Raw genomic sequence first — 144,179 nt, 5'->3', positions numbered from 1 at the left:
GTTAAATTCGGATCCATTGGCTTCGCGAAACACGCTGCATCTGTAATATCGGATCTTTAATGAAATTACGGAACGTAAAGGTTGACGATGTCTGTTGGGCGGCATGGAGAGCAACCGTTTGTGTCCCGTACATTAACGCAGCCAGTTGTAGCAGACATCTCATCTCATCGGACCCGTCATAGGGTAGGGCGATAGAAGGTGTGAGTCGGCATCCGAAGTGTCACTGAACATTCTGTGTGTATATTTCGTTCGAATTTAAAATCTGATCCGAAAGAGATAAACTGAAACGCCGCGTCAGTCGGATCTGCGCTAGTTAATCTTCTTTGTTCGTTTATGAGCTGGGATATTTGTTTCACATTTATTTCACTGCTTCACGTCATATAAAATAGTTCTCTGAATGTAGGACCATCTTCCCGGGGCAAGGGATGTTAATCCCTGGTCCAGACTCGATTATTTACTTACCGCCGTCGTATAGCTGGAATATTGGTGAATGCTGCGTTAACCAACAAACACTCACTCACACATCGGGGACCTTGCATTGTAACATCTAAAAACAGTTGACGTGCACATAACGTCTCAAGGAACACAGGCTTGCCATTATGCAAAACACAGTAACGAACAGCGTAAATCAAAGTGATTTTTTCAAGTGCATATACTTTCTTTTGCGTTTGAGGTGAGCTGGATCACTTAGCAACGGCTGAGGCCCCGTCCCCCGAACCGAAACTTTGTTCCGCCAGGTCTGAAACCCCTATGACAACTTTTCCGTCCCAAGTGTGGCTAAGACAGCCAACAATGTGCCCAAGGTCGTCCTTTCGGAGTTGTCGGAACGGCCTTCGTGTATTTGTAGTTTGGAGCAAAGGAAAACATTCTGACTTTTTTTCAATTTTTCTTCTGTAGTGTATACCCATAATAACAGCATGTTAAGTTTTGGATGTACGAGGGATATCTTCAGCCTGCGTGCGCTGGAAATGTGTAAAGGCAACAAGTAGGGGGAAAGTCACCAATGTTGACAACATGCTGCGAGATAACACCGAGCACAACCATCCATCAGAATATAGTCACACGATCTGCAATCTGAGCAAAATAGTCAAAGATGAGACTGCCATGTGCATACTTTACAATGAAGTCCTCAGCAACTACACCACAGAGGAAACCCGCACCGAGCCATCGTTCCCATCAATGAGCAGCGCCCTCTAACGCCACCGACAGAAGACCATTCCTGTGTTGCCACAAGGAATGGTTCACCTGGAAAATATTAATAATAATAACAATAATGAGTCCATTTGTATGGCGCCAAACTCCATACCAGCTCATGTGCTCATGGCGCTTACATTATTACCCCAGTCAATGGATCAGTGAGCACTCGATTTTCATTCTCAGCTCCCTGGGGAGTATACAACCCAAGCTGCCTGTGAGGCGCTAGGTTGACAGTCACATTACCATCTCATACTACCGGGTACCCACTCACTGCTAGGCGAACAGAGGCACATTTCGAACAAAGTCACTTGCCCAAGGAGACACCACATCGGACATCTTTCTGGTTACCGATGCCTAAAATTGCAAATGTCTTCTACATGTCTACCATAAAACCTTTTGAAAGCTTCACTGTCTTGAATGTTGTAACCTTGATCAAACAACTTCTGAACAAGAGTCGTATGACGCTGTTTAAAACCTTTGTTGAAAGACCAAGCCCGATTGTACCTAAGTGTAATGTTGACACCAAAGGATATTATTCGACAAGAAGGAAATTTGACTATTAAAGTCATCCCTCTTGTGGAGCATTTTTGTCACTGAATATTTATGCAAGGATCTAAATATACTATGCAAAACGAATAGGGGATATTTCGTAATTAGATGAAACAACAGGAAAGAACACCTGTATTGATCATGCGCCGTTTGCAACGTGTTGAACGTTTACGTAGCAAAGGCATGGTGGTTGGTTGGTTTGTTGTTTAACGCCGCACTCAGCAATATTCCAGCTATATGATGGCGGGCTGTAAATAATCGAGTCTGACCCAGACAACCCAGTGATTAATATCATGAGCATCGATCCACGCAATTGGGATCGATGACATGCATCAACCAAGTCAGCCAGTCTGACCACCAGATCCCGTTAGTCGCCTTTTACGACAAGCAAAGTCGCCTTTTACGGCAAGCATGGGTTGCTGAAGACCTATTCTACCCCGGAATCTTCACGGGTCAACAGAGGCATGTTGCAGGTGGGCACGTCAGAATATTGTTGCCCAAACGCTGCGTGTTTCTCAAATCTTTTCATCAGCAGATTGTGGGCCCGATATCAACAAACACAAGACGTCATTATCAACGCCGCTCTGGACGCCCAATGGCGATGACATTGATAATTACATTTGTAAGGAATGGCCCACATATGTTTGGGACCTGAACCAGTCATTTTTTTATGTTTTTTTAAACAATATTTATTTCGAATTGGTACAGTGATTGATAAACAGTTAACACCTTTATAAATATCTCGTCAAAATATGGCTGAAATATTTCCGATGTGATGTTAAATTTTAACTCACTCACCCATATAAATATCTATTCCCATCATAGTTCGAACAAGCGGCAGTAGTATATATGATATACAGTATAGTATAAACTTGATATTATGTCACATGAGGTACGTGTACATCAACGGTAAACAGTTGCTGGTGAAATTATATATATTATATATATATATCGCCAAACGAAACGCGAACCATAGAAGCATATAGACAAGTGTGTACGTTAAGAAGAGATGTTTCCAATGTGTACCAATTAATGTCAACTACAGAGTGTCTTATTCTTATCACGATTTCCGTGATTTCCAAACTTTACACGTTAAACCTGCACGAGACAAATGGTGCATCTCGAGTCATGGATCTATGACGTCACATCTTATGCGTTTATGAACATCGGTTCACACAACATATCAGTATGTTCGTTTGTTGATCGATCCAATCTACTTTCTCCTAGATATAAGTAAATCCTCATATATTAACCAACATGTATGGTATTCGCGTTTCTTTAGGCGGTGAGTATATACAGGAGTAAATGTATATGCAAATCGTTTGGGAACCCGTGAAGATCCGGGGTAGAATAGGTCTTCAAAAAAACCATGCTTGCCAACCTAAAGAAACAATAACATGTTTTGTTTGTTTTTTGTTTGTTAGTTTGTTTTGTAATGCCGCACTAAGCAATATTCCAGCTATATGACGGCGGTCTGTAAATAATCGAGTCTGGACCAGGCAATCCAGTGATTGACATCATGAGCATCGATCAACGCCTTTTACGACAAGCACAGTCGCCTTTTACGGCAAGCATGGGTTGCTGAAGACCTATTCACGGGTCCAACAACATGTAACACATTGGTGTTGTCATAAACGGCCATGCCCATTCTTTAGGCGAATTCCGGGTTAGAAGTGGTCTTCACCAACCCAAGCTTGCCGTAAGAGGCGACTATGCTTGTCATAAGAGGCGACCAACGGGGTCTGGTTGTCAGGCTCGTTGACTTGGTTGATGCATGTCATCGTATCCCAATTGCGTTGATCTATGTTCAATGATGCCAATCACGGGATTGTCTGGTCCAGATTCGATTATTTACATACCGCCGTCATATAGCTGGAATATTGCTGAGTTCGGCGTTAAACAACAAACAAATCAAACAAACAAATCGTTTGCTCATAGTGAAGACATAATATACAGGACCAATGTTATTAAGAAGTGTTTCTTTTGGCTGACAGGACGGGTCGACGGTCATATCCATCAAAATGATAAAAACTTTCAGATCTAATCTCAGTGTCTATATAAAGCACTTTCATGAAACAACCACAAGAACATTCAGCATGCTCACTATTAAATATGTTGAAATATTCAACTGTGTATGAAGATCAAAGCTGCCATATTTTCATCCTTTGTCGCCAGAATTTGAAGACTTTTATATATCTATCAGAAATAACATGCATGAGGCCGTCACCATCAAGACAGACACAACGAGGGTACTCCAGACCATCCCGTTGGGTGACAACGTCCCTATAAAAATGCCCCGACTCTGTCAGCTGGATTACTTTGTGGGAGTCATAGTCCACAAGCAGAATATCTCCTGAGCTGCTTGTTGTGATGCCCCAAGGATGTGATAGAGCTCTGACTCCTGTTGGAGTGTAGGTGAAAACAGCGTCTCCTTCACTGGTCACAGATACAAGGGATTTCACTGCTCTTTCACTGACTATCAAGTTGTTGCTACTGGAGACATGGATATAGTCTGGATTACCTACTCCTTTGGTGATAGATCTCAGTATCTTCCCTGTCATGTCCAGTATATCCACTAAGTGGGGCTGTTCATATATGCTTACCACCAGCTGTGAAGGATTCAGACAGGCAAGAGCGCAATACACTTTGCTTGTTTTGATAATTGACACTAATACAGGATCGGGGGTAACTTTCACTTTAACTATTTCCTTACTGTCTGGAACACTGACAAATATCTGACTCTCACTTAACTTTGCTATTTGCCAAGGACCATTAGACAGCAGAAGCTGCTTATGAAAGGATTGGAGGTTTGATGTGTAATATGTTTTGAGACTGGTGTTATCATAATCTGCCACTACCGTCACTTTGATGTCATCAACAGTCAACACTGTGACGTCAAACAAATCAGGCTTCTTTCTGTCCCCTGCTTCCTTGCAATCAATGGTGTGATGTAGAACAGGAGAAGACCCAGGGTCACTCACATCATGGACGACTTGAACCTTCCCAAGCTGTAGTTCATCAACTGCTTTACTCAGCTTGTCCAGGTCGTGTGTCAATACAACCCTTCCTGGTGCTGGTCTGTTGTCCGTGTCTCTGTTGTCTGGAGACACCTCACCCATCGACTCATAGACGGCGTACATGTCCACCTCACAGTTGGACGTCATAGCATTGGCTGTGGCCTCATACTGCTGCTGGTACATCTGTAGCTCGATCTCCTTGGATTGTATATCTGCGTGTAACTCATGTAATTGTTTATCAGTAGATTTGTCGATCTTCCAAAGGAGTTGCTTCTCTTTTCTTAAAATAGCACGCATCACTGTCTCCCGTGTCTTTGTGACTTGATCTTTGAGGGTTTGTGAATTACGCTTTACATCTTGAATTTTAGATGTTCTCCGGGTTATGATTCTATTCGTAGTTGTCATGTTGATTCTGAGTTGCTCAAGTTTGCCTGTCAGTTGTTCTGTCATAAGAGAGGTCATACTCTCAATTGTATCAACATCCTTACATGTCCTGTGTTTTATACTGCAGCATAGCGTGCATATTGCTTTCTTGCAGTCCTTACAGAACAACTCTATCCGTTTGTCTCTGTGGACTTGACACATGAAGCGACGCTTGACCTTTGTTTTGGTGTGATCAGAAAAGTGAGCTACTTCATGCTCACAAAACCCTGGCACCATGTTGTGCCTCTTGAGACATCCTTCACAGAACACAACATCGCAGATAGAGCACCTAGAAGTGGCAGGAGTTGTCTTTCCTTGTTTTGTACATTCACTGCAAACATGCTCCTCCAGAGCTAAAAGAGATAAGTGAGCTTTAATTTCATGAAACAGGATGAGAGTCACGCAATATCTAAAGAAACAATAACATGTAACACATTGGTGTTGTCATACACGGCCACGTCCATTCTTTAGGCGAATGGTCCCGTGAAGATTCCGGGTTAGAATTGATTTGATTAACACATGCTTGTTGTAACAGGCAACTATGCTTGTCGTAAGAGGCGACAAACGGGGTCGGGTGGTCAGGCTCGCTGACTTGGTTGATGCACGTCATCATATCCCGATTGCGTAGATCGATGCTCATGATGTCAATCACTGGATTTTCTCTGGTCCAGACTCGATTATTAACAGACTGCCGTGATATAGCTGAAATATTGCTGAGAGCGGCGTTAAACAAGAAACAAGCAAACTTTAGAATGTAGGAAATTACACAGGTAATGAGGGGCTGTCTCACAATATAGACTCCCCAGTCAATCATGAGCTGCTGGTAATCATATTATGAAGAGTATAATTTTCTGTCTATATATCCTATTACAGATAAATTCATAAACCACAAGTGCAATAGATCTACTTAAGTTGAGAGTCCATGACAGAGGACTTAGCAAGGTGTGTATTAATTGACGTTCATTGTCCCAGTGGCTCAGGTGTTCAGCCAACAGCGACATGAACGTGCAACTACATCAACGCCACAGTTCAGTCAACACAAGACAAGGTTGTGTCATGCGTTGCATGAAGCAGATATAAAATATGATATATATATTTATCATATAATGGGTAGGTTTCTCGACAGGATAAAGCCAACGGATAAAAACGATATCCGTTGGGGTCATATGCGGATAGAGATGCAAATATCAAAGGTCAAGTAGGACTACTTTCACTGTTTATAAACAAACATGGCGTCGCCCTCGTCATTCGGCGATCGAGTCAGAATTAACCATCGGGAATCTGGATAAACTACAGGGATAATTGCTATCATTATAAAAAAAACAGTCTAACATACTGAAAATCAGTGTCTTACTGTGACGTAGCTAAGCCATTTTATAAGTTTGGGCAACTTTGGAGATATAAATTTCGAAACAATTTTGCGAGGGCACGAGGCCGAGCCAAGCGGGATCATTAGCCATATCTGTGCTTGTAGACCCCTGCGGCTTGAAACCTTCTCCCCAAATTAAAATAGTTGTATTTGGCCGAAATATGTTTGAATTGTTACCTTGTTTCGTTTTGTCGTCGTGTGTACATCTGACTACACTTCTTAACGTTATGACAGAACAGACCGACTGTCAACAACATCTGACTGTGGCCGTGACGTCTCATAGACTAGGTTTAGAGTAGTTTCCCTTTGACAAAGGGCAGTTACTCTAGCGAATAGACCGATGGATTGCCGCGAAAGGCAAACAACTGTTGTTTTGTGTATATGTTGCTTCGCCACTGTATAAGAAACAGATTTTAGTTGGAACTATACTGGCTACTGTCACTGTCCTACTGACACATCACTTACCCTGTGACGTAATAAATATTAACGCGCGCATTCCAGGAAAACTCGCAATGTTTCGGTAATGTTTGCGAGAGAGGGAAAGCGATTTTGAAACACAGAATTAAAGAATGACATTATATGATAAAGAGGCTCGCTAAATACAATGTTTATTCCTAATGCAGGATGTTTACCATCCCCAAACACACTCGCGTGATAACCTCTCTATATATGTATTAATAATCAGTCGGATCAGTATCTGTTATGACATAATTATATGCTAAAATTAGATTCAGAGCAGTTTTACATTTTGCACAGTCCGTTATCTGCTCAACTGGACACGATGTAAGTCTTTTCCTTGTTGTTTGATGTCTTAATGTCGGTATGTTGCAAATTGGGTGATTTGGGGCGATGCTGCGTCTTTGGTATGTTTCAATTACAATTTATTGCGCTATATTTCAGGGTGTGCTTGCTTTTTGTATATGTAGCACATTTCACAGAATAAGCACCGATGTTTAACATCATTTAACAAATACAAAAATATATAATTCATATCAGAATAGAATTTGTAAAGACATCATTCATAATCAATAGCACAGTGCCCCAGATAATACTGTATGACACCGAGTTTTATTCCTGGCATTCGCATATTAACGTAACCTAGGATTTGGTGTCACAGTCGGCTAGTGTTGATGTGTTTAATGTCTCAGTAAAACCCGTTGTGAACCAACAAGACAACCAGTGTACGGTGTATGACCGCTTGATTGATATTTGGAGTTCATTTTCAACCCGAGGTTTTCTAGGGCTTCGGTGCACAATGATTCATCTTGCTACATGTGGTGTCTTCTTTGGCACGTGTTGGATACTTGGCTCTGGTCTCCTGGGATGGGTAACCTGGGACCGCTCATCGATATCTTGTGTTGTATACCACCCACGGAGATGGGTGAGTGAGTTAAGATTTAACGTCACATCGGCAATAGTTCAGCCATATAGTGACGAGTCACGGAGATGGGATTAAAATTGAAATTCACACTCATCCGTTTGTCGGGGCAATAGTGCCATGTGCTATAGGCTTTGTAGTTAAGACGTATGATCTTTCATAATTCAGGTTTCGCCCGGAACGTTTTCGTGCACATCTGGTATTACAATTTGAGAGTGATTCACAAACACATGGTCAGCATATAGTCAGGATCGTGCAATCGACTCTGCAGAGATTTCTTATGAATATGGAAATGATTTGTTTCAAGAATTTTAGAGGGCATTTAACTTCGTTTTGGGTACTTTTTTTTCAAAACCATACTTCTCTGACATACAAGACAAATGCTTTCACACTGTCTAATAATTGTCTCCATACCTAATACATCAAACTAGTCAGCCGTTTTTTAAAGATAATATTTTGTTGCAACCATATTAGATTTCACTTACGATCGACTTTTTCTCATAAATTTTACTTTAAAATCATATCTTGTTAGGCTCAATTTAGAAACTTTTGACCATTTACATGAAGTTTTGATGTCATATGTTTCATATGTTTGGTTCGTGGTTGCATGTCCAAACTAACTTGGCATGGCGGTCGTATTAGATTCAAAATTTTCACTTTCTTTGGGGTACATGTCTTTAAAATCCTTCGACAGACATTTAGAAATCAAATCTTGTAAGGTTGCTCTTAGCAAATATTAAAAGCCAGGCAGGGTAGTATCTTTTAACGTCGGGCCGGGAAACGAACACCGATCTTGTGTCCTCCGGACAGACACTTTATCTACTCGACCACGAAACCACGCTCTTGTCTTTATAGTCTTCGGAAGCGGATATTGGTTAAAATAAGTTATGCCAGTGCTCTCGCACGGGGACATTCAGTTGGTTTGAAAAACAACATTTCTTGTTACGCTCATTGACAATGAAACGGTTGGTATAAAGTATTTATTTCCCCACCGACTATCAGATGGTTTGAATAACAATGTTTTGAATTTTTTTCAGCTTCGCGTCTTTCACTCAAGACGGTAATTACGCTGCTTCTGCTGACACTTGACAAGGAGGTACCACGGGGTAACTGATGAAATTCACCTTCGCCATCAGATGTTTATAGATTAGTCTTAAGCTTTTTTCCCATATTTTACATAATATTTTTTCAAGTCAAATGTGTTATGTAATTACTATTTGCAAATCATGTCAACGATCAACAATTCATTCAGAAGAGTCACAACTCAACACGAACAATGTGCTGTTTAGTTATTGTTTATTAAATATTTGTACATATATAAGTACAAGAAAGAAAATGTATAGCTTTCTAAGTGAAGCCTTGAAGGTAAAATTCAAGATTGATACACATACAAAAAAATTCACATACAGATTTGTTTTCAAACCCTTTTTACTGAATAATTCTAAGTTGGGTAGTGAAGTTAACCTTTCCAAAACGGCCCCAATATTGGTTTTATGAGCTTTGGTCAAGTGAAGTTATTTATGTTGAACCTATTAGGATATACATGTATCATTACCTTCACACCTTCACAAGATTACGATACAATCTAGCAATGATTCAGAATATCATAAGGGGTGGTGGGGTAGCCTAGTGGTTAAAGTGTTCGCTCGTCACGCCGAAGACCCGGGTTCGATTCCCGACATGGGTACAATGTGTGAAGCCCATTTCTGGTGTCCCCCGCCGTGAAATTGCTGGAATATTGCTAAAAGTGGCGTAAAACCATGCTCACTCACTCAGAATATCATATTCACTGTTAGTTACTACCACGTCGGGATTCCGCGCTAGAATTGGTCCTCAGCAACCTATGCTTATCATAAAGGACTGAATGGATCGGGTGATCATGCTGGTGACCTGGTTGATTGTCTGTGATTGTTTCCTGGCGGTTATGGACCTCGGTTTCTCATAATCTCAAGCAAAATACAAACAAATGAAACAAAATCATGTTGGCCTATTTACATGTCTGCCATCCTTTTTGGAATAAATGCTGCCAATCCGTATTATGACTTGTTATCAATATAGACTGACTGAATGCTACAGGTAATCGATGATGACGATTGTCCTGATCTAGGACGGTATTCATCAATATATACTACTTATATCGTGGTGGGGATACTGAGAGACACGCCTTCCTGGTCAATACAATATGACTTACAATGATTTTGAAGCAATCTTTTGGTATAATGAATATCTTTGTGGAACGGTGAATAGTTTTTTGTAATCAAATGACGTTACTCCAAACCTTTGGCTGTTTATGATATTAAACAATATGTTATAAAACTCAAAAGTCTTCTTAAATATGCAACATTTTGAACCTGATAAGCCATCATCCTTATATTTAAAACAATATCATCACCATTTAAGGAATTAATAGTGTAAGTGCATTATACATTTTATAATCACTTGCTGCAATTCCCTATTTGGACCGATACCCGACAGATAATGAGCCCATTCACTTCAACAGCAGAAACCTCAGAACTGCAGAAAGTAATCCTGCACTCGGTTACCAGCTCGTTGGCCGCTATCAGTCATGCGACCCTACGTCCGACGATACACAGTAGAACCTTTCGCACTGCGCCCGCATCAACACTGGAAATCCGACAAACCGTTTAGTTAGTAAAGAAAGGCAGTACGCAAGGCTGTAACGGTGTAACCAGTGTGCTTTAATATATAGGGCATTCATTTCGCTACATATAGAGTGTAAAAGATGAGTTTGTAAATCTTCGAATACGAGAACATCAGGTAAAGTGAGGGACGCACGTGACACTTCACCGCGGATTGCGACGAGTTAAACAACTGTTCAGGAACCATCACGACCCTGAACATTTCGACCAAGAACCACGGATATTGAATTTTATCCTTGATTTAGCTGGATTACTTATGTAATATGTTGAGTTTTTAAACAAATAATTGCTCAAACAAAATATACCGAGACACGGAAACTTCCAACTATGCATTATGAGGGTACTTAGAACCCGTTTTTTTCCCTCAGAAATATCCACATTCTTTTCATCACAATATTATCTTTCACGATACCCGCGAATTGATGGGCTTTTGGCCAATGGCTACAGGAGCACTTCGTCCGGACTAGTGAGGGAGTTGCGCCGCCTTTATATTAGTTGTCGGTAAAACCTGAGGAAAATTATGTATCCTGAATTAAACTGCATTGACAGCTTGTAGAAATACCAGACTGACAGTAGAAACAACTGATGCCATCGAGGACAGTTGTAGAACTGAAGCAGTTTTCAAAAGTCAAAACATTTATTATATCCTCATTTGTATTTTGGATTTGAGAAGTAGCGAGTGTATTGTCCGGATACAGTTGTGTAATGTTAAAGTGATATTTAAGGTGACTTCAATCAATACTACAGTTTGAAGAAATACTATACATCAGTACAAATAACTGATACCAATGAAGACACATCTAAGCCAATTCTCAAAGCACCCACACACTGCTATAGCCTTCATAAACAGCTGAACGCTCGTTGTGTTATATATGTGTTCAGCAGACGTTGGAGCCCTGACGAGCTCTGTTGTTTAACTGATAATCTAAAGGCTTGAACCATAACTAACCACGTGAACAGGTTTCTCAACACACGTCAGATATGTTGGAGTCTCTCATCCCTTGATCTCTTATTTAGATCTGTGAGTGAGTGAATCGGGTTTATTAACCCTCAAGATGCCTTGCCGTCAGCTGGCTTTGCATACCGCTCAGTGCCGCGCTGTGATGACGTCGCGGTTTCAAAGACGTATATATTGTATCAAAAGTGTTACAACGTTCTTATTTCTTCACAAAGTGTAACCAAATTGTATAACATGCAACTCGAGTTGATTGTCTTTCCATCACCATCTGAAGTCAACGAATCCAAAAGATCTAGTCACTGCCTAGTCATGGATAAAAGTACTGGTGTTCCTACTTTTCTACATCAATTGTAATATGAAACACCCGAATACGACACATGAAGTCAAGTAAGCGCCATGGTTTGAAATCTAGATGTCCACTAATTCATATCATTGGAAAGTAGGGGTGTCACAATAAATCGAAATATCGAAATATGGCTATTGGTAAGCACTTAAGGTCAATAAGGCGATTTTTAAAACAGTTTCCGATCAACAGTATCGATTTCTGTTAGGAATAGAGATAGTTTCGATCGTATTTACCATATCAATAAAATACTGTGAAAATTCTATTCCCTTACTCAACTATATGCACATTATTTAATTTGAGTCAACACACCAAAATTAGAAAACCGCGCCAAATATTCTAACAGTAAGTCAAGTGATAAGCGGTCTCATTCTCTCGTCGGTCGCCATAGAAATGTTCCAATCTTGATGCACAAGATATACCTTCTAGTTCAGTCAAAGAGAATATTGTTAATTATGAACTGAAACCACGTGTATCCGTTATACTGCCTCAACATTAGATCAGCTGTTTCTCGTGACGTCATCCACGTCACAACACGCGAGGACAAATAGCGCCGCTTTAAACAGTATTCCAGTTATATCACGGCGTGGCAGCTTAATGTGGAACGAAAGCCCGAAGTGATGCAAGTCTCAGACTTTTACCCCTTATTGGTGAAACCCAGGAGCACGGGTATGGTGCGGACAAACCTAGAAACATAATCGGGACAAACCCTGTCACTGTGCGTTTCTTACAAACGTACATCGTAAATCAGGTCAGATTCTAATACGTGAAAGATCGCCCTATGTTTAATCATTGACATGGGGAATTACGTTTGCAGGGAATGAACAAGAGCCGATCTGGACTTTAAGCAGGTGTCAATTTTGTATATTTTCAACTGTGTATGGAGATAAAAATTATCTCTATTTTAAAATTCAGCGCCGGTAGAATTTGAATATTTTTACATATCTATCAGATGTAACATACAGCAGGCCGTCACCATCAAGAGAGACACCACGAGGACCTTTCAGACCATCCTGTTGTGTGAGGACATCTCTGACAAACTGCCCCGACTTTGTCAGCTGGATCACCTTGTTGGAATCTCTGTCTACAAGCAGGATATCTCCTGTGCTGGTTGTTGTGATACCCCGAGGTTGTGTCAGAGCTCTGTCTCCTGTGAGAGTGTAGGTGAAAACAGCGTCCCCTTCACTGGTCACACATACAAGGGATTTTACTACTCTTTCACTGACTATCAAGTTGTTGTTTCTGGTGACATGGATGTGGTCTGGATTCCCTATCACCCCCGTGTTAATAGACCTCAGTCTCCTCCCTGTCATGTCCAGTATGTCCACAGAGTGAGACTGTTTATATGTACCTGCCGCCAGCTGTGAAGGACTCAGACAGGCTAGAGCCCAGTACTTCTTGCTTGTTTTGATAGTTGACAGTAATACAGGACCTGGGGTAACATTCACTGCAACTATTTCCTTACTGCCTGGAACACTGACAGCTATCTGACTATCACTTAACTTGGCTATTTGCCAAGGGCCATCACAAAGCAGAAGCTGATTATCAAAGGATTTGAAGTTTGATGTGTAATATGTTTTGAGTCTCTTGTTACTGCAATCTGTCACTACTGTCACTTTGATGTCATCAACAGTCAACACTGTGACGTCAATCAACCAAGGATCCTTCCCGTCCCCATCTTCCTTGCAGTCAATGATGTGATGTAGAACAGGAGAAGACTCGGGATCACTCACATCAGTGACGACTTGAACCTCCCCCAGCTGTAGCTCATCAACTGCTTTACTCAGCTTGTCCAGGTCGTGTGTCAATACAACCCTTCCTGCTGCTGGTCTGTTGTCCGTGTCTCTGTTGTTTGTAGACGTCTCATCCACCGACTCATAGACGGCATACATGTCCACCTCACAGTTGGACGTCACAGCATTGGCTGTGAACTCATACTGCTGCTGGTACAACTGTAGCTCGATCTCCTTGGATTTTATATCTGCTTGTAACTCATGTAATTGTTTATCAGTAGCTTTGTCGATGTCTCCAAGGAGTTTCTTCTCTTTTCTTAAAATAGCACGCATCACTGTCTCCCGTGTCTTTATGACTTGATCTTTGAGGGTTTGTGAATTACTCTTCACATCTTGAATTTTAGAGTTTCTCTGGGTTATGATATTATTTGCAGCTGCAATGTTGATTCCGAGTTTCTCTATTTTGCTGGTCAGTTGTTCCTTCACAAGAGGGGTCATACCCTCTATTGTATCAACATCCTTACATGTCCTGTGTTTTATACTGCAGCATATCGTGCATATTGCCTGCTTGCAGTCCTTACAGAACAATTTTACCTTTTCATCTCTGTGGATTTTACACATGAAGCGACGCTTGACCTTTGTTTTAGTGTGATCAGACAAGTGAGCGACTTCATGGTCACACAACCCTGGCATCATGTTGTGCAGCTGAAGACATCCTTCACAGAACACAACATCGCAGACAGAGCACCAAGTTGTGGCTGGAGTTGTCTTTCCTTGCTTTGTACAAACACTGCACAAGTGTTCCTCCACAGCTGAAAAGGCAAATGGGCTTTAATTCAAATGGCATTAATAATGATAAGAATCAGACACTATCTAACAACATAATAACCACGTTAGTTTTGTCAGAATGTACACATCCATGTTGTAGGTGAATATATTATATATCACATGTTGTAAAGAAACAATATTGCTGTTGAACCCATGTAGGAATCCCTGGTCAAAAATGAGCTTCTGTAAATGATAACCAGAAAAGGTGTAATAACGCCATTCATGTTGGGAGTCCACAATGACAGAACGCTCAACACTGAGATGTTCATAAATGTTAGGTGCTTTGTCACACTGGAGGATCAGGTGTTCAACTCTGCACAGCGAAGTGCGCCGTCTAAAACAACAGTGCCAACCGTCATCTATTTGAAAAGATGTCAGAGACCGGATTTAATTAAATAGAAATACAAGGTGTTTGTTTCTTGCTGTGAAAACACGTTTGGTTTATGAAAACCGACATGGACAATAACGACATATGAACTAATTTATAAGGATTTGTTTTAATTTGAGAAAAACAACCTATACATGGAGTTTGAAAAAGAGTATAACCAGTTTGGTTCATATGGAGATCAATTCGATTACAACATATGCGCACCATTATTCGAAAAGGGCGACAATGAGACATTATCAATATGTCGTGAGTCGCATTGTCACGCTGTCGCGTACATTAACGACTTATACACACATTTGTCATGGGGCGACAATGCGACATATTTTGACCTAGAAAAATCTCACGTTGTCGCCGTTAGGTTGAATAAAAAATATGATTGAAAGCACAACAATGCGACAATGGCAAAAATGTCTTCTTGTCGCATTGTCGCGCTTTATATAATTTTGACACTTTTTGCTTGTTTTTGTAAGGGCGACAATGCGACAATGTCCCTTGTAGGATTCAACAGAACACCGATCTACCGCTTTCCAGGCAGACCCTATATCCACTATATATTAGACCACGAATGTCTTAGTTTTCTTCAAACAACACCTTAATATAATCATAAGGCTCAACACCTGGGATCGTATAAGAAAAAATAAATTGTCCCAGAAAATTCTTGAAAACACTAATTGTGCTTCTTGTGTACGTGCAACTAAGATCAACTCCACAGATAAAGTTAATATTTTAACAATTATTTTCTAGCTTGTAAACAACATCTGAAAGGAATGACCATTTGGAAGGAGCGTGTTAACAAGTTGTATGTATTTTCATGAGCTACTGCTGTAAATCATAACCAGAAGAGTATTATTTGCTGCCTTGAACAAAATACAGATGTACATTGCACACTACAGATGAAATAGCATCATTTCAGATGGAATTCCATAATGACATAAATTTTAACCATAAGTTGTTTATAAATCGTTATCCATGATTTGTCACAATGGAGGGTCAGGTGTTCAATTCGTTGCACAGCCTTGGCAGTAAGATGCAACTGAGATCAAGTCCAGAGATAAATATCAAAACAATTATTTACTAGCTTGTAAACTACATCTAAAAGGAATGACGAGTTGGAAGGGGTTGGTAAAAATAAGTAATGACAGTATATATTTGAGTTACATTAGATTCCATTGGTGGGTCAGACTGTAATTTGTTTAGCTTAGAGAGAAATGAATACTTATCCTGCATCAAAATCTATTAACAGGAAGACATAATAAGCCATTCTTTGAGCGAATGCTTGTTTATGTTCGCGTATGAGTGTGTTTATATATCTTAAACCAAGGTATATTAGTCAGGCAGTACAATAATAAGCTGATTACCCCTTGTGCCGGGTCCAAAGTCGTCCATCAGCCCCTGTATGACGTGGCTTGGTTTCAGCTGACTGACCTACAGGAGGGACATCGGATGGACTTGGCGTGTACTGCTTCCGGCTGTGTGTTGGTGTATTTCAGCAGACAGGACTTACAGAATGTATGATGACACTGAAGTGTGGCTTGGTCTGAGAACACCTCTGTACAGATGACGCATGTGAGGTGGTTCTCTGTCAGCTTCTTAGCGGTCGCTATCTGAAGCAAATCGAACAGGTAAATGAAGTATAGATGCATGTGTTGTAGACATGATCATAAAACATTAGATGACTGCATCAACCCCGACGTCCAATAAGTAACATCTTTACAAGCAGTGAGACGGGAGAGATAAGAAGACGCCCCACTGCATTGTATATCTGTGGTGCCGCTGTGTGTAAAGGGGGGTAACTCTTGGTGTCATACTCTACCCTGAGTGAATATGAGGAATGAATACCATGTTTTGAAAACATGATCAACACGGTGATGTTTCAGTGTCTTGAAGTGAAAAGTAAATCAAGTTTAAGACACTCATCGCACCTACCTCGAACACCACACGTTCTTCAATACCTTGACTTCCTTGTTGCCTGTCACCACGCAACTTTGTCACATGAAGTTATCAAAAATTGGCGTTTTTTATATGCGCACCGTCCTCTGTAAAGTAAAACTGTTTGATTTAAGAAATGCCAAGAATACATGTATTTACTATTTATATGATAATATTGTAGTTGTTCTCAGTGACACTAAATCTCCTTAAGACTGTATGACAAGAGGGATGACTCTCCAATAGTCAGCCTTCCCCTTATGTCGGGCAACAGTCCAGGAGATCCAGCCTTCGGTGTCTACATTTGATTTCACAACTTTTCAGATCGAGCTTTGTACTAATCTTCCTCAAAAATTGTTTAATAAAGGTTACAACAACCAAGGCGTCAGTGACGCTGTCAACATCGTTTATGTTGAAGATTTAGAGGACATTGCCTGTGCATGTGTTTGTGACGGGTGCCACCGGTGGACCAGGATGCGCATACCTTTTCGCGAACACCTGGTGTCATCATTATTTGATAGTGATTTATAAACACATGTTCATGATGTAGTCATGATTGTACAGTGGACTTGATTTCTTTGATAATGGAAATATTTCATCACATGTATTTAACCAAGCCGGTGATCCACAACCATCTTATATCCGTGACATCAACACATAGTGAAATATCAATATTAATATCAATATTACACTCTTTGTTACAGAACCATTTGTTAAGTTAACGTCTTCGTTATCGCACTGTGGCTGTTTATTACACTATCGTATTTAATTTTTTATACTTTCATATGAACTTCAATTAACATTTAATATATCTTTCATTTTTGTTCTGTCTTTGTATCACCCTTTGTGTCGGAATTATTGCTCATTCTAGGCCGAGACATGACTATTTACAGATCGCCAGGGTTGAACATTGCTGAATGTGGCTTATTTATATTCTGACATTGACAAAAACATCACAGGTTAAGTAAAGAATGTAGTTTCACAACAAATTGTGAATTGCATGGATCTGAATATATTGGTATTTGTGTAAGATATCAACTCTTTGTCTTTCAGCGTCACTGGCCACTCTGGCAGTGTTTGGATTATTTTGTATGGAATGTATTTATTTTCTAAAATCCACGTGAAAACATGAACATCGATTTGTCTTCATTTAACTCCTTGACATGTGTCATAAGCACTGTCCATTCCACAGCTAACTCTGCAAGGTAAGTAATTGTATGTTTTTATTTGCTCCTATTTCAAATATGTGTGTCTTCACTCACTCACTCACTCACTCACTTACTTAATCACTCGCTCACTTGCTAATGATCCAGCGTACTCCTCTCTACACATACGCACGTAAGGATATATCATACGCATGTGTTGATGTTGTTCAAAGGGACATAACTCTGATCAAAACTTGGCCATCACCACAACGCCTCGCTTGACCCGAGAAGCTCACCTTTGAGTGTCATGAATGTACGATAGGCATAGACGATAGGCTATCGTCCATTCATGACAGTTCTCTTACATAAGCAGCTTAGATGACACGTGTATGCTAATATGCGCAGAGGGTGAGGGGTGGATGTATCTAGGTTGGGGACACCTACAGAAGTTTACTGACGACCTCATTTCTACTTTCGTTTTAACAGGTCACTATGACCTCAGATAAATGTAGGCAAAAACTTGTCTACCTAGCTGCTATTAGTTTATGTCGATAACAGTAGTATTCTAGAATTTGTTCCTTATCAACGACGCAGATTCAGGTGCTAACTGACATGATACAGAAATATATGGATGCGATCACAGTTGACTCCTGTGGTATACATCGATATCAAGATTTCTGTGTTCAAGTGAAACCGTGGTCCTTGCAGGTATACAGTATAACCCAGGTAAAGCAGCTATGTACTGTAGGCTAAAGTAAAATCTATATTTGTGTGTGAAATGTTATCTAACTAGGTGACATACCGATATTGACGCATCTGCTCTCTGAAGGCGTCCCACTTCCTGCTTGCGGGCTCGTGTCACGTGACATAACTTAGCTCACGTGATCCGTTGACGTCAGGTATAAACATGTTTCAAAGTAACTATTTACGACTCTATTGCGGTGGCCAGTGACATCTGTCTGCACATTGCCTACTATGATAACATGTTGGTTAGGATTTGCAAATTAATAATAGAAACGCCCCTGAAACATGTACAATCAATGCAACGATCCTGATTACAGCTCATGCTTTCTCATTTCGGCATTTATCTGAAATACTAATTCCCACTGCAATATAAATAAAAATATGCAGTAATTCGTAAATGACGAGATATATGATAGCACAGTTCTGAGAAAACCAATTGCCGAATGAAACAAAATAAAATAATAATAATTTTTTTAAATCATTTCATAAAACATAAAACTGTTCAAATCTAATGAAAAATAATTTTTCCCTCCTTATTAAGCAGATTGAAATTTTAAAAAATGCAGCAAAAAGGGTGTTTGAGTGATTCTGGCATAGTCAGAATTGTTAGGCTCATCATCAGCTCAGAGCCCTTGTCCCCTCTACATGCAGCCCAGACAGCGAATTGGACTTCTCCCAGGAAGCACTGCCTAGTCGATCCCACCAATAACTTCTTGGAGTATGTGAAGACTCCCCAACACTGCAGCCTTCTGCATTACCCAGGTTGTTAGAAAGGCTGTATTCCTGGCAGCAAACCCGGATAATCTCTGATGTCAATCAACAGATCGGTAGGTACCAAAACTAAGGCACCGAGAACAACGGTCAGTCGGACAACTTGGTGCATGGGATGGAAGTGTGATATGTGATTTGTCGAGCGAGGTGACATGTTTTTCCTGAATATAGTCAACCACATTGTCAAAAGGGACAGGTTTATTAGCCTGGATAGGTCAGAGGCTGTATACGGGCCTATTCCAAAGAATTTTGTATTTATCATTTTTGAAGGCGTATTATTATTATTATAATTGTGTGTGTGTCTACATGTTTGTGTGCCTGCGTGTCTCTGCATGTGCGTGTGTGTATCTGCATGTGAGTGTGTATCTGTGTGTGCGTGCGTGTGTGTGTGCGCGCGTGCGTATGTGTATTTGCGTGCGTGCGTGCGTGGGTCTCTGTGTGTGATGACATATTACGGGGCATTGCTAATTATTTAGTTATATAGCGACGAGAAGACGTCACGGAATTGAAAGCAGACTCAATTATTTCCGGACCGCCGTCATACTGCTGTAACAATGCTGGACTGCTGGGGTTCGGCGTTTCAGAACAAACAAATAACATTGTTCATTTGTTCATTTTACAAACTTGCTGTGGTACCATGTCATTGTCCACCTGTACAATGAACACCATTCGAGGCGAGCATTCGTCCAATCAGCGAATAGTACACGCACCTTGCAGTGAATGGGACCTTTGTTGTAGTAACCAGTGCAGAGAAACTTCACCACCATCAAGGACCAATTTGAGCAGAGTTGCGTCCCTTGGGCACGCCAGAAACCTATGATTGTGGGTTCGAATCTCGGTTCTCCCGATTATGTTTCTAGGTTTGTTAGCACCATACCTGTGTTCGTAGTTTTCACCGAATTGGTAAACATCTAAGACCTTAAGCTGACACGCCGTGATATAACCAGAATGCTGTTGAAAGCAGCGTTAAACCCAACTCACTCACTCACTCATTCAAATTGTAATATTCATATTCTAATGTTCCGCCTTCTAAAAAACTTGTTATAACAGCCAGGGCAGTACGTTATGTTTTGTTCTCTCACGAAATCAGTACAGACTCAAGCAATGTGTGTCATGCTGAAAAATGACAGGTTACGAGAGGTTAGGATGTCAGATACCGCATACTTATTAGGTTAATCTTTTATTGTACACTGAACATAAACGTGCCATACGGTTATAAGTAAATGTGACATCGTTACATCGACAATGACTTTCTGGTAGATAACAAACAACGTAGTATGCTAGCCGCAAACACTGGCCAGTAAGAATCGAGTGATTTTCAAATGCATGGTAGAATGTATATTAAACACCTGTAGATACAAGACTTCACTAAACACCAGATTTCAGTTTATACTAGACGCCAGGAGATGCGAACCAACAATGTATATTAAACACATTAAAAAGCCAAGACTCTCTAGAGACAATGGTTATTCCTAACACACTATAGTATCGTCCCAAAACACTCGCGTGATAACCTCAACGAGTTTATCTAATTTTGTCTGTTAAATGAGCGTGGATATGGTTATATATGCATGGAATATTCGTGTATATTCTCTTTTGCTATCGATAAGACAAATGCGTATGATAACGATATGTACAATGTACGATAGGTACGATAAAAGATTTTCTTATGAACTTTCTAAATCTCAGAACAACAGACATTCACCTTTTTAAGAAATATATGACAAAACCTGGGCCAGCTCTTGTACAAGTTCGATGTAGCTATCACAGATTATTGATTGACCTTTGGAGACATGGGAACATACCAAGAAGTATTAAGTTGCAAAACTGTAACTTAAGCGAAGACCTGATATAATCACTAATTAATAGTGATCCATAAACACACGTGCATTATACGATCGGAATCGTACAACCTTTCTCGAATAAGGTTCAAATGTCAGTCTGAAGAACGTTTTCTAGTCAGTGTGTCCAGTTCAACTCTGTGGTTTATGGGTTCATGATGAACAGTATTTTTCTCTCATGGCCCACTGAGCAATCCGTCCAACAACACACTGGTCGATCGTTCTTATGGGCTTTCCCACTGCGTTTTCGGACAGCGTTTTTGGTCCTGATGTCCAGGATATACACGGTTCTCATATGAACTGCAGCGCCTATCACTTAAGGTCTCCCGGAAAGGTTTGTACAGATTGATGTAAAGAAATGGCTTCAAGATGTGATAGAAAGAGTTGATTGTCAAGGCAATTACCTTGAATCCTTTCAACGGAACCTCGACGGAGCTGGCCATAAAGACAGGAATGAAGGTGGGGAGGTAGATGGTTGACATGACATGTATCATAAGAGAGAACTTCACCTTCTTCACGTTGTGAGGACCAATGATAGTCATGGTAAGGCGAATTATGAAGGAGCTAATTGCGAGCCAATAAGTCGACAACCAGCGTAAAATGACATTGAGAATACTAATACACAGGAAACAATTGTTAGAAAACGTTAGATGTGTGTGCAGGATTTTTAGCGACGTGAGGTCAACAGTGTAGAATGATGGAAGAATGTGTGGTACGTGCAGGTGATCGCGATGTTGAAAGTCTAGGAGTGAGTGAGTGAGTATGGTTTTACGCCGCTTTTAACAATATTTCAGCAATATCACGGTGGGGGACACCAGATATGAAAGTCCAGGAACAAACAAAAAATGTATAAAGGCATGTGACCATACTCTTGTACTGATGCTGCCTGCAGATAGCCAGGTATATATTTGCTGAAAGGGCATTTATACTGTGAGAGACCAAACCTTGGAGAGCAAATAGACCAAGTCTAAGATAGATTTGAAGCTGAATCATTTGATAAGAAGCAATACATATCACAACCAAGCAGACCCAGCCTAAGTCATAGGCTCTCTACTGCAGTCATCATAACCAAGTCTTACATATTAAACCTGCTCACAACATTAGTTTCTTAGGTGCACGGGAAGTCCAATTTTGCATCCGCTTTTCTTGGTTCGATCCCACATTCTCCCTGATCATGGTTCCCAGCACCTTACTCGTGCTTGTGATCTTTTCCAAACACAGCTGACACACCGGTACATATCTCAAATACTGTTTAAATGTATTTATGAAAAAAAACCTGACAGTCACAAAATGCATTTAATGGTTTCTTCCCGTGGGGAATTCCTGGTTAGAATTGCGTGCCATCGGTCCCTATGTATCTTGTTCATTATATCAGTCAATGGTTTGTCCAGTCAGAAGGGTAGTGGTTAATTCGTTCGTTCGTTACGCCGAAGACCCGGGTTTCGATTTCCCATATGGGTACAATTTCGGGTGTCCCCGTTGTGATATTGCTGGAACATTGCTACGAAGCGGCATCAAACAATACTCACTTACAGTCTAGTTTGGATTCGTTCATACATGCCGCCAGTTTGGGGCGATTTTTTAAATGCCGATACAAGTCTTTTAATTTGTATAATCATTAACAAGAATTATTTTCTTCAGGGCTTCTTGCAAAGAGTATTTAAAGTGCCGTCTACCTCACCAGCCGCGATTGCGCGTTTTAGGATTCGAGAAGAATAAATCATTACGCTCAGATTAATAAACCTTCACCAATCCAAAACTGAACAGATATCCGAAAGCCGAAATCGCTAACTGCGAGTGCCAATTCATGAACCGCAGAAGAAAGACGAAGCAGGTTGGCATTGTTGCAATAGAAGAACGTGTATGGCGGTTTGCTCTGCCTCGTGAAACGGTGGTGTACCGAGGCCACATTGACTCATGCGCCTAGTGTTGATCCGAACTGTTGTGAAAATAATAAGCGGGTCCCTCAGACGGCTCGCCGTACAAAACAGACAAGTAGAGATTGCTGCAGAGCATAAATTGTTCCCCGCAATATAATGTTATGTGCAGAGGTAGGAAGTGTAAGCTGTGGGAGGAGAGAATTGGTGTAAAGTACAAATTGTTTTTTATTAATGTAGCTATCTTTGGAAAGCAAGACAAAAGAAACAGTGTCTTTAACCGGTCAGCACAAGGAAAACCCAGGCAAGAAAACTGGGCCTGTCAGTCAGAACTTGATATATACCCACTATAAGTACCAATAAAAAAATAATAGATTACAAGTCATATATAGATAACACAACAAATGTCATTCTTAAACATGCTTTTGCAGCAACTATAAATATTTCTGGTCAAAATGTTGGTTGGGTTAAATAAAACAAACTTTAAAAATCGTAGACACCCAAAAATGTAATGAATCCACTGTAAATAAACTTCAGTTCAAATTTAAAAAATCACGCAATTATTAAGGGATTCCCATTTATCTAACAGCAAGTGAAGAACACACAGTTTGGTCAAGTCATCTATAAATATTGAGAATTATCTTACATGTTGCAAAAACAAAGGTCTGAGGTCACTTTTCTCAAAACTTCGTTTAAGTAATCACAAACTAAAAATTGAAAAATTGGTAGATATAGAAAAACACCAACCCAATTAAAACAACGTCTCTGTGAAACGTGATGTCTAAGAAGATGAGCAACATTACGCACTGTCTTGTGTAAAATACAACCAAGAAAGAGACTCATAAATATTCCTCAATCATGATAAAGAATTTGGTACACTCTGTTAAAAGGAACAGTTCTTAATAATTTTACCAACAGTTATCCAGAAACAACTTCCAAGATCTGTTATCCTATCAACAATAACAAACAAATTCCTTGTGTGTACAACATAACCATAGTTTTGCTCAATTCCCATATTGTTTCCATATCATTATAATACACTTGTTTTGAAAGAACATTGTTATAATGTACCTCCTTTGTATGTTGAATGTACCTTTGTTTTTTTAATTGTCGTTTATTGTGCATGCATTTTGTAGTTTGAGATAGTGTAATATTGCCACTGTTTCTTCATGGAATGTTCCGCAATACATATCTCATCTAAAACATCTTTGTTGTATGATAGTTTCTTACAGTTGTGTACGGGGGTAAGGTCGCTTAAGGCGATGGTATTCGTTATGCAGAGTTGTGTCCCTTGGCCACGCCAGAAACCTATGACAGTATGTTTGAATTCCAGTTCGCCCCGATTTTGTTGTCAGGACAAAACCCGTGCTCGTTGTTTTCACCAAAGTGGTGAACGTCTAAGACCTGCATCATTTCGGGGTTTCCCCCCACATCAAGCTGACACGGAATACTATTCAAAACGGCGTTGAACCCAACTCCCTCACTCACTCTTGTGTACGGTTCCGTATGGTTAACTGGGTTTGTGTTGTGATTGCTTCCAGTTTAGATTTGAAGTATGTTTAGAAGAATGTTACTATGTTCAACCCAAACATCGTGAAGATATCATGCAACCTTTTAGGACCAGACCAAACTGGACCAGACCAACCTGTTGATTTCCTATGTGTCCAGAAGCATATGCAGGTGTATAATCCCTGCCGGAAGTTAAAAAAACCTGTCAAAGCAATAAACCATGCAGAACCGTAAACTGCCACATGAAACGGTATGAATTTTACATTACATACAGTGAACTATTTGAAACAATACTGTGCTCAACTATGCCCAGCAAGGGTCATACATGTGATTATGAGGACAACTAATTACAAATTTCTTATATGAAACTCGTTGTTCTACATGTGTTGTTTATTGAACAAAGTCATACTTCATAGAAGCCTGATATTTAATCATGTTGAACAATATGTTTCAACAGCAATCCTATGTGAAGTTGAAAGGTTGGGTACGCGCGACAGGCTTGACCTAAATTACTCCCTGCACCCGTTCTCGATGGCTGCCTGAATAACATACGATACATTGTAAAGGTAGTGTGCAATAGAGCTCTTCGGGTAAGGGAGATAATCACTCACTCTCAGTGATACAGCTTGAAAGAGATACGATGTACAGCATTGCAAGGTCAGTACCTGATTAAGCTCCATACTACGCCTATAGCTAAAGGAGGAAATCGCTCAATGCGCAATAGTTTATTCTTACAAAATAAAGACCGGTTAACTTGAGCGAAATGAGATATATATTTCCCCTCAACATTTTTAGCTCTTTTAAAAAACTAAATGAACAAATGCCATGGGTTTTCTGCATTACGAAACGTGACTAAGTCTCCGAATAGCAAGACGATTTTGAAGTATCTCTTATTGCTGGAAAAGAATAGCATCAACATTCCACGCACATGATTTGTATGTTTCGTTTCGGTGAATGCGTGCATGGCTTCAAATTTCAAATAAACCAACATGTCGACATACATGCAACAATATTAACGTCGCCGTATACTTGGCCGACTTCAGGGCGGGGAAGAATACGCGTGATTGCAAAATGGCGTCCAAGCTGTTAAATTCGGATCCATTGGCTTCGCGAACACGCAGTATCTGTAATATCGGATTTTTAATGAAATTACGGATCGCAAAGGTTGACGATGTCTGTTGGGCGGCATGAAGAGCAACCGTTTGTGTCCCGTCTGAGGTAGGGCGATAGAAGGTGTGAGCAGGCATCCGTGAAGTGTCACTGAACATTCTGTGTGTATCTTTCGTTCGTATATAAAATCTGATCCTAAAGAGATAAACTGAAATGCCGCGTCAGTCGGATCTGCGCTGGTTAATCTTCTTTGTTCGTTTGGGAACTGGGATATTTGTTTTACATTTATTTGTCACTGTTTCACGTCATATAAAATAGTTCTCTGAAAGGAAGGACCATCTTACCGGGACAAGGGATGTTAATCACTGGTCAAGACTCGATTATTTACTTACCGCCGTCATATACATGTAGCTGGAATATTGGTGAATGCTGCGTTAACCAACAAGCCCTCGCTCACACATCGGGGACCATGCATTGCAACATCTAAAAACAGTTGACGTGCACATAACGTCTCAAGGAACATGGACGGGCTCGTCATTTTATACAAAACACAGTAACGAACAGCGTAAATCAGAGTGATTTTTTCAAGTGCTTACTTTCTTTTGCGTTTGAGGTGAGCTGGAGCACTTAGCAACGGCTGAGGCCCCGTCCCCTGAACCGAAACTTCGTTTGGCCAGGTCTTAGACCCCCTCCGACAACTTCATCTTTTCCGTCACAAATGTGTCCAAGACAGCCAAACAATGTACCTGCACAAGGTCGTCTTTTCGGAGTTGTCGGAACGGCAAACATTCTGAGTTTTGATAACAGCATGTTAAGTTTTGGATGTACGAGGGATATCTTCAGCCTGCGTTCGCTGGAAGTGTGTGAAGGCAACAAGTATAGGGAAAGTCACCAATGTTGACAATATGCTGCGAGATAACACCGAGCACAACCATCAATCAGAATAAAGTCACACAATCTGCAATCTGAGCAAAATAGTCAGAGATGAGACTGCCTGCCATGTGCATACTTTACAATGAAGTCCACAGCAACTACGCCCCAGAAGAAACCCGCACCAAGCCTTCGTTCCCCATCAATGAGCAGCGTCCTCTAACGCCACTGACAGAAGACCATTCCTGTGTTGCCACAAGGAATGGTTTACCTGGAAGAATTTTAATAATGATAATGAGTCCGATTGTATGGCGCCAAACTCCATACCAGCTCGTGTGCTCATGGCGCTTACATTATTACCCCAGTCAGTAGATCAGTGAGCATTCGATTTTCATTCTCAGTTCCCTGAGGAGTATACAACCCAAGCTGCCTGTGAGGCGCTAGAAGGTTAACAGCCACTGCTGGGTGGACAGGGGCACATTTCGAACAAAGTCCAATCTCATTAAAATCAGATATTTGTACTCGCTACCACTTAACAAAGACCTGAGGACATCCCATTAGGAGTGACGTCAGAACGACCTTTCATTCGACCAATCAGAGCGATACTTACCAGATCATGAAAGTGACAGTTGGAATGTACAACCACGAAATATTTAACAGGGGGTATTCCGAATGACAGTTACGGGTTTTATGATTATATCCATACAATCTAGGCCATCTATAAGCCATTCCAGAGTGTTCTTCTCATCAGTTTTAATTTTTTTAATCGAGAATAAGTCAAAATATGTTTCGAAGCGCAGTCGCCAGTTTGAAACTGGTGTCCTAAAGCTCGAGAAAGCTGCCTTCTGATTGGCTAATGTCGATTTCTTGTCAGTCATTTCATTGGTCGGTCAAAATTCGCGAAAGTTCGTTCTGACGTGACCCGTAATGGGATGTCCTCAGATCTTTGTTTAGCGGTAGCGAGAACTAAGATCTGATTTTAATCAGATTGAACAAAGTCACTTGCCCAAGGAGACACCACATCGGACATCATTCTGGTTACCGATACCTCAAATTGCAAATGTCTTCTATATACCTACCATAAAACCTTTTGAAAGCTTCACTGAGGTCTTGAATATTGTAACCTTGATTAAACAACTTCTGAACAAGAGTCGTATGACGCTGTTTTAAACCTTGGTTGAAAGACCAAGCCCGATTGTACCTCAGTGTAATGTTGACACCAAATGATTTTATTCGACAAGAAGGGGAATTGACTATTAAAGTCATCCCTCTTGTGGAGCATCTTGTCACTGTATATTTATGCAAGGATCTAAATATGTTATGCAAAACGAATAGGGGATATATTGTAATTAGATGAAACTACAGGAAAGAACACCTGTATTGATCATACGCCGTTTGCAACGTGTTGAACGTTTACGCAGCAAAGGTATGTTGGTTGGTTGGTTTGTTGTTTAACGCCGCATTCAGCTATATTCCAGCTATATGACGGCGGTCTGTAAATAATCAAGTCTGACCCAGACAACCCAGTGATTAATATCATGAGCATCGATCCACGCAATTGGGATCGATGACATTCATCAACCAAGTCAGCCAGTCTGACCACCCGATCCCGTTAGTCGCCTTTTACGACAAGCACAGTCGCCTTTTACGGCAAGCATGGGTTGCTGAAGACCTCTTCTACCCCTGATCTTCACGGGTACAATCCTGTACGAACGTAAATCTGATTAATGCTTCACTTTAATGGACGGGATTTGTTTGTTTGTTTGTTGTTTAACGCAACGAGCATCAATATTCCATCTATAAATCTGTAAATACTCGAGTCTGGACCAGATAATCCAGTGTTTGACATAACTCATCAACACAGTTAATTAATTTTCAAGTTTTAGAGTTGCTTGGTGATGATAGTGTAGAGAGCAAATTGTTAAATCATTACAATGTTTGGGGGTGTTTGCTTTGTTTTTTTGTTTAGCAATATTCCACCTATTTTACGGGGTCTGTAAATCGAGTTTAGTCCAGACAATCCATTGACTGACACCATGATCATCGATCTATGCAATTGGTGTACAATGACATGCATCAACCAAGTCAGCTAGCCTGACCACCCGATCCCGTTAGTCGCCTCTTACGACAAACATAGTCGCCTTTTACGGCAAGCATGGGTTGCTGAAGACCTATTCTACCCCGGTTCTTTATGGGTCGCTTGAACTTTGAGCATGAAGAGCCTTTAGTTTTATGTGGAAAACATGTTATCGATATTGACATTTCTAAGAACGCATCTGCCATTTAAACTTTATTTTCAGTAACGATAACAGTGTTGGAAGTGCTTCTACAGTTAAACACGTGTGGTGTCAGTCGCGAAAATCCACTTCCCGAAAAAATATCCTGTGTTGGTTGAACATGAATCCGTACAGCTTATATTATTTAGGGGGGCGTTAAACGTTAATCAAAGAAAGAAAAGTGGTCAAAACACTTCAGGCCCAGCGCATCATAAGCTAAGACACTGGCTCCTTTACTTTGAGGCTCGATATGTAGTCATAGTTATCACTTTTAAAAGTTAAATATTCGTACATTTGATTAAACTCAATTGTTTGAGCAAATTTATACATTTGTGAACACTGGAGATATATTTGCATACCGAGACACGGAAACTTACAACTATGCATTATGAGGGTATTTTGAACCCGTTTTTTTCTTTCAGTAATATCCACATTCTTTTCATCAAAATATTATCTTTCACGATACCCGCGAATTGATAGGTCTCTTAACCAATGGTTACAGGAGCATTTCGTCCGGACTAGTGAGTGAGTTGCGCCGCTTTTATATTAGTTGTCGGTAAAACCTGAGAAAAGTTATAACTCGTATATACCCTGAATTAAACTGCATTGACAGCTTGTAGAAATACTAGAATTGACAGAAGACACAACTGATGCCATCGAGGACGAGGACAGGTGTAGAACTAAAGCAGTTTTCAAAAGTCAAAACATTTAATATATCTCATTTGTATCTTGGATATGATTGGGGTAATTGACATCGTACATTTTCAAAGGACAAATTGCGAAAGATCGCTAAACAGCCTTAACAATACTCAATTGACATTGCTCAATAACGTAGATCAATATTAATTCTTAATAATTAACAAGATTACAATAACGTACTACCACCCATGAGTACCTACACGCAGATTCAATCAAAATCGTTGAAACGTTTTCATAGGCAGCAAATCTATTCTTGGCAGCAAATCTATTCAACAAACGTATTTTCGATCACTCGTAACTCAGGCGCATGTCATACAAGCATTGCTCCGTTGTGCAATCACACAGACCGCTTACTGATACTTAGGGTGTTATGATTAATTCTTTATTGTTTAAATCTAACTTATAAAAAGCTTGAAACGATATGTCATTGGACAATTTTAATACATGTACTTGGATGGGAATGCTCAAGAAGCGTAGAGTAGTCTATGTTTAAAACAAGAAAACGATAACTTGCTCAAGTGAAAGAAGGCAATATTATTGTCTTAAGGTATAATTATAAATAATGTCTAGATTAAGTGAAAGTGAAAATTACGAATATATGAATTACTTCTATTAAAGAAGTGTTCAATGTATATACAGTTCATGTGCTCAAAACACTGAACAAATTTGTTTCACTATGACCATAAGAAAACATACACCCTCGTCTCAGCTTGTACTTCGCACTTGGCTGCATTACTTAGACCTTTGCTCAAAATATACTTGTATGGCAAGTCCATGATATGCAATTTCTTCTTTCATATTGTTTTATAAATACGACCTTAGAAGTGTATTTACACATTCAAGGGCATACGTGATAGATTATTTCCCATTTCATCCCATTCTACTGAGCGAAAAGTTTGAAATAGATAATGGTCGTAGGTCAATGAAAGAAATGGAATTATTTGCCATGAAAGGAAAAATATATTATTGGTATTGAACTTTCAAAATATAACCAGCAAAATCGAAATTGAAAGTTTGAAATAGATAATGGTCGTAGGTCAATGAAAGAAATGGAATTATTTGCCATGAAAGGAAAAATATATTATTGGTATTGAACTTTCAAAATATAACCAGCAAAATCGTTCATATAAACGGTTTTTAGTTATTATGTTTTTCTCTTTTTTCTTTTGGCCTACCTAAACTACAGCTTGGAGTGACGATATACAATTTAAAATTGTAAGAAATAACAAGAATGCATTCAATTTGCTCTTAGACAAATATTGAAAAAGAATTCTCACTAAGGATACAAAACAAAGTAATTACTGCTATGTCACTGATCGAAGTATTTGATAATTTAGATAAAACAGAGTGAAAAAAACATAAATAAAACTATTTAAAACATCAAAATGAAATCACATTTAGACTGAAAACATTTTGTCCTTCAGAAATCGATAATCTATATATTGCGTGTAGATATATTACCATTATTGTTGGTGTCATAAACTGAACCATTCAATATTCTAATAGATGAAGCTACAATTATTTAAAAGCTAGGTTCTTCAATATTGGATCCATTTTGACGGCTTACTCACTGTGAAAATTCCATTCCCTTACACAACTATATGCACATTATTTGATTTGAATATCAAGCCTTCAAAAAGATAAGAAAAGCACGTAAGTCAACACACCAAAATTAGAAAACCGCGCCAAATATTCTAACAGTGTAAGTCAAGTGATAAGCCGTCTCATTCACTCGTCGGTCGCCATTGAAATTTTCCAATCGTGATGAACAAGATATACCTTCTAGTTCAGTCAAAGAGAATATTGTTATTTAGGAACTGAAACCACGTGTATCCGTTATACTGCCACAACATAAGATCAGCTGTTTCTCGTGACGTCATCCACGTCACAACACGCGAGGTCAAAATAGCGCCGCTTTAAACAGTATTCCAGTTATATCACGGCGTGGCAGCTTAATATGGAAGGAAAGCCCGAAGTGATGCAGGTCTCAGACTTTTACCCCTCATTGGTGAAACCCTGGAGCACGGGTATGGTGTGGACAAACCTAGAAACATAATCGGGACGAACGCTGTCACTGTGCGTTTCTTACAAACGTACTTTAAAAAATCAGGTCAGATTTCCATACGTGAAAGATCGCCCTATGTTTTATCACTGACATTGGAAATTTCGTTTGCAGGAAATGAACAAGAGCCGATCTGGACTTTAAGCTGTTGTCAATTTTGTATATCTTCAAGTGTGTATTGAGATAAAAATTATCTCTATTTTAAAATTCAGCGCCGGTAGAATTTGAATATTTTTACATATCTGTCAGATGTAACATACAGCAGGCCGTCAGCATCAAGACAGACACCATCAGGATATTCCAGACCATCCTGTTGTGTGAGGACATCTCTGACAAACTGCCCCGACTCGGTCAGCTGGATCACCTTGTGGGAGTCTCTGTCTACAAGCAGGATATCTCCCGTGCTGGTTGTTGTGATACCCCAAGGATGTGACAGAGCTCTTGTGGGAGTATAGGTGAAAACAGCGTCTCCTTCACTGGTTACAGATACAAGGGATTTCACTGCTCTTTCACTGACTAGCAAGTTGTTGCTACTGGAGACATGTATGAGGTCTGGGCTCCCTATCACCCCCGTGTTGATAGACCTCAGTATCCTCCCTGTCATGTCCAGTATGTCCACAGAGTGAGACTGTTTCCATGTACCTGCCGCCAGCTGGGAAGGACTCAGAAAGGCCAGAGCGTAGTACTTCTTGCTTGTTTTGATAGTTGACAGTAATACAGGACCCGGGGTAACATTCACTGTAACTATTTCCATACTGTTTGGAACACTGACAGCTATCTGACTCTCACTTAACTTGGCTATTTGCCAAGGATAATAAGAAAGCAGAAGTTGATTATCAAAATAATTGAAGTTTGATGTGTAATATGTTTTGAGTCTCTTGTTATTGCAATCTGTCACTACTGTTACTTTGATGTCATCAACAGTCAACACTGTGACGTCAACCAACCGAGGATTCTTCCCGTCCCCATCTTCCTTGCAGTCAATGGTGTGATGTAGAACAGGTGAAGACTTAGGGTCACTCACATCATGGACGACTTCAACCTTCCCCAGCTGTAGCTCATCAACTGCTTTACTCAGCTTGTCCGGGTTTTGTGTGAATACAACCCTTCCTGCTGGTGGTCTGTTGTCCGTGTCTCTGTTGTCTGTAGACGTCTCACCCATCGACACATAGACGGCATACATGTCCATCTCACAGTTGGACGTCACAGCATTGGCTGTGAACTCATACTGCTGCTGGTACATCTGTAGCTCGATCTCCTGGGATTGTATATCTGCTTCTAACTCACGTAATTGTTCATCAGTAGCTTTGTCAATGTCTCCAAGGAGTTGTTTCTCTCTTCTTAAAATAGCACGCATCACTGTGTCCCGTGTCTTTAGGACTTGATCTTTGAGGGTTTGTGAATTACTCTTCACATCTTGAATTTTAGATTTTCTCTGGGTTATGATATTATTCGTAGCTGCAATGTTGATTCCAAGTTTCTCTATTTTGCTTGTCAGTTGTTCCTTCACAAGAGGGGTCATACTCTCTATTGTATCAACATCCTTACATGCCCTGTGTTTTATGCTGCAGCATATCGTGCATATTGCCTGCTTGCAGTCCTTACAGAACAACTTCACCTTTTCATCTCTGTGGATTTTACACATGAAGCGAACCTTGATCTTTGTTTTGGTGTGATCAGACAAGTGAGCGACTTCATGGTCACACAACCCTGGCATCATGTTGTGCAGCTGAAGACATCCTTCACAGAACACAACATCGCAGACAGAGCACCAATTTGTGGCAGGAGTTGTCTTTCCTTGTTTTGTACAAACACTGCACAAGTGTTCCTCCACAGCTGAAAAGGCAAATGGGCTTAATTTCAAATGGCATTAAAAATGATAAGAATCGGACACTATCTAACAACATAATAACCACGTTAGTTTGTCAGAATGTACACATCCATTTTGTAGGTGAATATATTATATATCACATGTTGTAAAGAAACAATATTGTTGTTGAACCTATATAGGAATCCCTGGTCAAAAATGAGTTTCTGTAAATGATAACCAGAAGAGGTGTAATAACGTCATTTATGTTGGGAGTCCACAATGACAGAAGGCTCAACACTGAGATATTTATAAATGTTAACGTTAGAGGTGCTTTGTCACACTGGAGGGTCAGGTGTTTAACTCTGCACAGCAAAGTGCGCCGTCTTAGCGACAGGGCCAATCGTCATTTATTTGAAAAGATGTCCGAGACCGGATTTAATTAAATAGAAATGCAAGGTGTTTGTTTCTTGCTGTAAAAATTTAAAAACATCTAGTTTATGAAACCGTCACGGACAATAACTATATATGAACTAATTTCTGAGGATTAACATGGAGTTTAAAAAAGAGTATAACCATTTCGGTGCACATGGAGATTTATTCGATTACTACATATGCGCACAATTATTCGAAAAGGGCGACAATGAGACATTATCAATATGTCGCGTGTCGTATTGCCACGCTGTCGCGTCCATTAACGACTTAGACACACATTTGTGATGGGGTGACAATGCGACATATTTTGGAAAAATCTCACGTTGTCGCCCTTTGGTTAAATATATAAATATGATTGAAAGCACAACAATGCAAGAAGTGGCCACTTTTTGGCTTGTATTTGTAAGGGCAACAATGCAACAATGCGACAATGTCCCTTGTAGGATTCAACAGAACACAGATCTACCGCTCTCCGGGCAGACACTATGTCATTAGACCACGAATGTCTTTGTTTTCTGCAAACAACACCTTAATATAATTATAAGGCTCAACACCTAGGTTGTATAGGAAAAAAAAAATTGTCCAAGAAAATTCGTGAAAAAACTAATTTTGCTTCTGGTGTACGTGCAACTGAGGTCAACTCCACAGATAAAAATCATAACAAATATTTACTAGCTTGTAAACAACATCTAAAAGGACGATTTGGAAGGAGTGTCTTAACACATTTTTGAAGTTTACTGCTGTAAATCATAATCAGAAGAGTATTATTTGCTGCCAAATAAAGATGTGTGTTACACACTACATGTGTAATAGCATAATTTAAGATGGGATTCCAAAATGACATAAATTTTAACCATAAGTTGTTTATAAATCTCGTTATCCATGATTTGTCACAATGGAGGGTCAGGTGTTCAATTCGTGGCACAGCCTTGGCAGTAAGATGCTGAGGTCAACTCCACAGATAAATATCATAACAATTATTTACTAGCTTGGAAAGAACATCTAAACGGAATGACGAGTTGGAAGGGGTTGGTAAATAATTTTATGTAATTTTATTTAGTTATGGCACTATATATTTGAGTTACATTAGATTTCATCGATGGGACAGGCTGTAATTTGTTTGTCTTTGTGAGAAATGAATACTTATCCTGCATCAAAATCTATTAACAGGAAGACATAATAAGCCATTCTTTGAGCGAATGCTTGTTTATGTTCGCGTATGAGTGTGTTTATATATCTCAAACCATGGTACATTAGTCAGGCAGTACAATAATAAGCTGATTACCCTTTGTGCCGGGTCCAAAGTCGTCGATCAGCCCCTGTATGACGTGGCTTGGTTTCAGCTGACTGACCCACTCCTCTACTGGACTGTCAGGGTTGGTCACTTTCGTCTGTTGTCTACAGAAGGGACATGGTATGGACTTGGCTTGTACTGCTTCCGGCTGTGTGTTGGTGTAGTTCAGCAGACAGGACTTGCAGAATGTATGATTACACTGAAGTGTGGCTGGGTCTGTGAACACCTCTGTACAGATGGCACAGGTGAGGTGGTTGTCGGTCAGCTTCTTAGCGGTCGCCATCTGAAGCAAAGCGAACAGGTAAATGAAGTATAGATGCATGTGTTGTAGACATAATCATAAAACATTAGATGACTACTGCATCAACCCCGACGCCCAATAAGTAACATATTTACAAGCAGTGAGACGGGAGAGAAAAGAAGAGGCCCCACTGCATAGTATATCTGTGGTGCCGCTGTGTGTAAAGGGGGGTAACTCTTGGTGTCATACTCTACCCTGAGTAAAATATGAGGATTGAATACCATGTTTTGAAAACATGATCAACTCCCCCTCCCGTTATGGGCCAATTTCAACAAATACGGTGATGTTTCAGCGTCTTGAAGTGAAAAATAAATCAAGTTTGAGACACCCATCGCACCTACCTCGAACACCACACGTTCTTCAATACCTTGACTTCCTTGTTGCCTGTCACCACGCAACTTTGTCGCATGAAGTTGTCAAAAATTGGCGTTTTTTATATGCGCACCGTCCTCTGTAAAGTAAAACTGTTTGATTTAAGAAATGCCAAGAATACATGTATTTACTACTTATATGATAATATTGTAGTTGTTCTCAGTGACACAAAATCTCCACAAGACTGTATGACAAGAGGGATGACTCTCCAGTAGTCATCCTTCCCTTTATGTCGGGCAACAGTCCAGCAGATCCAGCATTCGGTGTCTACATTTGATTTCACAACTTTTCAGATCGAGCATGCTCTTTCATAGAATATTTCAAAGAGCTTTGTACTAATCTTCCTCAAAAGTTGTTTGATAAAGGTTGCAACAACCAAGGCGTCAGTGACACTTTCAACATCGTTTATGTTGAACATTTGGAGGACATTGCCTGTGCATGTGTTTGTGACGGGTGCCACCGGTGGACAAGGATGCGCATATCTTTTCGCAAACACCTGGTGTCATCACTATTTGATAGTGATTTATAAACGCATGTTCATGATATAGTCATGATTGTATAGTGGACTTGATTTCTTTGATAATGGAAATATTTCATCACATGTATTTAACCAAGCCGGTGACCCACAACCATCTTATATCCGTGACATCAACACATAGTGAAATATCAATATTAATATCAATATTACACTCTTTGTTACAGAACCATTGGTTAAGTTAACGTCTTCGTTATCGCACTGTGGCTGTTTATTACACTATCGTATTTAATTTTTTATACTTTCATATGAACTTCCATAAACATTTAATAGATCTTTCATTTTGTATTCTGTCTATGGAGGTTCTACAACATAATAAACCACTATGAATCTGTGCTTGGTAAGAAGCAACTATATCGAGGATTGGATGGCGTGAACACAGCTTTGTGTCGCTCTTTCTGTCTGACTTATTGCTCATTCCGGGCCGAGACATGACTACTTACAGATCGCCAGGCTTGAACATTGCTGAATGTGGCTTGTTTATATTCTGACATTGACAAAAACATCACAGGTTAAATTAAGAATGTAGGTTTCACAACAAAATGTGAGTTGCATGGATCTGAATATATTGGTATTTGTGTAAGATATCAACTCTTTGTCTTTCAAGGTCACTGGCCACTCTGGCAGTGTTTGGATTATTTTGTATGGAATGTATTTATTTCTAAAATCCACGTGAAAACATGAACATCGAATTGTCTTCATTTAACTCCTTGACATGTGTCATAAACACTGGTCCATTCCACAGCTAACTCTGCAAGGTAAGTAATTGTATGTTTTTATTTGCTTCTATTTCAAATATGTGTGTCTTCACTCACTCACTCACTCACTCACTCACTTACTTAATCACTCGCTCACTTGCTAATGATCCAGCGTACTCCTCTCTACACATACGCATGTAAGGATATATCATACGCATGTGTTGATGTTGTTCAAAGGGACATAACTCTGATCAAAACTTGGCCATCACTACAACGCCTCGCTTGACCCGAGAAGCTCACCTTTGAGTGTCATGAATGTACGATAGGCATGGACGATAGGCTATCGTCCATTCATGACAGTTCTCTTACATAAGCAGCTTAGATGACACGTGTATGCTAATATGCGCAGAGGGTGAGGGGTGTATCTAGGTTGGGGACACCTACAGAAGTCACTATGACCTCAGATAAATGTAGGCAAAACCTTGTCTACCTAGCTGCTATTAGTTTATGTCGATAACAGTAGTATTCTAGAATTTGTTCCTTATCAACGATGCAGATTCAGGTGCTAACTGACATGATACAGAAATATATGGATGCAATCACAGTTGACTCCTGTGGTATACATCGATATCAAGATTTCTGTGTTCAAGTGAAACCGTGGTCCTTGCAGGTATACAGTATAACCCAGGTAAAGCAGCTATGTACTGTAGGCTAAAGTAAAATCTATATTTGTTTGTGAAATGTTATGTAACTAGGTGACATACCGATATTGACGCGTCTGCTCTCTGAAGGCGTCCCACTTCCTGGTTGCTGGCTCGTGTCACGTGACATAACTTAGGTCACGTGATCCGTTGACGTCAAGTATAAACCATTTTCAAAGCAACTATTTACGACTCTATTGCGGTGGCCAGTGACATCTGTCTGCACATTGCCTACCATGATAACATGTTGGTTTGGATGTCAAATATTAATAATAGAAACGCCCCTGAAACATGTACAATCAATGCAACTATCCTGATTACAGCACATGCTTTCTCATTTCGGCATTTATCTGAAATACTAATTCCCACTGTAATATAAATAAAAATATACATTAATTCGTACTGGACGAGAGATTTGATAGCACAGTTCTGAGAATACTAATTGCCGAATGAAACAAAATAAAATAATAATTTTTAAAACAATTTCATTAAACATAAAACTGTTCAAATCTAATGAAAAGTAATTTTCCCTCCCTGTTAAGTAGATTGAAATAAAAAAAAAATGCAGCAAAAAGGGTGTTCGAGTGATCCTGGCATAGTCAGAATTTTAGGCTCATCATCAGCTCAGGGCCCTTGTTGCCTCTACACGCAGCCCAGACCGTGAATGGGACTTCTCCCTGGAAGCGCTGCCCAGTCGATCCCACCAATAACTTCTCGAAGTATGTGAAGACTCCCCAACACTGCAGCCTTCTGCATTACCCAGCTTGTCAGAAAGGCTGAATTCCTGGCAGCAATCCCGGGTAATCTCTTATGTCAATCAACAGATCGGTAGGTACCAAAACTAAGGTACCGGGAACAATGGGGAGTCTGACAACTTGGTACCTGGGATGGAAGTGTGATATTTTTTTTGTAGAGCGAGGTGACATGTTTTTCCTGAATCTAGTCAACCACATTGTCAAAAGGGACAGGTTTATTAGCCTGGAAAGGCCTATTCCAAAGAAAATTTGTTTAATTATTTTTGATTGCGTATTATGATTATAATTGTGTGTGTGTCTGCATGTGTGTGTGTGTCTACATGTGTGTGTGCGTGCATGTCTCTGCATGTGCGTGTATGCACGTGCGTGTGTGTATCTGCATGTGTGTGTGCGTGCGTGTGTGTGTGTATGTGCGTGCATGCGTGCGTGCTAATTATTTTTAATTATTGCAGCCTTCTGCATTACCCAGATTGTCAGAAGGGCTGTATTCCTGGCAGCAAACCCGGGTAATCTCTGATGTCAATCAACAGATCGGTAGGTACCAAAACGAAGGCACCAGTGGTGGTGAGACAAGCCTTCCTGGGTCAGTACAATATAACTTCCAATGATTTTCAAGCAATCTTTTGGTATAATGAATATCCTTGTAGAACGGTGAGTACTTGTTATAATCCAAACCTTTGACTGTTTTTGATATTAAATAATATGCTTTGAAACTTAAATATCTTCTTAAATATGCAACATATTGAAACTGATAAGCCATCATCCTTATATTTAAAACAATATCATCACCATTGAAGGAATTAATATTTATGTGCATTATACATTTACTTGTTGCAATTCCCTATTTTGACCGATACCCGACAGATAATGAGCCCATCCACTTCAACAGCAGAACCTCAGAACTGCAGAAAGCAATCCTGTACTCGGTTACCAGCACGTTGGCCGCTATCAGACATGCGACCCTACATCCGACGATACACTGTAGAACCTTTCGCACTGCACCCGCATCAACACTGGAAGTCCGACAACCTGTTCAGTTAGTAAAGAAAGGCAGTACGCAAGGCTGTAACGGATCAGACTGACTATCAATAACCACATACAGACTTGTTACGTTCCCAAGACGCTTTGATATAAAGGGCATTCATTTCGCTACATATAGAGTGGAAAAGATCAGTTTGTAAATGTTCGAATACGAGAACATCAGGTAAAGTGAGGGACGCACGCGACACTTAACCGCGAATTGCGACGAGTTAAACAACTGTTCAGGAACCATCACGACCCTGAACATTGAGTAATGCACTTATTTGCGTATTTAAGTAATCTTTAGTGACACGACCAAGAACCACGCATATTGAATTTTATCCTTGATCCAGCTGGATTACTAATATAATATGTTGAGTTATTAAACAAATAATTGCTTAATTTTTTTACCGAGACACGGAACCTTCCAACTAGCATAATGAGGGTATTGAGAACCCAGGTTTTTTCTCAGTAATATCCACATTCTTTTCATCATAATATTATCTTTCAAGATAACCGCGAATTGATGGGTTTTTGACCAATGGCTACAGGAGCACTTCGTCCGGACTAGTGAGTGAGTTGCGCCGCCTTTATATTAGTTGTCGGTAAAACCTGAGGAAAATTATATATCGCATATACCCTGAATTAAACTGCGGTGACAGCTTGTAGAAATACCAGACTGACAGTTGAAACAACTGGTGCCATCGAAGACAGGTGTAGAACTAAAGCAGTTTTCAAAAGTTAAAACATTTATTATATCCTCATTTGTATTTTGGATATGAGAAGTAGCGAGTGTATTGTCCGGATACAGTTGTGTAATGTTAAAGTGATATTTAAGGTGACTTCAATAATACAGTTTGAAGAAATACTATACATCAGTACAAATACCAATGGTAACTGGTAACTGATACCAATGAAGACACATTTAAACCAATTCTCAAAGCATCCACACGCTGTTATAGCCTCCATAAATACCTGAACGCTCGTTGTGTTATATGTGTTCAGCACACGTTGAAGCCTTGACGAGCTCTGTTGTTTAACTGATAACCTAAAGGCTTTCGCCTTACCTGAATACGCACGTCAGATATGTTGTAAGTCTCTCATCACGTGATCTCTTTTTTAGATCTGTGAGTGAGTGAATCGGGTTTATTAACCCTCAAGGTGCCTTGCCGTCAGCTGGCTTTGCATACCGCTCAGTGCAGCACTGTGATAACGTCGCGGTTTCAAAGACGTATACTTTGTATCAAAAGTGTTACAACGTTCTTATTTCTTCACATAGTGTAACCAAATTGTATAACATGCAACTCGAGTTGATTGTCTTTCCATCACCATCTGAAGTCAACAAATCCAAAAGATCTAGTCACTGCCTAGCCATGGATAAAAGTACTGGTGTTGTAAGCTTCCTACTTTTCTACATTAATCGTAATATGGAAGCACCCGAATATGACACATGAAGTCAAGTAAGCGCTATTGGTTTGAAATCTAGATGTCTAATAATTCATATCATTTGAAAGTAGGGTGTCACAATAAATCGAAATATCGATATATGGCTATTGGTAAGCACTTAAAGTCCATAAATGGATTGTTAAATCAGTTTCCGATCGATAGATCATATATCAATAAAATACGTGCAATGCTGTTCCGTTGTTCTTGTGATCATGAGCGGTAGTAATTTACACATGGTAATGTGGAAGTTTCTTTTTCTTAAATTATTAGGGTAAAGAAAAAACAAATCAGTCATATCTCAAACTTTACTTTTTATTTGTTGTTATTGTTATTATATTAAAGGAAACTTCAGTTCCGAGGTTTAATTCAACTCTAAAATCCATCTCAAAATGATACACTGACAAGTATCGATATTTATCACAATAGTTGCTTGCAATATCAATAGTTATCACAATAGTGATTTCCAGACCAATATAGTCACCCCTATTGGAAAGTACATATGACAACAGTGATAGACATATGATATTCATGGCGAAATACACATTCACTAAGAATTTCCACGAATGATATTTACTGATAACAAATCCCGATGACATTGTCAGTGTCTGTGAGGTCAAAACAAATTTGAGGAAGTGGTTTTGATTAGTTCATACGCATAGTGTGTCAAAGATCATGTTACAATACGAATGACCTTTTGGAATGTATAACTTGAAGAAATCCCGGTTACGTCCATATAGGTTTCAGTGTCCATGCTCTTTCATTAGTGATAAAATCAACTTCGGGGTAATTGTCATCGGACATTTTCAAAGGACAAAATGTGAAAGATCGCTAAACAGCTCTAACAATACTCAATTGACATCGCTCAATAACGGACACCATCATTAATTCTTAATAATTAAAAAGATTACAGTAACGTACTACCACCCAAGAATACGTAGACGCAGATTCAATCAAAATCGTTGAAACGTTTTCATGGCAAGCAAATCTATTCAATAGACCTATTTTCGATCACTCGTAACTCAGGCGCCGTAAGTCAAACAAGCATTGCTCCGCTGTGCAATCAAAGACCGCTTACTGATACTTCGGGTGTTATGATTAATTCTTAATGGTTTAAAGAGCTTGAAACGAGATGTCATTGGACAATTGTAATACCTGAATTTGAAAGCTTGGGAAGCGTAGAGTAGTCTATATTTAAAACAAGGAAACGATAACTTGCTCAAGTGAAAGAAGGCAATATTATTGTTTTACGGTATAATTATAAATAATGTCTAGATTAAGTGAAAGGGAAAATTACCAGTATATGAATTACTTCGATTAAAGTAATGTTCAATGTATATACAGTTCATGTGCTCATAACTGTGAACAAATTTGTTTTACTATGACCACAAGAAAACATACACCTTGGCTGCATTACCTAGACCTTTGCTCAAAATATACTTGTATGGCCAGTCCATGAAATACAATTTTTTCTATCATATTGTTTTATAAATACGACCTCAGAAGTGTATTTACACATTCAAGGGCATACGTGATAGATTATTTCCAGTACATGTTTCTCATTTCTACTTCTACTGAAGGAAAGGTTTGAAATAGATGATGGTCGTAGATCAATGAAAGAAATGGAATTATTTGTCATGAAAGGAAAAAATATATTCTTGGTATTGAACTTTCAAAATATAACCAGCAAAGTCTTTAATATAAACGGTTTTCAGTTATTATGTTCTTCTCTTTTTTCTTTTGGCCTACCTAAACTACAGCTTGGAGTGACGTTAAACAATTTATAATTGTAAGAAAGAACAAGAATGCATTCATTTTGCTCTTAGACAAATATATATAAAAGAATTCTTACAAAGGATACAAAATAGGGTAATTACTGCTATGTCACTGATCGAAGTATTTGATAATTAAGATAATACAGGGTGAAAAAAAACATAAATAAAACTACATAAAACATCAAAACGAAATCACATTTGCACTGAAAACATTTTGCCCTTCATAAATCGATTTTCTATATATTATGTGTAGATCTATTACCATTACTTTTGATGTTATAAATTGAACCATTCAATATTCTAATAGATGAAGCTACAATATTAAAAAGCTAGGTTCCTTAATATTGGATCCATTTTGACGGCTTTCTCACCATTCCCTTACTCAACTATATGCACATTATTTAATTTGAATATCAAGCCTTCTAACAGATATGAAAAGCAACATACCCAAATTAGAAAACCGCGCCAAATATTCTAATAGTGTAAGTCAAGTGATAAGTGGTCTCTTTCACTCGTCGGTCGCCGTACTGCCACACTATTAGATCTGCTGTTTCTCGTGACGCGTCATCCACGTCACAACACGCCAGGTCAAATAGCGCCGCTTTTAACAGTATTCCATTTATATCACGGCGTAGCAGCTTAATATGGAAGAAATGATCGAAGTGATGCAGGTTTCAGACTTTTACCCCTTATTGGTGAATCCCAGGAGCACGGGTGTGGTGCTGACAAACCTAGAAACATAATCGGGACGAACCCTGTCACTATGCGTTTGATGCAAACGTACGTTACAGGTCAGATTTCCACACGTGATTTCCCTATGTTTAATCAGTGACATAGGGAATTACGTTTGCTGGAAATAAAAAATAGCCGATCTGGACTTTAAGCAGTTGTCAATTTTGTATATCTTCAACTGTACATTATCTCTATTTTAAAATTCAGCGCCGGTAGAATTTGAATATTTTTACATATCTCACAGATGTAACATACAGCAGCCCGTCACCATCAAGACAGACACCACGAGGATATTCCAGACCATCCTGTTGTGTGAGGACATCTCTGACAAACTGCCCCGACTCTGTCAGCTGAATAACCTTTTGGGAGCCTCTGTCTACCAGCAGGATATCTCCTGTGCTGGTTGTTGTGACACCCCGGGGATATGACAGAGCTCTGTCTCCTGTGGGAGTGTAGGTGAAAACAGCGCCCCCTTCACTGGTCACACATACAAGGGATTTTACTGCTCTTTCACTGACTAGCAAGTTGTTGTTCCTGGTGACGTGGATGACGTCTGGATTCCCTATCACCCCCGTGTTGATAGACCTCAGTATCCTCCCTGTCATGTCCAGTATGTCCACAGAGTGAGACTGTCCATCTGTACCTGCCGCCAGCTGGGAAGGACTCAGAGAGGCTAGAGCCCAGTACTCCTTGCTTGTCTTGATAGTTGACAGTAATACAGGACCTGGGGTAACATTCACTGTAACTATTTCATTATTGTCTGGAACACTGACAGCAATCTGACTCTCACTTAACTTGGCTATTTGCCAAGGACCATTAGAAAGCAGAAGCTTATTATCAAAGGATTTGAAGTTTGATGTGTAATATGTTTTGAGTCTCTTGTTATTGTAATCTGTCACCGCTGTCACTTTGATACCATCAACAGTCAACACTGTGACGTCAACCAACGAAGTATCCCTCCTGTCCCCATCTTCCTTGCAGTCAATGGTGTGATGTAGAACAGGAAAAGACTCGGGGTCACTCACTCCATGGACGACTTGAACCTCCCCCAGCTGTAGCTCATCAACTGCTTTACTCAGCTTGTCCATGTTTTGTGTGAATACAACCCTTCCTGCTGCTGGTCTGTTGTCCGTGTCTCTGTTGTCTGTAGACGTCTCACCCACCGACTCATAAATGGCGTACATGTCCATCTCACAGTTGGACGTCACAGCATTGGCTGTGAACTCATACTGCTGCTGGTACATCTGTAGATCGATCTCCTGGGATTTTATATCTGCTTGTAACTCATGTAATTGTTCATCAGTAGCTTTGTCGATGTCTCCAAGGAGTTTCTTCTCTTTTCTTAAAATAGCACACATCACTGTCTCCCGTGTCTTTTTTACTTGATCTTTGAGGGTTTGTGAATTACTCTTCAGATCATGAATTTTAGAGTTTCTCTGGGCTATGATAATATTCGTAACTGCAATGTTGATTCCGAGTTTCTCTATTTTGCTTGTCAGTTGTTCCTTCACAAGAGGGGTCATACCCTCTATTGTATCAACATACTTACATGCTCTGTGTTTTATACTGCAGCATATCGTGCATATTGACTGCTTGCAGTCCTTACAGAACAACTTCACCTTTTCATCTCTGTGGATTTTACACATGAAGCGACGCTTGACATTTGTTTTGGTGTGATCAGACAAGTGAGCGACTTCATGGTCACACAACCCTGGCATCATGTTGTGCAGCTGAAGACATCCTTCACAGAACACAACATCGCAGACAGAGCACCAAGTTGTGGCAGGAGTTGTCTTTCCTTGTTTTGTACAAACACTGCACAAGTGTTCCTCCACAGCTGAAAAGGCAAATGGGCTTTATTTCAAATGTCATTAAACATGATAAGAATCGGACACTATCTAACAATATAATAAACACGTTAGTTTAGTCAAAATGTACACATCCATTTTGTAGGTGAATATATTATATATCACATGTTGTAAAGAAACAATATTGCTGTTGAACCCAATGTAGGAATCCCTGGTCAAAAATGAGCTTCTGTAAATGATAACCAGAAGAGGTGTAATAACGCCATCTATTTGAAAAGATGTCAGAGACCGGATTTAATTAAACAGAAATGCAAGTTGTTTGTTTCTTGCTGTAAAAAAACCGTCTAGCTTATGAAAACCGACACGGACAATAACGATATATGAACTAATCTCTGAGGATTTGTTTTAATTTGAGAAATACAACCTACACATGGAGTTTAAAAAAGAGTATAACCATTTCGGTGCACATTTAGACTAATTCGATTGCTACATATGCGCACAATTATTCGGAAAGGGCGACAGTGAGACATTATCAATATGTCGCGTGTCGTATTGTCACGCTGTCGCGTCCATTAACGACTTAGACACACATTTGTGATGGGGCGACAACGCGACATATCTTGGAAAAATCTCACGTTGTCGCCCTTTGGTTAAATATAAAACGATTATTGAAAGCACGACTATGCAAAAAGTGGCAACAATGTATTCTTGTCACATTGTCGTGCTTATATAATTTTGACACTTTTTGCTTGTTTTTGTAAGGGCGACAATGCAACAATGCGACAATGTCCTTTGAAGGATTCCACAGAACACAGATCTACCGCTCTCCGGGCAGACACTATATCATTAGACCACGAATGTCTTTGTTTTCTGCAAACAACACTTTAATATAATTATAAGGTTCAACACCTAGGTTGTATAGGAAAAAATATATTGTCCAAGAAAATTCTTGAAAAAACTAACTTTGCTTCTGGTGTACGTGCAACTAAGATCAACTCCACAGATAAAAATCATAACAATTATTTACTAGCTTGTAAACAACATCTAAAAGGACGATTTGGAAGGAGTATCTTAACATATTTTTGAAGTTTACTGCTGTAAATCATAACCAGAAGAGTATTATTTGCTGCCAAATACAGATGTGTGTTACACACTACATGTGTAATAGCATAATTTAAGATGGGATTCCAAAATGACATACATTTTAACCAAAAGTTGTTTATAAATCGTTATCCATGATTTGTCACAATGGAGGGTCAGGTGTTCAATTCATGGCACAGCCTTGGTAGTAAGATGCTGAGGTCAACTCCACAGATAAATATCATAACAATTATTTACTAGCTTGGAAAAAACATCTAAACGGAATGACGAGTTGGAAGGGGTTGGTAAATAATTTTAAGTAATTCTATTTAGTTATGGCACTATATATTTGAGTTACAGTAGATTTCATTGATGGGTCAGGCTGTAATTTGTTTGTCTTTGTGAGAAATGAATTCTTATCCTGCATCAAAATCTATTAACATGAAGACATAATAAGCCAGTCTTTGAGTGAATGCTTGTTTATGTTCGCGTATGAGTGTGTTTATATATCTCAAACCAAGGTACATTAGTCAGGCAGTACAATAATAAGCTGATTACCCTTTGTGCCGGGTCCAAAGTCGTCCATCAGCCCCTGTATGACGTGGCTTGGTTTCAGCTGACTGACCCACTCCTCTACTGGACTGTCAGGGTTGGTCACTTTTGTCTGTTGTCTACAGGAGGGACATTGGATGGACTTGGCTTGTACTGCTTCCTGCTGTGTGTTGGTGTATTTCAGCAGACAGGACTTACAGAATGTATGATGACAGTGAAGTGTGGCAGGGTCTGTGAACACCTCTGTACAGATGACACAGGTGAGGTGGTTTTCGGTCAGCTTCTTAGAGGTCGCCATCTGAAGCAAATCGGACAACAAAATGAAGTATAGATGTGTGGTGGACATAATCTTAAAAGGTGTACACGATCGCATCAACCCAGACGTCCAATAAGTAACATATTTACAAGGCAGTGAGACGGGAGAGAAAAGAAGACGCCCCACTGCATTGTATATCTGTGGTGCTGCTGTGGGTAAAGGGGGGTAACTCTTGTTGTCATACTCTACCCTGAGTGAATATGAGGAATAAATACCTTGTTTTGAAAACATGATCAACTGTGGTTTCCAATTTGGGACAATTTCAACAAACACGGTGATGTTTCAGTGTCTTGAAGTGAAAAGTAAATCAAGTTTAAGACACTCATCGCACCTACCTCGAACACCACACGTTCTTCAATACCTTGACTTCCTTGTTGCCTGTCACCACGCAACTTTGTCGCATGAAGTTGTCAAAAATTGGCGTTTTTTATATGCGCACCGTCCTCTGTAAAGTAAAACTGTTTGATTTAAGAAATGCCAAGAATACATGTATTTACAACTTATATGATAATATTGTAGTTGTTCTCGATGACACAATATCTCCACAAGACTGTATGACAAGAGGGATGACTCTCCAGTAGTCATCCTTCCCTTCCCAACAGTCCAGGGGATCCAGCCTTCGGTGTCTACATTTGATTTCAAAGAATATTTCAAAGAGCTTCGTACTAATCTTCCTCAAAAGTTGTTTGATAAAAGTTACAACAACCAAGGCGTCAGTGACGCTTTCAACATCGTTTATGTTGAACATTTGGAGGACATTGCCTGTGCATGTGTTTGTGACGGGTGCCACCGGTGGACCAGGATACGCATACCTTTTCGCGAACACCTGGTGTCATCACTATTTGATAGTGATTTATAAACGCATGCTCATGATGTAGTCATGATTGTACAGTGGACTTTGATAATGGAAATATTTCAACCCATATATTTAACCAAGCCGGTGATCTACAACCATCTCATATCTGTGACATCAACACATAGTGAAATATCAATATTAATATCAATATTACACTCTTTGTTACAGACCCATCTGTTAAGTTAACGTCTTCGTTATCGCACTGTGGATGTTTATTATCGTATTTAATATTATATATTTTCATATGAACCTCCATAAACATTTAATTTACCTGTAATTTATGCACTAGCATTCTGTGCTTCGTAAGAAGCAGCTAAATCGAGGATTGGATGGTGTGAACACACACCCTTTGACCTGGTCATCTTTGTGTCGCTCTTTCTGTCTGACTTATTGCTCATTCCGGGCCGAGACATGACTATTTACAGATCGCCAGGCTTGAACATTGCTGAATGTGGATTATTTATATTCTGACATTGACAAAAAAATCACAGGTTAAGTTAAGGAATGTAGGTTTCCGAACAAAATGGGAGTTGCATGGATCTGAATATTGTAAGATATCAAGTGGCGGTTGATTCTTTGTCTTTCAAGGTCACTGGCCACTCTGGCAGTGTTTGGATTATTTTGTATGGAATGTATTTATTTGTAATATCCACGTGAAAACATGAACATCGATTTGTCTTCATTTAACTCCTTGACATGTGTCATAAACACTGGTCCATTCCACAGCTAACTCTGCAAGGTAAGTAAGTGTATGTTTTTATTTGCTCCTATTTCAAATATGTGTGTCTTCACTCACTCACTTACTTAATCACTCGCTCATTTGCTATGACCCACCGTACTCCTACATACATACACACATAAGGATATATCATACGCATGTGTGGATGTTGTTCAAAGGGACATACCTCTGATCAAAACTTATCGTCCATTCATGACAGTTCTCTTACATAAGCAGCTTAGATGACACGTGTATTCTAATATGCACATTTGTTAGGGGTGGACACCTACAGAAGTTTACTCTCGACCTCTCGTTTTAACAGGTCACCATGACCTCAGATAAATGTAACCAAAACCTTATCTACCTAGCTGCTATTAGTTTATGTCGATAACAGTAGTATTCTAGATTATGATCCCTAATCAACGATGCAGATTCAGATTCATGATGCAGAAATATATGGATATAATCACAGTTGACTCCTGTCGCATACATCGACATAACCTAGCTCACGTGATCCGTTGACGGCAGGTATACACAGGTTTCAAAGCAACTATTTACGACTCTATTGTGGTGGCCAGTGATATCTGTCTGCACATTGCCTACCATGATAACATGTTGGTCTGGATGTATAATAGAAACGCCCCTGAAACATGTACAATCAATGCAACGATCCATGCTTTCTCATTTCGGCATTTATCTGAAATACTAGTTCCCACTGCAATATAAATAAAAATATACAGTAATTCGTACATGACAAAATATATGATAGCACAGTTCTGAGAAAACCAATTGCCGAATGAAACAAAATAAAATAATAATAATTTTTAAAACAATTTCATAAAACATAAAACTGTTCAAATCTAAAATCTAAAATCAAATTTTCCCTCCCTATTAAGTAGATTGAAATAAAAATGCAGCAAAAAGGGTACTTAAGTGATCCTGGCATAGTCAGGCTTGTTAGGCTCATCATCAGCGTAGGGCACTTGTCCCCTCTATTCGCAGCCCAGACAGCGAATGGGACTTCTCCCTGGAAGCGCTGCCCAGTCGAATCCACCAATAACTTCTCGGAGTATGTGAAGACTCCCCAACATTGCAGCCTTCTGCATTACCCAGATTGTCAGAAGGGCTGTATTCCTGGCAGCAAACCCGGGTAATCTCTAATGTCAATCAAGAGATCGGTAGGTACCAAAACCAAGGCACCGAGAACAATGGGCAGTCGGACAACCTGGTACCTGGGATGGAAGTGTGATATTTTTTTTGTCGAGCGAGGTGACACGTTTTTCCTGAATCTAGTCAATCACATTGTCAAAAGGGACAGGTTTGTTGGCCTGGATAGGTCTGAGGCTGTATGCGGGCCTATTCTAAAGAATTTTGTATTTATCATTTTAATGACGCATTATTATTAACTATATAGCAACTAGTGCAGACAAACTGCACCACAATCAAGGACCCATTTGAGCATCTTCTACAATTTGTCGTAGGGGGGACGGAAAGCACAGTCGTCTAAGGCGCCGCGATTCGCTGTACAGAGTTGCGTCCCTTGGGCACGCCAGACACCTATGATTGTGGGTTCGAATCTCTGTTCTCCCGATTATGTTTCTAAGTTTGTCAGCACCATACCCGTGTTCGTGGGTTTCACCGAAGTGGTAAACGTCTAAGACCTGCATCACTTCGGGCTTTCCTCCCACATTAAGCTGACACGCCGTGATATAACTGGAATATTGTTAAAAGCGGCGTTAAACGCAACTCAGTCACTCACTCACTCACTCACTCACTCGAATTATAATATTCGTATCCTAATGTTCCGCCTTCTACAAAATTTGTTTCAACAGCCAGGGCAGTACGTTATGTTTTGTTCTCTCATGAAATCAGTACAGACTCAAGCAATGTGTGTCATGCTGAGAAATACGAGAGGTGAGGATGTCAGATACCGCATACCTGTTTTGTTAATCTTTTATTGTACACTGAACATAAACTAGTCATTCGGTTATAAGTAAATATGACATCTTTACATCAACAATGACATGCCGGTAGATAACAAACAACATAGTATGCTAGCCATAAACACTGGCCAATAAGAATTGAGTAATTTTCAAATGCATGGTAGAATGTATAATAAACACCTGTAGATACGAGATTTCACAAAACACCAAGATTTCAGTTTATACTAGACGCCAGGAGATGCGAACCAACAATGTATATTAAACACATTAAAAAGCCAAGACTCGCTAGAGACAATGGTTATTCCTAACACACGATATTATCGTCCCAAAACACTCGCCTGATAACCTCAATGCGTTTATCTAATTTTGTCTGTAAAATGAACGTGGATATGGTTATGTATGCATGGAATAATCGTGTATATTCTCTTTCGCTATCAATAAGACAAATGCGTATGATAACGATATTTACAATGTACGATAGGTACGAAAAACGATTTTCCTATGAACTTTCTAAATCTCAGAACAACAGACATTCCCCTTTTTAAGAAATATTTAACAAAACCTGGGCCAGCTTTTGTATAAGTTCGATGTACATGTAGCTATCACAGATTATTAATCGACCTTTGGAGACATGGGAACATACCAAGAAGTATTAAGTTGCAAAACTGTAACTTAGGTGAACACATAACTTGTCTTTGCATGTGTTTGTGGCGGATGCCATCCGTGGGGCAGGATACGACCAACTTAAGCGAAGCCCTGATATCATCACTAATTAATAGTGATCCATAAACACATGCGCATTATACAATCGGAATCGTACCTTTCTCGCAAAAGACTCAAATGTTAGTCTCAAGAACGTATTCTAGTCAGTGTGTCCAGTTCAACTCTGTGGTTTATGGGTTCATGAACAGTTCTTTTCTCATGGCCAGTGTGAAGAACATTTCGGGTGTCCCGCTGTGATATTGCTGGAACATTGCTACAAAGCGGCATCAAACAATACTCACTCACAGTTGGATTCGTTCATACATGCCGCCAGTTTTGGGCGATGTTTAAAATGCTGATACATGTCTTAAAAGTTTTAATTTGTAAAATTATTAACAAGACTGTTTATTTTCTTCAGGGCTTCCTGCAAAGAGTATTTAAAGTGCTGTCTACCTAACCAGCCGCGATTGCGCGTTTTAGGATCCGAGAAGAATAAATCATTACGCTCAGATTAATCAACTTTCACGAATCCGAAACTGAACAGAAATCCGGAATCCGAAATCGCTAACTGCGAGTGCCACTTCATGAACATACCCAAACCGCGGAAGAAAGAGACGAAGCAGGTTGGCATTGTTGCAATAGAAGAACGTGTATGGCGGTTTGCCTTGCCTCATGAAACCGTGTACCGCGGCCACATTGACTCATGCGCCTAGTGTTCATCCGAACTGTGGTAAAATAATAAGCGTGTCCCTCAGACGGCTCGCCGAACAAAACAGATAAGCGTGATTGCAAAATGGCGTCCCAGCTGTTAAATTCGGATCCATTGGCTTCGCGAAACACGCTGCATCTGTAATATCGGATCTTTAACGAAATTACGGAACGTAAAGGTTGACGATGTCTGTTGGGCGGCATGGCGAGCAACCGTTTGTGTCCCGTACCATTAACACAGCCCGTTGTAGCAGACATCTCATCTCATCGGACCCGTCATAGGGTAGGGCGATAGAAGGTGTGAGTCGGCATCCGAAGTGTCACTGAACATTCTGTGTGTATATTTCGTTCGTATTTAAAATCTGATCCGAAAGAGATAAACTGAAACGCCGCGTCAGTCGGATCTGCGCTAGTTAATCTTCTTTGTTCGTTTATGAGCTGGGATATTTGTTTCACATTTATTTCACTGCTTCACGTCATATAAAATAGTTCTCTGAATGTAGGACCATCTTCCCGGGTCAAGGGATGTTAATCACTGGTCCAGACTCGATTATTTACTTGCCGCCGTCATAAAGCTGGAATATTTGTGAATGATGCGCTAACAAACAAACACTCACTCACACATCGGGGACCTTGCATTGCAACATCTAAAAACAGTTGACGTGCACAAAACGTCTGAAGGAACACGGGCTCGCCATTATACAATACACAGTAACGAACAGCCTAAATCAGAGTGATTTTTTCAAGTGCATACTTTCTTTTGCGTTTGAGGTGAGCTGGAGCACTTAGCAACGGCTGAAGCCCCGTCCCCCGAACCGAAACTTCGTTCGGCCAGGTCAGAGACCCCTCCGACAACATCACTTTTTCCGTCCCAAATGTGGCCAAGACAGCCAACAATGTGCCCAAGGTCGTCTTTTCGGAGTTGTCGGAACGGCCTTCAGGTATTTGTAGTTTGGAGCAGAGGAAAACATTCTGAGTTTTCGAAACTTTTTTTCCAATTTTTCTTCTGTAGTGTATACCCATAATAACAGCATGTTAAGTTTTGGATGTAAGAGGGATATCTTCGACCTGTGTTCGCTTGAAATGTGTAAAGGCAACAAGTATAAGGAAAGTCACTAATGTTGACAATATGCTGCGAGATAACAGCGAGCACAACCATCAATCAGAATGAAGTCACACAATCTGCAATCTGAGCAAAACAGTCAAAGATGAGACTGCCATGTGCATACTTTACAATGAAGTCCTCAGCAACTACGCCCCAGAAGAAACCCGCACCAAGCCTTCGTTCCCATCAATGAGCAGCGCCCTCTAACGCCACCGACAGAAGACCATTCCTGTGTTGCCACAAGAAATGGTTCACCTGGAAAATATTAATAATAATAACAATAATGAGTCCATTTGTATGGCGCCAAACTCCATACCAGCTCATGTGCTCATGGCGCTTACATTATTACCCCAGTCAATGGATCAGTGAGCACTCGATTTTCATTCTCAGCTCCCTGGGGAGTATACAACCCAAGCTGCCTGTGAGGCGCTAGGTTGACAGTCACATTACCATCTCATACTACCGGGTACCCACTCACTGCTAGGCGAACAGAGGCACATTTCGAACAAAGTCACTTGCCCAAGGAGACACCACATCGGACATCATTCTGGTTACCGATGCCTAAAATTGCAAGAGTCGTATGACGCTGTTTAAAACCTTTGTTGAAAGACCAAGCCCGATTGTACCTCAGTGTAATGTTGACACCAAAGGATATTATTCGACAAGAAGGAAATTTGACTATTAAAGTCATCCCTCTTGTGGAGCATTTTTGTCACTGAATATTTATGCAAGGATCTAAATATACTATGCAAAACGAATAGGGGATATTTCGTAATTAGATGAAACAACAGGAAAGAACACCTGTATTGATCATGCGCCGTTTGCAACGTGTTGAACGTTTACGTAGCAAAGGCATGGTGGTTGGTTGGTTTGTTGTTTAACGCCGCACTCAGCAATATTCCAGCTATATGATGGCGGGCTGTAAATAATCGAGTCTGACCCAGACAACCCAGTGATTAATATCATGAGCATCGATCCACGCAATTGGGATCGATGACATGCATCAACCAAGTCAGCCAGTCTGACCACCAGATCCCGTTAGTCGCCTTTTACGACAAGCAAAGTCGCCTTTTACGGCAAGCATGGGTTGCTGAAGACCTATTCTACCCCGGAATCTTCACGGGTCAACAGAGGCATGTTGCAGGTGGGCACGTCAGAATATTGTTGCCCAAACGCTGCGTGTTTCTCAAATCTTTTCATCAGCAGATTGTGGGCCCGATATCAACAAACACAAGACGTCATTATCAACGCCGCTCTGGACGCCAAATGGCGATGACATTGATAATTACATTTGTAAGGAATGGCCCACATATGATCGGGACCTGAACCAGTCATTTTTTTATGTTTTTTTAAACAATATTTATTTCGAATTGGTACAGTGATTGATAAACAGTTAACACCTTTATAAATATCTCGTCAAAATATGGCTGAAATATTGCCGATGTGATGTTAAATTTTAACTCACTCACCTATATAAATATCTATTCCCATCAAAGTTCGAACAAGCGGCAGTAGTATATATGATATACAGTATAGTATAAACTTGATATTATGTCACATGAGGTACGTGTACATCAACGGTAAACAGTTGCTGGTGAAATTATATATATTATATGTATATATCGCCAAACGAAACGCGAACCTTAGAAACATATAGACAAGTGTGAACGTTAAGAAGAGATGTTTCCAATGTGTACCAATTAATGTCAACTACAGAGTGTCTTCTTCTTATCACGATTTCCATGATTTCCAAACTTTACACGTTAAACCTGCACGAGACAAATGGTGCATCTCGAGTCATGGATCTATGACGTCACATCTTATGCGTTTATGAACATCGGTTCACACAACATATCAGTATGTTCGTTTGTTGATCTATCCAATCTACTTTCTCCTAGATATAAGTAAATCCTCATATATTAACCAACATGTATGGTATTCGCGTTTCTTTAGGCGGTGAGTATATACAGGAGTACATGTATATGCAAATCGTTTGGGAACCCGTGAAGATCCGGGGTAGAATAGGTCTTCAAAAAAACCATGCTTGCCAACCTAAAGAAACAATAACATGTTTTGTTTGTTTTTTGTTTGTTAGTTTGTTTTGTAATGCCGCACTAAGCAATATTCCAGCTATATGACGGCGGTCTGTAAATAATCGAGTCTGGACCAGGCAATCCAGTGATTGACATCATGAGCATCGATCAACGCCTTTTACGACAAGCACAGTCGCCTTTTACGGCAAGCATGGGTTGCTGAAGACCTATTCACGGGTCCAATAACACGTAACACATTGGTGTTGTCATAAACGGCCATGCCCATTCTTTAGGCGAATTCCGGGTTAGAAGTGGTCTTCACCAACCCAAGCTTGCCGTAAGAGGCGACTATGCTTGTCATAAGAGGCGACCAACGGGGTCTGGTTGTCAGGCTCGTTGACTTGGTTGATGCATGTCATCGTATCCCAATTGCGTTGATCTATGTTCAATGATGCCAATCACTGGATTGTCTGGTCCAGATTCGATTATTTACATACCGCCGTCATATAGCTGGAATATTGCTGAGTTCGGCGTTAAACAACAAACAAATCAAACAAACAAATCGTTTGCTCATAGTGAAGACATGATATACAGGACCAATGTTATTAAGAAGTGTTTCTTTTGGCTGACAGGACGGGTCGACGGTCATATCCATTAAAATGATAAAAGCTTTCAGATCTAATCTCAGTGTCTATATAAAGCACTTTCATGAAACAACCACAAGAACATTCAGCATGCTCACTATTAAATATGTTGAAATATTCAACTGTGTATGAAGATCAAAGCTGCCATATTTTCATCCTTTGTCGCCAGAATTTGAAGACTTTTATATATCTCTCAGAAATAACATGCATGAGGCCGTCACCATCAAGACAGACACAACGAGGGTACTCCAGACCATTCCGTTGGGTGACAACGTCCCTATAAAAATGCCCCGACTCTGTCAGCTGGATTACTTTGTGGGAGTCATAGTCCACAAGCAGAATATCTCCTGAGCTGCTTGTTGTGATACCCCAAGGATGTGATAGAGCTCTGACTCCTGTTGGAGTGTAGGTGAAAACAGCGTCTCCTTCACTGGTCACAGATACAAGGGATTTCACTGCTCTTTCACTGACTATCAAGTTGTTGCTACTGGAGACATGGATGTAGTCTGGATTACCTACCTCTTTGGTGATAGATCTCAGTATCTTCCCTGTCATGTCCAGTATATCCACTAAGTGGGGCTGTTCATATATACTTACCACCAGCTGTGAAGGATTCAGACAGGCAAGAGCGCAATACACTTTGCTTGTTTTGATAATTGACACTAATACAGGATCGGGGGTAACTTTCACTTTAACTATTTCCTTACTGTCTGGAACACTGACAAATATCTGACTCTCGCTTAACTTGGCTATTTGCCAAGGACCATTAGACAGCAGAAGCTGCTTATGAAAGGATTGGAGGTTTGATGTGTAATATGTTTTGAGACTGGTGTTATCATAATCTGCCACTACCGTCACTTTGATGTCATCAACAGTCAACACTGTGACGTCAAACAAATCAGGCTTCTTTCTGTCCCCAGCTTCCTTGCAATCAATGGTGTGATGTAGAATAGGAAAAGACTCGGGATCACTCACATCATGGATGACTTGAACCTTCCCAAGCTGTAGCTCATTAACTGCTTTGCTCAGCTTGTCCAGGTCGTGTGTGAATACAACCCTTCCTGCTGCTGGTCTGTTGTCCGTGTCTCTGTTGTCTGTAGACGTCTCACCCATCGACTCATAAACGGCATACATGTCCATCTAACAGTTAGACGTCATAGCATTGGCTGTGGCCTCATACTGCTGCTGGTACATCTGTAGCTCGATCTCCTGGGATTTTATATCTGCGTGTAATTCATGTAATTGTTTATCAGTAGATTTGTCGATCTGCCAAAGGAGTTTTTCTCTTTTCTTAAAATAGCACGCATCACTGTCTCCCGTGTCTTTGTGACTTGATCTTTGAGGGTTTGTGAATTACGCTTTACATCTTGAATTTTAGATGTTCTCCGGGTTATGATATTATTCGTAGTTGTCATGTTGATTCTGAGTTGCTCAAGTTTGTTTGTCAGTTGTTCTGTCATAAGAGAGGTCATACTCTCAATTGTATCAACATCCTTACATGTCCTGTGTTTTATACTGCAGCATAGCGTGCATATTGCTTTCTTGCAGTCCTTACAGAACAACTCTATCCGTTTGTCTCTGTGGACTTGACACATCAAGCGACGCTTGACTTTTGTTTTGGTGTGATCAGAAAAGTGAGCTACTTCATGGTCACAAAACCCTGGCACCATGTTGTGCCTGTTGAGACATCCTTCACAGAACACAACATCGCAGATAGAGCACCTAGAAGTGGCAGGAGTTGTCTTTCCTTGTTTTGTACATTCACTGCAAACATGCTCCTCCAGAGCTAAAAGAGATAAGTGAGCTTTAATTTCATGAAACAGGATGAGAGTCACGCAATATCTAAAAAACAATAACATGTAACACATTGGTGTTGTCATACACGGCCACGTCCATTCTTTAGGCGAATGGTCCCGTGAAGATTCCGGGTTAGAATTGATTTGATTAACACATGCTTGTTGTAACAGGCAACTATGCTTGTCGTAAGAGGCGACAAACGGGGTCGGGTGGTCAGGCTCGCTGACTTGGTTGATGCACGTCATCATATCCCGATTGCGTAGATCGATGCTCATGATGTCAATCACTGGATTTTCTCTGGTCCAGACTCGATTATTAACAGACTGCCGTGATATAGCTGAAATATTGCTGAGTGTGGCGTTAAACAAGAAACAAGCAAACTTTAGAATGTAGGAAATTACACAGGTAATGAGGGGCTGTCTCACAATATAGACTCCCCAGTCAATCATGAGCTGCTGGTAATCATATTATGAAGAGTATAATTTTCTGTCTATATATCCTATTACAGATATATTCATAAACCACAAGTGCAATAGATCTACTTAAGTTGAGAGTCCATGACAGAGGACTTAGCAAGGTGTGTATAAATTGACGTTCATTGTCCCAGTGGCTCAGGTGTTCAGCCAGCAGCGACATGAACGTGCAACTACATCAACGCCACTGTTCAGTCAACACAAATCAAGGTTGTGTCATGCGTTGCATAAAGCAGATATAAAATATGATATATAGATACATACTAATTGTAAACAATGGTAAACACGATAACATTACAAAATTAAAGGACGATTTAATAGGTGAACATGTTTCATGTAAGTCTCATTTAATGATGGCAACGTTTTTGAGTTTCATAACAATTCATTGGTAGTTCTTTGTTACAAACGGACCGTAATTTGTTTGCCTTTATTCATTCTGCATCAAACATGATTTCCTTAAGTCAAAATTAGCAATCATGTGAGTAAATGTTCGTATGTGCGGACCTTTGTGTGTGCTTATGTATTTTAAACAAAGTTTTGTTTATCAGACAGTACTATGATAAATACATTACCCTTTGTGCCTGGTCCAAATTCGACCAGCAGCCCCTGTATGACGTGGCTTGGTTTCAGCTGACTGACCCACTCCTCTACTGGACTGTCAGGGTTGGTCACATTTGTCTGTTGTCTACAGGAGGGACATGGGATGGACCTGGCTTGTACTGCTTCCGGCTGTGTGTTGGTGTATTTTAGCAGACAGGACTTACAGAATGTATGATGACACTGAAGTGTGGCAGGGTCTGTGAACACCTCTGTACAGATGGCACAGGAGAGGTGGTTTTCTGTCAACTTCTTAGCGGTCGTCATCTGAAGCAAAACAGATTGCTTTATGGAGTATATATGTACATGTTATTGTAAAAATGTACGCATCAACCCCGACATAAGTGACAACAAGACGTCCAACCGCATGTTTTTTTGACCAGTCAAAGCTCCCCACTGTGATAGGTGGCTACAACCATGCTTGGAGTTGAACTCGCAACTGACTGACCGTTATATGTTTACAAACAAGTGATGACTGCCGTGACGCCGAATACTCTTCATTTAACCCTGCTAAATTATTTTCTTTGTTTGTCAATTTGAATTTCTGTTTCATTACAACTATCATGCAATTGCTATAGTAAAAATGTAAGGGAAGAAGATTGTTAATTTTCCGTTCGTCTGCAATCTCGAACCAATCTGATCAAGCAAAGAAAAAAAGGTTAATACGTCCGTTAAAATGGGTAGTCGCAAACGTTTTGAAAATTAACTGTGAAGGCTTTTCCAAAGACATTAAACAAAAGTAGAAAATGTTACTACATTTAGGGTTAGAGGGCAAATTTCAAGATTCTTGCCGCGCCCACAATGGTGGCAGCGATGTTACCGAGAGTGTAACAGGTGTCGCGCTGGGAAGGAGCTTGTGCCACTGTGGGTCAAGGGGGGTAGCTCTTGCTAGTTCAGTTTCATATCTTCCCTGAGCAATGAACACATCCGCCCCGTGAGTGAGTGAGTGGGGTTTTACGACGCTTTCAGCAATATTCCAGCAATATCACGGCGGGAGACACCAGAAATGGGCTTCACACATTGTACCCATGTCAGGAATCGAACACGGGTCTTCGGCGTGACGAGCGAACGCTTTAACCACTAGGCTACCCGACCGCCCCTCCGCCCAGTGAAGTGGAGTGACTGGATGATTGACCATGTTTTGAAAACAAAGGACGCTGGATTATTGTACATGGACAGTGAAATTAGTTTTAAACACTAAACTTAGTTGTAAAACGTGGAGATAGAAAATAAACAATTAAACAATAAATTTCTGATAATGAACTGATTTCAAACCGAAATATGAACAACAGTTAATTACGCCATGGACCCATTTCCATAAACATACTGTGAAGTTTCAGCTTCTTGTAGTGAAAATCAAGTTTGAGACACCCATCGCACCTACCTCATGGGCACGTACTTCGATACGGTTACTTCCTTGTTGCCTGTCACCCTGCAACTTTGTCATGTGACTTTATCAGGTCACGGTGAGTGAACACGTGGGAAATCCAGTTGTGTGTTTTCATAGCGCACCCTCCCGAGTAAAGTTTGTTTGTTTGTTGAGTAACGCCACATTCAGCAATATTCCAGCTATATGACGGCGGTCTGTAAATAATCGAGTTTAGGCCAGACAACCCAATGACTGACACCATGAGCATTGATCTACGCAATTGGGGTACAATAACATGCATCAACCAAGTCAGCGAGCCTGACCACCCGATCCCGTTAGTCGCCTTTTACGACATGCATGGGTTGCTGACGACCAATTCTAACACGGAGCTTCACGGGTTAATATTGTTAGTAGCGGGTGACCACGCCTGCATGAACACCACCAAGCCAATAGTCCTTCATTTCCCAATGAACGTCCGCATGCCGCGTGATTGCGTTATCAATTCGAATTCCCCGACGTCTAACAATAACATCAAAGAGGGTCGGAATTTGCTCACGTGAGAAGGCACTGTCTTCATCAGACAGCTTACCTACCCACATACCTACAAATGTAGATTAAAAAAAGCATAACTAAGAAATCACTTTTACGAAATAGGATTGTTAAAAATACTTATTAAACAAAAATGTCATTAAAATTTCAACTTAAAGAACGATTTTGTAAATTCTGTAATTGTGATACTGTTGAAGGTGAAGTTCATTTTCAATCTTACTCTGATCTTGGATTTTGGGAAAGATGTAGCTTCCCTAGATCTCATTTTATATTCGCGGTAGTTGAAAAGCTTGTACATTAATTTAATGTCAAGTTCTACTTTTCTTAACCCACTCGCCGCACTTCGATCTGAAATGCATAAACGGCGTCTCACCGACCATGGGAGGTTGTTACAGGTTGTTACAATTAGCAATCCCCGTCATTTGAATCGGCCAGATGTTGTATTTTTAGTAATGTATTGTGTATTGTTCGTCATACATGATGCGACACACTAATGCAATATTTTCACCTTTGTTAACGGTACCTATAAACTCCAGAGATGTAATGATGATTTCCCCCGATATTGTGCAGTCTGGATCTATTAGAATTAAACTGAAGGGTTTGGCAATGACACTATGGTCATATAATTTCGTCTACCGTAAACAAACCATTTAATCGACTTAGAATTGATTACGTATGTAACTAACTCTTCTGACAAACACTAAATGTATTTTGATATTAAAAAGTACAGAGCATTGCAAAATCTCGAGAAGTCGGCCTGAGAGTTCTGGAGACAGATGGTGAGCTGGGGGCGTCCCGTATTTCCACAGCCCTGTAATAGGGGATCTGGCGAGGGAGACTTGCCGCCAGTCTATGTAACCCTGGGTTCACCTTACTGGTACTTCTTTGTGACTCCCGGCACACGGCACATAGGAGCCTTCCCCAACTCGCATGCCATCAACAACACCTTTTACAGTGTAGTAGAAATATCGCCGTTACTTTCACTACGTCATGACGATAGCATCACACGTGGTTGTTAGCATTTGCTGACAGAAACCAATCTCTGTAGCAGTATAGTGAGTGAGTATGGTTTTACGCCGCTTTTAGCAAAATTCCAGCAATATCACGGCGGGGAACACCAGAAATGGGCTTCACACATTGTACCCATGTTGGGAATCGAACCCGGGTCTTCGGCGTGACGAGCGAACGCTTTAACCACTTGGCTACCCGACCGCCCCCTGTGGCAGTATATCAACGACCTTGTATGGATGTCGACTGAAACGGCAAAATTCCTTAACACGCACTTTGACACGTTGTTTTATCGAAATGTTGTGAGATGCGGACTGCACTTTTGTCATTATCATGAAGGACAGTGTACAATCGATGTGTTCTGAAATGAAATAAAACCAGAAAATGGAAGGAACAATTCTGTAATTGCACACGTAAATCAATCCTGGGTCAAATACCCTCGGATGGTAGACTCGGCGACGTGGCAGATTGCGGGATCTCGTGCCCCTTTTTCCAGGAGTGGTGCTCATGCCTTCAGTCATTGCTGGGATATTCCTGTGTGTGGTTGTAACAAACTGTCGCAAATAAACGTACGAAATATTGGCACTGTTTCATTATTAATCACCAACAGGCTGGTATGAAAAGCTGTGAGTAAATTCATGTTTTTTTCTAAATTTAGGTATCAATATTACAAACGGTATCACGACGTATCCTCATGCACAAGAAACAGGGTACTGGGGAACGATTTGTCATCTCAACGAAAGAAAAAATCAACTATGTTATCTTCCCGTCTTGCATGCCTTCCACCGAGCGGCACACTGTTTTTAGGGTCAAACGAAAACCAAACGCTTTCCAATAGATTTCTATTGCGAGATTATACGTATAAAAAATGACTAGGCACTCAAAAGCTATCACATGTAAATGTATGCACAGTCTGGATGTAGCCGCAACAAAAACAGTACATGTTAAACACACCGGCCCCAGTTCCGCACCAATTATTACCTGCTTGAAAATATACATGGTCACATTCAGGGTAGGTCAGCCTGCTAATAAAGACAGCTCTAAATATTGAAAAAACCATGGCCGGTTTCAATTACTGGATGACTGTACGTTTAAAAAAACCCATAAAACCTTACACAAAATCATCCAATCTACGTTCATTGTTCTCCACAAAAGCTGCTGGCCGAACGACTAATTCTGAGAATTGCGTAATGGGTGAATATTCATTGTGTTATATAGCAGTGTAATTTATTGTTAAACAATGGCTGTAACTATATTTCATTGTTTCAATTTAGATCCAGTAGCAGTTCACTGCAATGTATTTGGACAATGATTAGTTGTCAAGAATATAGTACTCTTTAATGTAAGCAGTGGTGAATTTGAATTTCCGGAATAGCATGAAACATGTGGAATATTCTGTGATGTTCTAGTGACACTGGACTGGTTAAGCACTGTGTGGAAACTGCTGGAAACTAGTTTGACACTACACCAAGACCAGCGGTTGTGTGAAGATCACTTGTCATCCCTGATTCCCAGCCTTGGCACATATCGGAAGCTTGACCACTGCTTGCAAAGAAGCTTATGTTCGCAGTCGTATTGGGGAAGGGTTATTTGGTGAAATAGATTTAAAATTTTCAACGGTAGCGTTGAAAATTGATTTCAGACATTGACCTGCTTTCTTCTGTTTCAGATATGTTAGTGTATATCATGTTGTTATATCTATCCTACCAGAGAGTTTAAAACCGAACACACAAGGTTTGAGCATAGTATTAAATGGGGGTTGATCAGCCACTACAACGAGATCATACAACTTGGGATTCAAGAGATTTTCTGATTGGGCAGATTCCCATGGTTTGCCGACCTTATTGCCAATTGCTCCTATGCACTTCGCTGCTGTTATCTTTAATACAAAGTTGTGAAAGTATTTCTTCTGTCAATACAGATTTTTACAGCATTCGATATGCTAATGTTCTTGTTGGGTTACACGGTGCCACAAATAATACACTGATAAGAAATGTATTGGAGGCTGGTAAGCAGAGATCAGCTAAACCAGTAAACAAAAAGGAACCGATAACAATATCTCAACTTATTTGTATGGTATCGTCTCTAGAAAGTGAGAAATGTTTAACAGACAGCAGAGTTGCTGCAATGGTTTTAGTTGCTTTTGCAGGTTATCTTCGATCAGATGAATTATTGCACATTGCACGTTCAGATATCATGTTTTGTGAACATTATGTGTCTATATTAATTGAACAGTCCAAGACGGACGTGTACCGAGATGGTGCATGGGTAGTCATAGGTGTATCCGATTCTCTGCTATGTCCTGTTACGCACTTGCAACGTCACTTAACGATGGCAGATACATATACATATGTATGATATTGATTATTGGTGTTATTAGATGGACAATTGGCGTGTGCTATTTACAAATGTAACGTTTACAGTTGCTTACAATATATACATTGTTTAGTATAAGCAGCTTCGGATGACTTCATCCCACTTTTTAACTGCACCACCAATATTTTTCATGCTCTCTGCCCATACATCTAATTCATCTTCAAGTTGTTCAGGTAAATCGACAAGCAGAAAAGTCAGAAAGGTGTCATCGTCTGTCCAGACCTGTTTTCTTTCATCAGTTTGAACCATATTCGTTCCGTGATGAAATATGAACACATTATATAATCATTAACCCCGTCAGACAAAATATATTTGGAGACAAGACGCAGCATGCTAAAGATGGGTGATTTCGTGTCCCACTTGTTCTTATGAACTTGTGTTGCTTTATATCTAAACTGTCCAAGTCGGACTATAAACATTTGTTTGAAAATATACATTATGTTTGAATTACATAACTCACCAAGGAGCAAAAGCTTTTGTTGATCAATGTATCCTTGTACTTATATAACACCAATTTATTTCTCTATTTCGTTAGGCATACGCTTATTAAAACCCTAGATTTTCTTACAGAAATAGCGTTGAGTGATTTCTAGCATTTCATATTCCTTTAAGGATAGTTTTCCCCACACATTACATCCATACAAGCCACAGGGTAATACCACTCGTTGCCAGATGCGCGCGGCGGCTATAGGAAAAAGTCCACCAAAGTACAGGCCAGAATCATGGTTTACATTTATCAATTTTCTGTTTTTCACATGCTAACCTCGTTCTTTCTACCGAAGTTTTAGCAGTACTTATGTACACTCCCGCACAGACAATTGCCTTTTGAATAGGTAAATTTATCTTACCAATGTAAAGATGTTCAGGCGACACTGTTCCTTTACTCCATCCAAAAGTTAAGACAGCACTTTTAAACACATTCTATTTTAACTGCCACTTGTTACCATAATTTTGCTGCAACGCTTAGGAGCATTCGAAGACCTGTTGTGTTACAGCTGATCAAGGTCGTGTCGTCTGCTAACAGTATTCCTGGGCATCGTCCCCATGGGAGACATAGTCCACAACCGGAATTGCTTAGTTCATGAAGTAAATCATTTATATAAAGAGTAAAGAGCCATGCTGATATGACACGACCCTGATCTACACCCTGTTTAACAGGGAAAACATCAGATTTGAAACCATCAAAGCTAACACATGAGTACATAGAACTGTAAGACAGACGTAGAATTCTCCATAATTTACCATTGATACCAAATATATGTAATTTATAAAAGAGACCGTAAAGCCGTTGGGGGCGAGCTGCGTGGCAAACGAGGTCTTGTTTGTTTGTCCTGTGCATTATGGTTAGGATCATTTTCTGTTGCCAGGTGTTGTCAGTCTTGCTGCAAGACAGATGTCGTCACAGTGACTGCGTGGTTCTGAACCACAAAGCATGGATGGTACCTGGTACATGCATGTATCTTACAGTAAGATGTTACAGTGTGACTGGCGTGGTTCTGAAATTATATGGATCAATGCTAATGACGCTACTAGGTTTGTAAATGGAAATTTCATGCAGAGTAAATGCCTCGGCGAGTGCCACAGGGGAAGCCACATTGTGTGTTTGTTGTTTATATCTGGCTTGACGAGGTTTTCTGAAGAGAACGCAGCTTGCAGGTGCCTGTGTGTGGCTCTTGACGTCAAATGATAAAGTGTTATCTCACAATAACTGAACAGTGAGCTTATCAATCGTGGTTATTATATTGCACGCAGGTCTTCATACCGAAATACTAAGAGTGAGTGTGGGTGGGTGAGTGAGTGTGGGTGGGTGGGTGGGTGAGTGAGTGAGTGAGTGAGTGTCAGACGTTTACCCCTTTGGTGTGTCATACCGAGAACATGTCACTAACTTGTTGTTGAAATATCGTAAGAAATGTGTTGATAAAAATCAACATGTTAATATGCCCCGGCTTGTCCAAGACAAGGACCCGTGAAGATCCGGGGTAGAATAGGTCTTCAGCAACCCATGCTTGTCGTAATAGGCGACTATGCTTGTCGTAAAAGGCGACTAACGGGATCGGCTTGTCAGGCTCGCTGACTTGGTTGATGCATGTCATCTATCCCAGTTGCGTGGATTGATGTTCATGATGTCAATCACTAGATTGTCTGATCCAGGCTCGATTACTTACAGACCGCCGTCATAAAGCTGGAATATTGCTGTGTGCGGCGTTAAACAACAAACAAACAAACAAAGCTTGTAAAATTAAATTATTGTGTCACATTACTTGTAAATTGTAGGATTGCGTGATACCTTACCTGAACATCTAAACGAAAAAAAAGTAACACAAACATCAAAACAAAGAAAAAAACAATCATTTTAGATGTGAGATTATTATGTGAGTCAAATTAAAAACTTCACATTTTTAAAAGTCATCCCATATATGATATACAACGGACAAATGTTTCAGAGAAGGTAATTTTTAATCATTAATGTCCAAAGAAGGATTTCATTTAACGGTGGTAACCATAATTTGTTCCAAGCACCTACGGTATTCGGTAATAACATCAAGAGTTTAAATCATAAGTCCCAAGCACGAGAATCACACAAGTTCAGTAGCGTGTATGGCCACCATGTGCGTCCTTGTGATGCTTGTGAACACATGACTGGGAAGACGACGCCATTGTTGCTGCAAAATGGTGCCAAGATCTTGCAAATTCTGTGGTTGGTTCTGGAGAGTGCGCAGACTTCTGCCAAGAGCATCCCAGACGTGTTCGATGGGACTGAGGTCGGGAGACCTTGACGGCCAGTCCATGACTTTCACTCCCGCATTCTGAAGGATATTCCTTGTCAAAAGTGCTGTGTGGGGTCTGGCATTGCCGTGTTGGAAGATCAAACCGGGTCCATGTGCTGCCATAAAAGGGAGAAGTTCTGGTGCCAGTACCTGGTCGCGGTAAGCAGCAGCGTTGAGGTTGCCACGGATGACAAGAAGCCTGGAACGTGCATTGCCACAGAAAGCACCCCACACCATGACACTTCCGCCTCGAAATCTGTCAACTTCCTGTACACAACACTTGGAGTAATGTTCATGACGGCGCCTCCACACCCTCGCCCTACCATCAGCAAATCGAAGATTAAATCGGGATTCATCACTGAAGACGACTTGATTCCAATTCCCCTGAGTCCATCGTAAGTGTCGCTGTGCCCACAATTGACGTTGACGTCTGTGTAATTGAGTCAGAATCTTTCAAAAGGTTTTAGACATGTGGAGGACATTGAGTGAAGTGGCATGGGTTGAGTCCAGTGTTTTGAGTGGTTGTCGATAAGAAATTATGAAATCACCGACGGCCTTTAAACAAAATATGGCGCTTTATATGCTTAAACAGTTTGTTTACATTTCACTCGAACTTATGGCAGGCACTTATTTAAAGCATGTAAGCACGGCAACTTCGCAGCTAACATGAGGCGGGCAACCCAAAGAAAACAAGGCAATCCTGGCAATGGTTTCATTCTTCACCACGCGCCGCTATTAAGACGTCTTATCGCACATTGTGATATGTCAAAGTCGTATATAGAAAAGCGCCTAATAGCAAGCCCTCTGTTGTCCTCTAAACTTGAAATACATTCTCCTTGTAGATTTCTATCGTGTTTTATGCCACACATTCTTTGAATATTGTAGTAACCGCAACTCTGCATTTTTAGTCTATAATTCATTTCAAGGCTCGCTAAATACAATGTTTATTTCTAATACAGGATATTTACCATCCCCAAACTCACAAGCATAATAACCTCTTTATCATATAATGTCATTCTTTAATTCTGTGCTTGAAAATCGCTTTCCCTCTCTCACAAACATTACCTAAACATTGCGAATTTTCCTGGAATGCGCGCATTAATATTTATTACTTCACAGGGTAAGTGATGTGTCAGTCGGACAGTGACAGTAGCCAATATAGTTCCAACTGAAATCTGTTTCTTATAAAGTGGCGAAGCAACATAAACGCAAAACAACACGAAGTGCAGTCAGATGTACACACAGCGACAAAACGAAACAACATAACAATTCAAACATATTTCGGCCAAATCCAACTATTTGTTGAAAAGGTTTCAAGCCGCAGAGGTCTACAAGCACAGATATTGCTACTGATCCTGCTTGGCTAGGACCAGTGCCCTCGCAAAATTGTTTTGAAATTTATATCTCCAAAGCTTATAGAATGCCTTAGCTACGTCACAGTTAGACACAGTTTCCAGTATATTAGACTGTTCTTTTAATAATGATAGCAATAACCTTTAGTTTATCCCGATTCCCGATGGTTAATTCTGACTCGATCGCCGAATGACAAGGGCGACGCCATGTTTGTTTATAAACACTGAAAGAAGTCCCTACTTGACCTTTGATATTTGCATCTCTATCAGCACATGACCCCAACGGATATCGTTTTTATCCGTTGGCTTTATCCTACCAAGAAACCTACCCATTACATAAAAAACGAACTTATCTTCTAAAAATATTAGTTTCCGCGGCCGTCAAATCGGCTGTTTAGATTAGAGGTGGTTTATTTGTGATAACCTCTGACTGACCAATCAAAATCGAGTATTTTACAAATTTATGGTAGAATATTGGTTTATGATTAAGTAAGCTCTTATTGTTGACATAGTTATTAAGAATTGACTTCAATATGATTTTGCGTTTATGGAGTTACACCAGTAAAAACTGATGCACACACTATGTTTGTTTGTTGTTAAGGCCGCACTTGACAATATTCCAGCTATATTACGGTGCTTGTAAATAATCGAGTCTGGACCAGACAATCCAGTGATTGATATCATGAACATCGATCTACGCAATGGGGATACGATGACATGCATAAACCAAATCAGCGAACCTGACAACCCCATCCCGTTTGTCGCCTCTTCCAACAAGCATTGTTGTGTACACTGTTGTACCTCAATTTTTCTTAACACAGTTTCAGCTACATGAAGGTATGACTCAATTATGCACATCTGAGCTTGAAATAAAGTCAACAAAAAGCAGTAAAACCTATCAACATGAACAATAATAACAAACAGCACTTCTTTAGGTTATGGATGTATTTAAATTGACATTTGTTTAATCATATGAAAACACTTGAAAACAATCATTCTTTTCAAGTTATCAAATGGTAGTTTTCAAGTGTTTCTAACATGAAGACAACCAGACAACCTTCTTTTCAATAGTTCACATTTTCCACAAGACCTGTTGCATAACATGTTAAAATATCTCCCAACTGATGACATAAGAACTCCCAAATGATTTTGTCCTAATATGAGTGAGTGAGTTCGGTTAAACGCAGCTTTTAACATTGTTCCAGTTATATCACGCCGTGTCAGCTTCATATGGGAGGGAAGCCCGAAGTGATGCAGGTCTCAGATTTTTACCACTTCAGTGAAACCCACGAGCACAGGTATGGTGCTGACAAACCTAGAAACATAATTGGGATGAACCAGGATTTGAATCCACAATCATAGGTTTCTGGGGTGGCCAGGGGACACAACTCTGCACAGCATCATGGTGCCTTAGATGACTGGGCCACCCGTGCATCCCCCAATATGAAGGCAGCACCAGCTTTCGAATTTCAGCTTAATTCCTGCACATGTGTAATCTCTACTGAGTAATGATCTCTCTGAGGTGTCTGATGCATATCCTATAAGGTGAGGTGAGGTGAAATTGGGTTTAACCTTGCGTCCAAGATTATTGCACTTCTATAGCGACGTGGATGCACGTGTATGTGTGTGTGTGGCTGCTTGTACTAGTCCGGACTGATGCCAATTTATTGTGCTAGCTCACTGAGATACCATGCCGCAGTTTAACATGAATACCCCACTCAGACACAGTGTCATGACTCCCGAGCTGACCAGTCTTTGTTTTAGCCCCTTAATGTTGAGCGCCAGACAGGGTAACAACAAGTACCACCTTCCCCTCTCCGGGCGGACGCTCTACCACTAGACCACGGAGACAATACCAAGGAGGCCCCTGAATTACCATTAACAGTTAATTACAGCTGGATGTATCAAATGTTTTTGTTCGTTACTTTATACTAACTTAAGGTCAAGATATTTGCCCTTGTATTATTATGATATCCCAGCATGCACAAGTTTGTATTGTTACTCTCAACAAATGACAGCATTTTATTTCAGCTGGCACTTGAAAAAATGTTTCAACTTTGTAAATTAAAAATCACAAAGTATCTAATATTATCAAATCCTCTGTACTATAGGCCTCCTGGCCAGGCTTGTAATGCAAAAAATAGCAGCTGCAAGAAACATGGTCACATGGAAACTCTTCTGTTAATTTTTTTTCCAAAACACAGATATCACAGATGCTTGTTCGAATGCTATGCTCATCTATACCCAGAATTTAAATTTAGTGAGCGAGTATGGCTTTACGAGTATTAGCAATATTCCAGCAATGTCACAGCAGGGGGCACCAGAAATGGGCTTCACACATTGTACCCACCCGAGAATTTACAAGCCTCTACAGTGATTTGGTGATCAGAAAGTTCATCTGAGGCAGAATCCGATCCAGGTCTCCTCATACCTTCACACAGTAAATCTGAGTACATGATGTGATATTAATGCGATTGGTGTTAATGCATGACCTTACAAGAATCAACATCATTGGTTTCAGGCACTAATAGAGTAAGACTTGAGTGAGAGAGTACGGTTTTACGCCGCTTTTAGCAATATTCAAGCAATATCACGGCGGGGGACACCAGAAATGGGCTTCACACTTTGTACCCATGTCGGGAATCGAACTCGGGTCTTTGGCGTGACAAGCGAACGCTTAAACCACTAGGCTACCCCACCGCCCAGTAACTATTGAAGCTAAATGTACCATTTATATCATATGGAGATATTGCTACATGTTTGGACTTTCAAAGGCTCCTTTGTCATAAAAAAATACTCCAACATAGTTACTGGTTCACCACCATGATATTATGTCTCGACCAGCCCTTAATGATTTCTTCATCTTTAGGGCAGGTTTGTCGGAACACATCTGTATTTTCTCCCTTCCTGATATACTCAAGAAGTGCCACACAGTCCTCGGGGATTTGAAACCCTTGAAAATACTTCCCTGCTACCTGCACATGTCGCAACTTTGGCAGCACAGAGCAGTCCAGTTCACAGATCCTGTCGCACACCAGAAACGGCCCTTCACAATCTGCACACTTCAAGAAGTCATCTAATGCCCTCAGCTCCCTCTCCAGGTCTTCCTTCAGCTTGGGTATAGACGCTGGGTCGGAATTCTTTAGCAAAGCAGCCAATTTCCCGAACACTCCGCTTGAGGCCTGTACCGCTGGACCACTGTAGTTCTGATGCAGATCTGGAGATGCGAAATTGTCGTGTATGTAACTTGTGATAGCGCCAGAGTCTGCGATCACTTTATTCTTTTCGTGGTCTACAAGTACTGGAACTTTTCCCTCTGGGTTCAGTTTCAGAAACTCTTCTGTTTTGTTGGTGATGTCTATGGGAATAACTGTGACCAGTTCGGCTGGAATCTTCAGCTGCGTGTACATGTTTGCACGTTGTGAGAATGGACAATCGCCAATACTTATCCCATCACTTCCTGCCTTTACGTACATCTCGAATCTTGTTTTACTCATTGTGCTGAAAACTCTGTAATAACAAAACAGAACTTTCATTAAATCATGACATAAACTAACTAAAGGTAATGCTACAGATCCGTGAATAGAATATCTTCAACGTTGTTTATTATTAACATGGAAGGATGTTCATTCTATTCACCACAAAATAGGGGAAACCAGGACACATTGGGTTGGTTGGTTGGTTTGTTGTTTCACGCCGCACTCAGCAATATTCCAGCTATATGACGGCAGTCTGTAAATAATTTGAATCTGGACCAGACAATCCAGTGACTGATATCATGATCATCGATCCACGCAATTGGCGAGCCTCAACACCCGATCCCATTAGTCGCCTTTTATGACAAGCATTCCTTTTAAGGCAAGCATGGGTTGCTGAAGACCTATTCTACCCCGGAATCTTCACAGGTCGGGCACATTGGGACATGGTATGCGTTTGGACATGGGGCACATTGAGACATGGTATGCATTGGTCTATTGGGACTTGGGTACAGTGGAATATGGGATACATTTGGACATAGGGTACAGTGGGACATGGGGTCGGTGGGACATAGGGAACATTGGGACATGTGACACATTGGGACATGCATGGGTCCTTTGGGACTGGCATACATTGGAACATGGGGTACAGTGGGAAATTGGGCACATTGGACCATGAGGTAATGAGGCACATTGGGACATGGAGTACAGTGGGACATGAGACACATTAGACACATTGGGACATGCATGAGTCTTTTGGGACTGGGATACAGTGGGACATGGGCTACAGTGGGACAGATGGGGTACAGTGGGACAACATGTTTATTCATATATATATATATAAATTAGCCAAGCTTCAACACAGGAAGTGACATCACGAAAACCATTCAATATTTTATTGCGGAACTTTGTATATGTATCAAACACATGCTGAACTGATGTCTTTTCTTGTTTTGGTATTTGTGAAAAATATATTTTTGTATGTTTCCATGGCAACAAACCGGACTTTAACTCAAATACACAAACATTCGTTTCTGGAGCCTAACTCGGAAACTGTTTGATATGTTATTATGAAACTTTGTATATGCATCAAACACATGCAAAACTGATGTTTTGGTCAATTTTTATTACGTTTGAATTGCACATGAACTGTATTACTTTTGTGTTTTCTTGTGACACATAAAAAGGAACATGTTAGGTGTCCCAATCAGCCCACCAGGTGTCCCAGTCAGCCCACCACGTGTCCCAGTCAGCCCTCCACGTGTCCCAATCAGCCCTCCACGTGTCCCAATCAGCCCTCCATGTGTCCCAATGAACCCCAAGGCAGGGTAGGTTAAATGGGACATCAAATTGATAAATTCAACTCTTCAATTTTTCAGGTTTTTATCAGATTCGCATGCATTCGCTATGAAAAAGTTTGGCATAACAGATTATAATGAACATGCACTTGGTCAAGTTTTTATTTCTGATAGAATATAAGAAAAATAGTATAAGGTCCCAATGTGTCCCGGTCTCCCCCGCTATACAGGCCTCAATTTGCGACTAAAATGGTCGGCAATGCGACCTAAATTTCAATTTGTCTACTGTCTGAAATTCAGAGGTAGCCAAATGACTACCTTGAAAAATATCTTGTGGCAACTAAATTCTATTGCTACACTTATGTAGACACAAAAATAAACATGTCTGCTACTAACTGTACTCGCAAATAATTCCTCCTAAAGTCAACAATCAACCGAAATGCATAAATATTGATGAAATTAGTATTATATTTTAGTTGATGGTTTATTGGATAAGCAAGGATATACCTATATAATCTTGTAACATAAATAGCATCGTTGTTCGAGTCACAAATAACAATACTCAAGCACTAGTGCTATGACTTGTACATGTAATAGTTATTTGATAAAAGATAATTTTAAATGCCTTTTGCTACCTACAATATTGGCTTGTCTTCTTGATTTTACCACTGGCTACCTGGAAAAAAATACTTGCAGCCATATATAGCTACTTGGTAAAAATTTAAACTTTGAGGCCTGCTATTTTATGTAGTGGCTGTTGAGATAAAGCTGTAATACTGGTGACAGTGGTGAAAAACAAACTCTAATCAAACTATAGTGTTTGGAAATCACTATGCATCAATAATATTTGTGAGGCAAATGACAGATAATTTTGGACTTTTCTCCAAACAGACTCTCGATCTGATATCCCATTGCCCCATATTTCACATTGCTACTGGACTGCCTCCGTGGTTTATTTGTTGAGCTACCACCTGGAGAGCGGAAGGTCTTGGGTTCGATCTCTGGCTGCATCATACCAAAAGGCATAAAACATGGTACTTGTTGTAACCCTGACTGGAGCTTGGCATTAAGGGGCTAAAACAAGGAGTGGTCGTCTCAGAGTCAGTATACAGTGCCTGAGTTCATGTTAAACTGATGCATGGTATTCAAGTGGGCTAGCACTATAAAATCAGCATTAGTCAGGATTATTACAAGCAGCCACACACACAAAGTGCATGCACGTCTCTATATATGTGCAATAATATTGGATGTGCGGTAAATCCCCATTTCACCTCACATTGCTATTGACATCTGTTCAAGTTAGTCAGCCTCATCCAGACATTTGGCAGGGAAGTCAGGACGGATAAGTTTCCATTCGAAGTGATAACTGTGCTCAATAAAATATTGTTCCCAACACAGCTGGCACACATTGGTCCACGTTCTGTGAAGATCCGGGGTAGAATAGATCTTCAGCAACCCATGCTTGCCGTAAAAGGTGACTGTGCTTGTCGTAAGAGGTGACTTTTAGGATCGGGTGGTCAGGCTTGCTGACTTGGTTGATGCATGTCATCGTATCCAAATAGCGTAGATGGATGCTCATGATGTCAGTCACTGGATTGTCTGGTCCAGACTTGATTATTTACAGACCGCTGTCATATAGCTGGAATATTAATGAGTGCCTCTGTAAACAACAAACAAACAAACAAAACCTAGGACCTCGACCCATCCTCAGCACATTACCTGTGTTAAGTTATTGAAACTTCTCTCATCGTCAAAGACTCCACCGTAGAACGGCGTCGTTGCACAAAACAACCATAGCGCTACGACTGTCGTAAGTCTATGTTAAGGTATGGGAGTAGCGATCGCCTTAGCGCTAAGATCAGCAAAATGCCGTTAGGCTTGTGGCCTTCGGTGACGAGAACCTAGTGTACATTTGCCATGATTTGGCGGAGTTGCACTTGCTGTAAGTCGGGGTTCTGCCACTGTTATCTGCCATCTACAGGCGTGTCACTACCTCGTCATGCAGACCTATCAGTGACATGTGACAGCTACATCGCGCCCATATCCATGTCTACACTATCACAGTCACCCAAAACCTCTTACCTCAGGACTTGTCGAACCTGTCTAGCAAGGGACATTCCCTGAGCTCGAATCAAGGGAGGAGTTGTTTTTTTATGAAAGAATATAAACTCTTTTACACAGGTTGGGATCGATGAAATTAACTCTATGAGAGAAAATCACATAATGTCTTTTAAATAAATTATTAAACAACTAACACTGTTTAAATGATGCTATCGGTTTAAATTGTGAACTATGTGTTTTTAAGGTTACAGATACCTCCCTCACTAACAGTCCCTAGAGTTACGTCCCTCTATGTGTTGAGAAACCAAGCTCCTTCCCAGCGCGTGACACCTTCGTTACTCGCTCCGCGAACGGGCTATCGCTGTGAGGAGCTTGTAGAGAAACGTCCATAAAATGTTTTCAGCAGCGTGTACAGCGTTTCGGAGACTTTATACCGGTGAGGTGAGGCACGGACTGCTTATACAAGTCCGTGGATGAGGTGAAATGGCGTTTAACGTCGTGTCCAAGAGTATTGCACTTATATAGCGACGTGCATGCACGTGTGTGTTCGGACAGATGCTCATTTAAGTGCTAGATACCGAAATACCATGCCGCAGTTTAACATGAAGACCCCAGGCAGACACAGTATACTGACTCCGAGCCGACCAGTCCTTGTTTTAGAACCTCAATGCCGAGCGCCAGGCAGGGCAACAAGTACCATCTTTTAGCGTCTTTTGGTCTGACGCGGCCTGGGATCGAACCCCGGACCTTCAGCTAACCGGGCGGACGCTCTACCACTAGACCACAGAGGCGGTCCTTTTGGGGGTAAATTGGCTCTGAGCGTACATTATGAATGGAAATTGGCCACAAACCTTTTCATTGACACATTTAATTATTCGTATGTAAATAATCAACCTGTTTTTGAATAAAATACAAGATGATCTATCGCTTTTGATCTGTTTAAGTGTACGGAACAACAGGGCTATTATGTCCGATAACAAACATCAACATCAAGAATAATAAAACGAGCCTGTTTTGCTCGTATATTGTCTTCACACTAAATACAAATTTTAAAATGATAAAAGTTAAAGGATTATAAACATTCTTTTCTCACAGTTCCACGTAAAGCAGAATAAAGGACATCAGATCTAATTTTTTTTATCCTAATTAATTTTATAATTTTCTGCTGCCTAATACATCAAGTTCTAACACTCTTTTTGACATATCTACGTTCAGGCTTTCGTTAAGTACTGTGCCAATACCTATAAAACGTAAAAGCAAGAGCATAACCAGATACATCTACTGCGCACTTCATGTAGTTTGTAAATTAATCCATCTATTTTTGAAATCATTCAGGATGTTAATAAGATGTACAAGCTTTAAAAATATTTACTCGTATCTTAATAATGATGATTCCCTGAATAGAATCCGACCTTGGCTATATCGGACAAGTCCATTTTATGAACAGGGGGTTACATTTGGTATTTCATACATATTCTCACAATCATCAGGTCGACCCTATCTCCCAATACCGATTGTCATATCTTTCCCACTTTTGGATGCGATCGTTCCGCCACTGCTTTTAACTGCGTTGCGCAGCTAAATCTATGGGGAACAACTCACTAGACACTTCCCTCTCAAATATAACGTCGTCCAATATACGACGTCATGAAGTTGCGAGCATATGTTTGAATCTCCAAAAACGATGTCATGATAGAACAATGTTTTATTGTCAAATAAACCACGCTTCGTTGTTCATTGTTCTTTGGGATTTATCACGTAGCTATTTTATATTTTATGATAAACAACTCCCATTCGTCGTATATTTCTTAAGTATAACACATACAGTTACTCTCTTCAGTTTCAGCAAGGAGACAACATGCGTCCAAGAATAGAAGCTGTATATTTTTTTACATCTGGTCGCCGCGACAGCTCTATTTCCCTCTATTGGAGATGTTGCTTGGCTGTTTGTTGTTTAGCTTTATTTGTTTGTAGTTGTTTAACTCCCTACTCAGCAATATAACAGCTATATGACGGCGGCCTGTTAATAATCGAGTCTGGACCAGGCAATCCAGTGATTGACATCATGAGCAGCGATCTGCGCAACTGGAATACGATGACATGCACAAACCAAGTCAGCGAGCCTTACCACACGATCCCGTTAGTCGCGTCTTACGACAAGCATGGGTTGCTGAAGACCTATTCTCTACCCGGATCTTCACTGGTCTGTTTGTTGTTGTTTTACGCCACACTAAGCAATATTCAAGGTATATGACAGCGGTCTGTAAATAATCGAGTCTGGACCAGACAATACAGTGATTGACATCGATCTGCGCAATTGGGGTACGAAGACATGCATATACTAGGGAGCCTGACCACCCGATCCCGTTAGTCGCCTCTTAGCATTTTTGATTTGCTGTTTTACGAATTCCTTTATCAAAACCTGATACAAACAAACAAACAAACCAAAAAACCCACCACCACCACCACCAACAACAAAACAAACAAAAACAAACAACAACAACCCCGATACAACTGTGTAGTAGGGGGTGGACTTAATACACGCCTACATGGAGTTTTGATGTTTTCTCCTTATATCATAGACATTACCGTGAGCACGTAACACCGGAAATACCATGTCAACAACTCCGTACTGAAGTACGCATTTTAATCCTGTTGTTACACTGTCTGGTTATAAAACGTGTTCATTTTATATCTGGACTTATGTTTGTAATCTATTCTAACAATATTCAAAATATCCTTCGAAGATCCGGCATAGAGTAGGTCTTCAGCAACCCATGCTTGCCGTAAAAGGCGACTATGCTTGTCGTTAGAGGCGACTAACGGGATCGGGTGGTCAGGCCCGCAGACTTGGTAGAAGCATGTCATCAATTCCAATTGCGTGGATCGATGCTCATGATGTCAATCACTGGATTATCTGGTCCAGACTCGATTATTTACAGACCGCCGTCATATTGCTGGAATATTGCTGGGTGCGGCGTAAAACACCAAACCAACCAACCAAAATGACCTTCAATATTGACGTCTTGAAACAAAACTTTGCTGACAGAGAATAGATACATATATAATAAATGCCATGCCTTGACTCTATAAAATTCATATTAATTTTGTTGTAGTATGACTATTATGTGTCAACCTATTTCACTATCTAAATATAGCAAGTATGCGGGACGCCCTTAACGGTGACACACCAAACTGTTCCACACGTGAAGAATATCCGACAATATTACAACGTGCTTCGCTAATGGTGATTATTATTTCAAATATGCTGTAGCTATAGTAAACGGTGCAACTAAAATAACAAGATATTGAAGTGTGTATCACGGGCTGGCTGTTTGGGATATCTGTCCTTCAAACACAGGAATCCATCACTGGGTCCACGACACTTTATCTGTGACGTAATAAACACAGCATCTATACAATCATGATGGTAACGAGACATACATGGCCAGGCAGCATCCCAGAGGCGTCAGAGAGCCAACCTGCCTAGCCGCTGTCCGAGGGTCAAGTCTCGACTGACAGAAAGTATTCTTTAACCAGTCAAATCACTGACCTACGGAAGCCTTTTAGGGCCATTTGTTTTTAAAAAAAATTTCGATACTAACTTGAAATTTCAAGGTACTAAGTTGAAATTTCAAGATACTTAGTTGAAATTTCAACTTAGTATCTTGAAATTTTAAACTTATTATCTAGAAATTTCAACTTAGTATCTTGAAATTTCAAGAAAGTGTCGAAAAAATTAAAAAAAACCAAATGGCCCTAAAAGGCTTACGTACTGACCAGAGACTATCGAATACGATACCTCTCTTGTCAGCCTGCAGTATCCCGCACCTCACCCACCATGTTCAGCTTCAGTGGCCAACCGGCCATTCTCTAGTGTTAATTATGAGCCACTGACCTGCACATGACTCTGTGCTGCTGGCCATAGTTGTTATAACCCAGCTGCTGTTATAAATTGTATTGTATGTATGTATCTGTATTGTATCTATATTTACGGTACATGGGGGTGTTCTCACTGTGCCGTCAGCTATTGTTTAGGGTAATTTAGCTCATCTGCCATTTAACAATACAAGGATCACACGCTGTGAGTAATATTTCTTGTCGACAGAATGGCTTGTTTTCACTATATAAATATTAACAAACATGGGGCTTCTTCGTTAATTAATAATCGCGATCTCTACGGAAGCCTTTTAGGGCCATTTGGTTTTTTAATTTTTTTCGATACTAAGTTGAAATTTCAAGATACTAAGTTGAAATTTCAAGATGCTAAGTTCAAAGTTTCAACTTATTATCTTGAAATTTCAACTTCTGTATCCTGAAAGTATCTTCAAATTTCAACTTAGTTTCTTGACATTTCAACTTAGTATCTTGAAATTTCAAGATAGTATCGAAAAATGAAAAAAGAATGGCCCTAAAAGGCTTCCGTAGATCTCTCTGCTCATCCATATTTCGTTATCTTCTCCTTTAGCGGATATAAAAGAGTTGACTCCTTTCCCAATACACTTTGTACTCTAGTTTTCTGACAGCTGAACGTGTGCTGCGTTACGTTATTTTTATTTTTTGTCTTCAACCATAGTTCGTGATGGCGGCGGTACCAGAAGAATCCAAAGTGGTTTACAACTTTCTTGGCAAGTCTGGACTAAAAGTGGCAAATTTATGCCTTGGAACAATGACCTTTGGAGATAACAATGTATGTAAACCTATTATATGCTACATGTTAAAATATTGTATTATTTTACCTGTACTGATAGCTTGTTAGAATTAAAATAATCCATTTATTTTCAGTTTAGTAGATTTTGATACCCACATTTCAGCATAGAGAAATTGAAATAATGATGCACGTGTGTGTATCATGGTTTTGATTTTTTTAACAGGAGTGGTCGTAGTAACGAAGACATCCTTGCATTACACCTGATTACAGCAAACGAGATAGTGTAGTACTTTTGCGGCAGGTCAAGGCTATCGAGGCTATCAGGGCCCAGATGCACTTCAGCGGTATAAATACGCACTATGTGATATATGCATGCACGGGGTGTGATGCATTCGTGACTAATGTGTTATTCCGGGACAAGCCGAATAGCGACTCGTGCCCATCTCATGGCAATTTTTGCACCGGGTTCCGTCTTCGCGCAAACGGACATACCTAAAGCAATTGTCAACTCTTTCGTAATGGTTCGCATATATTTCCTTATATATTATATATATATTTCAGATGCAATTTAAAGCACATCTGGACATGCGAAATTATACAGTATGATTGAACACATTTAAATTTGTCTTGGGTATATTTTTAGATGCAAGACATATGTAAAATCAAAAACTATTTGCGAGGGATTCTTTGACGAACAACTTGAAATCATACGCACATTCTGACTGGTTTGTCGTATTTTCGCACATAACATTCATCGATAGGGGGACGAGTCTTCATGCAGGTTACGGAAAGGGGCGAGTGGTCACGAATGGGTGTGATGCACCGGAAATATGCCAGTTGAAGGAAACGCCTACCCCATGCGAATACACATTGATATAAGATTAAAAGGTAGAGACTGATGGTCCATAGGTCATTGTTTGGATGTGGGTGTGGGTGGGGAGGTTGGTGGGTGTGGTTTTGGCTGTAGAGACTGTAGAGATGTGTGTGTGTGTGTGTGTGTGTGTGTGAGGCTGTGGAGGCTGTGGATGTGTGTGTGCGTTTAGGGAGGTTGGTGGGTGTGGTTTGTGTTGTGCTCGGATGGGAACAAGAGGGTTGGCAGTAATATAGAACAGAGTATTCTGACAGTCGCTGATTCCGAACATACACTGCAGAAATGTATACTTTCACTGCACACAGGAAAACCAGCAAAGAACATTAACTTCGTTTTATTTTAAAAAACCCCGCACAGCTAGATTTACCCCGCAGATGATGAAACAAATCGGCCTCTAAACAAATCCATGTGACAGATTATAGATTACCTAGCTGGGTCAAGGTCAATCAGCTTTTAATATGTCAGTGTCGTCTCGAAGGCTGGCGGCTGTATTCATCATCATGATTAAGCCACCTGACCTATATTGTTATCATCCGAGATAACAGGTGCATGTTTGCTTGCCAAAACAGCCTGAAGACTTCACGGTTAACGTCCAAGACATATCGCCTTATCCGTACTTCGAGACATGAATTGTACTTTGGTGAAGAGTCACTGAAGACTCGTGAAGATCCGGGATAGAATGTGTCTTCAGCAACCCATGCTTGCCGTAAAAGCCGACTATGCTTATCGTAAGAGGCGACTAAATAGGATCGGGTGGTCAGGCTCGCTGACTTGGACTTGTTATTGTATCTTAATTGTGTGGATCGATGCTCATGATGTCAATGTAACAACAAAAAATAACAACCCAATAACCTTAGTGAAACGAGTAAAAACAAAGTCAGGGTGAATCACACAGATTCGAATCCACGATCATAGGTTTCGGGCACGTCTGGGGCGGTCGGGTAGCCTAGTGGTTAAAGCGTTCTCCCGTCACGCCGAACACCCGGGTTCGATTTCCCGACATGTGTACAATGTGTGAAGCCCATTTTCTGGTTCCCCTCGCTGTGTAAAACCATGCTCACTCGGGCACGTCTGTTATTGTGAGCCACGTTGGCTTTATCGTTGCATGTACGGAGGAATTCGAAAATGTGGGGGTCTTACAATTAAATCCTGTTTACTCGAACTCCGTGTACTCAATATATTGTTCAATCCATTTATGTATACTGGTGAAATATCGGCGTTCCGCTTGTCTCGAATAACGGATATCTCGACATTTGGGAATTCGAGTTGACGTTATTACACTATACTTCACGGTAATCAACTCAGCCCTTTATAAGGGCTTAAGATTCGTTTGGGGGCACGGGTGGCCGAGTTCCCATAATTCGCTGAGAAGAGTTGCGTCCCTTGGGTATGCCAGAAACCCATGATCGTGGATTCGAATCCCGGTGTGTCCCAATCATGGTTCTAGGTTTGTCAGCTCGACACACTCGTGTGATTCACTGACGTGGAAGGCGTTTGAGATTGCATCACTTTGTACTTTCCTCCTACATCAAGCTGACGCGCCGTGATATAACTGGAATACCACACAAAGTGGCTCTAAAACACCTTGCTCACTCACTCATGAAGATTCGTTTACAAGGGGAGACAAGCCAATAGGCATCGTTGGTAAGTGATATATTTAGTGCAGCTTAGCCTAATCCCTACTGGAAATATATGAATCATTGAAGGTTTTATGAAACGGTTGAGAATATTCAGAAATGTTAAAAATGCGGCTTTTTGTTAGCTGGAGGTCACTCGCTGAACTTTGGATATCGGTCGTGGTCTTCTAGCAAGGACGATGCTGATTCGAGATATTTTTGAAATATGAAAGAAATATTAGAATATAGATATCATTCTTATTTTTATATTTTAAACTGTTTGAAAAGGTCAGTATTTATTAATACCATCAAAGAAATACAAATTTATACTCGTCTAATGTCCACCGACTTTTGGAACATTCTAGGGAACAAAGAAATGTAAAACTTGCTAATTTATTTCACTGGCGGCCCGGATGGCTAGTGGTTTAAATCTGCGCATTTCAATGCCTAGGTTCCGCGGGGCCGGGGGCGATCAGGTAGCCTAGTGGTTAAAGCGTTCGGTCGTCACGTCGAAGACCCGGGTTCGATTCTCGACATGGGTACAATGTCTGAAGCCCATTCCTGGTGTCTCCCGCCTTGTTATTGCTGGAATATTGCTAAAAGCGGCGTAAAACCATGCTCACTCCGCGGGGCCGCACGCAACAGAAGCCTAACCATGTCCCTGTTGTTAAGCCTGGAAATCGTGTCAAGGATATATCAGCGGTGGCCCAGAAGCGATATTGCAAATAAGAATTTAAGAAGATGTATAGACCAATCCTATACAACGTTCCTATACGACACTTGTCTGTTGGATAACAACAACTACCATCTTTTAACGTCTTTTGGTATGACGCGGCCGGGGATCGAACCCCGGACCGTTCGCTCTCCGGGCGGACGCTTTACCACTAGACCACGGAGGCGGTCCTTGTCTGTTGAAAATAAGGACATGTACGTTAACCTAAACATCAGTTATAATGGCATGAAGGCGAATTCTAAACGCCATGATTATATACAACAACTGAGTGAATATCATTAATGAGGGGAAGTGAGGTGAAATGGGGTTTAACGTCACGTCCAAGATTATTGCACTTACTGCGACGTGCATGCACGTGTGTGTCGACTGATGCCGATTAATAGTGCTAGCTCCTTAGTCCCTTAACGCCGAGCGCCAGAAGGGTAACAACAAGTATTTTGGTATGACGCGGCCAGGGATCGAACCCCTGACCTTCCGCTCTCCGGGCGGACGCTCTACCACTAGACCACGTAGGCGGTCTATATCATTAATGGAATAGAACTTAATTCACCTGTCAGTTAAAACTCGTGCGAACTTAGTTTCCTCTTCGTTAACTCGCCCGTCATCTTTAATCCTCTATTGTACTACCAGATGAACACGCTTCATGGGTTTGCCTATCTTTAACAGACTGAGGTGAGACTTGCTGTGTTGTTTTAAAAGTCGAAAGGTCTTATTTAAATTGAATGTCTCTGAATAGTCTTTGTTTACTCCAACCCTGCATAGAAGCCTTTAGCATCCAGTAACTGGAGTGGAGTCTTGAGTCCCTGGTGAAGCTGATCTTTCAATCTCTCCAGACGGTTTTCAGACTCTCTGTAGACTCTCTTGCGGTTGAGCGCAGCTGCTCCAAAATCAATCAATCTATGTACTCGATTACTCAGGAGGTGTTTTCTAATTTACTACACTCTATATAGAGGTGTGTGGCAAATGGGACGTGTAACTAATGGGAGTCAACCACCCCGTAATTTGGTTCATGTCAACTTAATCTTTTAAGTGGACGCACTTCCTTGTATATCGTCCGAACTGTTATAGAACCCTAAGGTGTGTGTGTGTGTGTTAGTTGGAGTGGAATAGTTAATGTGCAGATGTTGTCTTTCATTATCCAAACTGGCAAGTTTCCTGGAGACAGGCAATGTCTGCAACATGCGTCAGTTTGGGCTTACCTCCCACTTTAAGCTACATCACCTTGATAGAACCTAAACAACTGTTTCAAGTATCCGTACCAACATCCCCCAACTCTTCTTCCGCTTCAGCTCGGCATGTGGGGTCAGACAAGCGAAGAGTTAGCTCACCAGATCCTTGACAGATACGTGGAATGGGGCGGCAACTTCATCGACACCGCAGACGCCTACTCCAGCGGCAAGTCGGAGTCGATACTGGGCAGCTGGATCAAGAAGTTAGTAGACTGTTGAGGGGGTTTCTGTGATACAGTTTGAGCAGGAAATCGCATTTGCAAGTTACTAGAATGTAGGTGACACCCAAATTGGCATTACTGAAAAGCCTGCTGGTAAAGGAAAGACCCGTGTCGTGACGATTGGATTGCTCTTTTTTGTTAGCCCAAACAGAAATCCCAGAAATCCATACAACGCAGGTGTACTTTCTCAGTGGGTATGGTCACAAGGTGCCCAGTACCTCATACCAGTACCTCATACCAGTATCTCATGCATGTCGACTAACAGGAGTATCGGGTGGTCAGGGTCCTTCACTTAGTTGTGTCATTGTGTAATCGTTCCCGATGTATCAACAGATATACATATACTGTCACTCACACACTCATTCACTCAAAACGAACACAATCAATCAATCCTACCACCCACCTAATATTCACTCACTCACCAAACCCATCCCAACTCACTCACTCACCAAACCCACCCCGACTCGCTCACTCACTCACAAACCCACCCCGCTTCACTCACTCATCCAACCTACCCCCGACTCACCCACTTACTCACTCACTCTCTCACTCACTGACTCACTCACCCACCTACCCACTCACTCATTCACCAAACCCACCCCGACTCACTCACTCACTAAACCCACCCCCGTCTCACTCATTCACTCACTCACTCACTGTTTCAGACAAGAGAGGGAGAGGTTTGTGATCGCCACCAAAGTGAGGTTCCCCGTGTCTGCAAGCAACCCGAACAGTGTTGGTCTAAGTCGACGCCACATCGTGGAAAGCATCCAGACCAGTCTTGAGAGGCTTCAGACCGACTACGTGGATCTGTACCAGGTGAGACGGTGTCAGGTATATGTCCAGTCAACTTCGGAGGAAACAAAGTCAGATTAACTGAATCTACGAACCGAACCGTAATCGCCATAATGAAAAACGTCATTATTAATGGGAACACGGGGATAATTGTTTTTACGCCGCTTTTAGCAATATTCCAGCAATATCACGGCGGGGGACACCAGAAATAGGCTTCACACATTGTACCCATGTCGGGAATCGGGAGAACGCTTTAACCACTAGGCTACCCGACCGCCCCAGACGTTCCCGAAACCTACGCCGCACTCAGACAATCCGGTGATTGACAAAATGAGTATCGATCCACACAATTAGGATACGATGACATGCATCAACCAAGTCAGCGAGCCTGACCATGACACTAACAACACCTAAATTCTTGAGCAAAACGCTCATTTCGACGACGATAAACACGTTGTCTTCCATCTCGCTGGTGAAGAAGAAATCGTGATTCATCGCTAAACCATGTTCGTCTCCAGTTTCTCAAATTCCAATTCCAAGGCTGTAACGTAGGGCACCAACCACTATCGATGGATCTGTTGCAAAACAGGGACGATATCTGGCCTTGTGGGTCAGATTCCAGCCTCGCGAAGATGGTTCCTGACAGTCGGGTCCGATTTCCTCCTCAAACCAGGAATGCGTCCTGCAGTCTCCGTAGCTGTGGCATTGCGGTCGGTTCTCGGACGGTCTGCAGTAGAATTGAACAACTTGTATCGGCCCCAAAGGCAGCAAATGGTGTCGTGGTGGACGTTGAAGTGGCGTGCAACAGAAGACTGCGATTCCCCTCTTTGGATACGTCCTGTGGCGATGTTCCGATCGGCAACGCTGAGTCTCGGCAATTTCGAACTTAAAAAATGTTGACAATTGAATGAAAGATTATTGGCTAATGCTTGCCTTTTTATAGCCACTACGACGAGTTACAAATACCATAACTTGCACGTACATTTATCTTTACTGTTTTCCTCCATGACATTTTAGAACAAATCTGAAAACAATGCCGTCCAAGACATTGCAAATCGACATGCATTGTCGAATATCAGGCCACCAACATTTTCCAATAACATATATCCAATTTAAATACCACCTTTTTTGTGTAGTCAGGTTCAATGAACTACATACTACCTGTGCGTTTCTTATTATCAAAGGTCACTAAAAACCTGTGTGAAATAAACATTTAATGTACATAATCACTAAAAATTTAAGGGGTGCTCCTTCAATCTGAATCTTGTCACATTGGGAACTAGGACTGGGCCGTGTCCAAATCTATTGTTTCAGCTCAGGCAGTAACTATTTTGATACATGTATCAACGGAAGTTGACTGAAGCATTATATTTACTCAAACATATCAAAGTCAAAAGGAATGTGTGCATCGTCAGACAGAAATGCGAACATTAGCGACTTGTTGTGTAACCACTGAGCTATAGTGTGTTTTTGTCATTAAACAATGTATCGCATGACAAACCACGGGTCCGGGTAGTCTTCTGGGTACCCGGGTCCTACTCATGACCCACCCAACCCGAGTACCCGAGTTACCCGTCCTAGCCCTATTGGGAACACGAGCATAGCCTGTAAAGAACGTTGCCTTAAAAACGTATCACAAAATTCCCCACAATTCACAATCCAGCTGTTTCACATATTGGTTTCTCCTTGAACTGCAGATGACAAGCATGGATGAAGTTTTCCTTAAGTTTGTCGTGTGGGATAATGGTGTACAAATATGAAAAATCAACTTTTTGTTTTGAACTTGGTTCTTTAATGATATTGCTGAAATTCAAGTAAATCGTTTGAGCTTTTGAGAATCCACTGTGCGGGCAGCGAAGGTCAGGAACTAATTTCCCGCAGAGTGAAGGTTACTGATGACCCTGGCGTCTGAGGCGGCACAGTGCGCCGTATTGATTTACAGCACTTGGGAAAGCTAGAAAACCTGTGATCGTTGGTGCGAAACTTGGTTTAAATCGATTTGTGTCCAGGTTTGTCAGCACCATACATACATGCTAACTCACTCGCACACTCACTCTCTTCGGGGTTGACCCGTGAAGATTCCGGGGTAGAATAGGTCTTCAGCAACCCATGCTTGCCGTAAAAGGTGACTATGCTTGTCGTAAAAGGCGACTAACGGGATCGGGTGGTCAGGCTCGCTGACTTGGTTGATACATGTCATCGATCCCAATTGCGTGGATCGATGCTCATAATATCAATCACTGGATTGTATGGTCCAGACTTGATTATATACAGACGCCGTCATATAGCTGGAATATTGCTGAGTGCGGCGTTAAACAACAAACCAACCAACCAAATCTCTTCGGAGTTGATTCTATATGAATGATTAATTTCCAGATTCATAGCCCAGAAAAGCATTTTAAAGAGGCGGTGTGGACACTGTTGTAGTTCCATGTACCTCTGAATGCCTATATTTTAAACATAATGGAAATTGCAATAGCCAACGAACCAAGTTAAATGTTTTGAATTATTTCTTGAAATTAGTTGAAATACACGTGGCAATAATTAAAGTTGCACCTTTGTATTTGAGCAAATTCTTTGGATTTTCTGGACATAACCATTTCTGGTCTTAACCATCAACATCTAAATATGTATTTTTAAAATTAGATATAAGATTGTTTGATACGAAGCCAATTACATCTTCATAATAGTAACAACGCGTGTGGTCTGACGTTGATTAATTAATAATTTGCATACTCGTATACGCAAGGGGCCGACATATGGTTCTCAGTAGGAAGTGACAACTTGGGGGACGATGGCTTGCGGTATATACAGTTTTACTTTATACATGTAGATATATACATACAAAACCTAGCACCTAGCCTAACCCCAGCTAGGCTAAGGGTAAGACCTTTCTTTTCTCCTCTCCTTCTCTCAATCTCTCTGGACCAAGGCGTATATAGCCAAGGTCAGCTGACATTTAGTAAGTAATAAATATAAATGTAAACAGTAATTCATCAGTGACATACTTGCACATCTCGTTCAAGATGGCAGACGGTCGATGTACACAAAAATGGGGATTACTAATTAGGATTAGCATCTTTTAAATAACAGCAATTGTTTCAAGGCATATAGATGTCATGAGCCCTTGCAATTAAATGTTCTTCAGACAATGGGTGTCGTAAATCAGTCGCTATGACAACTGTATTTGGAAATACACTGTAAATATAAACAGAACATAAACATAATTGTAGGTGTACCCATCATGGTGCTGTAACATTACGAGCGATGTAAAGCGCGAGAGTGCACCTTCTGAGGCGTAGTTATGACGTTGCAGTTGTGACGTTGCAGATGCACCTTTGGGACGACGCCACCCCCGTGGAGGAGACTGTGCGGACGCTAGATGACCTCGTCCGTTGTGGCAAGGTCCGGTACATTGGGGCCAGCAACATGCTGGGCTGGCAGATGCAGCGCCTGGTCGACCTCACCCAGATGATGGGGACAAGCCCCTTCATCAGTTTACAGGTAGGTGCCATGCCACCACAGGCATAGGTGCTGGATCAAATAGTTCTATGATAGATGGGGCATGGTTGGCTCTGTTGTTAGGGGCTCCTTCGTTTGCCGTGCTGAGTTGCAGTTCTTAGTCAGGATCCGCTGGCCCTGGTTGTGTCAGTTTAATATTGTAGAAAACTCCAGAGTGACGTTTATATCTTTGGTGAACCTTGGGTACTGTGTTGACAAACCCGAAAAAATAATTGGTGGAAATCTAGGATTTGAACCCATGCCTCCGGATCCCGAAAGCTAAGGAACACTGATCAGCCGAAGGGGCAACCGTGCCAACCAATTCCAAGAATTGATTGTTTGATTGAGTATGGTTTTACGCCGCTTTTAGCAATATTCCAGCAATATCACGGCGGGGGATACCAGAAATGGGCTTCACACATTACACCCATGTCGGGAATCGAACCCGGGTCTTCGGCGTGACGAGCGAACGCTTCAACAGCAAGGCTACCCGACCGCCCCTAATTCCAAGAAGATACAATTGATGTTGTTTAATGGGCACTCGCCTCTGGCTAATTGCAGTCTCAGTACGGTTGATCAACGTTGAAAACCTGCTTTGTTAACTGGAAGTTTTGTTTAAAATACACTCATGCCAAAGTTTCAAGACCAAGACATCGAGACCTAAACTGAACATGGGCACAGAGTCCCACTTTAATTAAAACATGTACTAGTTTAAATTGATAAAATAAAATAATTTCTGTGTTCTACAGCAACAATACAGTCTGGTGAGCCGGGACTCAGAGCTCGAGGCTTTCCAAGTGTGTAAGGCCAACGGTATGGGTGTTCTGCCATGGAGTCCCTTAAAGGCGTAAGTTGCTCGAACGGCGCATTATTCAGGAGACACGATGACCTAAGTGTAAGCGAACTGTGTAGATAACATACAATAATGCCTAGAAGCCCATTTCCCTTACACGCATAGACATCCTCTGTATCGCCAGGACTCGCCAGCTTTTCAGTAACCTTACACTGACCCCTGGAGCCTTTCCCGTGGTTCTCGCTTTCTCAAATTGCCCGCCTTTGTTTTCTATTTGCCAGTTTTACTGGCTATGCTACTAGGTCTAGAGGACTAATCAGAATGCGAGTTACACACCAGCCTCAATGTTGGTGAGTGAGTGAGTGAGTGAGTGAGTGAGTATGGTTTTACGCCGCTTTTAGAAATATTCCAGCAATATCACGGCGGGGGACACCAGAAATGGACTTCACACATTGTACCCATGTCGGGAACCCGGGTCTTCGGCTTGACGTGCGAACGATTTAACCACTAGGCTACCCGACCGCTCATCCGCAATGTTGGGTTGGCCAGTCCCATTGATTATGATCGTGTTCGCGAGGAATTCAACATTGAAAAACGGACTGACACACACAAATATCTTATTGTTGAAAAGAATGTCTTCATATCTATTTAGAACAATGCTAGTGCCAATATTTTGGTATTAGGTATATATGTATACATGCTATTTTGTCAAATATTTTCAAAACCTCATTGATCTATTTTGGTATTATATACACAAAGAAAAAGTAAAGCACACCCCTATTTCTGAACCATGACAAATGGCAAACATCATGGCATGGGATGACTGACCACAGGAGCTGGGCGATACCAATGTCATCGGATAGAACAAAAATTTGATAACAAAAAAAGAATATGTTGGTGAGTTGTGATTGGAATTTACTTACAAAAACATCATGGTAACACAGGTACTGTTTTTGAACTTAGGCAATACTTAAAAAAATATGTAGGTGCAGGATTAGGTAAACGAGTTACGTTTGATGTTTCATGTGAACAAGTTCCTTAAAGTCTCTACTTGACATGACACGTGAAACAGATCAGTAGCGGGTATAACCGCCGCGTGCCCGGTTGACGCATTCCACCCTACGTCTCATGCCTCCAGTCAGACGTTGGATCTGTTGATAGGTCAACAACAACAACCACTCCTGATGCAATGCTGCTTCCAATTGGCGTAAATCTTGTACAGGAGGATCTCGTGCCTGTATATATATCATACATGTTCAAGGGGGTTCAAATCTGGGCTCATTGCAATCCGTTATTGCACTGGCCCTCGTGTAATCCACGACTGCAAGCGAACGGTGAGGCCTGGCATTGTCATCCATGTACTGAGGTCGAGTAGCAAGAGGGTGGTTGTCAAAATGAGGAACGACGACTGGCCTCAAAACGTCCCGGATGTACTAAGCCCCTGTTAAGTTGACCCTTATGGTGACCAAATCCAACCTGCAATCATGAGAGATACACCCAAAACCATCACCGAGCCACCGCCGTATGCAACCGTAGGTTTAATGTTCCTCGGGGTGTAGGCCGTGTTCCGGCCGTTTCTAACGTTTGGATATACTGCTTTTAGAGATACTCGAGGGTAGCATGCTGCACCGGCATACCATGCATGGCACGTGAGCTTTTGTGACGCATGACTGATTACATCATCTCGAGAAACCATTCTTGCCGTAATTATATCTTTCATGACTGTTACAAATATTGGGACCAAATAATAATGAGATATATTAGGTTGTGCTTAACGTTTTTCTTTGTGTACATATAAATGCAATACTATTGAATATTATCAAAAAGCTCTTAAATGTTTTGGTATTGTATTTAAAGTTGATACTATCAAATACAAAAAAATATACAACTTTCAAATGTGTTTTAAAGCTGTTTTGATATTGTACATAAATGCAATACTATCAAATCTTTTCAAAAGCTCTTTAAATATGTTTAGTATTTAAATTTGATAGTATCAAATACAAAACACAAATAGTATATTTTGGTATTGTTGTACTTCAAAGAACTTTAAAAAGCTGTTTTAAATATTTAGGGATTAAACATAAATACAATACAACACAATAAGTTCAAAACTCGTTCAAACATTTACGTATAAGATATAACTAATGTACAATCAAATATTTTCAAAGCTCGTTTGCATACTTTGATATTGAATACATGACACTTTTCGTAGCTCTGGAACGTCATGAAAAAGAACCAAAGAAGCTGCTATCCATAAAAAAGTGTCATGTACTCGTGTTCTTCCAACTTATAAATGCCTATCAAAGACCTCATCTTTTGGTATTGTATATAAATGTGATATAATCAACTGTTATTCTGTTAAATACTTTCAAAAGCTCGTTTCAATAATGTGATGTCTTTCGGATGTCTATTTTCAGAGGTCTACTGACGGGCAAGTACAAGCGTGATTCTCGTCCCAAGGAAGGCAGAATAGGCTGGGCTGCGGAGAAGGGATTGGCTGCCCAGGCATGGCCCGCGTGGGACTCTCTTCTCGCTGATGACCAAATTTGGAACACCCTGGACACGTTGGAGGATATTGCGAAGAAGCATGGTGATCACACGCGACAATTATAACTGAACATAGATCTTTATCGTCATACTTCAATTAACACGACAATAATTCTGTCCTAGAATTTAGAATCCTGAAAGGGTTATGTACATGCTAGTGTCAGTGTCATGGCATGTTAAATATTTCATGCACTTGAACTTTTCGGAGAATGTGGAGACTCCCCAACACTGCAGCCTTCTACATTACCCAGATTGTCAGAAGGACTGTATTCCTGGTAGAAAGCCCGGGTACTCTCCCAATGTCAGTCAACAGATTGGGTGAGTGAGTTGGGTTTAACGCCGCTTTTAATAATATTCAAGTTATATCGCGGCGTGTCAGCTTAATGTGGGAGGAAAGCCCGAAGTGATGCAGGTCTCAGACGTTTACCACCTCGGTGAAACCCACGCGCACGGGTATGGTGCTGACAAACCTAGAAACATGATCGGGGCGAACCGGGATTCGAACCCACAATCATAGGTTTCTGGCGTGCCCAAGGGACGCAACTCTGCACAGCGAATCGCGGCGCCTTAGACGACTGGGCAACCCGTGCCCCCCAACAGATTGGGAGGTACCAAACCTAAGTCACTGAGAACAATAGGGAGTCGGACAACTTGGTACTTGTGATGCAAGCGTGACATTTCGAAAGTGAGGTCCGCATATTTGGCATGTTTTTCCTGAATTTTGTCAATCACTTTGGTGTCAAAAGGGACAGAAAATTCAATAATATAAACGATTTCATTGGATTTAGCCAAAAGGACAAAATCAGGTTTGTTGGCCTGGATACGCCTGAGGCTGTTTACGGGCATATTCCAAAGGTTTTTGTATTGCTCATTTTCCATCACGCCCTATACATATCATTTTCCATCACGCCCTATACATATTCTGGGTGACCCGTGAAGATTCCGGGGGTAGAATAGGTCTTCAGCAACCCATGCTTGCCTTAAAAGGCGACTATGCTTGTCGTAAAAGGCGACTAACGGGATCGGGTGGTCAGGCTCGCTGACTTGGTTGATGAATGTCATCGTATCCCAATTGCGTGGATAGATGCTTATGATATCAATCACTGGATTGTCTGGTCCAGACTCGATTATTTACAGACCCCGTCATATAGCTGGAATATTGCCGAGTGCGGCGTTAAACAACAAACCAGCTAACCAACATATTCTGGGTCGTACTATTATCATTATTATTTACAGATTAAAATAAATAATGCAGAAAAGAGGGTTTGGGTATGATGATGATGATGATGATGATGATGTAGTAATGATATTATTAATAATGATTAGGATATTTTTGTATGTTAAATTCCAGGCAAGTCTATTGCCCAGGTGTCTCTTCGGTGGGTTCTCCAGAAGGACATCGTGCCGTCGGTTCTCATAGGGACAACCAAGACGAGCCAGCTGGACGACAACATGGGCGCCGCTAACGGATGGAAACTGTCACCCGAGGACGTACGTACATGTTCCAGCCGATTTCTGTCTCAAGAGACATGTATCCGAAGTATAACAGCCCAAAACGTCTATGGGTCATTCGTACATATCTATCTGTCTCAGACTCAAATAGCCGACTCTCCACTGGATGATGAGCTTACATTTGAAATTGTCATCATACATAAAGGTAGACACAGTATCACCGGCTATGTGTAACAAAAACACAGGGAACTATATAAAGTTTACTAAAATATTTGTTTGCTTTACGAGATACAAAATTCAATATGACGTACTTACTTCAAGTCTTCCAACCTTTTAGTATGACTCCAAGACTATTTTTATTTTTGGATGATTATGGTTTAACAATGCCCGGCCACTGAGTATTATCAACAATCAATTTAAATGCAATTTGAAACACCATTAATCCGAATGGTAATATCCGAAACGGGCCTTTGAATATGTCGTTCTCAACAGGACATGACATCGGGATATGAATGAATAAGTGAGTATGGGTTTATGCCACTTAACACTATGAAAAGTTGACATACACAAAGCCATGTGACTCTCCTTTCTGATGTTGTGAAATTTCCTTCTTTTGCAGATGGCAGCCCTTGATGCAGTTTCGGCGCCCAAGCTTCCTTATCCATACGAGTTCAACACTCGTCTGAACAAAGCCCGAAGCAACCCGTTCGTTCCAACGTACGCCGTACAGAACAGTTCAGGGTAGTCATTCTTCTACCCGGGACAATCAACTAGCAATATAAGGCTGCTTTACAATAAAGAAAATATTTTGCTGTAGAACAAAGAAAATATGAAAAGCAAGGAAAACGGCTGATATATTTTCAGAAACAAGATCACATAGCTAAAACCAAATAACCATGACCAAATATGATTCTTGATTTGAATCAATTCGAGTGTCTTAAGCGATGTTAAAACATACATGGCCAGACAGAAATGTACGATTGTAATAGTTAAGGGGCGTTGCATTTGAACGGGATATTTGGATCGGATTTACATCTTGTTAGAATCACAAGGAATGCGTCCACATGACAAGTAGTTATGACGACCAAGACCCTTATATGTTATGTTAGTAAGTTGGGGTTGACGCTTAACTTTATTCTGGTAATTTACAAACCGTCGGTATTTTATGCGGTGGGAAAAGCCACTCTCCAGGTAAACTGATGGGCAAAAGAAAATATACAACTGAACATTACATTCGACCAAAACAGTACAAGTGTCACCAAAACGAACTGGGCTGAACAGAGACGCTCAACTTTGATCATCCGATAATCCGTCTCAAACACATCACCATCGAATAATCATTTCTTGTCTGTCTCATTTTTGTCACCATCAAACTTGGGTGTATACTTTCTTTCGCCCGAAAGTTAAGCTGTATGTTTGTTTGCAGTCACCATGCAGATCTACCTAGTAACATCTGTTCCGAGAACGAGGGATTTTCAGAAAAACAAATCATTGCCAACTTTAGTAGTCAGAACTATCTTTCTTGCAACATTTTTTTAATTGTTTATTTGCTGTTTAACGCCACACCCGGCTATGTGACGGCGGTCTGTAAATAATCGATTCTAGACCAGACAATCCAGTGATTGCCATCATGAGTATCGATCCACGGAATTAGAATACGATGACAAGCATCAACCAAGTCAGCGAGCCTGACCACCCGATCCCATTGGTTGCCTCGTACGACAGCCAAGTCACCTAGAATGGGTTGCTGAGGACCTACTCTAACCCCCGATCATCACGGGCACGCGCGCTTGCGTGCGTGAGTGCGTGCGTGTGTTAAGGATATATACCATGAAACATTCAATTACCTGTATGGTGAAGCTTCAGGTGAAGTTTGTTGAACTATCAAGCACCAAATATATATATATATATATATATATATATATATATATATATATATATATATATATATATATACTGGGAAATGGGCCTGTTTCTTCAAACTACAGTTGGTAAGTGCTGAATTTAAATCTTCAGTGGATGTCAACGTCGATCAACAAACTCTCCAAGAAGCAGTACCCGCATAGATCATGGTTTTGCTTGTCGTAGGTGGCGACTAACGGGACCGGACGGTCATGCTCACTGACTTTGTTGATGCATGTCATCATATCCCACATAAGTAGAACGAAGCTCATGATGACAATCACTAGATTGTCTGGTCCTTACTCGATTATTTACAGACCGCCTTCATACAGCTGAAAATATTGCGGAGTGCGACCTTAAACAACAAACAAACAAAACAACATACTAAAGCAGTACATGAACAGAATTTATCTCATATGGTCTGGCCATGAGGCCTATAGTACAGGGGTTGGGATACTATTAGATACATTGTGAAAAAACGCTTCAATTTACATTGGTTTTTGGAATTTCTAAGTTTAAACATTTTTTTCAAGCTAGCTGAAATGAAATGCTGTCGTCATTTGTTGAGAGTAACAATACAAACTTTTGCATGCTAGGATATCATAATAATTCAAAGGCAAAAATATCTTGACCTTAAGTTAGTATAAGCTGGACATAAAACTAGTGCATGGTATTCATCATCTAAGTCTTCTTTACAATAATTGCATAGACTGTCAGCAAAGTCAAGGTGACTAGAATTCTATATTTTTGTATTCGATGATAGATATTTTTCAGGTTGTAGTAGGGATTTGTAGATGCGGTATAAATATAGCCTTGGTGAATTAGATATACAATCTGACCATTCTTTCATAAACAAATCTCCTTAAAAATAAAACATCACAGTCCCCGCCCGATGGCATCATATATTTCCAAAGCAATAACTAAACAATGTATATTTTACAAATAAAACCAATTTATATAACCCAATTCATCATATTTACATAGCATGAAATAGCAATGCTTTGGATATTTACCCAGTTCACATGATATATATGTATTTGATGAAGTATATTTACAATATTCAGTATGTGTAATTTCAATGCTTTTTCTTACACCATATTCTTCTGTACCCCATAGTTCCGCACCATATATACCAATAAAGGTAAAATTTTACAATAAAATATTAAAAATATGTTTGAACATTTAGTCTGGATATTTGAACTTCAATCTTTGAATAGGTACTAAAGTACTCATGGAAATGAAAAATACCTGTTTTGCTTGATTTAATAATCGACACAAAGCATTACGTACATGTAAATACGAAATAACAAAACAACTGGAAAAGTACTAGTCTGGATTTGCTAGTTTTATCTCAGTGCTCAATACAAAATGTACTTTACAGGAGGTAATTTGTCGGCACTTTAAACATTAAAAAACCCCATACTAAGTCCAAATTGACATGGCAGAAACCGGCTATAGGCATTATGCAAATTAGCCTCGAAAAAAAGTTATCAAAACAACAATAAAAATAACAGCTATGTTTATGTACAAAATAATAATGACATGTAAGTTGTTGTTTCACAAGGGAATATGTTACTTTTACGTTCTGATATTTTGACGATGATTCACTATACAACAATGCCACTCACAAATCACTCACCACTGACAAATCACATGCACGTGGGTTTCAAGCACCTGTTTTCACCTGTCGTCAAGGTGTCATAGGTCATGGACATTCACTTTGATCTACTAACACCTGGTTATGCTCTGGTTTCACAATAGTCTGTTTTGTTCATATTTTTACACACTTTTACGTGTAAAAAGACATAAAAACCTTTGATACGCTGTATTTGTGCCAAGGCCCAATTATTACCAATTGAGTTGTTTGAATATTTATATATTTTGTATATTAACTGCATGTACTTATAATCTGAGATCGAAAAAACAGTTTTTTTTCCATTTCCGTGAGTACTTTAGAGCCTTGTTTGCCTGTTCAGTGGATGTAACATGCTTGTGTAGATATATTGTTACACACCAAGATATTTAAAGTATGACATCACTTCAATCCGTTCACCCTTAATATACCATTTTTCATGTTGTGATAGAGGCCCTCAATTTAAAACTTTACTCATATTAATTACCAGTGATCGATCATAGCTATTAACGATATAATCCTTTTCAATGATCGTTTCATATTGAAGGAGTCGACACTGTGTCATCATTAATGATGCAATTGACCCATACGGGCGTTAAATTACCCAAACAAGAGGAATCTGCATTCATGATATTTATATATATATATATTCCGAGTCTGCTTCGTTGCTGTTTGGAGGTATATATACTCTTCAAAAAAAAGAAACTTGACACTGACTATCAAAATGTAATATAATGCAATTGTTTCAAAATAGGACACGGAAACAATAATTGAAACACTGTTTGAAGATCAATGTACACAATGTTCAAAACATTAATCGTGTCACCTAGACAGACACACGTACACGATACAGTTAATGTCACGGGGTACAGAAAATGTCAGTATCGGTTGTGCCCACCACGTGCATCAATCACCGCTTGACACCGCCGACCCATAGATGCAATCAAGTTGTCAATAGCACGCTGTTGGATGTGCTGCCATTCATGCTGAAGTGCATCAAGAAGCGCCGGAAGTTTTTGGGGCAGTGGATTCCTTCTGCGAACCCGTCGATCCAACTCGTCCCACAGATGCTCAATCGGGGACAAATCTGGTGACCAGGCTGGCCAAGGTAATGTCTGGATGTTATTGTGCTGTAAAAAGTCCTCACAAAAACGTGCAATATGCGGTCGAGCGTTGTCCTGCTGGAACTGTCCGCCATGAACGTTGACGTGAGGAAGAACGTAAGGCTGTGGGATCAAGTCTCTGTAACGCACACCTGTCAATGCACCTGCCACATGCACGAGAGGCGTCCTACCACCGTGATGAATTACGGACCATACCATGACACTCGCCGCCAAATGGGACAACCTGCTGCACACAGTTGAGGGCGTAACGTTCACCCCGACGTCTGTAGACACGTGCGCGCCCATCAGAACGTGTGAGTCGGAAACGGCACTCGTCAGTAAACAGTACATTTCTCCACCTTGCACGTGTCCAACTAACCCTCTGTTGGCACCAAAGCAGACGGTCCGCCAGTTGACGTGGGGTCAATACATGACGTCGAACAGGTCTTCGTGCAAAACATCCAGCCTCCCTCAGTCTGTTGCGTACCGTTTGATCTGATATTCTGCGTACCCCAGGGATCTGTGTGGTTGTAGACGTGGCTGTGGTAGTGCGGTCTCGGAGGTGTCGCAGCCGGATGTAATGATCTTGTGCTTGGGTTGTCACCCTTGGCCTTCCGGACCTTGGTCTGTCGTCAACTCTGTTGGTGTTGTTGTATCGGGTCCACAGTGCGGAGATTGTCTGTCTGAATACGCCAAAGTGCCTGGCCACTTCTTGCCGAGTTACTCCAGCTTGTAATATCCCAATGGTGTTGTTCAGTTGAGCTGCATTCAGTCTTGGCATTCTGTCACTGCCTCTACTGCCATTATAAGGACTGTATGAACAGCCGTTGATGTGGATTTTTATACCCATTCAGCAGGGGGGCCTGCATGCCTAAATGCAGGTTCCTGTGCTGCACGTTTTTACAGGCGGTTGCGTTTGGATGAAGCTGTAAAATTGATCATATATACATGACTTGTTTTCCTTCATCAAAGATCACGGCCAGTCTACATGAGGGCATCGATTAAGTTTTGGTTATGGTCGTATTTTCCAGTCACTAAAGTAAAACAACTTGAAAAGTAAATGAAATTATCTCAAACCCACTTTACACAAGGGTCCTATTCATGCGTTTTTCACCAAGAACAAAACATGCTTAAAAATTTAAGTAAGTTCCAATCAATAGAAAAAACCTTATCCAATCCAAAAATAACCAATCCGTTACACATAAGAAGATCTTTGTTAACTTTGGCCCAGGCACATTAAGAATCTCGTATAATCAGTGAGTTAATGCATTTGCTTTAAGCGCCCAAATAAGCAGTATCGTCGCCTGAGAACCAAAGTTTTCTATCTCCACTTTTGGTGAAAATTGAGTTAATGGTGTTCGAGCTATTTTCAATGTGTATTCTATCTCTATATCAGTGAGTGAGTGAGTGTGGTTTTACGCCGCTTTTAGCAATATTCCAGCAATATCACGGCGGGGGACACCAGAAATAGGCTTCACACATTGTACCCATGTCGGGAATCGAACCCGGGTCTTAGGCATGACGAACGAACGCTTTAACATCTAGGCTAACCGACCTCCCCTATCTCCATATTAAGTTTCAAAGCGAAACAGTGCCAGGAAATGTGTTTTTTATAGATGGGCTTCGTTCAATTTCCACACATTCAACAGCCTTTCAGTTCTAGAGTGTTCTATGTAAACATCCAATGTTTATATTCGTATTTATTTCTGGTGTACCCCGCCGTGATATTGTTGGAATATTGCTAAAAGCGGCGTAAAACCAAACTCACTCACTCACTATATTCGTATTTGCCACGTGATATGGAGATAGGACCCTTTGGTTCCAACGTTGGATTGAAGTCACATGCACAAGGTAGGATACTTTTTTCATGTTTCATAATATTAATGAGCTTCTGAACATTTCATGATGATGCAAATATAATTGACAGACAGACAATTTATTCACTAAAAGGCCACTGGCCCAAAGTACATACATATGCAGGAACCAGCATATCCAGCATAAGTCACATAGAACAATATGGAACAAATGGAAACGGAATCTCCAAAATAATGTTGTTATTTTAATTGAAATTTTCAATTCATTTGATACAATTTGTAGTTTATGTACTCTAACAATACAAAATACATCTATGTAAACATTTATGAAGGTAGCTTTCATGATAATAAAACAGTTAACATCCAAACTTTTACAGCTCAGTTTCTTAAAACAAGGTTTTGTGGAGTTAGAACACCCTGGTTCTCAGGCGACGGTATTTCATTTGTGTCAGGCTTGTCAGTAGACAGACCAATGGCATTTGACAAATAATAACAACCTGGACAAAAATAGTAGAAAGCTGAATTTTTCTGGAGAGTTTAAGATCCCCATGTTACCCCGATGGCATTTTCAAAATGGCCGCCATTTCCAAAATGAAATGCCAGGTAATAGTCCGGTTGGATAATGATAAAAACAATGTGTGAAGAATAAAATGGTATTTCTGCATTGCAATACTTAAATCAATTTGATAAGCACTAGTAAACATCCCCTTAAAAACCGCCATTATTTTTTAAAAATCATGTGACATTTTGTAGTTTTATATTCATTTTAACATGCAATATATCAAATGTTAGCTCTCTTTATGATCTTTCCATGTGAAGTGTGAAATGCTTAGAAAAAATATAGTGCATTTTAAGTGAATATACCATCTTTGCGTTCCAGCAGTGATTGTCCAATGTTTTAAGCATATGAAATATGTTGTCCTGTAAGTAGTACAGGAAGTGTACATCACCAAGCAAAACAAGCCCAGAAGTAGGACCATTTCTTGACGGCATTTCACATGATTCCCCTAAAACCGATGACATATCGTTACTGAGTATTCCTAAAATATCAAACAAGTGATAAAACATGTATTTAACAATAGATTCGCCTTCATGAAACTCTCCCATATGCTTGCAGACTTGTGAAATAGACATTGCTTAAAAATTAGCCATTATGGAGGTAAAGAGTGATGTTGTATCGGATCAATATAATACTGTAAACAGGTTGAATGGTGGAACACAAATCTATAAAGCGACAAAACTCTTTTCATATCCAATAGACATCTCTGCGATTGTACGATTCTGACTGTATCCTGAGCATGTGTTTACGAATCGCTAACAAATAGAAATCATACCAGGTGTTCGCGAAGACCACTGATCAAAGATCAATGACGATCATAGCACCTACAACACGGTACTTCGCAAAGCTTATTTTGAAAAATAAGTATTTGAAATTGCCTACTGGTCGGGTTTGTGATAGTCAAAATCATTGTTTAACGGTGCTGCTTGCACACAAACCAAAAATATTTTTTAATATATCATGGTAGAACACACATGTTGACATCGGTAACAACTGTTACAGGCAATGTTTATTTTTGTGTCAGGTGTATAATCATATACAATACACTCAGTATATAATTTCAGACATATAAAGCCTGCATGTACAGGAGTAGTAGGCTTTCGAGACAATGACATTATATACACTAGAAACATATTTAAAATATGTACACTTTAACAAACATATATGAATATAATTAAGATTATTTTGTCCTCTTTTAGACATATTATAGATATGTTTTATGCAGCAGAATGCAATAAATCTTCATTTAAAATATAATCAGTTTATCTAAAGTTTAACAAATCTATGTTAATAGTTTAAGCTTCTTCTAAAAGATAAAAAAACATATATTATCGTAAAAATCAATTAAAAGGTGACATTCAACTTCAATACAAGAAATAGCAATATTGTTTGCATTTGTTTTTTACTCCGAGAAAAAGACGACAATCCTTATTTAGGATAATTTTGAGTTCTTTGTAGTTATTTAAACCGCATACACATTGTACCAGCAGCATAAAATAGAACTGGTTCAACAAATCCTTATAGTATTCAAAAGCATCGTATAATGTACCAACCACACGAATACACTTTATGGAGAGTGAAGATGAAGCCCTAGGTGTCGAGTTATATAACACTTTCCCGGTTTTGTGCACATCAAGATGTCTAGTAAAATTTAATCCAAGGTATTTATAAGAACAATCGTTTTCATCAGATATTACCCCTATGATTGGTCCATAATTGACAAATATATAACATATCATTATAACAATTAACCTGTAGTTGTGAATATATTTCGATCATTTCGTGGAGGATTGGGGATGGCCCAAACTGGTTTGCTTGTTATTTTACTACTAAATATAAATCTTTCCTTGCGGTAAAGGCAATATTTGTCCCGTGAGAGGACAATATAGTTATCGCTCTTAATCTTCTTTCACCAAGTGATCTCAGGTCTAAAACTGTAAGTTTATGCTAAAGTGTATAAGTAAAAGAATAGACTCTCTATGTGCAGTTGGATCTATCTGCGTGTGGTGTTGGAAGTGAAAAATTAACTTCAGTGATCCAAGATAAGACAGTACAACAGCCCTCTGCAACAGGCCTCGTCATGGATTACGATGAAGGTAAATAAGAAAAAATGAAGTTACTAAATACAGCATACTTGACGTAACTTGTTTAACATGTATATCGAGTGACCACATTAAAAGTTACTTGGTGCCAACTTTTTGAAATGAGATATACATGTCACTTGACAAGAAAAAAACCATGTTCTGTTAACTCTCTGATCAAACTCGTAGATTAAAAATAGTTCCCTCACATAAATCGATTTGTATCTTTTCAGATGCTTAAAGTTACAAAGTTACACAAAGTTAAAAGTCATAACGATTTGTCAATTTGAACCTTTCATGGTATCGATATGTACCGAATATACATGTTGTATTGATTATGTTCAATACATTTACATTCGCGTGAACTCGCGCTGTGAAGAAAATACTGAAAAACAAACGATCTTGAAAAGGAGAAAAAGCGGGAAAATGTTTGAAACATTTTTTTCTTCCTTGATCTTCAAACATTGCGACCCACAATATCAATAACATCAATTAGCACTGCAAAGTGTGTGTTCATGTGAAACACCCTATTGTGCTTACAGACAGGATCGAAACAGGATCGAAACATGGGCTTGGATTTGACCGCATACCCGCAACATCACCAAACGCTATATATGTTAAATGTCGGGCTAAAGAAAGATTACACTTGATACTGGACTTGATAATCTGGGCTCACTGACTTGGTTGATGCATGTCATCGTTTCCCAGTTGTTTAGATCGATGCTCATGGTGTCAATTGCGGGATTGTCTGGACCAGACTCGATTATTTACAGATGGCCGGTATATGGCTGGAATATTGTGCCTAGCGCGGCTTTAAGCGAAAAACAACCAAAAACGCAACAAAAAGAATAACGTAATTTAACAATTTGCTCTCTCATCACAGCGCAACTATAAAACCTGAAAATTCATTGTCTGTGTTGTTGAATCATAATATAAAGACATGGTAAATACATGTATGGTTCCAGAACTGTTTGGTAGTAATTCGTAAATATAAGCGACGAAACCCTTTCCTAATACAAGATTCGATTGTACGATTCCGGAAATAACATGAGCCAATATTTGTGATATCATTGTCAAATAGTGATGATGACTGGTGTTCGTGAACAATTGACCGTATCCTGCTAAATGGTGGCACTCGTCACAAACAGGGCTTGTCTTGCAGCAAAGGATTTCCATGACGTTCATGGCGTGTTTGGTTTATGCTAGATTCTGTATGTGGACATTCCCTAATATCAAAACATATTCAGAAAACAAAAAAATGTTGACATTCATGGATTTACATTATTCATTTAAGATGATACCCGCAGGCCAGGACAAGTTCATGTTATGACAATGATTTGTTATGTTGTGCGACCCTTCTCTACCTTAAGACGGAGAAAGTAGGCTTTACCCTTTGGACCATGTTGATAATGGAGCAGTGTGCAACGTGCAGGACAGACGCTTTAACCACAGAGAACTTGGATCCCCACGCAAAACACAAACATCATCGTGAGATGGATCCTCTAAGATGCCTTATTATTCGTGGAATGTCTGCCAGCAACAGAACCACGAAACACAAAGAGAGGCAAGTGCAGCCTGTTACTCCAAACGTCTTCGACGAGGGTCTGTCATCGGGTGCACTGATCTTTCTCCTGATTGCTTTGGATGTACCGTTGGGGAGGATCCGTAGGTGTGCTTGCAGATGCTTCACAAGTATCTCGAGTTCCTGCTGGGTGATATTTTGATGTATACCTTGGTATGCCCATTGATGCGAACAATTGTCTGCTGGGTTTTCGTTACCACCAACCGTTGAGCTATCAGTTCCTGATGTGGGTTGGGTTGTATCAATGGTGGGTGTGGTTTCAGCTTTGGTACTTAAAGAAGTAGCACTAGTAGTAGTTGTGATCGGGCTTGGGGTTGTCATCGTTGTGGTTTCAGTAGACACAGTTGCAGTGGTGGAAGGATTTGCATATGTCATGATCGGCCTTTGGGTTGTCATCGTTGTGGTTGCAGTAGACGCAGTGGTGGAAGGACTTGCAGATGTCGTGATCGGGCTTGGGGTTGTCATCGTTGTGGTTGCAGTAGACGCAGTTGCAGTGGTGGAAGGACTTGCAGATGTCGTGATCGGGCTTGGGGTTGTCATCGTTGTGGTTGCAGTAGACGCAGTTGCAGTGGTGGAAGGACTTGCAGATGTCGTGATCGTCGTTTTTGTCGCAGCAGATGGTGCTGATGTCGACATTTGGCTTGCACTACAATCTGTAACGTTTTCTCTTGAGTGAATCCAATTCTTAAAAGAAAGAAAATTGAAGTTTACACAATTTTGCTGACATGATTCATATATCGATCGTGAAAGACTGTACGAAAGTCTACAAGTTAAGAAAAATGTATTGTTCAAGATCTCCAAGAATTCAAAGGGATCGTACAGGCGGAAAGTATGTTTCATGGCAATGAGGGTGTTTGTTGTTTAACGCCACTCTCAGCAATTTTCAAGCTACCTGGTGGCGGTCTGTAAATTAAGCGAGTCTGGACCAGACAATCCAGTGATTGACATCATGGGCATCGATCCACGCAATTGAGATCGGTGACATGCATCAACCAAGCCAGCGAGCCTGACCACCCGATCCCGTTAGTTGCCTCTTACGGCAAGCATAGTCGCCTTTTAAGGCAAGCATGGGTTGCTGAAGACCTATTCTACCCCGGATCTTCATGGGTAAAATATTCAAGAAAGTGATGACATCAATTGAATATTATCTGTCCCTTACCTCATTAATCAGAGTAAGGTCCATTCCAGCTGCAGAACAGAATGCACCAAATGTTTTATTCTTCTGAGAAATATATGCAGCAAACGAAGAACTGGCACTTTGTATGACGTAATATGTTTTGGGTAGAAAGATAGAGCCAGATGTCAGGTTCGTGTCCTTAACGTCAACCCAGTTCTGAATATCTAGGGATTGTGAGTTTAGCATTAAGCTTGACTTAAAGGACGAGTCAATGACGATAATTAGCCATCCTCCTGGCACACGTCTGTAAGAGTCAGGGAAGCTGAAGCTGTACTGATATTGCCACTGAATGTTGGGACCAACAATCGTCATACATGGATCTTGATTCTTTGTAAATGTCACAAACTTGACCACCAGTATTGCTTCATTTGATTTGATCTCAGCAGGAACAGTTGCAGAAATCCTTGTTTCGAACCAGTCCCCTTCTTTTTCTAGGCTGTAAGTTGAACCACCTACATGAACAGTTGTGTTTGGTGAACTAGCGAGGATGCGATACAGGTCCTCTGATGTGTTATCCTTTCCTGGGGAGAGAATGGAAATAAAGTGTTTTCCCCATGTAGTAACGGGTGTCATTTGTTCAACAAGATGATCCGAGGTTTTATCAGTGTCCAATTTGGATTTTATTGCTCCCGCTATCACAGCAATTGGTTCGTTCGAGGACACATACACGCCCGTTAGGTCTTTGTCATTTTGGAACTGGATAACCTCATGCTTTTGTAGGGTTACATTAATTATGGTTGGATTCCGAATGGTGATATTATTATACCTTAATGTAGTCAGGCCAGGAGGGAACTCAGTGATTACTTCAGTATTGGCGGAAGAGGCTATCACTGAGAACTGGGTCTTATCACCAAGACTCTGGTATGTCACGACATAGAAACTAAACCCGAACTGATCAACTGGTAGTGCGAGGTAGATATCCATAGAGTTAAATCCAGAGTCGGCAGCAAGAATGTTTACATCGTTATCAGAGATGACGTGTACCACTTTATCTGTTATCCCACTCCCAGACAACTGGATGCCGTGCTCCAGGCAAATGTAACCACCTTCAGCGCTGGTGATGTTCACGGTTCTTGTGTAGTTGATTTTCTGAGAAAGACTGGTAACACGCACAGAGGTAGTATTGAGAACGGTCGTTATAATGATGCACTGTGGTCTTGGATTGCTGGGTTTTAGTCCATTTTCTGGAAATGTAACCAGGAATTCCTTCCCGCTGCTGCTGTACCGATGTGCTGCGGTATAAAGAGGTAATTATATGGAAACAGGGTACAACAGTACCAACAGCATCAATCAGCAAACAATCAGTTTACCCCTTTCCAGATCAATAACTGGATATCATTCAAATATTTAATCAAATATGACGTGCCACCATGTAGGAGTCACTATTTTTCTGGATGTTATCCTCCTCTCACCTTTTAAGCTTTGACTGCTGTAACTATCTAGTTTACATAAGCAGTGTGTTCCAAATGAATTGCCATTTAAACAGCCTTAAATGTTGAGAATGAATACCATTAAACGATGGTGTGTCGCCCTTGTTTTTCGTCGATCGAGTCAGAATTAATCATCGGGAATTTTGAGATACTACAGCGATAATTGCTATCATTTTCAAAAGAATAGTCTAATAATCAGTGTCTAACTGTGATGAAGCTGAAGCAGTTTACAAGTTTGGCAATTTTGGCGCTATAAATTGCGAAACATTTTAGTGGGGACACTAGCCTAGCCGGATCAGTTTCCATACCAGCGTTTGCAGACCACTGCGGCTTGGAACCTCTCCCCAAATTAAAACAGTTGGATTTGGCCGAAGAATGTCAGACTTGTTATCTTGGTTCGCTTTGTCGCTGTGTGTACATCTGACTGCACTTCGAAACGTTATGACAGGACATACTCTTAACAAACGTGACGTCTCATCAACTAGGGTTAGAGTAGCCTACCAATTACTGCCGCGAAAGGCAAATAGAAACAATTTGTTTTGGCAATCTGAAGTGCCTATATGTAGTTGCGCCACTAAAAAAGAAACAGTTTCAGCTGGAACTATATTGACTGTTGTGACTGTCCGACTGACACATCAGTTTCCTTCTCACGTAATATATATATTAATGCGCACATTTCAGGAAAACTTGCAATGTGTTGGTAAGTATAGGAGAATGTCTTACGGCCTCGAACAAGCTTCACGTGGGAAAATAATCGCGAGATTTCGGACTTTCTCCTACTTAAAACAACGTTCGATCAAGTTAAAGCCTCAAACTAATGTTCAAGTGATGTTCACTATACTATGCTATACTATGGGAACCTTTCAAGGAAAACTATGGGACGATTTAGTACCCCTACTCAAACTATTGGAGTGTTAGCAAATTGATCGCGTCTATCCAACTGTCATTAAAGTTCACGCAACTTTGTTTTAAATACTAATTAATGCGCACATTTCAGGAAAACTTGCAATATGTAGGTAATGTTTGTGAGAGACAGGATTTTTCGAGCACAGAGTTGACGAATGACATCATATGTAAAAAAGAATAAACACAATGTTTATTCCTAATACAGGATATTTACCGTCCCAGAGCGCACTCGCGTGATAACCTTTATATACATTCTCACTGTATTTAGGATTTGCTACTTTATAAGACGAAGTTGTCTAATAAGGAAATGTTCCACTCATATCGTTTACTGTTTATTACAATATACATACATGTGTGTGTGTGTGTGTGTGTGTGTGTGTGTGTGTGTGTGTGTGTGTGTGTGTGTGTGTGTGTGTGTGTGCGTGTGTGTGTGTGTGTGTGTGTGTGTATGTGCTTGTGTGTATTAAATATAAAAAATAACCAGAGTCCAGATATTTGTGCTTGTCAAAGCTCAACACTTAGTTAGGTGTAATGAACAATTTTACATGGCTTTATGCCACACACAGCAGCAGTATTTGTGTCCACAAAATGGGATGGTGATGGTATATATAGAAGAAATGTCATATTCCAAAACAGAGAATCCGATGGATGAAAAATTAGCTGTGCATATTAGTGAAACATGGAGAAGATATCTGGACGACTGTTTTCTTATTTGATTCTCAACAGATTTCAACTTTTTAACTTTTTCAACTGTGCGGAATGTGGTGATCACTATCATGGAGAAACTGGTATGCAACTAAGAGACCGAATCACTGTCCACAGAAAGTAAATTCGTGATCCAACTGTACGTTGCTTTTATTGTGATCAAACCCATTGATGAATGCGGGGGTGGCCAGTTTACTGTCTTCCCGTTTTATAAATTGCTTAACAATGACAACTATTTACGAATGGAAAAAGAACATATGCTCACTAGGATTTTGAAACATAACGTTAATTGAAAAATATAATTTTCAAAACTTCCCTATGCAGTTGTGCACCCACACCATAATGTATCTCTCCATCTATTATCACTAATTATGGCGTCACCTAATCGCCAGCACACAAGGTCAGCGATCTAACCCACTCAGCCACCGACGCTTCCGCAACCATGGAAGACAGGCAACTGGTAGTCTAGATCATGTACTTTGGAAGCCATGAGAACTTACACTTGTTAAAGTACGTAATCCATATATATCTCTGATCTGAAGGACAAGGGATCGTAATGCATTGGTTACAGGGACGATGGTACTCATCTTCAATATTATATTTACCACACAATATACTTTTTGTTCCATCTTCTATGGCGTGAAACGCAATTTGAGAATACATCAGAGCATAGTCATTTTCATTATTTGTTTTAAATCGTAAACGTCATAGAATAACCAGTCTCAGATTCCATTGGGCGTAAAGGGAAATAACCAATAACAGTGGAAGTTACATGAATCGATCACTGAAAACCACTGATGACACCGGGACACGGGTGGCCCAGTCGTCGTCTAAGGCGCCGCGATTCGCTGTGCAGAGTTCCGTCCCTTAGGCACACCAGAAACCTATGATTGTGGGTTCGAATCCCGGTTCGCCCCAATTATGTTTCTAGGTTTGTCAGCACCATACCCGTGCTCGTGGGTTTCACCGAAGTGGTAAACGTCTGAGACCTGCATCATTTCGGGCTTTCCTCCCACATTAAGCTGACACGCCGTGATATAACTGGAATACTGTTAAAAGCGGTGTTAAAACTAACTCAGTCACTCATGTTACCCAATATCAAGCTAAACATTGTGACATGAAATCCATTTTGTAATTATTTACTGTTATGTCGTAGCAACGTTATGGCTTACCGTTATGTCCCACAACACAGAGGCACGCTAGTAGCAGGAGCATGTTGACGGTCTCGTTGCTTCACGCCGACTAAGTCAGGGCTAACTTGTTTTGTTCTTATGGTCTACACTGAAAGCATACTAATGCATTGCGCCATTACGACGTCAACACAGTATCGGTTTTCTCCTTGATGTATGTGTGCTTCAAAATCAATTGTGTCAGTTTTTCATTTGAAACTCAAAGTGTGACAGGAAAGTTTTCAGTGTTATATGATATAATATATATATGTGTGTGTGTGTGTATGGGGGGGGGGGGGGGGGGGGGGGGGGGGGGGTGTTACGGGTGGCCCAGTCGTCTAAGGCGCCGGGATTCGCTCTTCAGAGTTGCGTCCCTTGGCCACACCAGAAACCTATGATTGTGGGTTCGAATCCCGGTTCGCCCCGATTATGTTTCTAGGTTTGTCAGCACCATACCCGTGCTCGTGGGTTTCACCGAAGTGGTAAACGTCTGAGACCCGCATCACTTCGGGCTTTCCTCCCACATTAAGCTGACACGCCGTGATATAACTGGAATACTGTTAAAAGCGGCGTTAAACCCAACTCACCCACTCACGTTGAGTGAGGTGAAATGAAGTTTGTATGCATTGTGCTAGTCCAGGCTTACGCTGGTTTTGTAGTGCAAGCCCTCTGAGATACCATGCCTCAGTTTAACATGAAAACCTCACTCTAACAGATTGCACTGGCTTGTGTCACCCCTTTATGTCGAGTAGGGTAAGAAGTCCCATTGTTTGATGTCTTTTGGCATGATGCAGCTGGGATCCAACAACCGACCTCCAGCTCCATCTGCTACACCACGAAAGCGGTGTCGTCATGCTTTGACACATTTCTTTTATTAGGAGAGACCAATGTTGGAAGACCCGTGAAGTTCCGGGGTAGAATAGGTCTTCAGCAACCAATGCTTGCCGTAAAAGGCGACTATGCTTGTCGTAAAAGGCGACTAACAGGATCAGGTGGTCAGGCTCTCTGACTTGGTTGATGCAGGTCATCGATCCCAATTGCGTGGATCGATGCTCATGATATCAATCACTGGCTTGTCTGGTCCAGACTCGATTATTTACAGACCGCCGTCATATAGCTGGAATATTGCTGAGTGCGGCGATTGAATGCACTTACCTTTAGGCTACCCTAGACACTCGCTAATGTGGCAAAGCACACATTTGTCAGTTGTAAACATATTTGATGAAATTTTAATCTAATGTGGGCAGTGGGGTAGTCTAGTGGTTAAAGTGTTCGCTCGTCACGCCGAAGACCCATGGTTGATTGACGCCATGGGGACAACGTCCTCATTGCTGGTGTCCACCGCCGTGATATTGCTGGAATACTGCCAAAAGAAGCGTAAAAATCATACTCATTCCATCAAATGTAATGTCAACATATTGACGCCAATGTTGTCATCTAAGTAGCGTTGAACAGGAGCTAGGTTCAAATGTTGTTATAGAAAGAAAACCATGTGACCATGCTCATCACAATGCTCGCTGATTAAATAAAGCAGAGCAAAAGCACAAGCGGCTTAGCTAAGCAACTGTGTTACAGTAATAAATTGAGAGCAGCTAAAATACCATTTTGACAAGATATTGACAATAGGAAGAGACAGCCATTGAAGTCGACTGTGACCAATTAATCCCTGAGTTTATTAACTCTTTATCAATCTGTATTCATGGTACTTATGAGGCCAAAGGCCTATAGTACAGTCTGGGGCGTGTTACAAATTCATACATTTTCTTAGTTTCGTGGGTTGATAAATGAACATTGATAAATTTCTAATAGTTTCTGTACAATCACACGTCATTAATTTACAAAATTTGTTACCGTTTGGGTTGCGGTAGAAATAGTTATTTAGATATTTTGCTCTTTATTCTTTATACACTTGACATACACATAAAAAGTGATATTCATCTTCAATACAATCAGTTTCACAAATCCTACAAAGTCCATCTTCTCTTGCAATACCTTCATATCCGCCTGTTTCAATAAATAGATCATGTGAGCCACAACGAAATCGAGAAAGAGCAGTTCTAAACTTATGTAAATTTACACTTAATAGATAAGGTTCTAGTATAAAAGTAGTCTTAAATATAGTGTAGTAAATTTGCTTTTATGACTGGACTGGGTTAAATAACGAGAAATAGACACAGATGGCCTATCCCTAAAATAACTTTAATTGACCCTAAAACAAACGAGAACGTCTGGATATCAAACTAGTCCGATCGACTGAAGACTCTTACTGCGCGAGGAATTTCTGATATTCCCCAAAAGCTAGATAATCACGGGAAGGTTTGTTATCCTCGGATTACCAGAAAAAACTGTGTACAAAATCCCTAGCCGATACGTTTAGCTCAACCAGAGTAATTCAGTACTAGGTCAGACGTACCCTGCAATCACCTACATGTACTAACAAAACCGGGGTCGTCGGGTAGCCTAGTGGTTAAAGCGTTCGCTCGTCACGCCGAAGACCCGGGTTCGATTGCCGATATGGGTACAATGTGTGAAGCCCATTTCTGGTGTCCCCCGCCGTGATATTGCTGGAATATTGTTAAAAGCGGCGTAAAACCATACACACTCACTAATAGATTGTCACTTCAGGATAAATTCATTGTTAGATTTCTCCCAAACAATGGGTACAATGTGTGAAGACCATTTCTAGTGTCCCCACCGTGATATTGCTGGAATATTGCTAAAAGCGGCGTAAAACCGTACTTACCCACTCACTTACAAAACTGGTGTATCAGGGGTTCCAGCCACTAATGCCTAAGTCCACTTTTGCCTACAGTTACTATTGCCTACAAAAAAATTAAAGCAGTGTGGAATAATGCCTACACAATGAAAACAACATACCCATGAACAAGAATGAACTCTTCCAATATGAGATTTCTTTAAGAGTCCAGAGATCCACATGAATATGTCAGACTCCTTCAGAAGCTTAAGGAGACAGTGCTGCAGATCACAGGAGCTCCTCTACAGTCACCAGTAATACGGACTGACTTTGAAGTTGCTGTGATGCGAGCTGTCGAGGAGGAGTTGCCTTGTAAAGACATCAGGGGGTGCTTCTTCCACTATACGCAGGCAGTGTGGAAGAAGGTTCAACATTTGGAGATGGTCAATCAGTACAGAGACAACCCGGATATCCACAACCTTGTCAGACGTGCTGCTGCACTACCACTGCTACCAGTCAACATGGTTCAACAATTCTGGCTCGACGCAATGGAGGATGACCCTGATACGCTCCAGATCACCCAGTGGCGTGCCGTCCGTAAAACGACCTGACGAATCCTGGGAGTAAATACTATGACACTATCTGTAACTACATAGAATTTTCGACCAACAGCAAAAAGTCACAAAAACATTTACAACACACGAATAAGACAGAAAACATATATGAGACAACATACATCAAGTCAATACATGGTAGGAGAGTGCCATTTAATCACGAGATAATGGAATAGTCGGGTCGCTAATTCTCTAACAAAGAATGCAATGACAGTACACAACGACGAGCGACGAACGGTGACGGAAATTAACGAGGGGAAGCGGAGCGGGCACGAGACCGTTACAATAAAGGTTTTACGACCCAGTCACATAAAAAAATGACAAACGGTACGTTTGTGTTGGAACTGTACTGTCCAATACGAACACTGTTGTCTACATCTTGTAACAAAGATTTTAGAAACAAGTGCACAGATTAACAGCCATCATTAGTCACGTTAGCTACATTACAGCATAAACTTCAAAACAGGATGAAACACGTCAAATTTTCAGAAAATTAGTCTGAAACACCACAACGCATGAGAATCAGAAACAGCAACATTTGAGTTCATGTCATTTTGATTTGAACCCCCACACACACACACATCTACAGCCTACCAAACTTTGACCGCCTCCGTGGTCTAGAGGTACATTAAGAACGGGGATCGGAGGGTCCAGGATTTGATCCCCGGCTGCGTCATACCAAAAGACGTTAAAAGTCAGTATATTGTGTCTGAGTGGGATATTCATGTTAAAATGCGGCATGGTATCTCAGTGAGCTAGCACTATAAATCGGCATCAGTCCGGACTCGTAAGAGGCGACTTACGGGAATCGGGTGGTCAGGCTCGCTGACTTGGTTGATACATGTCATCGATCCCAATTGCCTGGTTCGATGCTGATGATATCAATCACTGGATTGTCTGGTCCAGACTCGATTATTTACAGACCGCCGTCATATAGCCTGAATATTGCTGAGTGCGGCGTAAAACAATAAACCAACCAACCAACTTCAAGCATATAGAGTACATTGACGTTTTTTAATGATAATATTACACACTTACATTTTTATACAAATTGTGTGAGCACAGAGTGCTACAAGAAGGGCAGGATTTTTTACCCTTTTCGCAAACACCTGGTGTCATCATTGATTTCCTTTCTTAAAATTGTCCCCACTGTTTTACCGTTTTCCCGCAATGGATTCTGTTTCAGCAGATGGTCGAGACCTATTGTTCACTGGAGTTGAGGTTTTGAATTTAACTATTCATAAAACCGCGTGTCAGCATTATGTGGGTAGAAATCCAAAGTCACAAAGGTCGGAGGCTGTCAACAGAAGCATGTGAATAGCGCTTACAGAACTATAGGGTGATAATAGCAATCAAACATGACCTAACCTTCTTTATGGATGGAGTAATAAGTGCTTCAATAAGTCATTTTCAAAAACGCAACACCACGAGCCAGTGAAGAAGCCATCTTAAAATTTTCACTCGCCCACCCGATCAATGCACATGCGGAGAGGTCATTTCCATTGGCCAACGATTTCGTTACTTCTGATTGTAAACATTAGGATAAAAGATCGCAAGAGAAGCGCGTGTATAGCGCTTACACAACTATGGGATGATAATAGCAATCAAACAATACGAAACCGTCTTTCCAGGTGAAAATATAAATGCTTCAATTAGTTTCAAATGCCCAGACAATAAACCAGACGTGAGTTAGTGTTGACATTAATGAATCTCCATACGTTTTTGATGGGATTGGACCATAAAGAGCAAAAATCGGTACTGGATAGTTTACGTCTATTAGTCACTTGTTTATGTGTCACGTTTCACTGTTGTGTTCAAGGATCTCACCGTTTTGTCCGACAAAGCAGTGAGTGAGTGAGTATGGTTTTACGCCGCTTTTAGCAATATTCCAGCAATATCACGGCGGGGGACACCAGAAATGGGCCTCACACATTGTACCCATGTCGGGAATCGAACCCGGGTCTTCGGCGTGACGAGCGAACGCTTTAACCACTAGGCTACCCGACCGCTCCCTGACAAAACAGAGGCACATTAGTAGCAGGAGCATGTTGACACTCTCGCTGCTTCTTACCTATCAAGAATCTTTTCTTTTTGGTCTTCTGGAACAAATCGATAATATGGGCGGGTTCATCTGAAGGGAAATTGAAGAACATTTTATTCTTGACTTATTTATATACTTTTCACAAAATAGTTATTACCGCTTGATATAAATCAATCAATGTTATCCCGAGCTGAATGGGCCAACTCTATTGACACTTTCCACTTTCTTGAAAACTCAAAAAATATTAACTTACACTTTCAGATGAACAACCCATTAAAAGTATCCGTTCGATGTGGTTAAGAATCCAGTAATTGCTTCGCACTGTAATTGTCAACACAGGCTTTTAATATGTTTCAAAGACGCCTTTTAAGCCTTTTTATTAATGTTTGCATACTTAAATTGAAAGATTCTGTTATTGTCTGCAATACAGCAAATCGTTAACGTGTATCTTGTTTCTGCCCTTACCTACATATAAAGAAGAACGAGACACAGCAGGTATTTCGCATCGGAAGCGGAACAATAGGGTATTTAAAGCATACAATCATCAATCGAGCATACAGATAAAATGTTTACGACCTTATCGATAAACATACTTTCAAAGAAGGTGAGGATATTCGAAAATAACAGATTATGACAGAAATGTAAGGCGATTTTGAGTGATGGTTGTGGATTGATAAAAAAGAAGAGTCTGAACTAGGTTTAACATGACAATCAACAGAACATGTTGGCGGTGTATTGCAAACAATCAACACAGACATGAATACAGTGAGTGAGGGAGTTGGGTTTAACGCTGCTTTTGACAGTGTTCCAGTTATATCACGGTGTGTCAGCTTAATGTGGGAGGAAAGTGATGCAGGTCTCAGACGTTTGGCACTTCGGTGAAACCCACGAGCACGGGTATGGTGCTGACAAATCTAGAAACATAATCGGGGCGATCAGGGATTCGAACCCACAATCATAGGTTTGTACATATCGATACCATGAAAGGTTCAAATTGACAAATCGTTATGACTTTTAACTTTGTGCATCTTCCCGAGGCAAGAGAGTTAACTAACTTTAAAAGTCCAGTTTCCACCCTTGCCGAACTAGGCTGGAATTCCTGGGCTCGATCGTAGCGCCACCAGTGGCTATTACGAGTTATGTCCTTTCTATGCCTCTCCTAAGGACCAATCAGATTCAACCAGTGTGCACTTTGAAGGACAGACGCTTGGATCCCCACACAAAACACATACATCATCGTGAGATGGATCCCCTAAGATGCCTTATTATTCGTGGAATGTCTGCCAGCAACAGAACCACGAAACACAAAGAGAGGCAAGTGCAGCCTGTTACTCCAAACGTCTTCGATGAGGGTCTGTCATCAGGTGCACTGATCTTCCTCCTGATTGCTTTGGATGTACCGTTGGGGAGGATCCGTAGATGTGCTTGCAGATGCTTCACAAGTATCTCGAGTTCCTGCTGGGTGATATTTTGATGTATACCTTGGTATTCCCCTTGATGCGAACAATTGTCTCCAGGGTCTTCGTTACCACCAACCGTTGAGGTATCAGTTCCTGATGCGGGTTGGGTTGTATCAATGGTGGGCGTGGTTTCAGCTTTGGTACTTAAAGAAGTAGCACTAGTAGTAGTTGTGGTCGGGCTTGGGGTTGTCATCGTTGTGGTTGCAATAGACGCAGTTGCAGTGGTGGAAGGACTTGCAGATGTCGTGATCGTCGTTTTTGTAGCAGCAGATGGTGCTGTTGTCGACGACAATGGGCTTGTACTACAATCTGTAACGTTTTCTCTTGAGTGAATCCAATTCTTAAAAGAAAGAAAATTGAAGTTTACACAATTTTGCTGACATGATTCATATATCGATCGTGGAAGACTGTACGAAAATCTACAAAAATGTGTAATTCCAAGGGAATTCAAAGGGAAAGTATGTTTTATGGCAATGAGGGTGTAAATAATTTATTCGTTTGTTGTTTAACGCCGCTCTCAGCTATATTCAAGCTACCTGGTTGCGGTCTGTAATTTAAGTGAGTCTGGACCAGTCAATCCAGTGATTGACATCATGGGCATCGATCCACGCAATTGAGATCGGTGACATGCATCAACCAAGTCAGCGAGCCTGACCACCCTCCTGCTAGTTGCCTCTTACGAAAAGCATAGTCACCTTTTATGGCAAGCATGGGTAGCTGAAGACTTATTCTAACCCGGATCTTCATGGGTAAAATAAAAAAATTATTCAAGAAAGTGATGACTTTCAATTGAATATTATCTGTCCCTTACCTCATTAATCGGAGTAAGGTCCATTCCGGCTGCAGAACAGAATGCACCACTTGTTTTAATTTTCTGATAAATATATGCAGCAAACGAAGAGCTGGCACTTTGTATGACGTAATATGTTTTGGGTAGTAAGATAGAGCCAGATGTCAGGTTCGTGTCCTTAACGTCAACCCAGTTCTGAATATCTAGGGATTGTGAGTTCAGCATTAAGCTTGACTTAAAGGACGAGTCAATGACGATAATTAACCACCCTCCTGGCACATGTTTGTCAGAGTCAGGAAAGCTGAAGCTGTACTGATATTGCCACTGAATGTTGGGACCAACAATCGTCATACATGGATCTTGATTCTTTGTAAATGTCACAAACTTGACCACCAGTATTGCTTCATTTGATTTGATCTCAGCAGGAACAGTTGCAGAAATCCTTGTTTCGAACCAGTCCCCTTCTTTTTCTAGGCTGTAAACTGAACCACCTACATGAACAGTTGTGTTTGGTGTACTAGCGAGGATGCGATACAGGTCCTCTGATGTGTTATCCTTTCTTGGGGAGAGAATGGAAATAAAGTGTTTTCCCCATGTAGTAACGGGTGTCATTTGTTCAACAAGATGATCTGAGGTTTTATCAGTGTCCAATTTGGATTTTTTTGCTCCCGCTATCAGAGCAATTGGTTCGTTCGAGGACACATACACGCCCTTTAGGTCTTTGTCATTTTGGAACTGGATAACCTCATGCTTTTGTAGGGTTACATTAATTATGGTTGGATTCCAAATGGTGATATTATTATACCTTAATGTAGTCAGGCCAGGAGGGAACTCAATGATTACTTCAGTATTGGCGGAAGAGGCTATCACTGAGAACTGGGTCTTATCACCAAGACTCTGGTATGTCACGACATAGAAACTAAACCCAAACTGATCAACTGGTAGTGCGAGGTAGATATCAATAGAGTTAATTCCAAAGTCGGCAGCAAGAACGTTTACATCGTTATCAGAGATGATGTGTACCACTTTATCTGTTATCCCACTCCCAGACAACTGGATGCCTTCAGCGCTGGTGATGTTCACGGTTCTTGTGTAGTTGATTTTCTGAGAAAGACTGGTAACACGCACAGAGGTAGTATTGAGAACGGTCGTTATAATGATGCACTGCGGTCTTGGATTGCTGGGTTTTAGTCCATTTTCTGGAAATGTAACCAGGAATTCCTTCCCGCTGCTGCTGTACCGATGTGCTGCGGTATAAAGAGGTACTTATATGGAAACAGGGTACAACAACAGCAAACAATCAGTGACACCTTTCCAGATCAGTCACTGGATATCATTCAAATATTTAATCAAATATGACGTGTCATCATTTAGGAGTCTCTAAGTTTTTAGATGTTAGCCTCCTCTGACCTTTGTTTGCTTTTCTATCAAATTTAACATAAGCAGTGTGTTCCAATTGACTTGCCTTCTAAACAGCCTCAAATGTTGAGAATGAATACCATTAAGCTATAACGATGGTGTGTAAGCACTATGAAATTATACATAGATTTTCATTATCATATAATTGGCAGTTCCCGGCAGTATGAAACGGATAAAAATTATATGCGTCATATGCGGACAGAGATAGACTACTTTCAGTGTTTAAAGACAAACATGACGTCGCCCTTGTTTTTCGGCGATCGAGTCAGAATTAATCATCGGGAATCTTGAGAAACTACAGCGATAATTTCTATCATTATCAAAAGAATAGTCTAATATACTGAAAATCAGTATCTAACTGTGACGAAGCTGAAACAGTTTACAAGTTTGGCAATTCTGGCGCTATGAATTGCAAAACAATTTAGGGGGGACACTAGCCTAGCGGGATCAGTTTCCAAACCAGCGTTTGCAGACCACTGCGGCTTGGAACCTTTCCCCAAAATTAAAACAGTTGGATTTGGCCGAAGAATGTCAGACTTGTTATCTTGGTTCGCTTTGTCGCTGTGTGTACATCTGACTGCACTTCGAAACGTTATGACAGGACATACTCTTAACAAACGTGACGTCTCATCAACTAGGGTTAGAGTAGCCTACCAATTACTGCAGCGAAAGGCAAATAGAAACAATTTGTTTTGGCAATCTGTAGTGCCTATATGTAGTTGCGCCACTAAAAAAGAAACAGTTTCAGCTGGAACTATATTGACTCCCGACATGGGCACAATGTGTGAAGCCCATTTCTGGTGTCCCCCGCCGAGATATTGCCGGAATATTGCTAAAAGCGGCGTACTCGCTCACCTAATGCGCACATTTCGTGAAAACTTGCAATGTGCTGGTGATGTTTGCGATGGGAAGAGATTTGTCTAGCAAAGAGTTGATCAATACCATGATAAGATAAAGAGGAATAAACACTATGTATTTAGCTCGCCAAGGCTAAAATACAAATACAAAAATGAGGCACATGAATGTTCACTCGGTGGACATGTAATATATAATAAAATAATAAAGTCAACGTTTGTCCAAACTTTTCTTTATATCAGTTTCAGACATAGTATTTTCACTGTCTCATGACAGCTCATCAGTGTGATGTAAAGTAGAGGTTGGACTAACGTGGACTTCATTATTTTGTGTTACAGTAAACTACGGTTATAACAAACTAAGGGATATAACGAACTAACTTTTTAGCCCCGACTATTTGCTGTAGTTATACTGTATATATGCTTATAACGAATTACGGTTATAACGAACTAAAATTAGTAGTCTGTTTGAGTTCGTTATAACCGTAGTTTACTGTATATACTAATTGATACGCACATTTCAGGAAAACTTGCAATATGTAGGAAATGTTTGTGAGAGACAATTTGAGAATACATCAGAGCATAATTATTTTCATTATTTGTTTTAAATCATAAACGTCATAGTGAATGAGTGAGTATGGTTTTACGCCGCTTTTAGCAATATTCCAGCAATATCGCGGCGGGGGACACCAGAAATGGGCCTCACACATTGTACCCATGTCGGGAATCGAACCCGGGTCTTAGGCGTGACGAGCGAACGCTTTAACCACTAGGCTACGCGACCGCCCCTAACCGTCATAGAATAACCAGTCTCAGATTCCACTGGGCGTAAAGGGAAATAACATATAACAATGGAAGTTACAGGAATCGATCACTGAAAACCACTGATGACACCGGGGCACGGGTGGCCCAGTCGTCTAAGGCGCCGCGATTCGCTGTGCAGAGTTGCGTCCCTTAGGCACGCCAGAAACCTATGATTGTGGGTTCGAATCCCGGAAACAATTATGTTTCTAGGTTTGTCAGCACCATACCCGTGCTCGTGGGTTTCACCGAAGTGGTAAACGTCTAGGACCTGCATCATTTCGGGCTTTCCTCCCACATTAAGCTGACACGCCGTGATATAACTGGAATAATGTTAAAAGCGGCGTTAAAACTAACTCACTCACTCACTCACACCGATGACACCACATGGACAATGCGCTAATGTTGGTCTTAATTTTTATCTACGCCCGTCACATTGAAATGCCGATACATGTTACCCAATATCAAGCAAACCATTGTGACATGAAATCCATTTGAAATTATTTACTGTTATGTCGTAGCATCGTTATAGCTTACCGTTATGTCCCACAACACAGAGGCACGCTAGTAGCAGGAGCATGTTGACGGTCTCGTTGCTTCACGCCGACTAAGTCAGGGCTCAAGTTTTGTTCTTATTGTCGATACTGAGAGCATACTAATGCACTGCGCCATTACGACGTCAACACAGTATCGGTTTTCTCCTTGATGTATGTGTGCTTCAAAATCAGTTGTGTCAGTTTTTCATTTGAAACTCAAAGTGTGACAGGAAAGGTTTCAGTGTTATATGATAAAATATATAATAAATATACTAGCCACATTAAGAAACTGTGCATTGAGAAAATATAGATATAAGGGCACACCGTCCATATATGAAATATAGGTTTGAACACAGCAATTATTGGAGACATTCAAACGCTCATGCACGTGCCATGCGATATGACGTCATTGATGGGGGCCTATGGACGTGCAATGTGTTACTGCACGTGCACCCTGTACAGCTGTACACAGCATGTGCAACTCAAAATTCGCTGTCACTTTGGAAAGCATGATCTGTGGTCATTCAAAAATTCAAAACTTCTCAGGTGCAGACACAAGCATATCACAAGCAAATCATGCCAAGATTTACAGCTGCGCAGCGTCATGAAGCCATTGGAATGATCCGAGCGGGAATGAGGCAACAACAGGTGGCAACACAATTCCAATGCCATCGTAACACGATATCGGCATTGGTGAGGCGTTATCAGAACACAAATGACGTTGCCGACCACCCACTTCAGGACGTCCCCGAGTAACGACGCCAAGACAGGACAGATGAATTCGAGTTACACATCTCCGACACAGGCTCCAAACGGCAGTAACGACGTCCCAGACATATCCTGGACTGCGCCGTATCCATCACAACACTGTCAGGAATCGTTTACGCCAGTACGGGATTCGACCACGACGCCCTGCCATACGTCCCATCCTGACACACCGTCATCGAGTCAACCGTCTAACATGGTGTCGAAATCATGTTCGCCAACCTCGAATATGGTGGAGAAATGTTGTCTTTACAGATGAATCGAGGTTCAACATTTCCCACAGTGACGGTCGCCAACGTGTCTAACGGCGTTTGGGAGAACGTTATGCACGCAACTGTATTGTGGAGAGGAGTCGTTTTCGAGGTGGCTCTATGATGATTTGGGGTGGGATAACAGCACGGCACCGAACCCCTTTGCTGGTTGTTCAGGGCAATCTAACCGGTGATGGTTACAGAGATCAGATTCTGAGGCCTGTGGTCATTCCTTTCCTGCAACGTCATGGCCCGGGATTGACATTTCAACAGGACAACGCTCGTCCTCACACGGCTAGGGTCGCAATGGATTTCCTTCACCATAACAATGTCATGTTACTGCCATGGCCTGCAATTTCTCCAGATCTCTCCCCAATAGAGCATGTGTGGGATGAAATGGAGCGCGTCTGCGTCGTCTTCCACATCCTCCAGATAACGTCCGTGACTTGGCAAAGGATTTGAGGAGGATATGGCAGGCCATTCCCCAGGCCTTCCATGCCCATTTGGTGGACTCCATGCGTCGCCGATGCACTGCTGTGATTCACGCACAGGGTGTTCATACCCGTTATTGACTTTGTGACTTTGTCGTATGACCCCCTACTCCATTTTGATCTTCTGACGTCATCGTAACAGATGTTGTTCAGGTCCCGTTGACATTTTCTTATGGTCCGATCATTCAGCTGCTACAGCGTATGCATCATTTTGTTCTTGCTGTGTTGTATTTCAATCCAGAATATATCTTCTCCGTGCACAGTTTCTTTATGTGGCTAGTATAGATATATAAATAAGTAAACTATAAAATAAAATATAAATGATTAAAATAACCCAATCAATGTTATCTTTGGTCTGGGCTTTCATTTCTTATACAATCTATCCATCCCAGTTTCCTAAATGTCACACGTAAATCGTTGAGTGAGGTGAAATGAAGTTTGTATGCATGTATGCATTGTTCTAGTCCAGCTTTAAGAGGGTTTTGTAGTGCAAGCCCTCTGAGATACCATGCCTCAGTTTAACATGAAAACCTCACTCTAACAGATTGCACTGGCTTGCGTCACCCCTTTATGTCGAGTAGGGTAAGAAGTCCCATTGTTTGATGTCTTTTGGCATGATGCAGCTGGGATCCAACAACCGACCTCCAGCTCCATCTGCTACACCACGGAAGCGGTGTCGTCATACTTTGACACATTTCTTTTATTAGGAGAGACCAATGTTGGAAGACCCGTGAAGATCCGGGGTAGGATAGGTCTTCAGCAACCCATGCTTGTCGTAATAGGCGACTGTGCTTGTCGTAAAAGGCGACTAACAGGATCAGGTGGTCAGGCTCTCTGACTTGGTTGATGCATGTCATCGATCCCAATTGCGTGGATAGATGTTCATGATATCAATCACTGGATTGTCTGGTCCAGACTCGATTATTTTACAGACCGCCGTCATATTGCTGGAATATTGCTGTGTGCAGCGATTGAATGCACTTACCTTTAGGCTACCCTACACACTCGCTAATGTGGCAAAGCACACATTCGTCAGTTAAAGACATATTTGATGAAGTTTTAATCTAATGTGGGCAGTGGGGTAGTCTAGTGGTTAAAGTGTTCGCTCGTCACGCCGAAGACCCATGTTTGATTGACGACATGGGGACAACGTCCTCATGGCTGGTGTCCACCGCCGTGATATTGCTGGAATACTGCCAAAAGGAGCGTAAAAATCATACTCATTCCATCAAATGTAATGTCAACATATTGACGCCAATGTTGTCATCTAAGTAGCGTTGAACAGGAGCTAGGTTCAAATGTTGTTATAGAAAGAAAACCAAGTGACCATGCTCATCATAATGCTCGCTGATTAAATAAAGCAGGACCCGTGAAGACGCCGGGGTAGAATAGGTCTTCAGCAACCCATACGTGCCGAAAGGCGACTATGCTTGTCGTAAGTGGCGACTGACGGGATCGGGTGGTCAGGCTCGCTGATTTGGTTGATGCATGTCATCGATCCCAATTGCGTGGATCGATACTCATGATATCAATCACTGGATTGTCTGGTCCAGACTCGATTATTTACAGACCGCCGTCACATAGCTGGAATATTGCTGAGTGCGGCCAAACCAAATAAAGCAGAGCAAAAACGCAAGCGGCTTAGCTAAGCAGCTGTGTTACAGTAATATATTGAGAGTAGCTAAAATAACATTTTGACAAGATATTGACAATAGGAAGAGACAGCCATTGGTGTCGACTGCGGCCAATTAATCCCTGAGTTTATTAACTCTTTATCAATCTTTATTTATAGTAGCACCCCCTGATGTCTGTACCAGGCAGCTCCTCCTTGACAGCTCGCATCACAGCAACTTCAAAGTCAGTCAGTAACCGACCGCCCCTTGACAAAACAGAGGCACATTAGTAGAAGGAGCATGTTGGCACTCTCGCTGCTTCTTACCACTCAAGTCAGAATCTTTTCTTTTTGGTCTTCTGGAACAAATCGATAATATGGGCGGGGATCATCTGAAGGGAAATTCAAGAACACTTTATTCTTGACTTATTTATATACGTTTCACAAAACAGTTATTATCGCTTGATCAATCAATCTTATTCGAGCTGAATGGGCCAACTCCACTGACACTTTCCACTTTCTTGAAAACTCAAAAAATATTAACTTACTCCTTCAGATGAACAACCCATTATAAATATCCGTTCGATGTGGTTAAGAATCCAGTAATTGCTTCGCACTGAAAATGTCAACACAGGCTTTTAATATGTTTCAAAGCCGCCTTTTAAGCCTTTTTATTAATGCTTGCATACTTAATTTGAAAGATTCTGTTATTGTCTGCAATGCAGCAAATCGTTAACGTGTATCTTGTTTCTGCCCTAACCTACATATAAAGAAGAACGAGACACAGCAGGTATTTCGCATCGGAGGCGGAACAATAGGGTACTTAAAGCATACAATCATCAATCGAGCATACAGATAAAATGTTTACGACCTTATCGATAAACATACTTTCAAAGAAGGTGGGGATATTCGAAAATAACAGATTATGACAGAAATGTAAGGCGATTTTGAGTGATGGTTGTGGATTGATAAAATAGGAGAGTCTGAACTAGGTTTAACATGACAATCAACAGAACATGTTGGCGGTGTATTGCAAACAATCTACACAGACATGAATACAGTGAGTGAGTGAGTTGGATTTAACGCTGCTTTTAACAGTGTTCCAGTTATATCGCGGCTTGTCAGCTTAATGTGGGAGGAAAGCCCGAAGTGATGCAGGTCTCAGACGTTTAGCACTTCGGTGAAACCCACGAGCACGGGTATGGTGCTGACAAATCTGGAAACACAATCGGGGCGATCAGGGATTCGAACCCACAAACATAGGTTTCTGGCGTGCCCAAAGGACGCAACTCTGCACAGCGAATCGCGGCGCCTTAGACGACTGGGCCACCCGTGCCCCCCTACAAGAATACAGTGATCATGTGACATCAATTACACTTATCGATTTGTTTGAATAATTTGGTGTTCCTTATCGAAAGCGACGCCGTCAGAAACGAATCCTGTAGGATTTGGCATGGTTAGATAGATCACTTTTATATGGATAATAAAATCAGATAATAATGATAAAAGGCTACTTATATTTAGCATGTTTGAACACCTCTCAAAGCGCTATTACTATGCTTTTCACTACATGAGTGTGCACTCAACAATCATTCTCAGCTCACTGAGGAGTATACAACCCATGCTACCTGTTTGGCGCTAGAAAGTTGACAACAACATTGCCATGTCAACCTACCGTGTATCCATGCTCACTTTGGGACAGGAACGAAGTCCTAGAAACTCCCTGGAGTCAAGCTTCTGAAACGCGGTCCCCCATTCAAGGACTCTCCGCGACCGACGTTGCTTAACTTCACTTGATTTGTGACCTGTGCGCTGTGCGCAGGACCACGTGCCACCATTGCCAATGTATAGGACAGTGTAGATCTTGAGTTTCAGGAAAACAACCTGCTGTGACAGCATGTTGACATCGATCTGATATGTACTGAGAACAATTCGGAGTAAGGCATAATCGGTTTAGACTGATTAAATGTAAATAGCTGGAATAATTACTAGATTCCAAGTGTTATATATCAGGTGTTGTTTCTTCTGTTTGAGTGAGTGGGCGAGTTTGTTAAGGATCCGTTTGATAGCGTAGAGGGAAATCTCAATGGACTGCGCTACCGAGACGAGATCATCGGCCCTGTTGGTCTACCGTTTTTGCGTCGTCATGGCCCAGGCATTACCTTTTGACATATTGCTCGAGTTGTTCAGGATTCTCTTCAACAAAACAACCGGAATGTCATCCCCTGGCCGGCTCGCTGCCCTGATCTCTCACCAATCGAGCACATGTGGGATGAGATGGATCGGCGCCTTTGACGTCAACCACGTGTTCAACAGACACTCCAGGAACTTCGAAACATGCTCCAGCAGATATGGACAGATATCCACCAGGACTTTGTGCGACGCCTGGACCATTCCATGATCATGAGACGAAGATGTGTTGCTTGCATTGCAACCAAAGGTGGACACGAACGCTATTGATTTGTAAATTGACATTTTGGCATGTTCATGTTTTTTTTTATGAAATCACGTATTTTCTGAATTCAGTATGGCAAATTAAACCATTTGAACACTTACAACATTTGACGATTTATAGTGTTAGCCCCCTGAGATACCATGTGCACTTTAACATGAATACCCCACTCAGACACAGTATACTCAATCCGAGCAGACCAGTCCTTGTTTTAGCCTCTCAATCCCGAGCGCCAGACAGGGTAAAAACAAGCACCATCTTTTATCGTCTTTTGGTATGACGCGGCCGAGGATCGAACTCCGGGCCTTTCGCTCTCCGGGCGGACGCTCTACCACTAGACGACGGAGGCTCTAGGCGGTTGTCAGAAACTCAGGCTACCGGTGGTATAGTAATTATACTAATGACACATTCCATGTGACATTTGCGTTTTTATTCTGTTTACTGTGCCAAAACTTATTTCTACGGAATTTTCGCGAAAAAAGGATCACATTGCGAGACATGTATTTAAGCTAGTCTACAGCTGTAGCCTTGGCGTGTCATGGATACGATCGGATACTTATCGTTATGTCGATAGTGGGGACGTGTTGGAACGCATTGCAAACGCTAACGAAGCAGCAAAAAACTGACAAACACGACATATCATCATGTGAATTATAGATCAGTGCAGCTCATTCGTGACCAACTCGTCTTATTCCGGGACAAGTCGAATAGCGACTCGTGCCCCCACGTAGTCATTTTTGCGACTGGGTTCTGTCTAAGCGCAAACGGGCATAGCTAAAAGATTTGTCAACTCGTTGCGTAATGATTGACGTATATTTCCTCCATATATCATATATATTCCAGATGATATTGAAAACACATTGGGACTTACAGTATCTTACAGTACGATTGGACACACTTAACTGTATCTCATTTTTAAATGCAAGACATATGTAACATACAAAAATATTCCTGAGGGATTCTTTGACCGAAGTACATGAAGTCCTACGCGCATACTGATTGGTTTGTCGTACTTTCGCACATGACAGTCATTGATTGGGGTACGACGAGTCTTCGTGCAGGTTACGGAAAGGGGCGAGTGGTGACGAATGCAGTGCAGCTGTCATTCGATGACCTTGAGCTAAAGCGTGTTAATGAGCAGAGAATAGCGCCAATACTAAAAAAACGTGTTGGTAGAAAACAGGAGTGGAAGTAACATGCATCCCCTTTATCGTCGGTAAAACTACACAATGGAATGTTTTGGCGGATAATCGTCATTTTCTGACTTTGATGTTTTATACTGAGTCTGATATTTAACAAAAAGTCGAGAGAATCACGAGGAACATCACACGTGACGGTGAGAGTATAATGAGTCGACACTTTCATGAAATCATTTTCACTTCACGGATTCGACCGTCCAAAGGCAAAAGCTATAATTAGAAGACCGCCTCCGTGGTCTAGTGGTAGAGCGTCCGCCCGGAGAGCGGAAGGTCCGGGGTTCGATTCCCGGCCGCGTCCTACCAAAAGACGTTAAAGGATGGTACTTGTCTGGCGCTCGGCATTAAGGGGCTAAAACAAGGACTGGTCGGCTCGGAGTCAGTATACTGTGTCTGAGTGGGGTATTCATGTTAAACTGCGGCATGGTATCTCAGTGAGCTAGCACTATAAATCGGCATCAGTCCGGACTGGTACAAGCAGCCACACACACACACACACGTACATGCACGTCGCTATATAAGTGAAATAATCTTGGACGCGACGTTAAACCCCATTTCACCTCACCTCACCTATGATTAAAAAAAAAGTTAACCATGTTACCGAACCTGACCATTTTATCACAGCTAAGTTGCTGTTGATCAATTTTAATCCAGGCCCGACGTGTATAGACATAAGTAAACACTTACTTGCACGTGTAAATATGAACATATGGAACAGCATGCACGCAGTTATCACTTACTTTTTCGACCGACCCAAAGAACATTTTGCTACATGGATCCGAAAATATTACCCTTTATTATTGTTATTTTTTAAATGTTCTCCTATACATAATGTTGGTTAATCATACAATAAAACTTATTTCTTGTCGCAACAAGAATGCTTGATTTTTTTCAAACGGTGAAGCGTTCATAAAATATATGCGAGACGCCCATTACCAACATGTAATATTGATTGGCTTTACCCATTCGCATGGCTTTATTTAAGGGAAGGTGAGGTGAAATGGTGTTTAACGTCGCGTTTAAGGTTATTGCATAAGCATGTATGTGTGTGTGTGTTTGTGTGTTTCTGTGGAAAGTGTTAGGTGGGTCCAATGAGGTGACGAGGGTGACGAGGTGTCACGATAATGTCGAACTATTTCCGAAGTGACGTTTAACTCACTCACTCATTTGTGACGCCCACTCAGACACATAAAACTGATTCGGGTTCGACCAAGTGTTTTTTGGTCCCATTATGCCGACCGCCAGGCAGGGTAACAACAAGTGCCATCTTTTAACGTCTTTTGGTGTGACGCGGCCGGGGATCTCCGGACAGACGTTCTACCGGAGGGAGTCGAATATGGAAAAGAACTTCCCCATGTTTAGTGTGTGAGTGAGTGAGTATGGTTTTACGCCAATTTTAGCAATATTCCAGCAATATCACTGCGGGGGACACCAGAAATGGGCTTCACACATTGTACCCATGTCGGGAAGCGAACCCGGGTTTTCGGCATGACGAGCGAACGCTGTAACCACTAGGCTACCCGACCGCCCCCCAGGTTTTTTGGGTTTCGTTACAATGGTACGCTCTTATTATACGTTTAACGTGGGTAGAACTACCGATGCTCTATCCACTATACAACGGAGGGTGTTTATTGAAGGGAGAAAGATCGCCGTTGTGACGCGAGTCGGAGACGACCATCACGTGAACCAATGAGCACCAACATGATGGTTTGTTTGTTTGTTTGTTTGTTTTTTTGTTTGTTAACGTCGCACTCAGAAATATTCCAGCTATATGACGGCGGTCTGTAAATAATCGAGTCTGCACAAGACAATCCAGTGTTTGACACCAAGAGCATCGGACCACGCAATTGGGATACGATGACATGCATCAACCAAGTCAGCGAACCTGACCACCCGATCCCGTTAGTCGCCTTTTACGACAAGCATAGTCGCCTTTTGCGGCAAGCATGGGCTGCCGAAGATCTCTTCTACCTCGGATCTTCACGGGTCGAATCACAGAGGTATGTTACCTTGATAATCACCTTCTCGTATTTGCTTCTGAATTAATAACGGTTCTGCAAGCACTAGATATAAGCGACAAAACTCTTTTCATATTCGTAAGAAAAGCAGAGCCGATTGTTCGACTCCGACTTTATCATGAGCTCATGCTTATGAATCACCATCAAATAGTGATGATACCCGGTGTTCCAGTGATTGACATCATGAGCATCGATCCACGCAATTGGGATACGATGACATGCATCAACCAAGTCAGAGAGCCTGACAACCCGATCCCGTTAGTCGCCTCTTACGACAAGCACAGTCACTTGCTTGATAACGGTGTTAGAACCTACACCGAAACGTCGCTCTTAATTGTAATAAAGAAGTTGTTCATCCATAAATTCTTATCCTTACTTAGTACTCCAACTTCTAAATGCCTATCAAAGAAGACAAGCATAGCCGCCTTTTACGACAAGCATGGGTTGCTGAAGACCTTTTCTACCCCGGATATTCAGGGGTCGGCAAGATGGTAACAGACAAGGTGAATCAAGGATTCGAACCAGGTTTCAGCATCAACTTATTTGCACATCGTTCAGCGGAGCTTTGACCGCTTGGCCACCCATGCCCACAATCAGGATTAGTGTGATAGATGACTGCCACAGAATCGTTCTTCTTTGATGTCTTAAGTTAATATAAAGTGTTGTCTCAGATTGTGGCATTATGGCGAGAAAGACACTTCAAGGGGTTGGGTACAAGTGCCCTGGATGGTAACGACAGAGCAATTACAGTTAAACGATGAGGGTATAACTGGTTTTAACTGCAGATGCCTTCACTTTAGTACATGTGCATGAAGACGTTGAAAAGATCAAATGGGCAGGCGGTGATAACGTGACAGGTATTGCTGTGACCTTTGTCAGCTTTTTACGGAGATCTGACACTGACACGAGGTGAGGTGAGGTGAAATGGGGTTTAACGTCGCGTCCAAGATTATTTCACTTATATAGCGACGTGCATGTACGTGTGTGTGTTTGTGTGGCTGCTTGTACTAGTCCGGACTGACGCCGATTTATAGTGCTACTTCACTAAGATACCATGCCGCAGTTTAACATGAATACCCCACTCAGACACAGTATACTGACTCCGAGCCGACCAGTCCTTGTTTTAGCCCCTCAATGCCGAGCGCCAGACAGGGTAACAGTTTTTTTTTGGGTTTTATTTTTATTTTTGAGAAACCCATGGTCCTGTCGTGCACAAGCTTTCGAAGCATTTTGCGTCCGACAGACTAATCGCCCTATTCGGGACTGGGGGTTGGGGTGGGGGTGGGGGTGGGTGGACGTAATTCGTGGGTTCGAATATTCCCCCGATAATGATTCTAGGTGTTAGCGACCCGTGACGATCCGGGGTAGAATAGGTCTTCAGTAACCCATGCTTACTATAAAAGGCGACTAAGCTTGTCGAAAGAGGCGACTAACATGATCGGGTGGTCAGGCTAGCTGATTTTGTTGATGTATGTAATCGACCCCAAATGCGTGGATCGAAGCTCATGATATCAATCACTGGATTGCCTGGTCCAGATAAGATTATTTAAACAGACCGCCGTCATATAGCTGGAATATTGCTGAGTGCGGCGTTAAACAACAAACCAACAAACACATCTATCTGTTAGCTCCATATCCGTGTGTTTGGTTTTAGTAACAGCGTGGTAAACGGGCTTTTCATCCGTACGAAGCTTACGCGAAATATGAAATATTGTTCAGAGCGGTGTTAAATCAAACTCACTCACTCATTCCTAATTCATCAGAGCTGGGTTTGCTTTGCACAACATATACAGTAGCTTATGTTACAGATATCCAAATGCGCGATTACTGACTATAGAATTGTAGTTCAGACATGTCATCAAAGTTTACCAATTGCGTAAATAGATGCTCATGATGTCAATCACGAGATGGTACCGTGCAGATTCGATTATTTACAGACCGCCTATATATGGCTGGAATAATGCTGAGTGCGGCTTTGATCAACAAACTAATCGCGTGACCTTCCTCTTGACATCGGATTTCGAATCCTGTCTTTATTGTGATAGAAGTGAATATTAGATCAAAGCAGAACGTAGCCGCGTGCACTTTGGACCTGCCACCAACACCGTTAACTGTCATGAGAACAGGAAAGTGTATTTAAAACTGAGATTGCACTTGTGACAAGAAAGAATCGCAATCACATTGCACTTTTCCGGCAGTTGTTTAACGAAAGACGTATCATCATAGAGAGAGAGAGGAGAGAGAGAGAGAGAGAGAGAGAGAGAGAGAGAGAGAGAGGAGAGAGAGAGAGAGGAGAGAGGGAGAGAGGAGAGAGAGGAGAGAGAGAGAGAGAGAGAGAGAGAGTAGTAAATAGTTTATATTTTTGTCAACCTACGATACTCCTGGCCGCCGTTACATACAGCCTCTAGCGGGGATGAGAGAGAGAGAGAGAGAGAGAGAGAGAGAATGAGAGAGAGAGAGAGAGAGAGAGAGAGAGAGAGAGTAGTAAATAGTCTATATTTTTGTCAACCTACGATACTCCTGGCCGCCGCTACATACAGCCTCTAGCGGGGGATGAGAGAGAGAGAGAGAGAGAGAGAGAGAGAGAGAGAGAGAGAGAGAGAGAGAGAGAGAGAGAGAGAGAGAGAGAGAGAGAGTATATACTTTTGTCTCAACCCACGATACTGCTTATCGCCGCAACAGACCACCGCTACCAGAGATAAGAGAGAGCCACACAGACACGCATCCACTCCCTACGCACAACCCCACACAGTCATACTCACATCCTTACGCATTCACCCCTACACCATCCCAGTGTACCAATACATGCTTGTATCCGTTCACACCCACCCACACTGCTATACCCCGACGCTCCCTACACACCACAGCCCCAAACTACCCCACTCCTCAAAGTAGATGTTCAAACCCACTCCCTCACATCAACACCCTTGCCCTCACCCCAACACACATCGGATACATAGTTATAATATAAAATATATACATATATATTTACATAGTTAAAGTACCAACTCTCCTATGAATAATTTCTCAATAACCTTTTGCCATTCAATTCGATAAGTTTTGCGTTATTGGTACATAGCACTTTTTGTCAAAAGTCGACAACGCGAGAATGCGACATTTGGACATGATGCAAAATCTCGCAATCTCGCAATCTCGACTTGTCAAATAAGGCCACAAAAAACACGAAATCGCGAGAACGCGAGAATGCGACATTACCTTTTCTCGCGATCTCGCGTTTTGGGCATATTTAGCTCGTTTCCAAAGGTCGAGATCGCGAGAATGCGAGATCGCGAGAATGTCGGAAATATAACCAACTTTATGACGGAAATACACTCCAGGGCAAACGAAACTAGACGTACATGTTGATGGTTGTTTAAATGTTTCAAACAAGAAATGGATGTTCGATGGTGACATATTTGATGATAAGTTTTAGTTTTGGAGCTTAAGTTTACAAACTGATTTAAGCCTTGTAACTTTTTGACGAGGAATTGTTTCATAACCATTTCTAAGAAGTTGACGGATGTCAAAGTAGACAAAACCAATTGTGGATAACAACGTCTCTATTATATGTAATAGCGACGTTTTGGTTAAGATCATTACACCGTTGTCAAGCTCTTTGTCTACTTTGTAATGTTTTGATAAGATTTGTAATTTTTAGGTCAAATCCAATGTTATTCAATTCAAGGGATATACCTTTTTTTGCCCTATAGTTGACTTTTCGTAAACGACACTATGGCTGTGGAAGAAAACCAGTAAGAAAGTATATAATAAAAATACATTTTTCTTTTCTTTTCAAATTACATGTCAATCTCACCTCGTGAAACGAGAGAGGTCATGCGATGAAGGACCGCCTCCGTGGTCTAGTGGTAGAGCATCCGCCTGGAGAGCGGAAGGTAGGGGACTCAATCCCCGGTCACGTCACACCAAAAGATGTTAAAAAATGGTACTTGTTGTTACCCTGTCTGGCACTCGACAGTAAGGGGAAAAACAAGGACTGGTTGGCTCGGAGTCAGTATACTGTGTCTGAGCGGGGTATTCATGTTAAACTGCGGCATAGTATCTCAGTGGGCTTGCACTATAAAATAATACCAGTACAAGCAGCCAAATGCACGTCGCTAAATAGGTACAGTGGTCTCGGACACGACGTTAAACCCCATTTTTATCTGTAACACATGATACAAATATTCTCTATGTATGTGACAGTGAGCGAAAGAAGAAGTTCCACAAATGAAATTACTTCCTGTACAAACGCCATGCAGCGACGTTCCATTAGTATCCTTCAGTACCGTGGCGTCGCGTTATGACGTCTTACATTCACTATGTCACAGTGCTACTGTCGCTCACCTCTGCCATCTATCTGTTATATAAAATGCTGTATAACCATGACCTATGGAAATAACTGACAGGGAGAAAAGTCATGTCATAGACGCCGCTAACTCAAGAATGCTGAAACCCAGGAATCTTCATCTGAAACGTGGCAAGGTAGAAGAGGGAGGATCAGTCAGTTTAATTCGGTGAGGAGTTACTGTCCATCTCGTGGAAGGTTAAGCCTATACGTACTTGGGAATGCAGGTTAGGGACAAACTTCAGAATTCCAAAATCAAGGAAAAACTTCGGGCAGAGTACAAATGTAGACTGATGTAAATCTGGAGTTCAGAGCTGAACGCTCGCAATAAAGTCAAAGCCACAAATACTTATGCTGTACCCGTCCTTTCATATTCTTTTGGTGTTGTTGATTGGACAAAACATGAAATTCAGGGTATTGACACCCTCACACGAAGAATCATGTCAGACAATAGATCCCACCACCCTCGCTCTTCCCTCAATCACTTATATTTATCAATCATAATGGGAGGGCGTGGTTTGATTAACGTGGAGTCTCTTCATGACAGAGTTGTATTGTGCACTTTTGCACACATTTATTTGTCTGATGATCCTTTTGTGAAACAAGGCATTCCACAGTTTTCTTAAAGGAGCCAAGGATGCGGGACATAATCTCATTGTCAATGTTGATTTTGTTGATGGTTATGTACTGCTTGGCGGTACCGAAAAGAGTGTCAACCAAGCGAATTGACATATCAAATCGGCCCAGACACATTTCTTCAAGGAGAGGCTTTCTGAACGACCACTGCATCGGGTTTATGTGCAGTGTGCTGACAAGGCCAGAAACCATGCAGAGTCCTTCGCTTGGATGAGGTCGACTGGCCTGAAAAAGTGAAACAGAAGGCTTTCTGTTTGCTGCTCAGGACCAGTCACTTCCCACTCGAAACCGTCAATGTGTGATTTTGCATCAAAATGTAAATATGAAATGTAGATTATGCAATTAATTCAGCTTTGGCACAAACACAGTATCTTAAACAACATGATGGTGTAGACGGTACTCATTTTATTACCGTCTTTGCCATGGTTGTGGTTTTGACCCAGAGATCCATCCATGGTACGACCCGGAATATGTAGAGGGCGTAATTGAAAATGATAAATACAATTTTGGAATAGGCCCGTTTACAGCCTCAGACGCATCCAGGCCAACAAACCTGATCTCTGATCATTTGTATCATTGAATTTTCTGTCCCTTTTGACGCTTATGTGACGCTTCAGGAAAAAGACATGGCAAATATGCGAACCTCGCTTTCGAAATGTCACGCTTGCATCCCAAGTTTCCGACTCCCCGTTGTTCTCGGTGCCTTAGGTTTGGTACCTCCCAATCTGTTGACTGACATTGGGAGAGTACCAGGGTTTGCTACCAGGAATACAGCCCTTCTGACAATCTGGGTAATGCAGAAGGCTGCAGTGTTGGGGAGTCCTCAAAGTCTCCGAAATGTTCTGGGTGGGTTTGACTAGTCAGCATTTCTGGGAGAATTCTCATTCGCTGGCTGTGCTGCGTGTAGAGGGGGCACGAGCCCTGAGCTGGTGATGAGCCTAACCATTTGCATTTGCATTTAAATCTGTACACAATAATATTAATAATAATAATAATAGTTATAATAATAATAATAATAATAATAATAATAATATAGCCTCATCACAGATTCCCAACACCCCTTACTCACCTCCTTTAAATGGATGACCTTGAACCTATTGCCCAAGGAGAAAAACAGATTCTCATTGTAGAGACCGTTTTTACAAAATTGAACACTCTTCATCTGAAACGTGGCAAGATGGAAGAGGGAGGATCAGTCAGTTTACACGGTGGAGGAGTTATACTTATCAGGTCTATACGTATTTACGGATGCAGGTTCTAAAAACCTCCTCATCGGTCGTTTAGAAAGAACGCATTTAGTCTCTTGTTGACTTAAAGCGAGAGAAAAAATAACATTTGCATACCCATAAAACGTCTCTTCTAAAAGCAGAGTCCATTATGCGATTCCGACTATTTTAAACGCATGTGTGTTTGAATCAAAATCAAATAGTGATGATACCAGGTGTTCGCGAAAACGTGAGCGTATCCTTCGCCACCGGTGGTATTCGTCACAAACACAATTGAAATTTCCTCCACGTGTCTTGACACTTTTGGGCAAGAGTTGGATGATGCTCTTTGAAATCTTCCAAGAAAGAGCAATCTCGATTGTACCTTAAAAGTTGTGTGATGCAGACACCAAAGGCTGGAGCTGCTGGAAAAAATATTCGACAAAAAGGGAGAAGTTACTATAATAATTGGAAAGTTAATGTTTCGCTCTTGACAGACTCATGTTATTTGTCAGTCAATTTTTAGGCTTGAATCTATATATGAAACAAATAAGTCACTTTCACTGGTCTCTTTTCTTTCTAGTTCAGCTGGGTAAATCAGGGTTATTTGAAGGGTTATTATTGAAGGGATACCAGATGAACGATAAACCGCAAGCTAATTTAAACTCCTTGACCAAAGACACTTGTTTTCATTTTGCCAATCCGAGCAGAAATTCCCATTCATGTGCATAATGAAACAGTTCAACCAGAAGAGGAGCACAATGGGCGTCCATGGGTATGCCTATTTCTTGCCTAACTGCTTTATCATGAAATTGTATAGCATTTTAAATATTGTTTTCTCAGTAAACTTCAGATGACATTTGCTTTCATTATACACAATTTGTCCTGAACCTGAAGATGGAGATGTAACTATGGTCACCACGTTTACTAACATATGCCTCTTAGATCAAGGAGTGTTTCTTTTTCCTTTAGTGTGTCATGTAGGATAGGCGGTGTACAAAGTTGAGATATCAAATGTTTTGACATAATAACTTGGTTCTTCTGAGATTTACGGAAGCCTTATAGGGCCATATGTTTTTCTATTATTTTCGATACTATCTTGAAATTTCAAGATTCAAAGTTGAAATTTCAAGATACAGAAGTTGAAATTTCTAGATATTATCTTGAAATTTCAAGATAGTGCCAACTTCTGTATCTTGAAATTTCAACTTAGTGTCTTGAAATTTCAAGATAGTATCTTGAAATTTCAACTTAGTATCTTGAAATTTCAACTTAGTATCTTGAAATTTCAAGATAATATCGAAAAAACAAACAAACAAATCAAATTTCAAGACACTAAGTTGAACTTTCAAGATAATAAGTTGAAATTTCAAGATAGTATCATCTTCTGTGTCTTGAAATTTCCACTTATTATCTTGAAATTTCAACTTAGTGTCTTGAAATTTCAACTTAGTATCGAAATTTAAAAAACAACAAATGGCCCTAAAAGGCTTCCGTATAGATTTAAAAGTTCAAGCCATTCCTTTGAGTTTTGGATAATCCACATGATATTAATTACACTTGTCTCAAATACTTTCTGTGAATATAAAGAAAGAAGTCGTTTCTAGTTTGATTTACCGATTATGATTCAACTTTGAGACAGAAATGTGGTGGTACATGTTCTGGACCCAGCAATCTCTCTCTCTCTTTGTACAGAATCCAGAACAAAAGGGGAATTGACGTGTCTTAAGCTTTAAGGGTCGAGTCAAAAGTTGAGAATGCTGATGGATGTGTTTTGCAGATTTCTTCCCCAGTTGACATACTGTTACATTAGTGGCATTACTTCACTTATACTAAAATCCTTCATGCATCTTTTGTACCATTTGACATTATTCTTTTTCTATCAGAGCCATGGACATCGAGGCAGTTGATGAGTCACGTGTGTCATATAACACCACTCTCAGAGATTCAAGCACCTACGTCAAAAGGAAACCAGATTTAATTCTAATGTGTGAATGATGTCAGAAGACGTTCAGATCTAAATAATGCATGTGACAAGAATTTACGGTAATCAATAATAGCAATGAAAAATGGCTTCTATCATTCCTAGAAGGATAAATACGCTCAATATGGCCTCGTTTAGGGGTTTTCAGCAATTTGAAAGGCGAAGGTATAAATGAGATATAGTCAAGCGACAACTACCATGACAGTGAACTTGTCTAGAAAACCAACAACCTGGACAGTGTTAAACCAACTATCATTATCTCATACAGTTAATGTTTTGTTAATAATATCAGAATATATATTAATCACACAGCGGTTATACATTGATACAAATACTAACAAAGCATCATAAAACTAAAATTGACACAAAGGTTCATTAGTATTGTTACGTGTCGTTTCCCGAATTGAAACACTGCCATATAACAGTATGAATTAATGACATTTTCACGCTGAAAAACATCTAGATTTCGACTCGGCGCTATCGCGACAAATGTCAATAAACTAAACTAAAATATCGAACTCATTTTCATTAATTATATTCATTAAATGGGTTAACACTTGCCTAAACCATGTTTCATGTGTTCGGGTGAAATGACAGTTTTTGCTGTCCAGCGAGAAAATGGTAGTTTCAGCCTACCAACTTCCGGTTTAGCATGGGCAGAGCTCACGTACCCCCTTGTGTCATTTCATGTTTCTGACCTACGTGTTCAGATACAACACACCAAATGTGTGTTCCGTTTTGTATTTAAACACATTCATAAACATGCTTAGATCTAGACATATCTTGCATGTGTTTACAATGTAAACACATTTCTTTACAGTGTTTAAAGAGGCTTTAATCTGGAGTTATTTCTCTTCTCCATATGTCTATTTGAAGGGTAACACAAAACAGCGTAATTGGTCCGGTGCACAGCGCATAGGGCACAGATGAGGAGAAGTTAAGCAACGATGGTCAAGGAGAGTCCTTGAATGGCTCCTGGGAGTTTCAAGGACTTCGGCCCGCCTTACGCTGAAGCACATGTTTCCTTGGGCAAGTGGCTTTGTTCGAAATGTGCCTCTGTTCACCCAGCAGTGAGTGGGTACCCGGTAGGATGAAATGGTAATGTGGTTGTTAACCTTCTAGCGCCTAAGACGCAGCTTGGGTTGTACATTTAAATCTAAACCGATTATGCCTTACTCCGCATTGATCTCAGTACATATCACATCGACCAGAAGGCTGGTTTCTTGAAACTGTGGACTGTCCTATATACTGGATCTGTGGCGGCACGTGGTCATGTGCACAGCGCACAGGCCACATATCAGGTGAAGTAAAGCAACGTCGGTCGCGGAGAGTCCTTAGATGGGTGACCGCGTTTCGGCAGCTTGGCCACTGAGAGTTGTTTGGGCTTCGGTAATGCCCCACACTGACCATGTGGCGTCGCCTTTGGAAAGTGCCTTTGTTCGAAATGTGCCTCTGTTCACCCAGCAGCGAATGGGTAACCGGTAGGATGTGATGACAACCTGTTAACCTCTTAGCGCCTCACGGGCACTTGGGTTGTATACTCCCCAGGGAGATGATAATGAAATTCGAGTGCACATACACTTTTCCATTGACTGGGGTAAAAATGCGTTTTGATGTACTTCATTATTTATTCTCGTTTAATCTACTACAAATAATTTAAAGTAATTTCAGTTGAAACATTCAAGTAGGAATGGTTTGGAATTAAGAATAACATGAAATACCTAAGGCGAGCAAAATCCAACAGTTATTCATACATTACGTTTAACTTATAAGGATGTCATCTTGCGCAACCATACAACTGAGTAGTCCCACTAAAGGGACATTTGGTTACACAAATAACCGCTAATATTCCGCAGTAGTTCTGCGTAGTAGCTCTGCGAAGGCATGCCAGACACCTCTAAGCCACCGCGAAAATTTATTTGGGTGAGTAAAAGACTAACATTTTATGTTTTATTTTATGTAAAACTTTACGTCTTGGCTCATTCGGCTGTTTCCTCCTGCAATATCAATGCAATTTTGTGAAAAATATCAAATTAACAAATACTTTTTACTTAAAAGCATATGTTGCTATAGTGGACCATTGGAATTTCAATTCTTTGAACTTTCAGGTAATCACTGACACCGGTCAAACTTCCAATCACAGACTCATGATCACACGAGATTCAGTTGTTTCAACCTTCCAATAGTCAAGTTTCGCTTTATATCGAGCAATATTCCTGCAGCTGCAGCCCTTGGTGAGAGCTTGGTGAGCCTTTTGAGAATCACTCGAGAATACTCTTTCTAGATTTCAAAGAGTGTTATACGACTCTTGCTGAGAAGTTGTTTGATAAAGATTAAACCATTCCAGCCCTCAGTAAAGCTTTCAAAAAGTGTTAAGTAAGACACGTGGAGGACATTTCCAAATTTGACACTTCAGGATGTTCTATGCAATTCCCTTTTTTCACTTGTACCATATGTTCCCGGGTGTTTTCGGGTGAACAACTGACTTGCCTTTGCATGTGTTTCTGTCGGTTGGGCAGGATACGCTCACCTTTTCGCGAACACCTGGTATATCATCACCAGTTGATGGTGATTCATAAACACATGCTAATGATATAGCCGGAGTCGAACAATCGGTTCTGCTTTTGGTAGAGATTTCTTAGGAATATGGCCAGAGTTTTGTCGCTTGTATTTAGTGCTTGCAGAACCGTTATTAATTCAGAAGCAAATACGAGTAGGTGATCATCAAAATGTCATTCCTCTGTGATTCGACACGTGAAGATACGGGGTAGAATAGGTCTTCAGCAACTCATGCTTGCGGGTAAAAGGCGACCACGCTTGTTGTAAGAGGCGACTAACGGGATCGGGTGGTCAGGCTCTCTGACTTGGTTGCTGCATGTCATCGTATCCCAATTCCGTGGATCGATGCTTATGATATAAATCACTGGATTATCTGATTCAGACTATTTACAGTCACTCGATTACTTACAGACCACTGTCATATAGCTGGAATATTGCTGAGTGTGGCGTAAAAGAACAAACAAACAAAGAAACTACTGACAATTCAGGGACCCAAACATTCCGTTTATACTGAGTGTCCTTTCGTGTTTGTGAAACGTTGGAAGATCTTTTTTCTTTTCTTAAACAATTACAATATTATGATTCATACTGTCGTGTCAGACGAATTCACATCTTAACATATACCTGGTTTGAGAAGTTACCACGTAATGGATTTTTCATTTGTTCAAATAATCGACATTGAGACCATGTGGAATTCTGCTATTCCTTGAACAATCTACCAAAACAGCGCTTCTCCATTAAACCAGTCGCATAAACTATATTCTCAAATGTAGGGGCATGGGTGACCCAGTCGTCAATCCGCTGCTCAGAGTTGCGTCCCTTGGATACGCTATAATCCTATGATTGTGGGTTCGAATCCCGGTTCGACCCGATTATGTTTCTAGGTTTTTCAGCACCATACCCGTGCTCGTGGGTTTCACCGAAGTGGTAAACGTCTGGGACCTGCATCACTTCGGGTTTTCCTCCCACATTAAGCTGACACGCCGTGATATAACTGGAATACTGTTCAAGCGGCGTTAAACCAAAGCCACTCACTCACTCAAATGTAAAGAATATGGAATAGATTTCGAGTGTGTTGGTGGTAAGGCGAACCATAGGGCTAATACGCACTCAACGTTGACGTAACGATGTAACGTTTTTGACCGAGTTCTGCCATTTAAATCAAGTATGTTTTTAATGTCGGTTTGAGAAATAGTCCAGCATGTTCACGACGGGGACACTACAAATGGGCTTCGAACCCAGACCTTAGGCGTGACCAGCGAACGTTTTAACCATTAGGTTACGACACAGGTCCACTCGTTGATTAAAGTTCCACCTTGGATCCTTGGTGGTCCAGGGCCCGAATTTACTTAAGTAAAATAAACTTAAGTTTCTGAAAATTGACTAAGGCAAAAACTTAGTTGGTATTCACGAAGCGTCTTAGTAAAAAACTTAGCTAAGTCTGCCGTGAGAAACTAAGTCGATGCACTGAATGCGATCACGTCATCGCTTGGGACTATCCTAACTATTGAGAGAAAAATGTCATCGGGGAATTCCCGGACAGCTCTAGTATGTCACAAATATAAACAATACTGTTCCTGTCAAATTTGTAGCGCTTTATCAGTTCATTATCATCTAATGAATGTAATAATCTCTTCTTTCATTAAATATTCTCAGATTACAGCGTCTGGCAGCCATTTTGTTTCACGACTTAAGTCAAAATATATGATTTAAGTCTTGGAAGGAGGGTCTTAATAGGTAAGTAAAAAAATGACAACACTTACGTCTAAGTTTATTGATAAATACGACTTAAGTTTTGCAATTACACGTAAGTCAATAAAAAAGAAAGTTTTTTAACTGATTTAAGTTTTATTTATGACTTAAGTTTTTTGAAAAATACGACCCCAGGACTTCTATCTGGTATCGATATATTTAGCAAGCTATTGATTCCGACATAAAGATGTTATTCCACATATTATATTACCATAACTACGTGCAGAGGTCACGGATAATCATTTGACAACCGTACAGCGTTGCGTACCAGAAAGCTATGATAGCTGGTTCGCTGATGTTGTTTATATGTTTATGTGTATAAAGCACCATATTACCCATACTCTTGGGGCTCACCTAAGTTGTAAACGTCTGAGACCTGCATCACTTTGGGTTTTCCTCCCGCATGGAGCTGACAAATGTTGATATAACAGCAACGCTGTAAGTTTGAAAGCGGCGTAAAACCAAACTCACTCATCCACTCCACATCATCACCATCACGCCCACATCCATTCGTGCCCCCTAGGAATATTTTGATAGTGCTTTTTTATAATGAAAGTGTACTATATTTAGCTACTTATTGATGCACCTAGCCGTAATGTCTGGTAAAATTACAAGGACTGAAAAATAAACTCTCTTGTTATTTAAAGACGAGCTTGTAATAGCACTTCAAATCAATAATGTCTAAACATGTAGCTGATGAGATTTTGATATTTGCCAAAAATAGTATCACAACTTCTCTGTACTTTCAGTTCGGAAGGTATGGTTGAACTTGTTACCTAATCCACGGTTTAAGTCGATTTTTTTATGTGACCGATAAAAACTTTTTTAAGTATTATTTTATCGGCAGTTCCATGCCTAAAGTTGTAGTAGTAATACTTCAGCAGGTATAAACTACATAAGATATGAGTGAGTTCGTGATTTGTTTTAACGCTTCTTTTAGCAGTTGTTTTAACGCTTCTTTTAGCAATAATCCGGCAGTATCACAGACCCCAGCGGGCGATCCAGAAATGTGCCTCATACATACTACCCCATCTTCCCGAAGCAAGAGAGCTAACTGACTTTAAAAAGTCCAGTTTCCACCCTTGCCGAACTAGGCTGGAATTACTGGGCTCGATCGTAGCGCCACCAGTGGCTATTACCAGTTATGTCCCTTCTAAACCTCTCGTATCACTTGCGTTTGCTTCACGCCAAAGGAGGACGATCTCATCGATAATCAAGATCTATATTGTGATAAAACGGGTCTTACATCGCGAAATGCATCAAATTGCGTGAGCACCTTGATTTAAAACATAAAAAGATTTAGAACATATCTGCTGACGACGAGTTTGCGGTGCACTCGTTAGTCCAGCAAAAATGTAACTCCATAATACCAGCCTAGTTCAGCAAGGGTGGAAAGTGGACTTTTATAGTCAGTTAACTCTCTTGCCTCGGGAAGATGATACTACCAATGTGAGGATCGAACCTGGGACTCGCACGAGCGAAAGCTTTAACCACTCGACTTACCCCACTGCCCCATAAAACATGAATAAGAAATCCATTTCGATCGGTCCACGTTGAGAGAATATTTCCCGAAGATATATTTTGGAACATTTACATGTCCATTAGTGGGGACGGGTGGCCTGGTCGCCTGAGGCGCCGCTATTCGCTTTACAGAATTGCGCCCCTTGGGAACTTATGATTGATGGTACGAATCCCCGTTCGCTCCGATCATATATTTTTTGGTGTGTCATCAAAGTGCCCTTGTCTTTATCCATAGTGATAAACGTCTGAGACCTGCTTCACTTCGGGATTTCAACCCATATTAAACTGACACCCCGTGATATAACTTGAATACTGTTAGGCGGCGTTAAACCCAACTCACTCACTGACTTATCAATTGAGGGCAGTGTTCAGTTGGTACAATACGCTGATCCGGACACTTGTTAATCCAAACAATTTCACAGGGAAATGATTTTTCCAGATTAATGAATCAGTGTCAAGGTGCAATTATATTCGAAAATAATTAGACTGTCAGTTTTCACCCTTGAAGCGGCTCTCCAGAATAACAGAAATTCACAATGTGTTTCTTGTGTGGAAGAATAAGAAGAAGAAGAAGAAGAAGAA

General features: G+C 40.9%; 8 protein-coding genes and 1 pseudogene across 8 annotated transcripts; 1 reads left to right on the top strand and 8 right to left on the bottom strand.

The window, feature by feature from the left end:
- Positions 1 to 3,887: 3,887 nt before the first annotated feature.
- On the bottom strand, positions 3,888 to 5,531 carry LOC139445880 (protein wech-like). The gene has a single exon (XM_071227116.1). It carries the CDS (start codon positions 5,421 to 5,423, stop codon positions 3,888 to 3,890), a length of 1,536 nt encoding a protein of 511 aa, XP_071083217.1. The 5' UTR covers positions 5,424 to 5,531.
- Positions 5,532 to 10,264: 4,733 nt separating this feature from the next.
- LOC139445879 (tripartite motif-containing protein 2-like) lies at positions 10,265 to 16,337 on the bottom strand. The gene is made up of 2 exons (XM_071227115.1): positions 16,202 to 16,337; positions 10,265 to 14,439 (listed from the first exon to the last, which is right to left on the bottom strand). Exons 1-2 carry the CDS (start codon positions 16,227 to 16,229, stop codon positions 12,806 to 12,808), a joined length of 1,662 nt encoding a protein of 553 aa, XP_071083216.1. The 5' UTR covers positions 16,230 to 16,337; the 3' UTR covers positions 10,265 to 12,805.
- Positions 16,338 to 31,146: 14,809 nt separating this feature from the next.
- On the bottom strand, positions 31,147 to 35,492 carry LOC139445194 (E3 ubiquitin-protein ligase TRIM33-like). Its single transcript, XM_071226323.1, has 2 exons — positions 35,201 to 35,492; positions 31,147 to 33,509 (listed from the first exon to the last, which is right to left on the bottom strand). The coding sequence occupies exons 1-2, from the start codon at positions 35,490 to 35,492 to the stop codon at positions 31,882 to 31,884; spliced, it is 1,920 nt and encodes a 639-aa protein (XP_071082424.1). The 3' UTR covers positions 31,147 to 31,881.
- An 8,182-nt stretch (positions 35,493 to 43,674) lies between these two features.
- On the bottom strand, positions 43,675 to 47,690 carry LOC139445458 (uncharacterized). The gene is made up of 3 exons (XM_071226603.1): positions 47,633 to 47,690; positions 46,988 to 47,279; positions 43,675 to 45,378 (listed from the first exon to the last, which is right to left on the bottom strand). Exons 2-3 carry the CDS (start codon positions 47,277 to 47,279, stop codon positions 43,745 to 43,747), a joined length of 1,926 nt encoding a protein of 641 aa, XP_071082704.1. The 5' UTR covers positions 47,633 to 47,690; the 3' UTR covers positions 43,675 to 43,744.
- An 8,451-nt stretch (positions 47,691 to 56,141) lies between these two features.
- LOC139445963 (E3 ubiquitin-protein ligase TRIM56-like) lies at positions 56,142 to 59,140 on the bottom strand (annotated as a pseudogene).
- An 11,833-nt stretch (positions 59,141 to 70,973) lies between these two features.
- Positions 70,974 to 75,127, bottom strand: LOC139445414 (uncharacterized). The gene is made up of 2 exons (XM_071226555.1): positions 74,789 to 75,127; positions 70,974 to 71,805 (listed from the first exon to the last, which is right to left on the bottom strand). The coding sequence occupies exon 2, from the start codon at positions 71,790 to 71,792 to the stop codon at positions 71,103 to 71,105; it is 690 nt and encodes a 229-aa protein (XP_071082656.1). The 5' UTR covers positions 71,793 to 71,805; positions 74,789 to 75,127; the 3' UTR covers positions 70,974 to 71,102.
- Positions 75,128 to 79,647: 4,520 nt separating this feature from the next.
- LOC139445397 (1-deoxyxylulose-5-phosphate synthase YajO-like) lies at positions 79,648 to 95,135 on the top strand. Its single transcript, XM_071226537.1, has 8 exons — positions 79,648 to 79,820; positions 84,291 to 84,433; positions 85,117 to 85,270; positions 88,577 to 88,750; positions 89,497 to 89,594; positions 91,958 to 92,130; positions 93,439 to 93,578; positions 94,159 to 95,135. Exons 1-8 carry the CDS (start codon positions 79,713 to 79,715, stop codon positions 94,282 to 94,284), a joined length of 1,116 nt encoding a protein of 371 aa, XP_071082638.1. The 5' UTR covers positions 79,648 to 79,712; the 3' UTR covers positions 94,285 to 95,135.
- An 8,979-nt stretch (positions 95,136 to 104,114) lies between these two features.
- On the bottom strand, positions 104,115 to 109,660 carry LOC139445426 (mucin-22-like). The gene is made up of 3 exons (XM_071226572.1): positions 109,604 to 109,660; positions 105,373 to 106,622; positions 104,115 to 104,897 (listed from the first exon to the last, which is right to left on the bottom strand). Exons 1-3 carry the CDS (start codon positions 109,644 to 109,646, stop codon positions 104,115 to 104,117), a joined length of 2,076 nt encoding a protein of 691 aa, XP_071082673.1. The 5' UTR covers positions 109,647 to 109,660.
- A 6,406-nt stretch (positions 109,661 to 116,066) lies between these two features.
- On the bottom strand, positions 116,067 to 120,868 carry LOC139446076 (mucin-22-like). Its single transcript, XM_071227350.1, has 3 exons — positions 120,812 to 120,868; positions 117,222 to 118,447; positions 116,067 to 116,750 (listed from the first exon to the last, which is right to left on the bottom strand). Exons 1-3 carry the CDS (start codon positions 120,852 to 120,854, stop codon positions 116,184 to 116,186), a joined length of 1,836 nt encoding a protein of 611 aa, XP_071083451.1. The 5' UTR covers positions 120,855 to 120,868; the 3' UTR covers positions 116,067 to 116,183.
- Between the last annotated feature and the right edge of the window lie 23,311 nt (positions 120,869 to 144,179).

The sequence above is a fragment of the Haliotis cracherodii genome, unplaced genomic scaffold (assembly GCF_022045235.1).
Source record: "Haliotis cracherodii isolate W230 unplaced genomic scaffold, xgHalCrac1.p SCAF_6, whole genome shotgun sequence".
NCBI lineage: Eukaryota > Metazoa > Mollusca > Gastropoda > Lepetellida > Haliotidae > Haliotis > Haliotis cracherodii.
The sequence above is the reverse complement of the archived record's forward strand: the minus strand, read 5'-3'. Positions and strand labels throughout refer to the sequence as shown.

Excerpts from the sequence above, each read along its gene's own strand:
- LOC139445880 (XM_071227116.1), bottom strand. The coding sequence starts at position 5,423 with ATGGTGCCAGGGTTTTGTGAGCATGAAGTAGCTCACTTTTCTGATCAC.
- LOC139445879 (XM_071227115.1), bottom strand. The coding sequence starts at position 16,229 with ATGGACGACTTTGGACCCGGCACAAGGG. Across the intron at positions 14,440-16,201 it reads CTTTGGACCCGGCACAAGGG|CTGTGGAGGAACACTTGTGC; the intron begins GTAATCAGCTTA and ends TTGCCTTTTCAG.
- LOC139445194 (XM_071226323.1), bottom strand. The coding sequence starts at position 35,492 with ATGGCGACCGCTAAGAAGCTGACCGACAACCACCTCACCTGTGCCATC. Across the intron at positions 33,510-35,200 it reads CTTTGGACCCGGCACAAAGG|CTGTGGAGGAACACTTGTGC; the intron begins GTAATCAGCTTA and ends TTGCCTTTTCAG.
- LOC139445458 (XM_071226603.1), bottom strand. The coding sequence starts at position 47,279 with ATGGCGACCTCTAAGAAGCTGACCGAAAACCACCTCACCTGTGTCATC. Across the intron at positions 45,379-46,987 it reads CTTTGGACCCGGCACAAAGG|CTGTGGAGGAACACTTGTGC; the intron begins GTAATCAGCTTA and ends TTGCCTTTTCAG.
- LOC139445414 (XM_071226555.1), bottom strand. The coding sequence starts at position 71,792 with ATGAGTAAAACAAGATTCGAGATGTACGTAAAGGCAGGAAGTGATGGG.
- LOC139445397 (XM_071226537.1), top strand. The coding sequence starts at position 79,713 with ATGGCGGCGGTACCAGAAGAATCCAAAGTGGTTTACAACTTTCTTGGC. Across the intron at positions 85,271-88,576 it reads ACTACGTGGATCTGTACCAG|ATGCACCTTTGGGACGACGC; the intron begins GTGAGACGGTGT and ends GTGACGTTGCAG. Across the intron at positions 88,751-89,496 it reads GCCCCTTCATCAGTTTACAG|CAACAATACAGTCTGGTGAG; the intron begins GTAGGTGCCATG and ends TGTGTTCTACAG.
- LOC139445426 (XM_071226572.1), bottom strand. The coding sequence starts at position 109,646 with ATGCTCCTGCTACTAGCGTGCCTCTGTGTTGTGGGACATAACG. Across the intron at positions 106,623-109,603 it reads CTGTGTTGTGGGACATAACG|CACATCGGTACAGCAGCAGC; the intron begins GTAAGCCATAAC and ends TTTATACCGCAG. Across the intron at positions 104,898-105,372 it reads ACCTTACTCTGATTAATGAG|AATTGGATTCACTCAAGAGA; the intron begins GTAAGGGACAGA and ends CTTTCTTTTAAG.
- LOC139446076 (XM_071227350.1), bottom strand. The coding sequence starts at position 120,854 with ATGCTCCTGCTACTAGCGTGCCTCTGTGTTGTGGGACATAACG. Across the intron at positions 118,448-120,811 it reads CTGTGTTGTGGGACATAACG|CACATCGGTACAGCAGCAGC; the intron begins GTAAGCTATAAC and ends TTTATACCGCAG. Across the intron at positions 116,751-117,221 it reads ACCTTACTCCGATTAATGAG|AATTGGATTCACTCAAGAGA; the intron begins GTAAGGGACAGA and ends CTTTCTTTTAAG.